Source organism: Pongo pygmaeus, chromosome 5, assembly GCF_028885625.2.
Source record: "Pongo pygmaeus isolate AG05252 chromosome 5, NHGRI_mPonPyg2-v2.0_pri, whole genome shotgun sequence".
In the NCBI taxonomy this organism is placed as follows: domain Eukaryota; kingdom Metazoa; phylum Chordata; class Mammalia; order Primates; family Hominidae; genus Pongo; species Pongo pygmaeus.
The window spans coordinates 3,653,455-3,797,633 of NC_072378.2; the positions used below are offsets into that span (position 1 = coordinate 3,653,455).

A 144,179-nucleotide genomic window follows, 5' to 3' on the forward strand; every position below is an offset into this window, starting at 1 on the left:
GTGGGAGGAAGAAATGTTTCAGAGTGACAGGAAGGGGTGACAGCATGGAGTGGCCTCCCCAACTGTGGGTCCCTAGAGGAGACAGGTTTCTCTGTGATGGTGCAAATCCCCCAGGGAAGCTGAGCCAAACCTGAGAGAAATGCATTGTGCCCGGGCCTTTCCTTCCTGGAGACACGCTGCCGGGCACTGAGGCTGTGGGTGGCTGACGCTTCTATTCATGCGCCTGTGGGGTGGTCGTTGTGAAGGACAGCGAGTGCTGGGGCCGTCCTCTAATGGAATTCTACATCTCGCCATGTGCTGCTTTGTTCTACGCACAGAATTTCAGAGAGAGCCTTTTGTGCCAGCTCTTTTCTCCTCCAAATAAGTAGATCCGTAAGTGGCAACTGCCAGCCACAGGAGAAATGGTTTCCGACTCCGCAGCACCCCTCCCACTACTGACAGCTAGTCAAGAAAAGCCACTTTTGTGTTGTTGTTTTCTTTTTCCCACCACTAACGTGTAATTTTCATGCAGCAGCTCAAGGTCCCTTCCAGGAAAACAAAATAAGATGAAATCAGCAAGGATGTGTAACTACATGTATGACTAAATGCTGATAGACTTGACATGTGCCAAGCGTTTGTTCATCTCATCCAAGGCTGCCTACCTGTGATGGAAATGTAGGTCTTTCTTCACTGCAAGAGCGGTGTTTGTTTAAGTTAACCCACTTCAGCCAACAGGAAGAAAATTCCAACTCATAACTGAACTCATCTACTTTTGAAGCCACATTCACATCAATTTATTAATACTATTTTTACACAATTTCAGAGCATGTGCCTCTCATAAAGTGTGTGTGTGTGTGTGTAGAGAGAGTTTTATTCTTTATTCAGCCAAGAATAATTTATCTTTTTTTTTTTTGACGGAGTTTTGCTCTTGTTGCCCAGGCTGGAGTGCTGTGGCACAATCTTGGCTCACTGCATCCTCCACTTCCTGGGTTCGAGCAATTCTCCTGCCTCAGCCTCCCGAGTAGCTGGGATTACAGGTGTGCCCCACCATACCTGGCTAATTTTTGTATTTTTAGTAGAGACAGGGTTTCACCATATTGGTCAGGCTGGTCTCAAACTCTTGACCTCAGGTGATCCACCCGCCTCAGCCTCCCAAAGTGCTGAGATTACAGGTGTGAACCACCGCACCCAGCCTCCTTGATCTCTTTAACTTTCCACAGCTGGGGACGACAGTAGCCGTCCTGTCCTGCCAAACCTGCTGAGATTTGCACAACCAATATAAGGCCCCAAAATGCATCTGCCCAGGACTGCAGACTGTGATGTTATCCCTCTCTTCCTAGCAACAGGACACTGAACACTGGTCCCCACCAGCCCCTGATGGCCTCTGCCATTTAAAAATTAGCATAAAAGGCAATATTGCAGTATCTAACAAATTGCACTGATTCATATCCTGATTAATTCTATCAACTGTTTTGCTGTGCTCTGCTTCAAATTCTGCGTGTCCAAACCAGCCTGAAATTACTCAGGGTGTCTCTGCATTTGAAGGTAAACAGCGATGATTTCCTTCTTAAAGCACTAAGTAGGAATCCTTTGTGCCCTGCTTGGAAAAAGATCTCAACTTTGGCATGACCTGGAAAAATGCTTCATGTGATGTACCAGCCTCTCTGTAGGGCTGCTCAGTAGGGGCAACAGCTTGCCCTTTGGCTGGCAGCAGACTCCTTCCAATGCTCTGGGTCCAGACCACACTTGTTCAAACTGTCCTGGAGGAGAGGAGGTGTTAGGTAGAAAGCTTTCTTTCCCTACTGTCACGGACCCGGCGCACTCCAGGAGGCTGCCGCCCACCATTTTTGCTTATTGCCAGAGCTGCCTCACTGTTGCTGTGGGGGTGCTGAGCATCTGAATCTCATCTGCCAGGGCGCCAGGGCTGATTTGGTGAGGAAAGGACCAAGAGGCACAGGTCGCTGTGCGCTGGCCCTGGGGACCTCCGCGGTAATGATGCTGTCTGCTTCTGTTTGTTCTTACCTGAAACTATCAACAAAAATAGAACTTATGCCACAAAATATTTAACAACGTGCCAGGCACGTGCACAGAAGGATTGGACTGGCCATTTGCTGAGATGCTGGGGCAGGTACCCAAGCTCTCTGCTGTGACAAGGTCACCCTTTAAAAGTGGGCTCATGGAGAGATCTAGGGGGGCTGGGGAGGGGCCGGGTGGCCAGGTTACAGTGCCAACCCGCATGAACGCACCAGTGTTTTCAGTGTCTCCATGGCCTTACTGGGTGGGACATGGGAAATTTCAGCCCTGACTCTTATCAGGGCTGAAAAAAAAGGTTTGCTGAGCAACTGGAATGATCCAGGAGCTTGACAAAGAGAAGATGTAAAGTAAATTGACATGCTCTTACCTGTGTACACAAGTAGGGTGGAGGGATACTCATGCCTTCCCTCCCTGACATGGCAGGGTCGGTGCTGAGTGCAGACCATACACCCAGGGCCTCAGGTCATGGACAGCACACGGCCCAGTTGCACTCAGCTGAAGCCAGAGGGAGGGTGAGCCAACCGGGAGAGGTTTCCTGGGGTGCACCATTGGAAGGGGCCTTGAGTATCGGTAGGCCCAGCAGCGAGAAAAGCAAGGAAGAACATTTCAGAGGGGCGGATCTCATGGAGTGGAGATAGAACAGAGGGCACTGACCTGATGGCATGTAGACTTGTCTACTCGGAGTGTGAGGTGCCTGAGGTCGGGTGCACCAGAAGTAGACCCTGAAACATATATTCACATGCAAGAGCTTTATCAAGGAATTAATCTTGGGGAGACCTACCTGTGAGAGAGTGGGGAGCAGGCCGGGGAAGGAGGAAGCCTCTCAAGGCTGCAACCTTGGGTGGAAGTCCTGTGAAGGTGACATCAGCCCCACCCTGCAGGAGCCGTGGACCACAGAGTGTGCAGAGTCCCAGCTTCTTATACCAGCACCCGGACTGGCAGGCAGTGTTAAAGGGCTCTGGGTGGGGAGTCTAAAAGAGGCAGGTGGGAGGAAGCAGAACCCCTGGCAACCCAGTGACCTGCTGGTGAGAGAAAAGCAAGGGAGAGAGAAGGGGGGAGTAAGTAGAAGCAATGTGCATGCAGCTTTCCTGCCAGGGTGCTGGGAAGCCAGGGCGCCGTTCTCTGACCGAGACCACAGGGATAGGCAGAGACTGGGGAGAAAAAATGACGATGGCAGTGTGGCATATGTGGATGTTGAGGTCTCTGGGGACACTGGGGTGAAGGCTGACACAGGGAGCTGGATGCAGGTCTGTGACTTAGGAGAGACCTCAGGCCCCAAGGCAGCACAATCAGAGTCACAGCAATGAAGAGGCCTCTTGGATAGGATTTCTGTGGATTCTCCAACCTCCCGGACATGCAGGGGCTCAGTGATTGGAGACAGACAGCATCTCCAGGGAAGGGATGAAGCAGGTGTCACTCTCACACATTTGGAGGGACCGATCATGAGGAAGTCATTAAATGATACACTATTAACAGCTGGTATTTACCAAGCCCTTCCAATGTGCCCTGTGTGCCCTGCACCGGTGCCAAGAAAGTCCTGTGTGCATGATCCGATTGTACCCCTCAGGGGTGGGTATACTACTATTACTCAAACTCTACAGATGAGCAAAGTGAGGCATTGTCATCAAGGCCATATAGCAAATAAATGGATGAAACTTACTCTTTAATTTCCCAGTTTTATCAATGATCCCAGATATCATTCCTTTAGGGAAGCATTCCTACAGTGGGAATATCACACAAGTGTTTCTCTAGCTGTTTAGCTGCACCTCCTGCTCTTTAAACCTAGTAAACATTTGCCTGCCTGCAAATGGTTCGTATCTCCAGTTTGTCCCAAGAGCTGGGCTATTCAATCTCCCTACAGCAAATCTCCCTACACGATTATTTAAAAACCGTTCATCTGGGGATATTTACTCCGCCCTTTTCACCACATGAGGCAATCTGGTTCATGGTGTCTTGGAAACACTAGAAACGAGCATTTTTACCCATCGAAATGGCTCCCAAGCGCAGCTTGCGTCAGCACAAATGTATACTGAGGGGCCTCCAAGGTGGGTCTTTGCTGTAAATCATTTTCTGAGCTGTGTGTGAGAAGAGCTTCCTCATCCCTCCAAAGGACAGTGGCCTGACATTACCATTAGCTTTTTATAGACAAAACCATATAGAAGGAAGATGTAGAAGAAAAATGGAGTAATTTCTGTATGGCACAACGGATGTGATCAAATAAGGCTGCGGTGGCCTGTTAGAGAAATGTACGTGCTGTGAAGGTTGCATGGATGCTGAGTGCACTTTGTCCCGACCAAACAAGGCACAACTAATCTCAACATTCTACCAAAGGACATGGCGACGTGGCGTGATAGTAGGGTGTGGTAGAGTGACCACATGTCTGGTTTGCCCAGAGCTGCCCAGGGCATGCCTGCCAGCCCTTCCTGGACAATACAATATAGGATCACCTCTCTTTTTGCTCTGATGAGGTCTCCCGTGCCAAACAATTTCAGAGGACGGACACTAACTTCCTGTCCAAAGTCTCCAAGCCACCCTCTTCCCCAGACTTGGGGAATAATAAGCCAGGTAAGTCTCCCAAGGTATGAACATCTGAGCCCTCGCTTTGGGCTAATTATGATGCTGTGGCCAGAAATTTTGAATATTCACACTGTGAATATTTAACCCCAAAATCTGCACCCAAAAATCTGTGAAAGAACAAAGCTGACTCCCCAAAATAGACACAAGTCGAATCTGTGGATGGGACCTGATGGTTAAGCAAGCTTAGTTAGAGGCTTAGTCATCTGATTTCAGGGCCCACAGGTGTGTCTGGGCCGAAGAAGACCTGAAAGGTCAGACCGTCTGCCAGTGTGGAAGGAGCTGGGGCAACGAAGGGGGCTGCTGTGATCGCAAGGCGAATGGGGGGACCATGCATTTCCTTTGCACCCTTGCATGGCAGTTTTTCGGGAGTAGGGTGCAGATTTTGGGTTGGAAAGGAGCAGGGATTCCTGATTCCAACCTCTCTAGGCTGCCCAGGAGTTCACCCTCAGGCTTCCTGGGAGCAGGTTTGCACACCACTACCAAGGTGTGTTGCCATCTTCAGTTCCCGGTGCCACAGCCAGAGTCTGCAGAAGTGGCATCCTGTTTCCTAATGCATCTTTAGCTCTCATAGATGCCTCGCCTTTGGTGGTCCCCCCAACAGATCCACGGCAGCATGTGCTGTGATGCCTGCCCACCCCCACCCTCCTCCCAGGAAATTTCTAAAGAACTCCATCTGCTATGCAGCAGCTTTGTGTTTGTTCTTTTTATAAATATGTTCTGTGATGAAATTCAGGGTTAAGCTTTCTGATCACATGATCTGTCCTGACTTCACAGTCATCCGTTCTTTCTGGATCAATGACATCTAAGTATTTCCATGTTCTCCAGGAGCTGAATCACAGAGCCTGGCTTCTTGCTCTGAGCGTGGCTGGGCCTGGCTCCCAGGACTCTCTGTCCTCCGTGGACTGGTTGTGAAAGCCACACAAGAACCCGCTCAAGAGACCACGAGTGGGCAAGGGGCCCCACCCCGAGGTTCAGTGCAGGCCTGCACCCTGGCAAGGTAGAAACAAATGGGCATCTTAACAGCCAAGCCAGGGTTGCTGAGTGTTTTATCCATCTTTCTGAGAGGCAGTGTTTTCATCATTGAGTCACCACTGGGTATGTTCAGGTGACCATCTCTATTTAGTCTCACTTCTGACCACATATGAGAATCCTGGAAGCTTTCCAGAATCCCAGTGCCTGGAAGCTTTCCAGAATCCCAGTGCCTGGACTCTACCCAGTACCAAATCAGTCAGAATCTCAGGGCATCAGTATGTTTTTAAACCTCCCCAGGTGATACCAAGGAGCGGCCGGGCTTGAGCATCTGCTCTCTGCCGGGACTTCTCACACTGTATTGTGCATACCAATCACCGGGGATCTTCTTCAAACGCACATATTCACTCAGTAGGTCTGGGGAGGGGCGTGATTTCTGCATTTCTGACTCGCTGTCAGGAGAGGCTGGTGCTGCTGATCCAGGTACCACACTTGGAGTGCAAGGGCACAAGTGTATCACAGTGTGGCAAACCATGGCGGGTTGGCCAGTTTTTAAAATTTCAGTAACCTTTGAGGTGCAAGTGGTTTTTGGTTAGGTGGATGAATTGTCGGGCCAGTCTTTGTAAAAAGAGTTTTTGTTTTTGTTTGTTTTGTTTTGTTGTTTTGAACCTCCCGGGTTCAAGCGATTCTCCTGCCTCAGCCTCCAGAGTAGCTGGGATTACAGGCATGTGCCACCATGCCTGGATAGTTTTAAAAATATTTTTAGTGGAGATGGGGTTTCACCATGTTGGTCAGGCTGGTCTCGAACTCCTGACCTCAGGTGATCCGCCTGCCTCTGCCTCACAAAGTGCTGGGATTACAGGCATAAGCCACTGTGCCCGGCTGTAAAATGAGTTTTATTGGCCGGACACAGTGGCTCACACCTGTAATCCCAGCACTTTGGGAGGCCAAGGCAGGCGGATCACAAGGTTCAGGAGATCAAGACCATCCTGGCAAACACGGTGAAACTCCATTTCTACTAAAAATACAAAAATTTGGCCGGGTGTGGTGGCACGTGCCTGTAATCCCAGCTACTCGGGGGTCTTAGGCAGGAGAATTGCTTGAACCTGGAAGGCGGAGGTTGTAGTGAGCCGAGATCACATCACTGCACTCCAGCCTGGGTGACAGAGCAAGACTCTGCCTCAAAAAAAAAAGAGAGTTTTATTGAGACACAGCCACACCCCACTCACACTACAAGGCAGGGATGCAACAGAGACTGTATGGCCTGAAAGCCTAGAATATTCACTCTCTGGCACTTTACAGAAAAAGTTTGCTGATTTAGAACTTGTTAGTATTGGCGCATCTGTCACGAGCTCAGCGGCCGGCACGGGCAGCCTGGGTAGGTAGGCCTCCCCATCACAAGTGGATGTGAGTCAGAGGGTCACGTTCCGTCATACAGAGCGGTGCCCAGTGTTTTCCCATGACAGTAGCACTGTTCATTCAGCACAGTCACCCTCTGACCGGCAGCGGTGCTGTTGACTTCATCATGCCAAGGGATATCCAGTTCCAAGCACCTTCTATTGCGTGTCTAAGACGCTGTGGTAGCCTTTGGGAGGCAGGATGGTTTAGGGGCAGAGTTCCATATCACTTAGACAGACAGAAGGGTCAGGGTGGATTGTGACCTCCCAGTGATTGTCAGCCCTTCTGTCCTCCTTTCAAAGCTTTCAGACTTGGTGATACAGTTTGGCTCTGCGTCCTCACCCAAATCTCACCTCAAATTATAATCCCCATAATCCTCAAGTGTCAAGGGCGGGACCAGGTGGAGGGAATTGAATCATGGGGGCAGTTTCCCCCACGTTGTTCTTGTGATAGTGAGTGAGCTCTCACGAGATCTGATGGTCTTATAAGCGTCTGGCCTTTCCCCTGCTTGCACTCACTCTGTCCTGCTGCCCTGTGAAGAAGGTACATGTGTCTCCTTTGCCTTCTGCCATGACTGTCAGTTTCCTGAGGTCTCCAGGAATGCAGAACTGTGAGTCAACTAAATCTCTTTTCTTTATAAATTATCTGGTCTCAGTATTTCTTCACAGCAGTGTGAGAATGGACTAATACACTTGGGTTACAATTTTGGCAGACAAAATTGTATTTTCTGTGTTTAGAATTACCAAAAAAAGTAGTGAGATGGGGATGGTTTACATATAATCTACTCCTCTTAAAGTTGTTGGAGTGCAGTGGTGCAAGCTCGGCTCACTGCAACATCCGCCTCCTGGGTTCAAGCAATCCTCCTGCTTCAGCCTCCCGAGTTGCTGGGATTACAGGCGTCTGCCACCACGCCCCACTAATTTTTGCATTTTTAGTAGAGAAAGGGTTTCACCATGTTGGCCAGGCTGGTCTGGAACTCATGACCTCAGGTGATCCACCCACCTCGGCCTCCCAAAGTGCTGAGATTACAGGCGTGAGCCACCGTGCCCGGCCCTGGCCGACTGTCTTAAATTGTGCAATCTATTGTCCATAAAACTCTAATTATTTTGCTGTCATTTAAATTTTTTTACTATTTAAAAATTTCACGTGTATAATTATAGATTGCACATTTGTTGAGAAAACATATGTACACACAGTACTTGTAGTCAGAACATCCAGAAATAACCACTGTAATGTTTTAGTGTGTATCACTTTCAGGTCATTTCTATACATAAATATACCACATGCCACAGAGTGAACTTTGTCTCTAGCCTCAGCTTTTTCATCTCTAAAGTGGGGAGATTCTCTCCTGCTTCATGGAGTTGTTGTTAGGATGAAATGAGCTCGTATCAGTAAAGTGCTGACAGCACTACTGTATACTAAGTTTTGGAAATGGAATTTAACTGTTTTATAACCTGCTTACCAGGGTTTGGGGCCAGACATAAAATTTGTGCACCCCACTTTTGTCACAATCCACTGGAGAGAGCTGAACCTCAAAGTCACACCAAACTCCAAGAGACACGGAAAACGTAGTGTCCTGGGCAGGCTGACCCAGCATAAGGCCAGGACTGCAGAGAAAGGGAGGCAGGTTTTGGTGGAGAGCTGATCTCTGCCCCAGGATACTTTACCATTTTTCTATGTAGGTGTTAATATTTTGCTTTTCGATATATGTGTGTTCTTTGTAAATCAGTGACAGCAACCTTATGACTCATGTATATTGCAAAATTTTTCTTTGGTGTCACTTTTCACTTGCAAAAATCTTCTTTGGTGTCATTTTTTACTTTTAATTTTGTTCATGGAATTTCCTATTTTTATTTGTTGTTTTTGTTGTTTTAGACAGAGTCTCTCTCTGTCGCCCAGGCTGGAGTGCAGTGGTGTGATCTCGGCTCACTGCAACCTCTGCCTCCCGGGTTCAAGTGATTCTCATGCCTCAGCCTCCTCAGTAGTTGGGATGAGAGGCATATACTAACACACCCAGCTAATTTTTGTATTTTTAGTAGAGACGGGGTTTTACCATGTTGGCCAGGCTGGTCTTGAACTCCTGATCTCAAGTGATCTACCTGCCTTAGCTTCCCAAAGTGCTGAGATTACAGGCGGGAGCCACTGTACCCAACTGGAATTTCCTATTTTTTGAAAAAACTTTTTGTAATATATTCACACATGTGACACAAATGTATTAGAAAATAAAATTGCTCAGAATTCCACAACTACAAATGACAACTCTGTTAACGCCTTGATGTAGTTGTGTGTGTTCCTTACACACTTGGGTTTATACTGTATATTCTGTAGATAATTTTATATCCTGCTTTTTAATTTAATATTGTGAGAATTTTCACATGAAGCTGGAATTTATTTAAAAACATACTTTTATGACTGCTTGTCAAAGCAGATGTCATCACTCCTGTCATCCTGGGCTTAAAGGTGGACTCTGCTTGGTTTCCTTAGGTTGAATTTCTAAAAGGGAAATTACTTGTGTCAAGGACACACAGAGAATGAGAAATGTTTGAAGTGATGGTTATCCTAAATACCCTAATTTGATTATTACACATCGTATGCACAAATCAAAATATCACATGTACCTCATCAATATGTACAACTATTATGTATCAGTTAAAAAATGAATACATCGAGTTCTACTGATCATGGAGATTCAGCAAGATTACTGAGTCAAGCCCTTGAGGAAGCCACTTTAAGACTGTGTCTATAGAGTAATGGGCCACCTTAAAAACCTGGTCAAGAAACCATGTACTTTGAAATCCATCAGTTTTAGAGTCAGAGATAAAACACTGTTTGAAATAAAGGGTTGTTTTCAAATGTATTATTTTTAGAAGAATTCAGAACATCTTAAACTATGTTAGAAACCAAACTTACTTTGTCCTGTCAGACACCTTGATGACCCAGTTAACAAATATTTCTAAGCTATGCTTATGTGTTCAGTTCTATGCCAGAAACAGAGATATTAGACATAGCCTCTACTCTCAAGGAACGCACACCTTAGCCGTTAAGCGGGGCAAAAAAGAAGAAATACATGAGAAGCTAAATAAACATATGTGTTTGATAATAATCTAAAGAAAGACACAGAAGCTGAGATGGAGGGAGCAGCTGAGGCTCATTAGTGGCTGAGCATTGGAACAGGGATCAACCAACTTCTGCTTCTGAGGGGCCAACATGACCATTCTGAGGGCCGCACTGACTCCAAAACAAGCCTCTACGCCCCGATGAACTACACTCTGATATCCAGTGGCCTGCAGGCTGTTGTTTCTTTACGTTTGTTTTGAACTTCCCTTAAAGAATAAATATAAGAAGCAGGGCCTGGTGCACACCTGTCATCCCAGCTATTCAGGAGGCTGAGGCAGGAGGATGGCTTGAACCCAGGAGTTCCAAGACGCAATGAGCTATGATTATACCACTGCACTCCAGCCTGGGTGACAGAGTAAGACCCTGTCTCTTAAAACGAAATTTTTAGAAGCCATAAAACTTTCTCATTCATTCCTCATAAAAATGAAGCCATGTAAATATGACTCTTGGAAAAGAGCAGATATTCAACATGGTAGAATATGGGATCTTCCATAGAGTGGTTGATGCAATGAAAAATATATACAATTGTAGTAGTCAGTTCTGCCCCTAACATTTGTGGGGCCCCAGGCAAGAGTGCACAGGGAGGCCCACATACCATAGGTTTAAATATTTAAAAGTTGCTTGCCAAACTGATAAATATGTCCATATCCTCCTGCCTTTGCAAATATACCTTCATAAGGACCTGAAGACAAGGTTCAAATGTAAAATTTCTGGGCACTTTGAGGTTAACAGCACATGTATGTAGCAGTGTAGGACATGCCAGCTCCTGGCCTCTGGCCTGCCCCCTCCTCTTCTCACCCCAGCTCCTAAGTGGGCTCTCATGCATAGGCTCGGCCTGCTTAGCCCACATGCCCAAGCTGTATGCATGACTCAACAGCTGCCCGTCTTCACCCCTCAGGCCCACAGGTGGTGTCACCTGCAGTATGGTGCTCCCCAGGAAGACAGATCCTAAGGAATCCCTTCATGCAAGACCTGAAAGTGAGAACAGAGCAACTTGGGCAGGAAATTTGGGGTTCCAGTTACCTGGAATGTGGTCTACAGAAAGACACATGAGCTCCAGGTGGGCACGTCCTCACCCCAGTGGGTAGGGGTTAGATTGGGGCCCTATAAATCCTGGGGCCAGGGCAGAGCTGCCTCTCACTGGGTCTGGGTCGGCCAAGAGCCACTATTTGTGGAATGCACTCTGTGCTGTTCTCTGTGCTTACCATGTGTTGTAATTTCCACGTCACAGAGTTTTCAGGGAGCTTGCTCAACTCACAGCTAATAATGGCAGTGCCAGGATTCCATCACTGGATGGCCATCTGACTCCAGAATCCATGCTCTTCCTTGCACTGGTTTACCATTTCTCATTAAAGTCTGGGAAGCACTGGATTGCATTATCTCACGAGCCCACTTCCTTCCCAGTGATACTCTTCAGCTGTGTGAGCAGGGCAGGCCCAGCGTCGCCACCTCTGCGATGAGGAGGTGGTCCAGACAGTCTAAGGTTCAGACCTGCTGACTTACGTTACACACGCTCCAGGCTAAGTTCTGTTACTAAACACTCCGAAACTGAGTTTGTTGATCATTTGTGAACACAGGCTATGGTGTCTTCATCTGAACTTTCTCCGAGTGATCTCCCTGAGTAAGTGGGAATGTTGAAATGGCTCCGTCCAGGTGAACTTTTATCCTCATGGAAAATATGTGGTTCTTTCCCGCTGCTGGCAACTCTCAGTGTGGAATAAACACACTCCCTTGGAAATGCTCGTAATTCTAGGTTTTCCCAACATGAAAGTATTTTATCAAAATAATGCTTAGTCTAAGCAGTGTTTTTTTCTGGGTTTCAACATCTTAGCTCTATGGATCATATTTTGACTAGGGCTATGGCCCAGAGTTGATCCCATTCCTTCACTGCTGGGTTTAGGAGCAGTAACTGAATTACTAGAAAGCCTTTCACGCTTCCTCTATGCAGGCCAGCTTGGGAACTTTGATAAAGAACCTTGGGAAAAAGCAACCACTGTAGGGCTCACAGCCCCTCAGCAGTAAGGCTCAATAGCCCCTGACTGTGCCTGCATGCTGCAAAGGCACATAGGATAACATTTCCCTAAATTAAATTTATAACGTATTTTCTGTCCCCGATATTACTCCCCTAAGGCCTAGTTAACGGGCAAAGGACTGAGTACTGGATGGTAGGATTTGGGTCAGCTGGGTAACCACCTGGCACAGTTCTGAACAGTGTGGCCGCAGGGGCAAGTTTCATATGATGGTCCACAGAGGAGCAATTTCAGTATGCATGTGTTTCCCTGGGCAGTGGCAGGATGGGTTCCTGTTTACTGTTCTCATTTTTCCGGTTGTGAAAGAGTTTGTTTCATTCTTTTTGTTTGTTAACATCTTCAGCCCTGCAGCAACTAACCTCCGGGCTGTTCAGATAGTCTTGTGAGGTGAGAGCGGCAAGAATCCAATGTGGTCATTTTTTAAATTTTAATCTCAATCTTTTTTCCTTTTAGAATACTATTCAGTAACAATTTAGAGCCATAGACCAGCATGCCTTTAGCAGAATGACCTCATGACTCGGCATCCCAAGTTGTGAGTTCTAGTCCTGATTGTGCCACTTTCTAACTCTCACTTCGCTCCTCAGTTTTGTTAATGTCAGTTGGAGATAGAAGTGTTTGCCTTGCGTACCTGGAGAGATGGGCAGGCATCTAACTGAGGACCATTTTGACAGTCATGAATGGGTTAACCAAGGTGATAGGAAGGTGAGCAAGACGTAGCTCCTGCTCTCAATGGAAAATCAACATGTCATTGGCTAATGATGGTCTGGTGTGTGGGTGAAAGAAATTGAGACTTTGAAGTACTTTCCATGAAAAGTTATTAAGCATTAATAGAGTAGCTTGGCAGTTAATAGCCAGTCTGGGACTCTCAGAAGCTGAATTGGCCCAAGTTAGTGCCAGGCACCAAGAACAGACTCACAGTTCATCTGATGGCAGCTTCTAGGGCTGAGCTTGCAAAACACAAATCTGTGTAGCCAAGGTTTTGCCTACTCTTTTTGGAGTTGTTCATAAGCATGGTACAAAAGAAAAAAAAAAAAAAAGATTCTGAGCTCAAATAAGTTTGGGCAGTGCTGTATACTGCATGCTCCTTGACAATTTCTTTCTTTTTTTTTTTTTTTTTGAGATGGAGTTTCACTCTTGTTGCCCAGGCTGGAGTGCAATGACGCGATCTTGGCTCACTGCAACCTCCACGTCCTGGGTTCAAGTGATTCTCCTGCCTCAGCCTCCCAAGTAGCTGGGATTACAGGCGCCCACCACCATGCCTGGCTACTTTTTTGTATTTTTAGTAGAGACAGAGTTTCACTATGTTGGCCAGGCTGGTCTCAAACTCCTGGCCTCAGGTAATCTGCCCGCCTCAGCCTCCCAAAGTGCTAGGATTACAGGCGTGAGCCACCATGCCCAGTCGACAATTTCTTATACACGTTAATAGTTAAAGATTCTGGAAACCGGAAAGTTTGGCATTAAATAAATCTGTACTTTTGCTTACCTCTGTTTAATTTAAATTTGTGCATGCGAGACTTTCAATTCCCCTTTTATAGTACCTCATTGAGAAGTGTTCCCAAGGCACCAGTTTGGGAAACACTGAATGATAAATGTTATGGCAAACATCTGAAGTAATTATAAGAGAATCAGATAAGGTCATAGATGTGTTGGCTCAAATCTATTTCTAGTAGTAAAAAAACAAAAACCTAAGGCACATGATCTACAGACCATGGGTCAGTAAATCAAAACAAAAACATACGTGATCATTGTATTATTATTTATGGTTTATGCAAGATGTAAATGTGCTAATCCATCCAGCACTCTATTTCAACTTTCTTATTACCTCACCTGAATATTTCTTACTTAAACCTAATATTTTATCTTAGAGCTAGATTTGAATCTTGTTACTTTTACAAATTTGGGTGAGTCATGTGACCCATTTACTTCCGTCATTTAACATGAATGAAAATACAGGACTGTTCTGAGGATAAGGGACACTACCTGTAGAACCAGCTCCCCCGTGCATGGCACACAGTAGGTCCTTTGTAAGTCAGTGCTCTTTTTTGCCCTCCAAATTGTTACTAAAAACACTTGTGGTGGCTTTATGCGAAGTCAGTAGGATTTTCAGATGAAGCTGTTACTAACTCTCCAAGGCTGTTGTAAGATTTAGGGGGAATTTTTGTTTCATGCTTCTTCCATGTGTACAGGCAAAAAAGACAAACATAAAATTGTTGACTTCTGGTGCCACTTCCTTCTTAACCCAGGAAAGGAGACTGTGGGTGTACGTGTGAGCTCATTACTGAAAGCTGAAGTGGCATGGCTGCCATCGTGGCTGTGGCCCACTCTGGAGCCTGGGGAGAGTCTTCTGTCTGTGGTGGCCGGCTGTGGCCGGGACTGATGTCATCCAATAGGCTCACTTCCTTCATCCAGTTTTTCTTTTTACGTATGTGCTTATGTAACTTGAGGGGGGAAATTTTTGCCAAAAACCCAGAGGGAAGTGGCAATCTACTTTTGTTTTTATGGTGTCTTTGTTCTACAGAATCTCCTTTTTGAAAAAGTTGAGACCACCCATCCACGCATCCGTCCACCCACCCATTCATTCACCTGCCAGCAACATCCAACATCACCACTTACCAGCTCACCTACTGTGGACTAGGCTATAACGTTCCTACCCTCATGGAACTTATTGTCTAGAAGTGGTGACTTTAGCACTCGATAGAGGGCCCACACATTTCTATCTGTAGGCAACCATAAGGGACACTTTCCTAAGTGACCAGCTGTCTGGTATACAGCATGACTAAATTGTAGCTCTTGTCTGAAAATCTCAAAATGCACTTTCAAGAGAATAAATGAATAAAGATTGGCTACCTATTAACCATTGGTGGTCACTCAGACTTTTGATCTCCACCTTCCAAGCAAAGTCTTGGGTCTGAGATCCTCTGATACGTAAGAAGCCATCTCTGCTTTCAAACAGGTGCAGTTGTCAGCTCACACTCACCATTCAAGACATGTGACTCTAATGCAATATGGTTTTGTTTTACAAGGCCTAAAGCCTTGAAAGATGCATTCACTGAAAAACAGTGAAAGTGTCCAGGCTTCTGGTCAATCCCTGTGGGAAAAGCCCATGACCAGGACTCACTGTCCTCCTGAAACATTTCCTGATTAGAGTGTGAGAAGTACAAACCTTCTGGATACAAGAGAAAAAAAGACAGACCTGTGGAGAGGGCAAACGATGATGGGTGCATTTAAGTGTCAGGCATGAAGTGCATGGTTCCTGCAGCTATCTCATTTAATTCTCCCAATGATTCTATAAAGTGGGTTGTATTTCCCAAATAGGAGACTGAGGCTGAGAGAGGTCAAGTAATTGACCAAGAAGCCAATCCGGGTATACCTGCCTTCTAGTGTATTGCCCTTTTCGCTGTGCTACATGGCATTCTGTTTGGAAGCTTGAATATAGTAGCAAAGATGTCTGATGGATTAGGCAATTGAGCTATTGTTCCCCAATCTCTTAACTTCTCTATAGCTGCGGCCCTACTTTTTTGCAGCAGCAATCATGTCTTCACCCCATGGGGTGGTGGACTAAGGAGCCTGTGGAGGCTCCCAGGTGGCTCTGTCCTTTACCAGCTGGGTGGCCATCAAGGGACCACTCCCAATTGTTATACCTCAGTTTTCTCAGTTTACCAAAAAGGAAATAATAATACGCTAAAATGAAAATAATAACAATAAAGAGCACTGGGATAGGAGGGGTAGAAGCTTAAACCTGAGAGTAAAGACAGACATGTATTTGAATCTACTGTCTGCCATTTACAAGTTATGTGACCTTGGGGAAGCTCCTTAAATTCTTTAAGCTTCAATGTCCTCATCTGACAAATGGAAAAAACAATGCCTCCCTCAGGTTATTGTGGCAAGGATTAAATGAATGTATGTAAACACCTAGCGCAGTGACTGGAAGGCTGTAATCACTCAATAAAGTTAGCTACTATTATTACCCACAGTTGACTATCTCAGAGGGCTGTTGTAAAGTTTACTCTATTGTGTTACTTATCGTTAGTGATGGCAGTGGTTGTGGTTGTAATGGGTGTTTACTATTAATATTTTTCTTTGTGGTTACGTGCTTGAAGAAGGGCCAAATGACACAGCTACATCTTACCCTGAAATACATAGATCTCAACCAAACATCCCTAGATCTCAGGAGCAAAAATTATGAGATAAGAGCAAGTTCACCAAGAGTGGCCGTTATAGGTGAAGTAAGCGTTTGAAGACAATATTGAGCCTTCCCATAACACAGTTGATCCTCTCCCCCCGCCCAGTGCTGCTACTCACCAGCATTTATTCACAGGCCAAGGATTTGTGCCAATCATTTTGGCTGGAAAAGTGTGCCAAAGAAGACAACAAGGACATCAGGAAAAGAACAATGTGCAGGATGGTGGTGTTTGGGTAAGGCATCACAGAAGCTCCAGGCCCACAGCTGTCCCTGCTGGAACTCTCCTGGTGCACTCAGCCCTTCAAAAGCAGACAAAAATGCTCTGCAAGGAAATGAAGAAGTTCACAAAACAGACTGGTCTCTCTCCACAATGGGTATGCAAATTGTGGCCCGCATGGAGACACTTCCTTCTCCCATACCCATGGCAGTCATCACTAACCAATGATGTTACTCTTTCCTGCTGAGCCCAGACAGAGCTTCAGAATCCTTCCCAGCAAAGCACACCTGGCATATGCTACTGAAAGATCAGCATTTTCATGCAGGATGAAATCTAGTGGTAATCTCACTTCATAATACCAGCCTAGTAGTCTTCCAGCATTTCTAAAAATGGTGGCAACGGCAGACCCTACTGGTTTTCTATCTAACGGAGACTCACCTATTCTTGGTCTTTCTTGGCAGAGTCTACTTTGCACTATAGAGGCTGAAATGTCAGGTATTCTATTTCCCAGTCTCCTCTGCAATTAGGAAGGTTATATGGCCTATTCCTGGCCAGTGAGACACAAGGGGACACTTCTATATTTCCTCTGATAAAAAGAGATGTGCAAAGAGAAACAGGACTCTTGGGACTTGCATATGTGAGGCTGTAATGTCTGGAGCTATGGCCATCATCTCCTAACCATAAGGACCTAAGCCTAAAGGCAAAAGTCTGTGCTCTGTGGATGGTGGAGCAAGAAGATAGAAGGCATCTGGAAATTTTTTTTTTTTTTTTTTTGAGATGGAGTCTCACTCTGTTGCCCAGGCTAGAGTGCAGTGGTATGACTTGGGCTCACTGCAACCTCAACCTCCCAGGTTCAAGCGATTCTCCTGCCCCAGCCTTCTGAGTAGCTGGGAGTACAGTTATGCACCATCATACCTGGCTAATTTTTATATTTTTAGTAGAGATGGGGTTTCAGCATGTTTGCCAGGCTGGTCTTGAACTCCTGACCTTAGGTGATCCACCCGTCTCAGCCTCCCAAAGTGCTGGGATTACAGGTATGAGCCACCATGCCCAGCTGGGATCTGGATCTTTAACATTCTTTGTCACTAAATTTACCAAATTTGGAACCACCTACTCCTGGACTTCTCATTATATGAGAAAATACGCCATTCTTATTTAGGTCAATTTTAGTTAGATATTTATTTATTTATTTATTTAATTTATTTTTTGAGATGGAGTCTCACTTTGTTGCCCAGGCTGGCATGCAGTGGCGCTACCTCGACTCACCGCAACCTCCACCTCCCAGGTTCAAGGAATTCTCCTGCCTCAGCCTCCCGAGTAGGTGGGATTACAGGCATGCACCACCACGCCTGGCTAATTTTTGTATTTTAGTATAGACGGGGGTTTCACCACGTTGGCCAGGCTCATCTTGAACTCCTGACCTCAAGTGATCCACCTAGCTTGGCATCCCAAAGTGCTGGGATTACAGGCATGAGCCACTGTGCCCAGCCTAGTTGGATATTTTATTACTTGCAGCCAGAAGCATTCTTACTTGATTTGAATCCCTTTTCTTATGTTTATGGAATCCCCTACCTTAAATAGCAGAGAACACTCCTGGTAGCAAAGCTAATGATGCCAACTGCTCACTTTCTGAGCTTCCTATGCAATTCAGAATGGGCGTATTATGTAAGTTCCACCAATCATATGCACCCATGCCAAGCCTTGCTTAAGAAGCTCATAGTATATAGAAATAGAGGTGGTACACAATCCATGCTAGTGAAGGAGCAAGGAGCTATGTCCAGTTTCCGCAGGCAGTCTTGACAGTGGCTGTGGCTGCAGCCGCAGCTGGAGTCTGGTGACGTCCAATATCAGGAGTGCAGCTAGTGTTGGCAATGCCCTGCAGCATCAGTGGTGGCATTATTTGGAGTAGGTAGGGGAGGGATTTCCTGGGTGCGTTACTTCCAAGCCTGGCTCTCCATCCTGCCAAGAGAATTTTTGAGCTTCTCAATGTCCTTTTAATCAATTCCCATTTTGCTTAAAATAGCAAAACTGATTTCTGTTGCTACAACTAAGAATCTTAACTGATAACTCATATCCAATGGCAACTATGGATGACACCATCTGAAAGAAGTCCTTTGTTAGCAAACTGCTCACTTGCCGTCTCATTTGAGTGCATAAACATACATCCCTAAGTCCTAGTGTGTAAAATTTGGAATATTTTTACTTTTATTAATTTGGTTTTCCATGGTGAGGAAGGTATAAACTCAACAAAATTGTTAAAAGAATCCTCCAGAAACACACATGAGACAATATTTTCTGCTTCCTGGAAGGAAACAGGAGCTTAGCCTGTGTCTTTTTTGCGGTTGCTCAGAGTGTCCACCTTGACACAGTTACCATGGTAAGAGCTTCCTTTTGAAAGCACAGTGGAATCAGCCCATTCAGAGCGTGTTCTAGCAGGCATGTGATTCTTTCCTGCTTCCATAGACACCAATTTCATTGTAGGCTCCATGTATTGTTGTCTTCTTCCTGAGACCTTGGGTTGGGGCCAGCTGAGCGGGTTTTGGTAACAGCTGTTTCTCTCCTGATTATTTTTTGATTTCTTTGCTATATGAGGCTGCCAGTGAACACTTACATCACACGCAGAAGTGATATGAGAGCCAGGAGCAGAACCAAACCTCCTCCTGGAAGATTCTTATGCTATTTAGGCCTTGAGGGTAGACCAGATGGCTGACACTGACCCTTTAGCTATTCAGTAGCCTGTAGACTAAAACTCCTGCCATAGGCTCACTTGCCTCAGATCTTAATTTCCTGCTACTCTTCTCATCCTTAAACCCTTTCTTCTTTAGTCAGTCAGTAATAATAATAGTCACCTTTAATAAGTACATACTATCAACCTTCCACAAGCTATATGCTTTATATACGTTATTTCATTTAATCTTTCTATCTCCTCTGCGAGGTAAGTATTATTACCCCCATTTTATAGATAAGAAAACTGAGATGCAGAGGGGTTAAGCAATTTACATAAGGTCCCTTTGAGAGGTTGACATTATTAGGATCTTCTCCTATGTCCATGCTTTATCTCCCACACAGACTCTTTGAAAGCAGCAACCAAGTAACATTGATCAGTCCCACACCCACAGTGTTAGAATGCCCTGATTTGTATCACTGGCCTATTTCCATTGTGTAAATACTCCCATCATCACTCACTTCAAGCTACCAGTGTGAAGTCACTGGGAGCAGATGTGCACAATGGGCTCCCACAAGCCAGGGAAAGCCAGCTATGGCATCTTGCTGGCCCTGAGATGTGCATAGATACCTAAGGGGTCTAGTCGCAAATTCTGCTTGTCTGTTTGGGTGGGATTTGGCTCTATCATTCTCTAACAGTTGTTAAAAGCACAGTACCTTGGAAGAATCTGCTAATGAGGGTGGCGGATACTTCACCCAAATCTTACTCTGTGCCCTCTCAGGGTAGGACACTCAAGCTTAGTCCCAAGGGGAACACACCCCTCCACATGAGGTGATGTTTAGGCAGAGGGAAGCTGTGTGACCCATGGTGTCCCTTCTAAATAAAAGCAAAACAGCTAAAACAAAGCCTTTTTGCTGTGATTTGGAGTAATAAGGTGAGGAATTTCTTCTAAGAATGATTAACCGTAAAGGCATGCAAAATATGTCTGACCGAACACAAAGTTTAATGATATCGTATTCTTCCTGCCAATGACAGACCTTTTCATCATTCTCTTATGTCCAAGATGCTCTTGTTTAAACGAAAACAAAATTCCTCTTGTTTAAGATCTGATCACACTTACCACGCTTACCCTCACCAACAGGAAGGTGTTTTAAAATGCTTACAGTAAGAGATGCTGGATTCTGTGTTTCTAAAACAAGTGTGCTTAGAACAGTAAGTAAATATGTACATTGTGTGGTTAGGAGAGAAATGGATTTCTAGTTCTTAGTAAATCTCCAAAGAGTTCCAAGTCTCTTAAGTTAATGAAATTGAAAACAATATTTGGCAGCTCAGTAATAAAATGACCTCATAGGTATGCATGCTTAGATTAGGGAACTCATTCATTCTTTCAACAAAATTTTATTGAATGTCTCTTAGGTGCAAGACACTCCGTAAGGGTCTGGGGATATAAAGAAGAGAAAAACCCAGGCCAATGACTGGGGATGAAGTGGCTAACGGATGCTTCCAGGGGTTGGCAAACCACAACCTGAGGGTACAACCCAGCTGCAGCCTGGGGTTTACTGGAGCGTGGCCACACCTACCACTTATGCATCTGCTGTGGCTACTTCAACTCAGGCACCTAGTTGAGTAGCAGCTGGGACAGAGACCGCTTGTCCACGGAGCCTAAAATACTCACTGTCCCTTGAGAGAAAGAGTTTTCCAGCCTCTGGTCTTAGGAGAGAGAATGTAGGCCCAGACTATGGTGCTATGGGGGGCAAAGATGAGGAGACAGAGTGGGATGAACTTTAGAAGGTAGAATCTGTCAGGCGGGGAGCAGAGTATAGGACAAAGGATAATACCCAAGTTGTCAATGGGGCCTGGAGGGAGAGCCCTCTGCTTCCAGGCCACTTCCTTCCCACCCCGTGAGCCCTGAGTACACAGCACACCCAGCAGTTCCTGCTGCCCAATAGAGCAAACTATTTATATGCTTCTCAAAAAATCCCTTTATTTAATGTGAATTTTTTTTCTAGAGGTCTTGGGACAGTAAGTCTAAAATGAACACCTCTCTTTTTAAAAGTAACAGTTGATTGGAATATTGTCAGCTGCTTTATCTAATGCTGCCATAGCAATCAAGGGGAGGCCAGCCTCATAGAGAAAATAGAGCAGTATTGGACTTGGTAAGTTAAAACCTGTAATGGTGTTTTTCATCATCACTATGACCGTACTAATCCAAAATAAGGCACTATCAGAAAATTAATCTTTCATAGATAAAAATTTAACAAAGCAGTAGCTAGGTTACTCGACAGTAAATCTTTGCTTTATTTCTTTATCTTAATTAGAGAAATAACTATGGGTTAGGCTAAAGGCAGGTGAGTCAGTCTGCTAGGGGGAAGGTGACCTTGAGGACTTGTTAACTGTTCATCTGCTCTTTAACCCACCCAGAGGTCCTAAATGTCACACGCTTCATGAATTATGCCACATGAAGTTCATCAGTGCCAAACAACCTTATTAATGACTATTTGACCCAACAAACATGATTGAGGCCCTCTGGTTATAGGCACTGCTGTGCCCATGCCCTGCCCTGGGGTGGCAGAAATACCAACAAGACCAGGCACTGCCCTTTAAGGAGCTCACAAACTAGCATGAGAGGATGGAGCTTCCACAGATGTCCCAAGAAGTCAAATGTAATCCCTTTTTAGCAGAGATGGAACCCTCCTGACAGCTAGTGCTCTATCTTCCCATCACGTCTCCCAATTCTCCTGCCAATAGCACCAACAGCCTCCGCCTGCCGCCCTGGCCCTGCCCCCACTAAGTGATTTGAATGGAAGCCGCTGCCGAAGGCGGAACACTTCCCCGCCCTGGCCCCACTCTGACACCTCCTTCCTGCCCCTGGGCTCCTTGGTGAATGAAGTTTGATCCCTGCCTCCTGGCATCACTGCCCTTCCTAGAGTTTGGTTTTGAGACCCATAAATTGCCCATATTTGCATAAATTAGTTTTAAGTTTCTGGCCCTTGCAGAAAAATCCTGACGAATAAGAATGGGCCAAGAAAGCCCAGGAGAGGGAGTGGTTATTTCCAGCTGGGGGCACTGGAGAGAGTTTCTGCAGACAGAGGCGGGAAGGGCGCGCCCGGCAGCAGGTACTGCACATGCAAAGGCCAGGCAGGGTATGGTGGATTCGGGGAACAAGGCCACGGTTGTTGCAATTGGATCTATTTGGGGGAGAGAAGGCCACGGCTGGAGATAAAGAGGAAAAAGAAACACAATTCAAAAGCCAGAATATCTGTGATGAACTTCGAATGCAGGTGAGTTCCCCAAGTCAGGGGTCAGGAGTGCCATCGTTTTAGCCCTCCTTGGGTACAAATTACACTTCGAGCAAGTGGCAATCTTAGGGCAGCATTAGAGAGCAGAATGCCATGTTCAGCTGGTTTTTCTCTCTCCTTTCTGACCTCTCACTTCTTGGTATCTCTGTAATTAGGGCTTGCTTACCTATTTCTGATTGCCAGTGTCCATGACTAGATATCTGGGAGGAATAAGCTGCTTAACATGCGCTCTACTCTGAAATATGGTCTTCTGGTTGGGCTTTAATTTGCCTGTGGCTGCTGCTCACAAGTTTTAAAATGTATATTCTGGGTCTGGCCCTTGGAATATAGAAGCTACATGTGAAAACCGCATTGTGTGTGTGCTGCTCACAGATGAATGCACTCCATTCCTAAATGTGAAGACCTCTCAGATCTTTGGAAGGAATGGACTCTCTTTGTCTTTGTTCAAGCAGGAGATCTTAGTAAAAAGTATTGCATAGGGCTGGGGGCCGTGGCTCATGCCTGTAATCCCAGCACTTTGGGAGGCTGAGGTGGGCAGATCACGAGGTCAGGAGATCAAGACCATCCTGGCTAACATGGCGAAACCCCGTCTCTACTAAAAATACAAAAAATTAGCCGGGCGTGGTGCAGCATGCCTGTAGTCCCAGCTACTTGGGAGGCTGAGGTAGGAGAATCGCTTGAACCTGGGAGGCAGAGGTTGCAGTGAGTCGAGATCACGCCCCTACACTCCAGCCTGGGTGACAGAGAGAGACTCCGTCTCAAAAAAAAGAAAGTAGCACTTAAGTTTTGAAGGCAGCTTCTGAAAGTCTGAGCCTCGTACACGTGGCTACAACAAAATACAGAAAGAAGCAGGGAGCACACCCAGGACCTCTCTGCGCTATTTTTGCATCTTCCCCTGAGTCTGTAATTACTTTCAAGATTTTTGTTTTTAATGGGGCAGGGTCTGCGGTTAAATACATATGGGAACTGCTGGGCATTGTATCATCTGCTAGAGATCCACAAACCACATGAGCATTCCGAAAGTTCTGAGAGGTCCTGCAGCCAAATAACAAGATTCTTTATAGCAGCATGATTTGTAATCCTTTGGGTATATACCCAGTAATGGGATGGCTGGGTCAAATGGTATTTCTAGTTCTAGATCCCTGAGGAATCACCACACTGACTTCTACAATGGTTGAACTAGTTTACAGTCCCACCAACAGTGTAAAAGTGTTCCTATTTCTCCACATCTGCTATAAAGACACATGCACAATAGTGCTATGAATATTGCAGCACTATTCACAATAGCAAAGACTTGGAACCAACCCAAATGTCCAACAATGATAGACTGGATTAAGAAAATGTGGCACATATACACCATGGAATACTATGCAGCCATAAAAAATGATGAGTTCATGTCCTTTGTAGGGACATGGATGAAATTGGAAATCATCATTCTCAGTAAACTATCGCAAGGACAAAAAACCAAACACCGCATGTTCTCACTCATAGGTGGGAATTGAACAATGAGAACACACGGACACAGGAAGGGGAACATCACATTCTGGGGACTGTTGTGGGGTAGGGGGAGGGATGGCATTAGGAGATATACCTAATGCTAAATGACGAGTTAATGGGTGCAGCACACCAGCATGGCACATGTATACATATGTAACTAACCTGCACATTGTGCACATGTACCCTAAAACTTAAAGTATAATTAAAAAAAAAAAAGATTCTTTACTGGGAGTAACAACTTAGTCCCCCCTTTTATATGCTTAGCTACACCCTGCAGAGTTGAATTGTTTGTTTTCTCAAACTGGTCAGTTTTTGAGATACCAAAAACAAAGCCTGGAGAGGCCATGGGCAGAGATTAGAATTCACGCAAGGACTCTTGGCTGCCTCTCCTGAGAAGTATGTTTGGAGCCTGCCAGCCCTGCAGTGTGCCGGGCAGGGAACCTCCACAGGCTCAGACACCTAGCATTCCTTCCCGTTATAAACGATGCTGTCTGTGAGGCCAGCAAACACTGGCCTGTAGTGTCCTGGAGGTCACAGGGGTGAGAGTGAGCCCAGCCCATGTGCAGGACAGTGAGGAGGCCAGAATGACCAGGGCAGAGAGGGCAACACACTGGGAAAGTGATGGAAATAGGAATCAGACCAGTGCTAATTGTGTACTATGCAGTGAGGCAAGTATGAGCAAGAATACGATAGCTGTTGGCCTTAAGAAGCCTCATTGACATCTAATTGGCTGGAAATACTGGGACAGATTAAGCCAGGACACAATTAACTATATTACAAAAGAGAATATGAATGTCCTAATATGCCACAAGGATTCAAAGAGAAGGAGTCATAACTATTCTAAGAGGCTCCTTGGAGGAAGTGGTGTTAAGGAGGGTCTTGAGGAATAAGTAGAATTTCAAAGGCAATGTCTATATTATATCAGCTCAGAATACTACCAACTATAAGGAATGGAACCCCCAACTGACAGGGCTTACCCAATTAAGCATTAATGCTGTTTGACTATGTCATATGAAGTCTGGAAGTCAATGGACGGATCTTAAAAATAGGCTAAGAGATCAAAAGCCCACCCAAAAGACTATGTTCTATGCAACTCCATTTATATGGTGTTCTAGAAAAGGCAAAGCGATAGTATCAGAAAATACAGAGCAGTGGTTGCCAGGGCCTGGCAAGGCGTAGTAGTGGAATGACTACAAACAGGCACAGGGGACTTTTTGGGGTGATAGAAACTGAGAAAGAAAAAAAACCTTTCATCTGAGGAACATGAGCCCCTTTAAATTCTCAGGTCCAGAAAGACATTGAAATGTGACAGCAGCCCCATATGCTGGACATGCCCTATAGTGCAACAATGAGTAGCCAATCACTAATCAATGTTATTCAACGTTATTTCTGTAAACCAATGAGAATTCCTAACAAACAACTTTGATAGTTGGCCCCTCTCCTGATTTGTCCTTTTTTATTTATTTTTTTTTGAGACGGAGTCTCGCTCTGTCGCCCAGGCTGTAGTGCAATGGCGCGATCTCGGCTCACTGCAAGCTCCACCTCCTGGGTTCACGCCATTCTCCTGCCTCAGCCTCCCGAGTAGCTGGGACTACAGGCACCTGCCACCACGACCAGCTAATTTTTTGTATTTTTAGTAGAGATGGGGTTTCACCGTGTTAGCCAGGATGATCTCCATCTCCTGGCCTCAGGTGATCGGCCTGCCTTGGCCTCCCAAAGTGCTGGGATTACACCACGCCCGGCCTGTCCTTTTTTAAAACACAAAAGCAATACAAAACTCAAGTCTCTCCTGTGTCCTCTGGAGCCCTTTTAATGTGTCTTGGGCTGCAGTCCTAAACCTTGGCCCAGATAAATTCTGTATTAATTTTGCCTCAATTTCTTTCTTTAGGTCAACAGGAGATTCCATATGTCAGTTGTGATGGTGGTGACATCACAATACATTTGCCAAATCTATAGAACTGCACCTTTAAAATAGGGTAAATTTTTATATATCTCAATAAAACTATTTTTTTTTGTTGTTACAAAAGAATATGTATCCACTGGGGAAAAAAAAAAAGAAAATGAAATAAAAATACAAAAAGCCCAAAAGAGGAACATTAGAATCCCCACCCCCACCCCCACCAATGTTGAGGTCTATCCTTTCAGTATTTGCTATAATCTAATTGGGATTATGCTGTGCATGTTTTATAATCTTTTTCTAAAACTTAACTTTTAGTGTCTTAAGAGTATCCCATCATGTGAATGTACCAAAAGTTACTTAACCAGTCCCCATTTTGAGGGAATTCATCATTTCCATTTTTAAACCTGATACAAATAATCCTCTGCTGCATCAGTACCCGTAAGATTAGGGTATCCTGCATAGACCCATAATGTTCCCTAGTTGGTGTATTTGGTGAAAGGTGTGAACACTTTTAGGACTCTTTTTGGTTCTTTTTTTGAGACAGAGTCTTACCGTGTCACCCAGGCTGGAGTGCAGTGATGCAATCTTGGCTCACTGCAACCTCTGCTTCCCAGGTTCAAGCAATTCTCATACCTCAGCCTCCCTTGTAGCTGGGATATCAGGTGTGCACCACTGTGCTTGGCTAATTTTTGTATTTTTAGTAGTAATGGCGGTTTTGCCATGTTGCCCAGGCTGGTCTCGAACTCCTGGCCTCAAGTGATCCTGCCCACCTCGGCCTCCCAAAATGCTGGGATTAAAGATGTGAGCCACTGTGCCTGGCACTTTCAGTGACTAAGACACACACGTCTTGGCACACATGAGTGTCATATTCATCCCTCTTGAGAGATTCTATTTTTAAGTCATTGCAACTCATGTGAAGTCGCGTCTCAGGAATGCAGGAGCTGGGCGAGCTGTGGAATGTTATGTGAGGAATATGTCCAAGTTTCTTGAAAGTTTCACAAACTGCTTCTAAAGGCAATTTCAGAAGGAGGGATCTTCAGGGTTGCTCTGAACAATCAACAAACTGGGTACACAGCCTCACAAGACGATGACCTCTTTGAAAAACAGTTCTCATGTAGACAGAGAAATCCCACACATTTGTTCTGTAGGAGAGGAAAAAAATAATTTTCTCTCTGCCCTTCTGAGTCTTAGCTGGGAGGGACTCCTGTGACAAAAGACAGATTAACAAGAAAAAAACAAGCAGAAGCTTACTAACATGTATGTCTCATATGCACAGGGAGACACCCAGAGACATGAGTAACTCTCAAAGAGGTGGCTTAGAGTTCAGGCTGAAATACTATCTTCCCCTGAAACAAAGAAGGAAGGGTGTATGAGGAAGTTGTGAGGATGAACCAGGAAAAGCACAGGAAACAGGGTAAGGTTTGCCATACAAATTTAAACCTGTGCCTTCTCCATTGATGAGAGTCTCTTGATAATTTACAGCCATTTCTCCTCCTGATACTGACAGAGGAACACCCTTATAAATTGGAATTTCCATTACAGGTATAAATTTCCCCTACAAAAGGGTAACTTCTCTGTTTTCAGAGATTCTCCTGTGTCAGCAGTTTCTCAAAATAATTCTTATGCCAAAAAGACCAGCCTAGTCTGGTCTCCTACAGTTGTGTTTTGGTGGTCCTCTGCAGTCCCTTTACTACTATGTCAGTATTAGATTGCTGTGCTTTCATCTTGGATAGGTGTGTCCATGTGTATTTTATATTATATAGGAGTGTTTACTGTGTATGAATTACTAATTTACATAACGACCATAGCATTTGTCCTTACGTGACTGGAAAGGGGTGCAGAATCTTCTGTATTCACCACCTCACTCTCATTACTACTCAGCACAGGGCACAGAACCCGCCCGTGCAGGAGCTGCTCATCTTGGCTGTGAATCGCGGGGCCTCACCGGACTTATGCCATCACCACCTGAGATGAGTAACCTGGGAAGTTTTTTTTTTTTTTTTTTTGAGACGGAGTCTTGCTCTTGTCACCCAGACTGGAGTGCAATGGAACTATCTCAGCTCACTGCAACCTCTGCCTCCTGGGCTCAAGCAATTCTCCTGCCTCAGCCTCTTGGAGATTACAGGTGCGGGCCACCATGCCTAGCTGATTTTTGTATTTTTAGTAGAGACGGGGTTTCGCCATGTTGGCCAGGCTGGTCTCGAATTCCTGACCTCGTGATCCACCCGCCTCAGCCTCCCAAAATGCTGGGATTACAGGGATGAGCCACCGCGCCCAGCTCCTAGGAGTTTTAAACTCCTGCGCGTCAGCCCCCAGGTGAGCTGTTTCAGGGCAGGGCTGCTTCTTCCCGGATACTTGGATTCATTTCCTGTGGCTGCTGTAACACATTACCACCAACTTGGGCACCTTAAAACAACAGAAATTTCTTGTCTGATATTTCTTGCTGCGAGAAGTCTAAACTCAGGGTGCTGGCAGGGCTGAATGTCCTCTGCAGGCTCTGGGGAAGGGTCTGCACCAGGGGGTATCTCCCAGCTCCTGGGACTGCTGCCAGTCCCTGGAGCTTGGCTTGCAGCTTCCTTGCTGCAGTCTCTGCCTCCATCTTCACAGGCTGCCTTCCCTCTTGGCGTGTCTACCTCTGTCTCTTCCCTTTGTGTAAGGACATCCATCGGTCACATCAGATTAAGAGCCTGCATGACTCTAGTGTGACCTCAACTTGATCACATCGTCAAAACTTTATTTCCAAAGAAGGCTGTATTCACAGGGGCCAGGGGCTAGGACTTCAACCTACCTTTTTAGGGGGACGCCATCCAGCCCACAATAATGATTTACTTTCTTTGTCTCAGCTAAGCCAGCTTCTCACGATTACTGTTCATAGCCAAGACACTTTACCATAAAACACACATTAAATGTCAGCCGCTTCCTTTTTCTTTTTTTTCTTATTTCTTTTCTTCTTCTTCTTTTTTTTTTTTTTTTCTTTTTTCTTTTCTAATTCTTTTTTTTTTTTTTTTTTTTTTTTTTTTGAGACAGAGTCTCACTCTGTCACCAGGCTGGAGTGCAGCGGCGCGATCTCAGCTCACTTCAACCTCTGCTTCCCAGGTTCAAGCGATTCTCCTGCCTCAGCCTCCCAAGTAACTGGGATTACAGGCATGTGCCACCACACCCAGCTAATTTTTGTATTTTTAGTAGAGACGAGATTTCACCATGTTAGCCAGGACGGTCTCAATCTCTTGACCTTGTGATCCACCCACCTCGGCCCCCCAAAGTGCTGGGATTACAGGCATGAGCCACCGCACCCAGCCAGCCTCTTGATGGATTGTAAAAATCATTCATTCTTAGCTGGGGCAGTTTTTCCCCTTGGGGGCATTTAGCAATATCTGAAGACATTTTTGGTTGCCATGATTGATTGGGGGTGGTCGTGGTGCTACTAGCTCTAGTGGGTAGAGGCCAAGGACATGCTCACCATCCTGTTATGCCCAGGACAGCACCCACAACATGGAAGCATGTAGTCTAAAGTGTTGGTAGTACTGCAATTGAGAAACTGATGTAACTCAAACATCCCGTATTGGTTAGCACTTCAACATATCTTCTAGGGGGACACAGTTCAATCTATAACAGATCTCCCATTTAATTTTATTCTGGCCTTACCCCAAGTTAGACATCTGAATCAGTGATGATAAATGGTTATCAGATAAATGATAAATCTGAATCAGTGATGATAAATGAACAGTGATGATGAATGGTTGCTCAAATGCAAGGCAGTTTTACTAGGGGGCATGGATGAAAGCTAGATGTAACAGGAAATGAGAAGCCTCTATTTTAAATGTTGAATCTGTGTTAAAATCTTTTTTTTGTTTGTTTTTTTTTTTTTTCTTTTGAGATGGAGTCTCACTCTGTCGATCAGTCTGGAATGCAATGGCATGATCTCAGCTCCCTGCAACCTCTGCCTCCCAGGTTCAAGCACTTCTCCTGCCTCAACCTCCCGAGTAGCTGAGATTACAGGAGCGTGCCACCATGCCCAGCTAATTTTTTATATTTTTTGGTAGAGACAGGGTTTCACCATGTTGGCCACGCTGGTCTCGAACTCCTGACCTCAAGTGATCCACCCGCCTCGGCCTCCCAAAGTACTGGGATAACAGGTCTGAGTCACCACACCTGGCCTAAATATTGAATCTTAATCACTGATTTTTATGAACCCCTGCAGCAAACAAAAAAACTAACAGTGCTGGAAGCAGATGTGTAGAAAAGGTCTAATATCATGTTGTGTAATTAGGAAATGCCACTTTATTAGAAAAAATGCCATGTTCCATGAAATTGGGGACTGCATCTCTTTGTTCATGGCAGTATCACCAGCACTTAGAGCGGGGACTGGCACACAGTAAGTGCTCAATGAATACTTTTTGGGTGAATTAGAGTCTCAGGGAGGAATTTTAAGGAAAATCCTTACCTCAGAGGCCTTGCCCCTTACTACTCAAAACGGAAATGACTCCAACTCCCTTTCCGGGATGTCGTGGAAGTGGCGTTTACGAGCATGAATTGCTACATGTGCAGATTACAGAGCAGAAGCTTGCGTGTGTACGAAGAGTACAAAGTATTACTCAGATCACACATAAACATACACATAATTATACAGTGCTCACTTCTGTAAACCTCCTAAGATAATAGTGAAGAAGACACAGGCTAAAAATGGGAAGTCTAAGCGGAAGAGCCAGACAAGTGTCCAAAGGAAAATGATCTGTAGAAGTAAGAAGGGCTGTTTGTGAAGCCAGGACCAGGGGTGCAGACAGGAGCTCAGGAGACTCCACAGCCACCGCTGCAGCCAAGGTTGTCCTCCCGGCCATGCCATCTGTCTTCCAACTCCAGCCTGGTCTGGAATCCCTCTCCTCCACACCACCCTCCTCTGGGAGGTGGTCTCCTTTCTTCCTGCCCAGTACCTTTATGTTCTTTAACTCAAAAAGCAGTGGAAAGAGAAGACAAGGGCCCTGAGAGAGACCTGGGGAACTCGGAAGCCTTTGACTTTGTTCTCAGTAATTCTTAGTTGACCTTGGGTTAATCTGTCGGCAACAAAGTCCAACGCAGCAGTGATAAAGAACTTGCCCACTGTGTCAGGCAAGGCCTTTGAAAAAGCAGGGCTGGGACAATCCCTGGTAAGGCACGCAGGGGCCAGCCCTGCCTCTCACAGCCTGTCCAGCGGCCCCTGCTTGCCCCCGGTGCTCACGCTGGCCCATGCCAGGTCTCAGGACACCCGCCCCCTTCCATTCTGTCATGTCTAAAGCATCTGACCCAAAGACTAACCTCCCCTGGAGTTCAGGAAGACTCCGCTCTAGGGACAGAGCTGACCAACGGCCCAGGCAGGACCAGCCAGTTCAATCTCGTGTCCTCTGGGCTGCCGTCTCTGCCTCAGCGGCTACCTTGGAATCTCACCCTCCCAAGGGAGTCCCACCCCACTGGGGCTTCTGAGCCACCCTTAGACTCAACAGGGCTCTAAAAGCAGGGGTTGAAGCATATTAGAGTTTTGTGACAAGTAATAATAAATGTAACCCTAATTATGGGCCTACCACTGTTCTAAGAACTTTACACACAGCCGGGTGCGGTGGCTCACGCCTGTAATCCCAACACTTTGGGAGGCCGAGGCGGGTAGATCACCTGAGGTCAGGAGTTTGAGACCAGCCTGGCCAACATGCGGAAACCCCGTCTCTACTAAAAATGCAAAAATTAGCTGGGCATGGTGGCAGGTGCCTTTAATCCCAGCTACGCAGGAGGCTGAGGCAGGAAAATTGCTTGAACCCAGGAGACAGAAATTGCAGTGAGCCGAGGTCTCGCCACTGCACTCTAGCCTGGGCGACGGAGCGAGACTCCATTTCAAAAAAAGAAAAGAACTTTACACACATAAATCCATGTCATCCTCCCAATAACCCTGAGACAGGTGTCTATATCAGCGTCCCCACTTTTCAGATGAGGAAACTGAGGCAGATGTCAAAGCGCTACTTGACACAGCTAGCAATTAAATAGTAAAAAGACGGTCGTGAAAAGATAATTAGTAAAAAGATAATTAAATACGTTTTTGAGGGTTTGTTTGAAAAGTTAATCTTCCATTTATGATACTGTTTCTGCAGAAAATGCTTTTGAATTTCAAACAATTACTTCCTAAAAAATTTTGAACCAAAGTCAAGCCTAGGCCTTCATACCCATATTTTAATAGTGGTGTGTTGGGCTTCATAGTACCTTGGCAAGAAGAGCCTTCCTTCTGCCCCCCAACTCCTACCACACAGCCACCACCTCCTCCCACACCTCCTCCCCTGTGTCTCCCTCACCCCACAGCCTGGACAGACTTCCATTAGAAAGTACTTGAACTTTTTCTTTTTTTTTTTTTAGATGTAGTCTCGCTTTGTCACCCAGGCTGGAGTGCAGCGACGTAATCTTGGCTCACTGCAACCTTTGCCTCCTGGGTTCAAGCAATTCTCCTGCCTTAGCCTCCTGAGTAGCTGGGACTACAGGTGCACGCCACCACGCCCGGCTAATTTTTGTATTTTTTTAGTAGAGATGGGGTTTCACCATGTTGGCCAGGCTGGCCTCAAACTCCTGACCTCAGGTGATCCACCCACCTCGACCTCCCAAAGTGCTGGGATTACAGGCGTGAGCCATCATTCATGCAGATACATCTTTGCAAGAGCAGATCTTAATGGAAGAAATTACCATAAAATTATCCTAAAGTTTGCCAAAATGATGAAGTAAGAGTTACTCAATTTTTTTTTTACAATAATAAGAAAGTCTGGAAGGCACAGCATCTCCTTAGGAGTTATGAGTAGAATAAATGAAAGCTTCAAGAGGGAAGCCGATGGCAGGATCCCAGGTGGGTGGGGAGGGCGGAGGTGGATGAAAGTTGATTACAAACGTGTCCAGTAGCAAGTGGGAGTGGGCAGCCTGAGCCAGGAATTCCCAAAAGGTTGCGGGAGTTGTACAGAAATGAGTGAAGGGTCAGAACCCAGTCGCTGGCTCAGATTATAGTAATGTCTTCCTGTGTTAGAAAGAGTGATTCATTATTTTCAAAGGAATGGATAGAAGAGGCCATCCTTCCACACATCTGGGACCCAGTCTTCTTTATGGTAAAGAAAGGTTGGACATCATTCTTTGAGCCCTTTCAGCTTAGAGTCTGTGAGTCGGAAGAGTTTGTCCATGAACAGAGACACTAGAACCAAGCCACATACAAACACGTTTTCATAGTGTTGAGAGAATGTATTGCTTGCATATTATGGCTTCAAAGTCAAAATACAACTCCAAAGGACAAACAATTTAGTAGAGTCATGAAAAAACAAGTGAACCTGCTGTAGGATTGGCAATGCATTGAGGAGGCCAGCCTAGTGGGCTCTGGCAGGAGGAAGAGCTCAGCAAACAGGGCAGGGGGCAGCGTCTGTTCAGCACGATGCTATCTGGGGCTGACCAGAATGGCTTCATGAGTGTGTCTGGGTGTGCAAATGTGCATGTGAGTACGTGAGTGTGCATGCACACATGCTTGCTGCAGTTACTCACTACAGTGCTTGTTTTTGCCAAGTCCTCAGCTCCCAAGTTGGTGCCTGTGAAGCTGGTGCGGTCTGCAGATGAGTTTTCTCTGTTTGGGCTCCTGGAGGCTCCAGCTGTGCCAAGCTAGAGTATGGCCACTGGTGACTAAGCAGAGAAGCATGTGTCCAGCTGGGTGTGCCTCTCTGTGCAGCTACAGAGAGAAATAATAGGCTTCTTTGCCTGCAGGACAAGCCCCTTGTCAGTCTGCAAAGAAGTGGCTGGTTCCTCAGCCAGCCGCAGGGAGACCCTGAGGTGTAGAGAAGAACCTCTCTGACCCTGGGGAGCTGAGGGGATGTTCTGTAGTGTCGCAGGGGAGATTATTCAGGCTACCCAAGCTGTACAGCATGGCTGGAGGGAACATACAGTCGTCCCTCAGCACCCCAGGGGGATTGGTTCCAGGACTCCATGCAGATACCAAACTATGGGTGTTCAAGATGCTTATGAAATCACAGAGTCTTCACATACATCCTATGCACATCCTCCCATATACTTTATTTAATTAATTAATTTATTATTTTAATTTTTTAGAGAAGGATTTCACTCTATCCCCCAGGCTGGAGTACGGTGGTGTGATCATAGCTCACAGCAGCCCTAATCTCCTGAGCTCAGGTAATCCTTCCACCTCTGCCTTCTGAGTAGCTGGGACTACAGGCCCACAGCACCATGCTTGCCTAATTTTTGTACTTTTTGTGGAGACGGGATCTTACTGTGTTGCCCAGGCTGGTCTCGAACTCCTGGCCTCAAGTGATCCTCCCGCCTTGGCCTCCCAAAGTGCTCTCCTGTATACTTTAAATCATCTCTATAGTACTTCTAATACTTAATACAACATAAATGCTATGTAAATAATTGTTATACTGTATTTTTTTGTTTGTATTAATTTTATTGTTATTTTAATTTTTTTCCCCAAATATTTTTTATGCACGGTCAGTTAAATCTGAGGATGTGGAACCTGCAGATTTAGAGGTTGGACTCTACCTGTGTGGTCATCACCTGGGCTGTCCAGCCTGCTTCAGTGCATTGCTACGTGCCCATTCCCAAAACCGATACTGGAGCACTCCACCAGGCTACCTAGTCAAGGCTACAGCTTGACTCCCTGTGGCCAGGAGTCCCCAACTACACATAACCATGGGACAGGGGAGAAAAAAGCAGGCCTTCTTGGCCTCACTGCCCACCTACCATGTTCCTCGGCTCACTGCAGCCACAGCTATCCTTGACCCCTCCTTGCAAGCTCTGTGTTTATAGTCTTCATCTCAGCCTGGGGGACTTCATTCAAAGGCCAGGCCCTTGGGCATGGTGGCTCACACCTGTAATCCCAGCACTTTGGGAGGCCAAGGCAGGCAGATTACCTGAGGTCAGGAGTTCAAGACGAGCCTGACCAACATGGCAAAACCCCATCTCTACTAAAATACAAAAAATAGCCAGGTGTGTGGTGGTACATGCTTGTAATCCCAGCTACCCCAGAGGCTGAGGCAGGAGAATCGCTTGAACCTGGGAGGCAGAGGTAGCAGTGGGCCGAGATTGCACTACTGCACTACAGCCTGGGAGACAGAGTGAGACTCCGTCTCAAACAAACAAACAAACAACGACAACAACAAAAACAGGCCCTGAGTTTAGTAGCTGAATCTTGCCTTATTTCTTACACCGAAGTTCTCAGCCCTATTAACTGAGCTCCCAGGAAGTTTGCTCCCATCAGCGTTCCCAGGATGGACACCTTGTTCCCCAATGGCTTGTCCCATTCTCCCTCAGCCTTCCCGGGATCTGGGTGGGGTCTCCTTTGCCACTGCTGGGCAAAGTGACACTTCCTGTGTCACTTGCTGCCCCTGGCGCCTCTGCCTCCATCCCAAGTCACAGCTTTTTCTGTGGCCTGCCCTCCGTGGTGTGAACACTGCCCACTCACAGTCCCTGGGTGTTCTGCATCCTGTTCCAGCTCAACTTTTCTGCTGCCCTCTTTTGCCACGCTCCGGGGCAACACCAGACTTGTCACCGGTTGCTATGGTCTGAACGTGTCCTTTTAAATTCCCGTGTTGGAAACTTAATCCCCAATGCAACAATGTGAGAAGCTACGGCCTTTTGGGAGGTGGTTGTGTCACAAGGGCTCCACCCTCATGGATGGATTAATGTGGCTCTAAAAAGGGCTTGTGGGAGTGGGTTCACTCTCTCTTCCCCTTTCACCTTCTCCCGTGTGAGGACACACAAGAAGGCTCTCACCAGATGTCACCGCCTTGATTTGGGACTTCCTAGCCTCTAGGAGAATGAAGAAGTAATGTTCTGTTTTTTATAAATTACCCAGTCTCAGGTATTCTGTTTTAGAGCACAAAACAGACACTGGCATTCTTCATGCTACCATCCCTCCATGTGGCTCCTAGCCAAGGCTGTCCACAGTGCAGCCTTGTGATGCCTTGGGATGCAGGGCCACGCTGCCATCACTATGTGTGCCAGCCCTCCAGCTGGCTACTTTCTGAGCTCCTCCATGGGTCAGGCAGGAACTGCAGCACATCCTGCGTATGATGCAGGAGCTGCAGGACACTTGGTGGGGTGCTACACACTGGCCCTCCCTTCTACCCCACCATGCTGCCTCACCCTACTTACCGCAACTGTGGGCACTCAGCCAGTGTTTTAGCGCATTGGGCTGCTATAACAAATTACCATGGACTGGGTGGCTTATAAACAACAAAAAGTGATTGCTCACTGTGCTGGAGGCTGGGAAGCCCAAGGTCAAGGGGCTAGCGATTCTCAGGGTTCTGGTGGTCGGAAATCCGAGATCAGGGCTGCCAGCATGGTTGGGTTCCGGCGAGGGCCCTCTCTGTGGCTTGTAGGTGGCCATATCCTTGCTGCCCCCACATATTGGGGGACTGGGAAGCAGGGAGAGAGAGAGAGCAAACTCTCCAGTATCCATTCTTATAAGAGCACTAAATCCCATCATAGGAACTCTGCCTGCATGCCTCATCTAACCCTGATTGTCTCTCAAAGGCCCCATCTCCAAACACCATCGCACTGGGGGTTAGGGCTTCAATGTGTGAATTTTAGGGGCATACATGCAGTTCATAATGAACGTCTACCTTGCAGGGCTGTTGTGAGGATTAAAGAGATAGTGTCTCAGCCGGACGCAGTGGCTCACGCCTGTAATCCCAGCACTTCGGGAGGCTGAGGCAGGTGGATCACTTGAGGTCAGGAGTTTGAGACCAGCCTGGCCAACATGGTGAAACTCTGTCTCTACCAAAAATATAAAAAAATTAGCCGAGTGTGGTGGTGCATGCCTGTAATCCAAACTACTTGGGAGGCTGAGGCAGGAGAATCACTTGAACCCAGGAGGTGGAGGTTGCAGTGAGCTGAGATTGTGCCACTGCACTCCAGCCTGGCGATAGAGCGAGACCCTGTCTCAAAAAAAAAAATAAATAAATAAGAGAGAGATAGTGCCTCTCCTATAGTGAGCATTGCCTTCCTCCAGCCATCAGTAAGTGAATATAGCACATAGAATTTAGCTCCATTGGACTCAAGTAGCCATCAATAGGGGACTACATAAACAAGCACGTTAAACTAGCTAAATAAGCTCGATGGACACCATGTGACAGAAAAAAGAGTAAAGAATTCCAGTGGTCCAATATGGAGCCATCTTCAATATACAGCTTCAAGCTAGCAAGAAAAGATACAGAATGCTGCACATTGTAAGCCACTTTTGTGTACAAAAGGGTGGAAAATAAGAACATGTGTTTGTATTTGCTTGTGCTTCAATGAAGGGAAATGTAAGAAACTCATAGAAGTCATTACCTGTAAGAGAACAGCAGTGAGGAAGAAACGGGTAAGAGCAATTCTCAAGTTACAGCTTTTAGAACATCTGGGTTTTGAATCATGTGATATATTTCTATATAAAACATTAAATTACAACAGATGAATAAGTAAAAGGTTTGCTGCATTCCAACATCCACTGTGTGTAGGGCAGGGCCTAGAGATGGTTGAAGCATTTTACCAGTGTGGAAACTGAACCCAGAGAGTCCTAGGACTTACCTAAAATCACACTGTGGGTGGCAGGATGAGAATCCACATCTACTGACTCCTGTTGCAGGGGCCTCTCCCCATCTCTTCTTTCCATGTTTAAGGCTCTGTATTCACTCCAGGGCTTACTCAGATGGAGTGGAGAAAAGATAAATTAATCCCCTCTAATTTCTCACTATCGGGAAATTTCCAGAAACCAGGGATATAGGAATAGGAAAAATGTAAGTTCCTTCCTGCCTGACAGATACAATCACGGGGTTTCATGAACGGCTCTCCACCTTTGCATGGAGTCACTGCCAAGGGAGAGGCCCCCCAGAGTCACTCACCTGCCCTCACTGGTCCAGCCGAGTGCACAGGATACGGCTGCTTCCTCCCCGGGCTGCTTTCCTCTGGTGACTCAGCAGGAGAGCTCCTGAAATAGCAGCCCTGGGGCGGAGGAGCTCGGGGAAGCCCTGGTCGTCTGGGGGAAGCACCCTTGTCACTGTCCCAGAGATAGCGCTCCCAAAATGTGTTTTCACCTTCCGGCCAGTGGGGCACTCCAACCCATGGCGTTTTAGAATGACAGGAAATGTGCATTGGAAAGTGCCTGAGAAATCTCTAGACCAGTGCTCCTCAAACCCAAAGCGCACAGAATCGCATGGGGTCTTGTTACAGTGCAGACTCTGAGTCGGTAGGTCCAGAGTATGGCCTGAGATCCTGCATTTCTAACCCACTGCTAGGTGAGGCCCTCCTGCTGGTCTTTTACAATTTGTGGAAGAAGGAAAGGAAGTCCCAAGAGATACAGACGCTCCACCAACGGTTTCATGTCCTATCTCCTGCCTCTCTGTGGAGGGGATGCTTTTCCTGCTGAGTCACCATGCCTTGAACTTGGACCCTTTTTAAAGGAAAAACAAAAGCCATGGTCATTGGTCCCCAAGATTATGTCTTATTCTCAGTCTTTATAGATTACAGACTTTTAATCTATTCTAAAGTCTTTTTCTGCACCTTTGGATGGGTGTTCGCGGGCTCCCAGGATGCAGCAGGGAGTGAGGTTGAGGCCATGCCAGAGGCTCCAGGCCTGGGGGCGGGTCCTGCCTGGCCCTGCGAGGGTGGGAGTGGGGCAATCGGCTGCCTTGGGGATGCAGGGCACCGGGGACGTGGGGAACCGGGGTCCCACCACCGCCACTGCTGCTCGTGCAGCCGCTTTTGCCGCCACAGTCCGTGCCCCCGCTCCCGCTGCAGCCGTGATGGCAGCAGCAGCTCTACATGGCCCACCCACCACTGCCATTACCAGCACTTCGGGAGGCTGAGGCAGGAGGATCACTTGCAGACAGGAGTTCAAGACCCATCCGGGCAACATAGTAAGATTGTTGTCTCTACAAAAATAAAATTTTAAAAATTAGCCAGGCATAGTGGCACATGACTGTAGTCTCAGCTGCTAGGGAGGCTGAGGTGCAAAAATCACTTAAAGCCATGACTCTGAGGCCAAAGTGAGCTATGATTACACCACTGCACTGCAATCTGGGTGACAGAGTGAGATCCTGTCTCAAAAAAAGAAAAAAAGAAAGAAATTGGTAGACAAATGGGTAGACAGATGATAGATGCAAGCTGCCATGCAGAGAAAAGGGTCTCTCCCCTGTTGGAGTTTAAATGGGAGAGCAAGCATGAGAATTAGCAGAATTGAAAACAACTGAACTCATGGAAGCAGAGTGTAGAATGGTGGCCACCATTCTACTGGGAGGCTGGGCTGGGAGAGTGGGGAGACAGGAATCAAAGGGTACACTGTCTCAAGTAGCTAGGAGGAATAAGTTCAATTTTTTTTAGATTGATGGCACAGTGTGGTGAATATACTTAATTGAGCACTGTACATTTCAATATCACTAAAAGAGTAAATCTCAAATGTTCTCATCACAAAAAGATGTCAAATATTTGAGGTGATGGATATTAATTAGCTAGATTTAATCATTTCACATTGTATTCAAAATCATAACATCACTTTGTGCCCCATAAATATATACGACTACAATTTGTCAATAAATAAGTTTAAAATGTTTTAAAAGAAAAATAGGAGACTCAACACAGCAATTGTATGGCCTTGATTCACCCCAGAGCTTTCCCTCCAGAAACCTCCACAGCACTCAGCTCCTGAAGGCAGCAGAAGCTACCCACTGCTACACGCCCCAGCTCCGCCCTGCCTTGCAGCCCGACTGCGCCAGCCACAAAAGCAAATGAGGACCCAACCAGGCATCCCCAGTGCTCACTGGGCCAGGCAGTTCCTCTGGGAGTCCATCAGTGACTTCCAAATCCTGGCCTAGGACATGCTCACAGCAGCCCCACAGGGGAAAATAGAAAAAAAATAGAAAATAGAAAACTGATAGATTCCTAAAGCTGGAAACCAGAAACTGAAGCCAACGCTCACAACTCATAGACTCTCAGAGCTGGAGGGAGGTGAGGCCACACGGAGGTGGCATGATTTCTCCTAGGTCACAGAGTGCAGATCATACTGCTGCTGCATATCTCACTGTGTCAGTCACACACCAATCCAGATTGCTTCAGGATGAGGCCCTGAATTATCAAATATATTGTAACTGGATGAACCCCCGTTTTTAGTCTTGTACTAATTTTGTTTGTTTGTTTGTTGTTTGTTTGTTTCTTGAGATGGAGTTTCGCTCTTTTTGCCCAGGCTGGACTGCAATGGCGTGATCTCGGCTGACTGCAACCTCTGCCTCCCAGGTTCGAGTGAATCTCCTGCCTCAGCCTCCAGCGTAGCTGGGATTACAGGCGCCCACCACCACGCCCGGTTAATTTTTGTATTTTTAGTAGAGATGGGATTTCTCCATATTGGCCAGGCTGGTCTCAAACTCCTGACCTCGTGATCCACCTGCTTCGGCCTCCCGAAGTGCTAGGATTACAGGCATGAGCCACCATGCCCAGCCATGAACTAATGTTTTATTATGTGCTTAATAAATACTTGTCAAGTGAATGAGTACTTGAATAAACCAATAATTCACACACCCCTGCATTCCAAAACTCTAAACAAATTAGATTTATGATTCTACAAGGTTCCAATAGATTTGGTTTTAATATATTAAAATCTATCAAGTTCTCCTGCCCTCAAGCTAAAGGAACATAGAGAGATTGTCCTTAGATGCCAATAGGCATTAGGGATGGCAGCCTCCACTTTCTGCCCATGGGGCCATGTGCGGGATGGAGAGGGTGCAGGTGGACAGGAAGCAGCTGGAGAACCATTGGGCTTAGGCCTTACCTGACATCGGACTTAAAACTAAATGACATAAATGAAACTTCATGGTGTGAGTGTATTCATTTGTTGAATGTCAAATGCAAACATTTATAATATGTCACAGTTTTGATAACATTGTTTTGGCATATCTTCTAGTTTTAAATATATCAGGGCAGTACATTCATTGCACCTGTGCCTGCACTTACACACATGCACACATGAGATCCAACCCTAACACTTCTGGCCTTGCTCTGAAATGCCCAAGGGCTTCCTGCTTTCTGGGTCTTGACAGTCTTGTTTATCAGGATCTCTTCCTATGTCCTGCAAGGAAGCAACTGCTGCTGGCCACAATGTCTATAATCAAAGCTAAGTCGGGATTTGCTGGCCTGAAACAGAAGCAGTCATCTGAATGCTAAAAAACATCACAGGGCGGGGTGTGGCTCATGGCTGTAATCTCAGCATTTTGGGAGGTCAAGGCAGGAGGATAGCTTGAGTCCAGGAGTTTGAGACCATCCCAGGCAACATAGTGAGACCCCATCTCTACAAAAAAGAAAAAAAAAATAGCCAGGTATGGTGACATGTACCTGTGGTTCCAGCTACTAGGGGGGCTGAGGAAGGAGGATTGCTTGAGCCAGAATTTCAATGCTGCAGTGAGCTTAGATCTTGTCACAGGGCTCTAGCCTGGGTGACAGCAAGACCTCATCTAAAAAAAAAGTCTTGATATGCTGTGATACACACACACACACACGTAATATGCTGTGATACATACACACATGTGTGTATATCTTATGTATATTACAAAAATATATGTGTGTGTATGTCACAGCACATCAGGACTTGGATAGGTCTTAGACGTCTCCTAATCATGGCCCTTTCATTTTACAGGAAAGATCCAAAGAGAGTGCATAACTTTCCCAGGTCTGATTGCTGGCCTGTGGTAAGACCTGGTCTCCAGAGGGATTTTTTGATCATAATTTGGTGTCTTCAATTGTTAGGAAGACAGAATTAGAACCAGTGAAAAACACATCACATTCCCAGGAAGACTGTACTTCTCTTTCATTTGTATCAAATATCAGATCATTGAGAGTAATCTTTGCTAATATAGCAATCCTTGTGGAATTGCCCAAATATATGATAAACCAACCATCAGAAGCTTTTGCCACAGTACGCATGGGGAAGAACACGTCAGATTCACTCACTGGCTCTGGAGGCTTCATGGGTATACCTCTCACCTTTTAAGCTTCATTTTTCTCATCCGTAAAGTGGGGCTGACAAAAGTACTTAAGGTTTGGGCTGGGCGTGTTGGCTCACGCCCGTAATCCCAGCATTTAGGAGGCCGAAGTGGGTGGATCACCTAAGGTTAGGAGTTCAAGACCAGCCTGACCAACATGGTGAAACCCCATTTCTATTAAAAATAGAAAAATTTGCCAGTTGTGATGGTGGGTGCCCGTAATCCCAGCTACTTGGACTGAAGCAGGAGAATCGCTTGAACCTGGAAGGTGGAGGTTGCTGTGAGCACGACTGCACTGAGATTGCACCACTGTTCTCCCGCCTGGGTGACAGAGCAAGACTCGGTGTCAAAAAAAAAAAAAAAAAAAGTGCTTAAGGTTTGTTATGAGAATTAAGTGAAACTATGCATATGAAGGCACTCAGCATAGTTTCTGACACATCTTCAGTGTTAAGTAAATATTAGCAGAGGTTATTATTATTCTATTGTTGCTGCTGCTTTTGTTATTATGCAGATTAATCCACTTGTCATGCAGGTGCCCTGCCCCGTCTCCCACCTGACCCTTCCCTCTTAGGAGGGGTCTCATGTCCCCACTCCCTGAGTCTCTGTGGCTCCCAACATTTATTACCAAGCATCTGCTTACAATTACTGATTCTCTTGAACCCCATGATTTGAGGTTTTGTCTGCCAAATTATATTTATTAAGAAGTAATTCCTTTTCCAAGGTCTAGTAGGATAAAAATGGTCACAAATTCTCTCTCCATTCTCTGAATCCATGACTTGATTTGATAGTAGAATATGGTGGAGGTGATGCTGTGCAACTTCCAGACAGGACCCAAAAGGCCTTGCAGCTTCCACTGTCGCTCTCTTGGAATGTTGCTATTGCACATAAGAAGCCTGGACTAGCCTGCTGGAAAACCAATTAACAGCCCCAGCTGACTATCGACCACGGGAGTGAAGGTGTCTTAGACCAGAACTGGTTGGCCCTCCAGATGACTGTGGCCACATGAGTGACCCCAGACAAGACTAGTAGAACCACCACCCAGTTGAGCCCCGATCAGAGAGCAGAATCTTTAGCAAATAAATAACAATTGCTTTATGTGACTAAATGTTGGTATGGTATGGCCTACCAGGCAGTGATGGTACATCACAGAAATTGTTTCTGGAATTGAGATGCTGGCATAAAAAAGAAGAAAAAAGATGCATGTATGTGACATCATCTTTGGGAATAGTTAGGCTGAGTCTGGAAAAGTGAGGAGGCTGTTAGCAACAGTTGGAGCAATGACAGACAGACTATTCATGGAGGGTGAAAAACCAGTGAGGAGATTCTTATTTCGGGTTGGAAAAAAGGCAACACACGTTATATCGTGGCAGAACAACTGGGAAAATGTCACCTGTGGTAACTTAGAAAACAAAAAACGTATTTATTAAATTTGTAGCTCTGGTTAAGAACATCTGTAACACAGAATGTTGAGAGTCACGTGAATGTTTTTAGCAGAATATAAGACACTGCAAAAGAGAAATGAGCTAAGAAGAAGCTGTTGAGTTTGCAAACAGAATTTAGAAGAACTATAGAGGGCTCAGGACTTAGTGGGTTAGAAAGTAGAATTCAGCTAAGCTTTAAGGCATTGTCTCAGAATGGCCTGATATGGATGAATAGAAAGAGATCTGTCTCAAGACAAATGGATAGTGTGGCTTTTGGGGCATGGAATGTACCCTATGTGATTCATGGGAATCCTACACAGCCTTAAAAGAGTTGTCCTGATGAAGGCACCACCAGCCCAGACTAAAAGAAAACAAGATAGATCACATTAAAAAGAGAACTCCAGACTCCCAAATTTCTTTCTTTTTTTTTTTTTTCTTCAAGAAAGGATCTTGTTCTGTCATCTAAGCTGGAGTGCAGTGGTTCAGTCACAGCACTGTCAGTCTTAAGGTCTCTGTGTTAGTGTTTGTGAAACATGTCTGACCCTTACTTTCCATCATGGCCTGGACTAGTTTTTCAGGTTAACTTTGGAATGCCCTTGGTTGAGAGGAGGGTCCGTCAGTCAGTTGAGGGGGTTAGGATTTTATTTTTGGATTACAAGATCAAGAGAAACTGCACCCTTCCAGGAGACTCTCCTATATCTGCACCTGCTCCAGGGCATGAGATGACAGATTCTGAGCCTAGTTCCGTGATGGGATGACCACGCCCTAGTGCGTGGTCTTGGGATGGGGGAGTGCATTTTGCCGGGGGAAATGACATACATAATGATGGCCAAAGGGTGAAATGGGACAGGTTAAAAATAGCCACAAATTCTTAGCAGCTTCTCCCATCAAGAGAGAAAGTTTATTTCTCCAACCCCTGAATCTGGCCTGGGCTTTTGACTTTCTTTAATGAATAGAATGTGCTGGAAGTGACATTGTGCAGCTTTTGAGCAAAGCTGTAAGAGAGCTGCAGCTTCCACTCCTGCTCTCGTAGAATGCAGATGCTGCTGCTGCTGCCACTGTTTATGAAGCCCAGGCTCACCTGGCCACACGGAGGAGAGCCAGGGCTCCCTCGAGGACCCCCCAGCTGACCAACACCACAGCTGATCCCCAGACATGTGAATGAGGCCACTGCAGACCATCCAGGCCTAGCTGACCTACCAGGTGACTGCAGCCACGAGAGTGACCCCAGCCCAATTAATTTCAGCCCAAATTGCTGAATCACAAGAGTGTGAGCAAATACATGGTTATTTTAAGCTACTAAGTTACAGACTGCTTTGTTACATGGAAATAGATCATTAAGATGGGTAATCTATTTTTTAATGCAAAAAATACAGGATATTGCTGCTGGCCTGTGAATAATTTCATTTCAATTGCCCCTGCTCTTCTTCCTATCTGTGGATGCTACAGATGCAGACTCAGGAGAGCATGGGAGGGAATCATTGTCTTCATTCTGCTACTTCAGTTTCCCAAGGTATTTTTGATGTGGGCTTAAGACACCACCTTTCCCTTCACCCCCATACAGATCTGGAAGCTTAAGGATCTACCCTGATTCTCAAACTTTGCAGCATATTAGAAGCAGCCCTCCAAAGCTGTGCTTCTGAAATCTTACTGTTCAAGTGAATCACCCAGGGGCCTTGTTGGTGTAGATTCTGACTGCATGTTGTGGGCTGGCCTGAGAGTCTGCCTTTCTCACAGGTGCCCAGGCGATGCCCTGCTGGGGTCCATGAGTAACACTGGGAGTAGCAAGGGTGGAGGGGGGCTGACTGAAGCACGGAACAGAGGGGCTCAGCCTCGGCTGTGTTGAAACGGCCTCTGGAGTATCATAAGATGCTGATGTCTTGCCCCCATTCCCAGAAATTCTGACTTAATTGGTCTGGGTGTGGCCAGGGATGGGATTTCTAAATGTTCCCTTGGTGATTCCCACGTGCAGCCAGGGCTGAGGGCCCCTGCTCTGAATGATGAGTCCTGGCTCTTTGGAAAGGACTGCAGCCATGCAGCCAGCTCTCACCACATCTGCAAAGACTGTGCCAGACCCCCAGTAAGTGAGCTCTCTTAACCCCTTCAGTGCACGTGGAACCAGCCAGAAGACTGCTGGAGAGCAGTGACTGCTAACGGCCAACGCCTGTGCTCCCAGCAAAGCAGGGCACAGGGAGGAGACACGAAGAGCTGATCACAGCTGCGTGGTCGGTCACAGGGCTGAGCCTCCCTCAGCCTCGCCTTCCTCACCTGTGAATAGAGTCTTCAGGCTACCTTTGTGGGGTTGTCCGCCAAGTACCTGGCTCAGGTTAGAGACCCCATAAATGGGAGCTATTATCCATAAATAGGGCATCCATAGACCTGAGCAGCCAGTTGCGGAGAAGTTGAGAGCAGCTGATGTCTGGGATTCACGTTCGCCAGTGTGAAAACCCTGCATGGGAAGCGATCCCTTCTGGTAAATGCGAGACCCTGCCGTTTTCCGTGAGGGTTTAGAGGGTTTAGTGTTATTACCTACCGCCGCCCTGCCGTGGAGCCAGGGCCAGAATGGCTTCGTTTTAAAGATTCAAACAGTAAAAACCCAAGTATTTTAGAATTTAATGTCTTCTTCAGAAGGCACTCTTTCTGTGTTTTGAGGTGAGATAAACTCATTAAAAAAAAATAAAAGCAGGCTGGGCACGGTGGCTAACGCCTGTAATCCCAGCACTTTGGGAGGCCGAGATGGGCGGATCATGAGGTCAGGAGTTTGAGACCAGGCTGGCCAATATGGTGAAACCCCATCTCTACTAAAAATACAAAAATTAGTTGGGCCTGGTGGTGCGCGCCTGTAATCCCAGCTACTCGAGAGGCTGAGACAGGGGAGTCATTTGAACCCGGGAGGTGGAGGTTGCAATGAGCCGAGATCGCGCCACTGCACTCCAGCCTGGGGGACAGCAACACTCCATCTCGGAAACTGAATAAATAAATAAGCAAACAAAAAAATGGAGTATGCTTTATTATATAATGGAGTATACTGAATAAACCCCATGCCACATCGACCGGAAACTAGTAAGACCGGGGATTTATTTGTTCATATTAAAAAGGCAACTTTGTATACAATTCTTGGGAGGTTTGGCTTTGCTCTGCTGCTCATGAAATATGGAATGTCTGTCTCTTGGGAAAGACAATTCCAGCATCCAGGAGGATGGGGAGGGCAGAGGAGGGTGTTGTGGTGTTTGCTGGGTGGTGTGGCCCTATGAGAGTGGCACAGAGAGTGTGGCAGGAAAACAGGTGAAGGTGGACAAAGAAACAAACGATTCCAACGGGACCATCCAGAGTCCAGGGGATGTAGCTTCTGTACCCCAGTACCCCACACAGAGTCTTCTCACAATACCATCTCTTTCTTTTCTGCTCTCTTCCTTCCTTTCTTCCCCCAGAACTATACTCTTTAAATTATAAAGTACCAAATATTGCATGCATCTAAAAGTGAAAAATGAACCTCCTCTTTCTACCCAAGTCCATGAACAGTGGTTCTTATGGTTTAGTACGCAGAAGAACCACCTGGGGAGCTTGTAAATAAACCAGGATTCCTGCCACCCATCCCCAGAGGGTCTGGATTAGGGGCTTCATTGTTAACAGCCCTTAGCCCCAAGCAGTGATTCTGATGTTAGTGACCTTGAATTCTGCTTTAAGGTATGTTGCCTGGAGCTGGGCTGGCTGGTGCTGGCTGCTAGGGGTAGGGTGTGTGTCTTGTCTTTTTTTTTTTTTGAGATGGAGTTTTGCTCTTGTTGCCCAGGCTGGAGTGCAATGGCGCGATCTCGGCTCACCACAACCTCCGCCTCCCAGGTTCAAGCGATTCTCCTGCCTCAGCCTCCCAAGTAGCTGGGATTAGAGGCACCCGCTATCACGCCTGGCTAATTTTTGTATTTTTAGTAGAGAAGGGGTTTCAGCATGTTGGCCAGGCTGGTCTCGAACTCCCGACCTCAGGTGATCCGCCCGCCTCGGCCTCCCAAAGTGCTGGGATTACAGGCGTGAGCCACCACGCCCAGCTGGGTGTGTGTCCTTTCATATTTAGCCATGCTGACCTGGAGCACATGTGACCTGGTGCTATGTGACCTGGAGCCCTCACACACGGGACTACATTACATGTGATACATAGTTCTCCCTGTCTGGCCATGGACCATAAGCCAGAGCCCATCTGTTATAAAACCTGCATTTGACTAGACAAATTAAGAGTAGAATTAGAGAATCCTCATACACTGCTTTCGGCAGTACCGGCCTGGGTGTTCTTGCTATCCGACAAAACCTGCCCACACAGAGTCAAACAAAGCCACCCCTCATTGCCAGCGATATGCTAGAGTTCTGGCTGGTCTTTATCTGTAGCTGGCAATAGATTAGGCTTCCTGCTACCCTACAAATAGCCTTTAACCTATTCCCCTGTGGTAATTAATATTTTGTGGTGAGCCAATACCTGCACCGGCATGTTCCATGCCTGACCGGTCTGAATACCAGGATTCATTCCCTAATAGAGCCAACTGCATGGCCCCAGGGACTGAGTTGCATTGTGGAAAGAGTAAAGGTTGTGACTCCAAGTAGGCCTGAGTTCAACTGGGTGCCCCTTTCACCAGCTGAATGTATGTGGTCAAGTCAATTAACTGCACACAGAGCCTCAATTTTTCACCTGTTAAATGGATATAGCAATGCTTTGCTCACTGTAATGGTCACGAGGGTTAAATGAAATGACACGGAAAGAACTTTACCCACAGTAAGCTTTCAGCAAATTCATTCATTTGGCAAGTATTTATTGAGTGCCTATCTATTGCACCCTGATGGATTGCTAGCCAGACTCTACTTCCCTTGGCCGTAGCAGTGCTAGACTTGTTCCCGGAGTGCAGTGTAGCGGTGAGCAAACAAAAGAGACAGATATCCCTATTGATGGAGCTCACGGTCTGATGGGAGCCATCATTACTATCATTATTGCTCCATGGTCATCTGTTGCTCTAAGATTGTAAATTGACTCAATCTTTGTGAAGGAAGGAAGTGAGGCAGCTAAGCGGGATTAGGAGGTGGGACACTCAGGAGACTTGTCTTGCACCAGGAATATGGATGTGCTCGAACCTTACTGGAATCCATCACAATTGGGATGTTGATGAATTCAGGTCTCCACATACAATTCATTAGATAACTGGCTAAATATAAGCCTATCCTATACCAACCATAGTAGTCAAGCCTTGAAGAGGAAGCGAGACAGATCCCCTTGCCTGTGCTCATCTTTCTTAGTTGGGGAAATATTGAAGGGGCGGCCCCTGGGTTCCCATCACCAAACTTGAAACCAGCCTGCTGAAGCTGACCACATGGTCAACGAGATTCTGAAACCAAGTAATGCGCTGTAGAGGGATGTTTCCTGGGACTGCGTGGTTTTGTTTTATTGCATAAATTTCAAAGTATTTAACATGTAGCCAAGAAATTGTGTTCAGAAAATTGCAAAAGAAAACTCAAGAGAATAAGGCCTCCAGGAAAAAAAAAAAACATGTTTTTAGGGTAATGAAAGCCAGGAAAAACAATTAATAATTATTAAATCAATTTTGAATTAGATTGTTATTTCAATTCTTTGTGTGAATGACTAAATCATAATCTAGTCACAAGTGATAGAAAAACTGTGAACTGAAAGCCAATTCCAAATTCAGCACGTCTAGATGTTCTGTTATATTCAACGTGCTGATAAAGCCCTTGATGGAAAGAAAGATACATATATATACATATATGTATCTTTTACCACGTTTTACTAAAAGAAAATTTATTTCTTCTTACTAAATAATGTGGACCAATGTAAAAATATGTATATTGGCTTGAAGAGGGGCTACCTTTGTAGCTGCCCTGCAACCCTCATGTCTGGGTTGAACCCTGCTGGGTTGAGGTTCTGGACAGTCTGCATGGGATGAGGTCTCAACAGATGGGGTTGAGACTGCCACTCACTTTGTAATTCTGACAATGTAATCTAGTGTATGTGCACTTGTTTATTATTTAAAATCACATTTATTGGCCAGGCTCAGTGGCTCAGCCTGTAATCCTAGCAGTTTAGGAGGCTGAGGCGGGTGGATCACCTGAGGTTAGGAGTTTGAGACCAGCCTGGCCAACATGATAAAACCCTATCTCTACTAAAAATACAAAAATTAGCCAGGCATGGTGGTGCATGCCTGTAATCCTGTCTACTTGGGAGTCAGAGGCAGGAGAATCGCTTGAAGCTGGGAGGTGAAGGTTTCAGTGAGTCGAGATGGTGCCACTTCACTCCAGCCTGGGCAACAACAGCGAAATTCCGTCTCAAAAAAAAAAAAAAACATTTATTCAGCACCGATTCTATGGTACAAATTAGATTCAAAAATGAGCTGGCCTTGCCCTGCACTCACAGAGCCTACAGATAAGGAGACAGGGAACTAGAAGTCAGTGTGGTCCTGCAGGACCCTCTCAAATCTAACCTAGCTGCATGACCCAGCAAAGTCTGCAGGAAAACTAAGAACAGAGGCAGCCCTGCTGATGCATTATTTAGCCAGACTGCCCTCCCCACAGCCGCCAGCCAAGCATGTGTTCTGGCAAGAAGAGACAATTAACTGGCCGCACTGTGGTAGGGCAGACAGCTCTTGCAGCTCTGCATGAAATGGGCACTGAGGTGAGTGAGTACTTCCCTCTCCTGTTTGAGACCAAGGATCAGTCAACTTTTTCTGTAAAGGATCAGACAGTAACTATTTTGATGTGTGTGCTGTGAGGTGAGTGCTGCAATGCCCCCTGCCTCTCTGTTGTGGTAGTATGTGGGCAGCCACAGGCACAGGTCACGGAGGGGCGCGGCTGTGTTCAGTAGGGCAGCATTCATAGAAAGAAGCCAGCAGCGACCGACGGGCCCTCGGGCTGCAGTTTGCAGACCCCTACTTGAGAGCCAGGCCAGGCCAAATTCCCAGTTGCCCTTTATTCACGGGGAACTATGTAAACATCAAGAGACTATTTTCCAAAACTCGTTTTGAAAAAATCTCAAGCACATAAAAACACATTGTGCTTCTCGGTGTTTGTTTTTCAGAAGTGTTTTTCCACTGGCATTTTAACTGAAGGGATTTGTTTCTTCTTTCATTTCTCCTGGTGCTTCTTGGCGACAGAGTCTACATACCGACATTTCACCCTTTCCTCACCCTCGAGAGTAAGACTTCCAAGATTAAGTTTATTGTACTCGGGAGCTGGCCAAGCACCCACATAGCTCCTGTCTCCTGCTCCAAATCCTCAAGGCAGTGCCAGCTGCATTTTTCCAGGCCCGGACAGCATGCCAGAGGGGTGACGTCACAGCCCAGGCAGCCAGGCCTCCGTTTCCTGTCTCTTTCCTCCTGAAAGACACATGAATCGTATCAGCTTTATCATTTGACTCGGAGCTCATTTCCCTGTTCCACAAACACCTGGAGTTAGAGGCAGTGAGAGCCAAGTATAATGAAAACATGAAGTCCTGAGTTGCTTTCTCCCCTTAAGAATGGAACACATGTCCTCCCATCTCTAAAGAAAGCACTTCAGCTGGCTTAATTTGGAGTCTTTTGGCCTGAGCACTTGGCTCCTGGGTCAGACACTGGTGATCTCATCTGAAAAGCTGGGCCCTGCCTGTGCCCAAGGCGGGTGAGGTCCCAGCCATGGTGGCAGCAGGGCCCTTGTGTGCGTCCACTGCTGGCACACGTGGATTGTGTGCTTAGGGGCAGGTTTCTCCTGCAAGTAACCCTAGCTGAGTGTGAATGTAGACAGCAATCTGTGATCACATCACAACCTTTCCCTGGGCGTCTTACCATCCTTGCTCTGGAGTCAAAGGGCTAATAGGAAAGGAAAAGTCTACCAAAGAATTTGGACACATGAATTTGAAACTAAAATATCAATGACTTGTAAATACGAGGAAGGGATCGGGTGGGTCAGAGGCAGGAGCTATCCAGATACTGCTCTTACCTGCTCACAAACACATATTGCTAAATTTATTGAGCACTTACTATGTGATAGACCCAGCTTTAAAAAGGACTTTACTTGCACTAACTCATTTCATCTTCACAACAATGCTGCGAGGTAGATAGAGTTGTTGCAGTTTTACAGATGACGACATTCAGGTCCCAGGAGGTATCTTGCCTGAGGTTGGACAGCTAGCTAAGGTCAGAACCCAGATTGATGGCAAGGATTCTGAACGACTGTGAGTGTTTGTGTGCTGTGTGATCTAAGAGAATAACGTGATAATAAGCAGATCCATTATTAAAAGGCACGTATGTGTTTCAGAAACTCCTTGTGTATTTTAGTATAATCATGTTCGGCATGATGAGATTAGACATTTGTGTTTATTAGAGCCACACTAATGAAAATATACAACTGGCTAGGCATGGTGGCTCACGCCTGTAATCCCAGCATTTTGGGAGTCCGAGGCTGGTGGATCATGAGGTCAGGATTTCAAGACCAGCCTGGCCAAGATGGTAACACCCCGTCTCTACTAAAACTACAAAAATTGAACGGGCACGGTGGCTCACACCTGTAATCTCAGCACCTTGGGAAGCTGAGGCAGGTGGATTACCTGAGGTCAGGAGTTCGAGCCAGCCTGGCCAACATGGTAAAACCCCATCTCTACTAAAAATGCAAAAATTAGCTGGGTGTGGTGGCACACGCCTGTAATCCCAGCTACTGAGAGGAGCTGAGGCAGGAGAATTGCTTGCGCCCGGGAGGCGGAGGTTGCAGTGAGCCGAGATCACACCACTGCACTCCAGTCCGGCCAACAGAGCAAGACTCTGTCTCAAAAAAAAAAAAAAAAAAAAAATCAGCCGGGCATGGTAGCAGGTGCCTGTAATCCCAGCTACTCGGGAGGCTAAGGCGGGAGAATTGCTTGAGCCCAGGCAGCAGAGGTTGCAGTGAGCCGAGATCAGCCACTGCACTCCAGCCTGGGCAACAGAGTGAGACTCCATCTCAAAAAAAGAGAAAAAAGAAAATATACAACTCAATATATATACTATCTAACTGTGCATTCATGCAAATATTACTATTTAACACTCCTGGTTCATCTGTGTCCCAGGTTGGGGTCTGCGTCCCTGGCTGGTCCCAGAACAGACCTCTGCAACTATAGATGTTATCACTTCATACGCTGGTCTTCTTGGGCTGCGATGTTACTTTGACCAAGTAATGCTAAGTGTTTTCTAAAAACGTTGGTTAGGCCAGCCTTACCCACATTTAACTGGCTTTTCTGCATCTTCTTTAAATAATATTTTGAAAAAGTTTGTGAAAATTGAATTCTGATTCTCCCAGCATTTGTCTAACTAAAGGGAGGAGGTGTTTATTGGCCCGGAGGGTTGCAGAGGTCAGACAGTAGCTTACCTTAAAGTACGATGGGTCCTCCCTCAATTGGCCAATTAGCTTAGTGAACTCTGAGTTTCATCTTCCCATTCCATCTGCTTCTCTGATAGTTGTTCCATATCCTCTCAGGGAAGTAATCTGTGTTTAATTTTGACTTTAAATGAGAAACTGAAATTCACAAGTGTATGTTTTGTACCTATTTCGTATTACGGCAAAATACCCATAATGAAATTTATCATCTTAACTGTTTTTAAGTGTACAGTTCAGTGGTATTAAGTTCATTTATATTGTTGTGCAAGCATCACCCCCATCCGTTTCCAGAACTTTCTCATCTTCCCAAACTGAAACTCTGTCCCAATTAAATAATAACTCCCATCCCCCACTCCTCTAACCCCTGGTAACCACCCTTTTACTCTCCGTCTCTGTCAATTTGGTTACTCTAGGCACCTCATATAAGTAGAATCATACAATATTTGTCCTTTTGTGACTCGCTTATTTCACTGAGCATAATGTCCTCAAGGTTCATCCATGTTGTCGCACGTGTCAAAGTGTCCTTCCTTTTTAAGACTGAATAATATTCCATTGTGCAGCTGAACCTCATTTTGCTTATCTATTCATCTGTGGATGGACACTTGCATTGCTGCCACCTTTTAGCTGTTGTGAATACACTGCCATGAACATGGGTAGGTAAATACCTGGTTGAGTCCTTGCTTTCAATTATTTTGGATATATACCCAGAAGTGGAATTGCTGAAATTATATGGTAATTCTATTTCTAATTTTTTGAGGAACCACCATACTATGGTGTTTATTTTTTTTTTAAGGGCTACATAGAATGGACAAAACTATGGTTGAGTCTAAAAGAAAGATAAAAATAAACCTAGGTTTCATGACAAATTTGAAGTAATTCACCAATGGAACTGCAGTTTTGCCTTTTCTTTCTCATTTATCCACTTATTTGAGAAATTTTTTTGGAAGCTTTCTTCTCTTTAAGGATCCAAAGTAGGGTCTATTATTATTAGCAGATAATGGCTATTATATTAAAGACTAAATAGTAAAGGAAGAAAGCTGTATGAGATGTGCTGTTTGGAGAAGATTCTGAAACAGCTAAGTTTATTGCTTGACTCTCCATCTTCCTGGCACATTCACCAAAACTGCACTATAGTCTTTCATATTTGCAGCCATTTATTCACTTGACAAATATGAAGCTTCTGCCATGGGCTTACCGACCGTGCAGCATAACACTTAGTCTTCACTGTCTTGTTCTGTGGATATCCGGGTTCGTGTCTTATTGCGCCAACCCACACAGTGCATGCTTGAACAACCCCAGGAATCAGACAATGAGAAAGATGAGTGTGAGGGCTTCTGTGAGCTGGTGAGGCCGGGAGACCTGCAGAGCTCAGAGCTTATCTAAGGGGCAACCACTCATCCCTTCTGGCTACTTATTGCCGTGTGGGAATGCAGGTCCAGTTTTCCAGATCTTCCTAATTTCCAGGAAAAACAAGATATCCAGCTTCTAATGTAAAATCTTACAGTTTTAAATTTTAGCCACTTATTCAGAAAAAAAAAAAAATTAAACCTGGCACAGGCCAAATAAAAGCACATTTGCAGGTCCCTGCAGCCGGACAGCCATGAGCTTTGACCTCTGCACTCATTGAAACTCTCTCCTGGAACCCTCAGGACATATCTGATGAGCATCTTGTTTTCCCCAGCATGTCTATCAGGAGGGAAAGAATGAACCAGAAAATGGAGGTAGAGGTGGATCTCCAGGAAGCTAATGAAGCCATGGCTCCTGGCTCCTTCCTTCCCTGGGGACTTGTGTTTTGTAATGTTTTCCTTGATTAGGATTGCTGTGCCTTTCCAGTCTGGCTTCCCCTTGTCTAGTGCGGCAAAACTACAAAGGGAAAGTTGAGTTGAGGAAACACTGGGTTTGAGTTAAGACGGGTATATTTTTGTGGTTAGCACAAGTAGTGCCTTCGGCTGCAGCAAGGCTGCTGCCCTCTGGCCATTGTCTGGCATAAGGTGAGAAGCTTTAGGGGCCAAATGATTGGACGCGCCCAGAGCCCAAGCCCCAGATTCCACGCCATATCTGGGATCCTGGAATTTCCTGCCCCACACCTGGAGCCTGCATCAGAGCTTGCTTGGGGCCCTCATCTATATCTACCTTTCTAAGGACAACAAACTTCACTTCTAGTGAGTTTGTTGGTGCTCCAAGAGGTGGCCAAGAGGCGACTGTCTACAGGGAGTGTGGATATAACTCGGGTCTGCATATGTGTGAAGCCTGGCAAGATGCAAAGTGCAGGATGAAGCCTTAGGTGGGTAAAGGAGGTGAGAGGCCAGGCTTCCATGGGAATTCTAAATCCAAACGTGGCCTTTAAGCTCATTATAAGGGAATAGTTTTTATAGAAGGAGGAGAGAACACGTTTACTTAACTGTTCGTTAGTGTTCCTTATGCTATTTAAAGCCTTTACACATTTAGACATGCGGTGTATATAGGCCATTTGTACTCAAGCCCAGGATCAGAAATATTCCAAGTGCACCTGGGTCATAGTGACTTTTGCCCATAGTTGTTTTTGTCACTACTGCTGTGTAAGTATTGCTCCAAAACTTAGTGTCATGAAACAATCATTTTATTATGTTCATGGATTTTGTGGGACAGAAATTTGGACAGGCCACAGCTTGTCCCTGCTCAGCAACTTCTGGGGAGCTGAGAAGACTCCATGGTGGGGGTGACCCTACTAACAGGGGCTGGAATCAAATGGAGGCATCCACACTCATGTCTGGTGGTTGACGCTGGCTGCCAGTGGCGATTGTAGCTAGGGCTGTCAGCTGCATCCCCTAAACATAGCCCAGGCTTCCTCAAAGCTTGGGGGCTGCAGAGAAGTTAGACTTCTTACATAATGAGTCAGGACACCAAAGATGAGTATTCCAGGGACCAAAGCCATAGCCACATCACCTTTTGTGATCTTGCATTCTGTTGGTTACAACCAAGTCACAATCCCACCCGGATTCAAGAGAAGGAGAGGTAGACCCACCTCTCAATGTGGGAGTATCGAAGCATTTGGGGGGCCATGTGTTAACTATCACACAGGTTAAAATATTGCCAGCCCTCATGGTGTTGGGATGGCTTCCAGGAATATATCTAAAGGCAATTCAAAGAGCATTTCAAGGATATTTGAAATTCCCTGGAATTTTATAGTTACACTTGAAAGAAGCTTAGTAAAGATTTTCCTCATATTTGACAAAAATTCTAAAATTTATGTCACTACCAGTCATGCATTGTTTTAGTCATGAATTTTCAAAGCTGAAACTTTTCTGAAACTAACAATAAAAATTGTTTTTCATCAACCATGTTGTAGGAAAGACTGACTTCTATCTTTCTACTCTCTGTAGAAAGTATCACAAAGGTGTTACCATATGGAGAGGTGATGAGGGGTGTGCTGCCCAAAAAGTGGTGTTTCAAGCTCTTGTATAATCACACGAACATCTTTAATAAGATCCTGGATACAAGAATTTAAAATAGTAATTAGTCTCAAAAAAAAAAAAAAAAACCAACATGGGCAAGAGCAGTCCAGGAAAACTTCATGGAAGATGAAAGAAATGGAATTTCAGTAGAGCAAATGGAGGCTGGGGGCGGGACTGAGTCAACTGGTCAACCCATATTGGCAGTTACACCTGATATCAGTTCTGATTGGCTCAGTCTCCACCCTCATTGGTTAGCACCTGCCATAGCAGTTGGTAAATGTTTTGCATATCATCCTTGCCCGTTAGAGTGAACAATATTAGCAAAGGCACCGAGAAGGAATAATCTTGGCCTGTTTATTGAACGGTAAGGAAATTAGACTGGCTTGAGTCCAGCTGGGGGCAGTTGCGGGAAGTACAGCTGTTTAATTAGAGTAAAGCCAATTGTGAAGCATGTTGAATGTCAAGCAAAGGAATTCGTACATATTCCTGGAAGCAGTCGGGAGTAATGAACCTTTCAGTAAAATAATAACAACTTTTAAATTTTTATTTTAGAAAGACTACTGTAGTAGTTGAATGAGGAGAAACTAGGAAGACCTTTTTAGAATGTGGTTGTAATATTCCAAGTAAGAATGATCAGACATGAACTAAGTAAAGAGGAATTTGGGCTTGTGTGTGTATCACTTCCTTAACTCGAGTTTTGTATTGCTAGCTTATAATGGATTCACGTAAGGAAGACCTCTCATGTCCCACTTAAAATGTTCTCCTCCCTGCTCCTTCCAGCCACTGCTACAGTGAACAGTTCCATCCAACCAGCTTCACGCAGCAGCACGCTGAGAATGCCTCTTCTCACTGCCCATCCCTGGCTTCTCAGATGCAGTGGCTGGCTGGGGTGTCTCAGGCAACCCACGGGGCACTCACTCATACACCCCTTAAAGATGTGGGGTAACAACATCCTGTGAAGGAACCATCTTCCACTGGAGATGGGAGCTCTTGAATCAATGCTTCCCCTGTTCTCCCCACCCCACAGTTCTGAGATACACTCCAGAGACACACTTCTCTGGGTGAACCCAGGCTAAGAGAGAATAGGATCCTCTAATTCTTTGGTGCCACCATAGTGGAACCTCACATGCTGTTCTGCCCACAGTAAGAGCATCGAATCTTCTTGGCTCACCCTTATGTTGAATAGCTACTATCTCCTTTGACCTTTTTAATTTTTTTTTTTTTTTTAATCTGAGACAGAGTCTCGCTCTGTCTCACCCAGGCTGGAGTACAGTGGTGCATGATCTTGACTCACTGCAGCCTCCACCTCCCAGGTTCAAGCGATTCTCCTGTCTCAGCCCCTAAGTAGCTGGGACTACAGGCATGTGCTACCACACCTGGCTAATTTTGTATTTTTAGTAGAGACGAGGTTTCACCATGTTGGCCAGGCTGGTCTTGAACTCCTGACCGCAGGTGATTCACCCACCTCGGCCTCCCAAAGTGCTGGGATTACAGGCATGAGCCACTGCACCTGGCAACCTTTTTAATTTTTAAAAACAAGTTTGTAGAACTGAGTCAGTCCCATATACTCAGCAGTAGGTTCAAGCCTGTGGGGTGGTAATTTAGGATACTGGTAAGAGCGGAGAATTTAGAATCGTAAGATCTAGATTTGAGCCTCACTAGCAACTAAATGAGTGACCAAAGGCAAGACATACACCTCTCTTAGAGTCTTCAGTATTCTCGTCTGTAAGACAGGTGTGGTAGTAGCTACTCATCTTCACAGTATTCTTGTATCAAGCAGGACCGTGCATGTGTGGTTAGCATTTGCTAATTTCAGCGCTCAGCTTCCATTTTCCCTTCCTCTTGGTTATGTGATCCCAGTTTTTGTTTGGATGGCTATCACCTTTCCCCAGTCCATCCTATGTTTTACCACCATTCTCCCCTCTACTCCCAGCTTTAGCGTAGGCCTAAATAAAGTATTTTTAATCTAAAGGGACTATTCATTTCCCTGGCTATGACGATTTTAAAAAGCAAGAAGAAATTTATTGGCAGATCTGATCACCCTTCTGAGAGAGCAATCAAGTAAGACAGCATGTAGCCCCTGGAAATTGCTGGAAATCATCATGTGGCTCTAAGGAGTGCCAGCCTAACAATGAAGTAGAAAGAGGGATGGTGAGATTACTGAACTTTTGAGTCAAGTCACATCCAAAGCCCATGTGACCTGTGATCTTTTCAGATAAATGAGTTATTAAATATTTTATTTAAGCCGATGTAAGTCAGGCTTTCTCTTATCAGGGACACAAAGTCTCTCAACTGATAGAGTATACAATACAAGCAAGCTTTGTGACTTGCAAATGAATATAAAACATTTTTAAAATTATTTTTCCACTATGAATTAGCAAGAATACCTATGACCCATGGGGCAGGTTGAGAAAAAATTTCTAAGCTTTTATTTTAATTTAGTATCCTATTTTGTGAAAAATTGGTACCAACTGACAGTATGTTCAGAACTACATCCCAACAAGAATAACTACATGTGTAAAAAGAAACAGGCATTTTAAAACCTATAAAACTGAGTGAATGTGTGTGACACTGAGTGACAATATGATATATTCTTATGTTCAAATATGTATGAAATTCATATATGTATAAAGTTCACAAGTCATAAAAGTGAAGACTGTCAGATTTGGATACATAAAAATAAAAATAGAAAAACTTATATGGCAAAAAAAAAAAAAAGAAAACAGAAACCCACAGAGTTAAAATGTAAGTAACAAACTGAGGGAAATTTTTGGAGCTTATATGAAAGATCAATTGATAGCCTCAATATACAAAGAGTTCTTATAAATCAATAAGAAAACAATCTTAATTGGTAAAAGATTTGATCATAAAATTTGAAGAACATATGAAAAGATGCTAAAGTTAAGATCAAAGTCAAGGGCTATCAGGTTTAAAAAGGTTACTAATAATTATATACATTAACTTCTAGGCACTAAGAATTATCTCACAGAGATGCATATATAAGAATGATTATAGAGTTAAAAAATAAAAACAAATGTTTAACAATAAAAAACTGGTAAAATATATTTTGATATAGTCTTATATTGAAATATATGTTGGAACCATTAAAAAAGATCAGGTAGGCCTTTTAGTGTTACCATGGAAAGAAGTATGCTATATTGTTTGAGGATATTAACATACAGAATGATCCCATTTATATTAAAATTAACATGCATTAAAAGTCTGAAGGTAAATGCCAACAATTAATAATGGTTATCCTTCAGGTGTAGAATTGCATAGAGGCCATTTTATGTAAAGCTTTCACAAAATTCAAGCAGTACAAAAATATTTTTATTTTCAAATAAATAAATGAGCAGATATCAGAGAGAAATTCAGGTTGGGTAATCTGTGGCCCCCCTGATGGTAGAATGCGTTCCTCTTGTCCTGGGTTTCTGCATGTCAGTGAAGTGCCCAGCAGGTGACAGTCCTGTTGTGTTAGGGAAGGGTGGAAGGAAGGAGGAGGAGGAGCATGACAGAAGAAAATATTTTCCCCAACCAGGAAACTAGAAATGGAGAAATTTTACAGGGAGCCCCAGGGGAGCATAAGGGGTTGCATTTCTAGCGTTCACTGTCCTAGAGTTGGCTCCTTGAAGTCTGTGCAGTTGCCATTGCTGTTTTGCCATGTTCTGTCTGTAAGTCCCAGTGACCGCCTCCTTCCCCACTATTGCCCAACCCGGGGTTTCTTGCAACTGATCTCATCCCTCCTCTGCCCTTTGGACTTGACTTTGGACTAATTTGACAACACATCAGCCAGCCCCATTATGAACAGCTAAAGTCTGATGTGATCCATGAGTTAGGGCCTTTGCTGAGTTGGCATCTCTCCACTTCCACCCCCGCCACAAGAAACTGGAGTTTGGAGTCTCTAGATAAGAAGCCACAGGGGGAACGACGCAAGCAAGCTTTGGGCTCCCTTGTTTCACGTCTTGTGATCAACTTAGATGAGTTATGAGAAAGTTCTCTTGGTTGAATCCTAGCCTTGCACAACTCAAAAGGATCAGAAATTCTCAGCATGTAATTTTTCAGATAAAAAATGAAGCTTAGAAAACTTATATAGCTTCCTCTAAGCCCATCACAAATTTGCAGTAATGCCAACATGAGAACCCAATTCTCCTGACACTGTGGACTTCCGACCTCACGCGGGACTATTTCCACTCTGCATGCCATGTCTTTGGCTGCCGCATTTCCAGCCACGGGACTATCTCCGCTCTGCATGCCATGTCTTTGGCTGCCGCATTTCCAGCTGCAGGATTCCAGAGCTTCAGGGATTTGTGAAGAGTGAACTTTGACACCTTCCCTCAAAATAGAGAACTGAAAGTGAAAATGTAGCAGTGAATGCTTTTACTGTAATGCCTAGTGTTGTCAGTGTCAATAGTATCACAGTGTCATATTATCAATGTGATATTTGTTCGTTCATCTATTCATTCATTCATCAAACATTTCTGAGCATGTACATCATGCCAGACCCTGCAGCAGAAAAAAATAAAATAAAACCACACAGCAGTAGCAAAGAGGCCGTATAACCCAGCAATAATTTTAAGCCTTACATCCTTATTCAGTCAGTCTGGTCCTGTCCCCTAGACCCCTGGCCTTTGGTCTTGGCAATCCTTGTATAGAGAATTACTATATCATTGCAAAATACTCAGTTTACTGAAGACCCTCTAGCAATATTCAATTGCAATCAACTCTTGTAGGCAAACCCAGTGAATATGGTAGCTGTGTATGGTGGTTGCATGGACGATCTCAAGGATAAAATTCAGGAAGCTTTCACCTTTTACATTTCATCTGCCCCTGGAATCTCAGTATCCTTGGCATCACTCACAGTAAGTTCTTCCAGGAAAAACAGTATGCACCATCTAGCAGACACCAAGACCCAATCTTAATACCTAGAACAATTATAGATACTCCCACTGGCTCAGTCAAGATCCAGCAAGTTAATTTTGGTTACAAAGAAAACATGGCTGTGTGTTAGTAGACTCTCAAACTATTACATCTTAGGAACAGTGTGTCTGAAAATGGGCTTGCTTTGTATCAGAATGGCCATCTGTACATGTCTTGAGGAAGCATTTGGGGAAGCCCCAAGGCACAATGCCATTGGTGTCATCACTGACACCACTGACAGCCAGTTATATTGCACATGTGGCCCAGAATATGCCAAGGAGCCTGAGTCTACTGAAGGACACTATATATTGAAGCCAAGGACAGAGGGAGGCATGCTGCAGTCCCTGAGATCAACTTCGGCACTCTGAAGGGTAATAATCCTCTGCCTCCACCATAGATTCGCATTATCAAGAAAAGATACAAGCTTCGTGCAGGCTTTTGGAAAATCTGGGTGACAGACTAGTCACTTAAAAAAAGAATGTTGAAGGAAGTCCAACATTTAGATGGAAGGAAAAGGATACTAAACCTCACATCTTATGTAAAAATTAAAATGGACCACAGATCTAAATGGAAAATGTAAACTATAAAACTTTTGGAAGAAATCATCAGAGAAAATGTCTGTGGCTTTGGTTTAGGCAAAGAATTCCCATATAAGATATCAAAAGCATGATCCATAAATGAACAACTGATAAATTGAGGTTCATCAAAATTAAAAATTTTACTCTGCAAAAGACAAGAGAATAAAAAGAGAAGCTAGATTAGTAGAAATTATTGCAAATCACATGCCTGATGAAAGACTTGTACTCAGAATACAATACAAACTCTCAAAACTCAATAGTAAGAAAACAAACAACCCAATTAGAAAATGAACAAAAGATCTGAACAGACATTTTACTAAAGAAGACTGTGATAGCAAGTAAGCACATGAAAAAATGCTCAACGTCATTTGCCAGTTGGTAAATGCAAATTAAAACCACAATGAGATGCCACTATATACCTATTAAGTAGAATGACCAAAATATAAAAAATAAAAATGCATAATATCCAGCGTTTTAGCCCATTTTATGTTGCTATAATAAAATACCAGAGACTGGGTAATTTATAAAGAACAGAAATTTATTGCTTACAGTTCTGGAGGATGGGAAGTCTTAAGAGCATGGCACTGGCATCTGGTGAGGGCCTTCTTGCTGCATCACAAGATGGCAGAAGACATCACAGAGAGGGGGCCACAAGAGAGAGCTGAACTGGCTTTTATAACAGACCCTCCCTTGTGATAACTAACCAACTCCCATGATAACCCATTAATCCATTAGCCCATTAATCAATTAATCCATGAAATGATTAATCCATTCATGACAGCAGAGCCCTCATGATCCAATCACTTCTCAAAGGTTCCACCTCTCAACATTGCCACACTGGGGACCAAGTTTCCAACACATGAACTTTTAGAGGACTTTAAAACCATAGCACTAAGTGCTGACAAGAATGCAGAGGAACTGGAACTCTCATATATTTCTGAGAATGACAACTGATACAGTCCCTGTAGAAAACAGTTTAGTAGATTTTATTAAGTTAAACAAAGACTTACTATATAACCTAGCAATCCTATTCATAGGTATAGAAATGAAAACAAGCTGGGACTGGGCCTGGTAGAGCATGCCTATAATAACAGCACTTTGGGAGGCCAAGGCAGGAGGATTACTTCAGGCCAGGAGTTTGAGGTTGCAGTGAGCTATGATTGCACCACTGCACTCCAGCCTGGGCAACAGAGCAAGACCCCATCTTTTTTAAGAAAATTTAAAAAAAGGAAAACTGGAAAGAATGTCCTTCAAGAAGTTAAGGAATAAACTGTGGTGCTTCCATACAATCGAACACTACTCAGCAACAAAAAGGAATGAACTGGCCTGGCATGGTGGCTCACTCCTGTAATCCCAGCACTTTGGGAGGCCAAGGCAGGCAGATCACCTGAGGTCAGGAGTTTCAGACCAGCTGGACAACATGGTGAAACTCTGTCTGTACTAAAAATACAAAAATGGGCCAGGCACGGTGGCTCACACCTGTAAGCCCAGCACTTTGGGAGGCCGAGGCAGGCAGATCATGAGGTCAGGAGATGAAGACCATCCTGGTCAATATGGTGAAACCCTGTCTCTACTAAAATACAAAAAATTAGAAGGCATGGTGGTGGGCGCCTGTAATCCCAGCTACTTGGGAGGCTGAGGCACGAGAATTGCTTGAACCTGGGAGACAGGGTTTGCAGTCAGCTGAGATCACACCACTGCACTCCAGCCTGGGTGACAGAGCAAGACCCCATCTCAAAAAAAAAAAAAAAAAAAAAAAAAAAACCACAAGAAAAAAGGAATGAAGGAATGAACTACTGGCACATGCAACAGCATGAATGACAATCAAATGCATTATACTGGAGTGAAATAACTCTGACTTAAAATTTACATATTGTATGATTCCATGATGTGACATTTTGGAAAAGGCAAAAAATATAGGTACGCATCAGAGTCAGTTTGTATTGCTATAAATACCTGAGATCGGGTGATTTCTAAAGAAAAGGGGTCTATTTGGTTCACAGTTCCACAAGCTGTACAAGAAGCATGGCATGAGCATCTGCTTCTGGGGAAGCCTCAGGCTGCTTCCACTCAAGCAGAAGGCAAAAGGGAGCTGGTATGTGCAGAGGTCACATGGTGAGGGGGGACGCAAAAGGAGAGAGGGGGAGCTGCCAGCTTCTTTTTAACAACCAACTTTCTCAGAAGCTAACAGGTCAAGAGCTCACTCACCTCCTCCCCCAGGAAGAACATTCATCGATTCATGAGGGATCCACCCCCACAGCCCAAACATCTCCCACTAGGTTCCTCCTCCCACTTTGGGATCCAATGTCAACATGAGGTTTGGAGGGTCAAATATCCAAACTATAGCGGTGTGGAAAGTAGGTCAGTGGTTGCCAGGGGTAGCAATGGGGAAAGAGTGTGACTCAAAGGGATAATACAAGGAGTTTTCTGGGATGGCAGAACCATTCTGTTCCTGCTTGCAGTGGGGATCACATGATTTTATGTGTGTTAAAACTCATAGAACTGTAACCAAAAACATTGCTATATTTTGCTATATTTCAATTTTGTTAAAATATTCTGTGAAGAGTATTTCATGGCAAGACTTCAGCAATACCTCACATATACTCCCATAGGAGAGCAATACCTCACATATACTCCCATAGGAAGCAATACCTCACATATACTCCCATAGGAAGCAATACCTCACACATACTCCCATAGGAGAGCAATACCTCACATATACTCCCATAGGAAGCAATACCTCACACATACTCCCATAGGAAGCAATACCTCACACATACTCCCATAGGAGAGCAATACCTCACACATACTCCCATAGGAGAGCAATACCTCACACATACTCCCATAGGAGAGCAATACCTCACACATACTCCCATAGGAGAGCAATACCTCACACATACTCCCATAGGAGAGCAATACCTCACACATACTCCCATAGGAAGCAATACCTCACATATACTCCCATAGGAAGCAATACCTCACACATACTCCCATAGGAGAGCAATACCTCACACATACTCCCATAGGAAGCAATACCTCACACATACTCCCATAGGAAGCAATACCTCACACATACTCCCATAGGAAGCAATACCTCACACATACTCCCATAGGAGAGCAATACCTCACACATACTCCCATAGGAAGCAATACCTCACACATACTCCCATAGGAAGCAATACCTCACACATACTCCCATAGGAGAGCAACAGCAGTCATCAATAAAGCCTCCTCCCTCCCTCCCATACCCCAGGTTAAACTATTAATATCAACTGAGACACTGGGACATTCTAGCCAGGAAGTCATAGGCCAAGAGTTTCTTCTGAATAAACGGCAACACAACAAAAACATAGGGCCGGGAGCGGTGGCTCAAGCCTGTAATCCCTGCACTTTGGGAGGCCAAGGCGGGTGGATCAGGAGTTTGAGACCATTTGAGACCAGCCTGGCCAACATGATGAAACCCCATCTTTTTTTTTTTTTTTTTTTTTTTTTTTGAGACAGAGTCTCGCTCTGTCACCCAGGCTGGAGTGCAGTGGCCAACATGATGAAACCTCATCTTTATTTTTATTTTATTTTATTTTATTTTTGAGACGGAGTCTTGCTCTGTCGCCCAGGCTGGAGTGCAGTGGCGCGATCTCAGCTCACTGTAACCTCAGCCTCCCGGGTTCACGCCATTCTCCTGCCTCAGCCTCCTGAGTAGCTGGGACTACAGGCGCCCGCCACCATGCCCTGCTAATTTTTTTGTATTTTTTAGTAGAGACGGGGTTTCACCATGTTAGCCAGGATGGTCTCAATCTCCTGACCTCGTGATCCGCCCACCTCGGCCTCCCAAAGTGCTGGGATTACAGGCCTGAGCCACTGCGAATGGCCAAAACCCCATCTTTATTAAAAATAGAAAAAATTAGCTGGGCGTGGTGGGGGGTGCCTGTAATCCCAGCTACCCGGGAGACTGAAGCAGGAAAATCGCTTGAACCCGAGAGGCGGAGGTTGCAGTGAGCCGAGATCGCGCCACTGCACTCCAGCCTGGGCAACAAGAGTAAATCTCCTTCTCAAAAAAAAAAACAAAAAACCATAGCATATAGCCAGGGCTGTGGAGTCATGGCATGTAACAGTCATAGAGTCCAGGATCTAACCAGCAGGTGTGTTGCACCTGCCCCGTCTCCAACGAACAGAGCCGAGTACCACTCAAAGGCCGGAACACGTTCTTTGGACCTCAGCAGGCAGAATGCCCCACGCTGGAGCATCAGCAAATGAGCTCACAGGGTGCAGTGGGTGCTTCTGAAGCTCGGGTTAACTGGAATAAATAACGGATTTTCTGCCATGTCTGCCCTGAACAGCACCTTTGAAATCAAAGTGAAAGATGAGCATGATTTAGACCTTGCCAAAAATTACAGGTGTCCAGGCATTTGTCAATACTTACACAACTATATACCAAAAACAGCAAATGATGCTGATGTATGTACATTTAAAAGTAAATGAAAAAAAGGTTTAGGGTAAAGCCTAGCTCAAAATGTAACTAGGGATAAATGTTAAGCAACCAGCTCATGTCTTTTTATTTATTTGGCCCCAAATTAAAGCAATGAGTGGCAAGAATATACACCACGAAGTCATTTCTTCTTTTGTGGATTTCTTACCACAATCAATGGTGCTTCTAACAAAAAAATACAAGTCTGCAGATAGTTAAAAGATGGAGAGGGTGGGCCGTAGGTCTGACCTGTTAGGAGCCGCAACAAGAATTGTCCTGTGTATACATTGCACAACTGTCCTGTCACTGGGGCAGTATCTTCCATGTTTACAAGCTGTTTAAAGAATAAACCCTAACAATGATGAGCCAAGTAAAATACCGACTGGCAACCACAGATGATAACGCAACTCCCCTGGGGCTGGCGGGTCCCTGGAGGATCACGATAGCTCTGGGAAAATTATTAAGTGGTTTGGTTTTCCATGAAGCTGGGGGTGTGAGTGGGTTTATCAAAAGCTCCAGGGTGCTCCAGGGTGGTGGTTCCCTGGGCAGGCAGTCACAGTCACAGGAGAGACCTTAGAGGGGCTGAAAGTGAAGGGAACAAATGTACATAGAGTCAAACAGCACATTCTATCTCTATTTATTGTTATAATGTTGTCAGAGACAACATAAATAACTGATGAACATTTTAACACCATAAATGAGATAACAGCCAGCACCTCTCTGATTTGTTTTGTCTTCAGGTTTCCCCAAGAGTGCTTTGTCCTTCACTTGCTTACCCAAAGTCAACGCTAGGTTCAGGTATTTTCTAAAGCACTTTCCTATCTTAGAATTTCAATTCCTGAACTTATTAGACAATTGTTCATCATCTGCTTCAAGTGCCAAGAAGTTGTTATCTCAGGGTGGCCTCCCTCTACCAGTCTCATTATCCAGGAATCCTGCAGCAGTCATCCTGGAAAGCAGCTCCAGGAACAGCCTTGCCTGCTGCAAACCCGGCTGTCCCTCGGCCTGCTGGCCTCTGTGACACTCATGATGTTCTGCCAGGTGCTCAGTGTTGGCTGTGAGCAGTGTGCACTGTGGCCATCCCTGAGCCCAGTCAAAGGTCCAGCAGAGCAGCAGCTGCTGCCCCACTAGAGGAGCGCTTCACCCAGGATCACTCCAAATTGGGAGGAAAATAAAAATTTCAAGGCAATCATCAATCCCACCATTATTCCCTTCCCAGGATCTGAACCACCTGCTTTCAGTTTGACGAAGGAAGCAGAGCACAGAGGTGTTTAGATACCAATCATCTTTGCTAAGGACAGTATTGAAAACAAGAGGAGAGGACTGCCAGAGAGCCAGAGTTGGCTTCAACACACATTTTTAAATTGCCTCCATGGGCTGCAGCTGTGAAACATAGTGTGAGAGCCACATCTGTAGCACTTTCCAAAAAAAGAAGGCTCCTGGAAAAACTGGCCAGTGTCATATTGTAATGCTTTCTACATGTTTCTACATAAAACAACACTTTCATCTTGTACGTTCCTTTAAGAGGACAGTGGGAGGGGGACATTCCTGATACATTTAGTACATGTGCTATTCTAGGCAGGCTTCTGACTTTTTCTCAGACTCTTTTCTATGTAGGCATGAGCTCCTAGCCACTCTCCTCGGCCCCTGCCTTCTGTCATGCCCCTCTTTTCCCTGGTAAAAATTCTAAAAGCTATCCCTCAGGTGATGCTTTGCCACTTCAAAACAAAAGATGTACCACCCTTTGAAAGAGCATCAGAGCTTCTCTCTGTATCTGCCCTTCTCCTAGAAGGTGCCTGTGGGACACTCGCTACCTTCACCCAGCTGTAGTAAGCCCCGTACTGGTGAAAACACCCCATAATTTTATTTTTGAGAAAATTATAAAAGACATAAAAGCATACTATGAAAATAACATTTGCTGTACGTTTCTAAAAAATACTTTTCATCAAGTGAAGGACTCTAGTTCGCAATTAATATTTTATCTGCAGGGACTGAGATGTTATTAGTGTGGTAAGTTAAACATAGAGATTCTAGTGTTGAGCTACCTTTGAGAAAGGCCTATTTTGTCCATTTTCATGTATGTATTCATAAATTGCTGAATTCCATTTGTTAATATTTTGTTTGGGCATTTTGCCGTTCTATTTATAATTAGGATTGGCGTGTACTTTAATTTCTTGCATTTTTCCTATCTGGCTCAGAAACTGACAACATCCATAATACCCTCTTCTTCAAATGACCTGGCCAGACATTTCAATCTATCATAAGAAAAATTAAGTCTTCATCCACCAAAACAAAATGTCAGTAGATAAAATTTAAAATTGATTAGTCACAAAATAGCAATGTAAGAATTATTAGAAAATAAGGAGGTAAACACCAGAAGAAGCAACTGAAATGACTGGAGGTGGTTGCCTCCAGGGAAGAGAAAAATAGACAGGAAACTGCTTGCTTTTTGGTTTGTGAATATAACCCTTTCAGGATTACTTTTCTTTTTAAACCAAAAATATAAAACCATGTTCCATTCTTTTAAACTGTTTTATCAAACATGTATTACTTTGATACAAATGAAAGAAAAAAATGAGGTCTTACAGCTCAGAGACATTTATGGCGCAGAATTTATTTTGAAATTGTGACATCTCTTAGGTTTCATTTCTCTCTCACGTGGTGTGGATTTTTTCCCCCAGGGAACACATATAGAAGTCACAGGTTTCTTGTTCAAGCTTTTCCCTTCTAGTATATTTTGTACTTCCCTGTCTCCAAACATGTGAGGGTTCTTCCCCTTGCCCCTACCTGATTGCATGCCAAAATATTGGCTTTCCACCAAGCAAAGGTTGGAAGATGTTTTTAAACCCTTTATTAGAAAGCATGCAATAATATTATTTAGATATCCTTTGAAGGACTTCTGGTCTGGTGGCGGAATTCTGAATTCATGCACTAGTTCTTTTTTAGTACCTGGTTGATGTGAGGTGTTGTGGCTTTGCTTTGACAACTGGTTCAGGATACCGTGGTGGTGTTAGAAGAATCATTGAGTGGAGATGCTATCGGGGCACACCCTACACCCAGGCCAGGCCCAACGTGAGCTGTTTCATTTCAAGGCTGACTCTGGAGAGGACAGTATATCTGCCACTTGTAGGATAATCCGTTTAAAATAGAATTCAGAGTGGTGGAAAGTAACATGAAAACCAATCATGACAAAAGGTGTTATTTGAGGGAGTCTGTTATTGTTGCTTGTATTGAAAACTAAGTTCTTTTTCTCCTGTTAAAATAGTTTTCGTTTTGTGAGATTTTTACAACATTGATACTGTTTGCATATTTTACTCTGTGACTAAGCCTGGAGGAGGGCACATTTTTTTCCAAATTAGTTTGTGTATTTAATCGGCATTTCTGAGTCACTGGATCAGAATGCTGCTCCCTCCCCTCTGTTGTATTATTGCTATTGATACTTTTATTTATTTATTACAATAGAATGTACCACATTTATTTAAACCAATGACTATGATGATTATATAAAAACAAGAATAATACCGGGCGCGGTGGCTCACGCCTGTAATCCCAGCACTTTGGGAGGCCAAGGAGGGCAGATCACCTGAGGTCAGGAGTTTGAAACCAGCCTGACCAACATGGCAAAACCCCGTCTCTACTGAAAATACAAAAATTAGCCGGGCATGGTGGTGGGCGCCTGTAATCCCAACTACTCGGGAGGCTGAGGCAGGAGAATCACTTGAACCCGGGAGGCAGAGGTTGCAGTGAGGCGAGATCGTGCCATTGCGCTATTCCAGCCTGGGAGACAGAGTGAGACTCCGTCTCAAAAAAAAAAAAAAAAAAAAAAATTCTTAAATGGAAAAAAAGTCATCAAATGGGATGCAAAGTTTGATTAAAATTGCTAAATATATACAGATCTATGTGCACATAAAATATTGGAAGGGAACTTGCAAACATTAATAGTTATGTTACTTATGTGTTCATGTTGAGTGAACTTTTTATTTATTTACATTTCTTTTCAAACTTTTCTGTAATATTCCTATTTCCTCCTTTATGACAAAACCTATTGGAAAAACAAACCACGATGTCTGAATCAGGGAAGAATAAGTAGAACAATCATTCTTTTTTGTTCTATTTATTCTTCTTTCTTAAAGTTTCACCATTTGTGTGGGCTCAGGTCCTCAGCCTCATTTTGTTGATAAAATTTAAGAGCTTAAAGCAGTAGCTTTCAGTTTGGTGGGTACTTTTCACTGAGAATTAAGGCTGAAAGAGGAAGTTACCATCTTGGAACTTAGGGGAAAATTCTAAAGAACAGTATATCAGACTTTTAAGATAAATCTCCTTCTTTCTAGTTGTTTTTCTTGTTAAACTTTTCTGAGAATTTGAGGCTCAACCTTTTAATTCTGGGAGCTGGCTATAGAATTTGGAGGCTGTGACTGAGTTCAGGAGGTGGATGCTGCATAATGGGAGGGTGGACGATAAGGCTTAGGGATGATATTGACATTCAAGTTCTGATTTGATTAGAGAAAGAGTGAATATAGTATTTGTGGCCAAACTATAGTCAATTGAATTAAAGTTTAGTAGGTTGGATCATTTAACTGAATAAAAGAGGTGGAGAGGCTATCTTATTTATGTTAAGTGTAATAAAGGTAATTATATGGGAAACCTGAGAGAGGAGACTATTGGTAACTTTGTCCATCTGTGGGTGGTGGTGGTGATGGTAATGGTGGGTGCTCAAGGCTTCCTCTTGCAGATGACATTGTGCTGATCTTCAGGGATAGCACAGCAAAGGGCAGGACTTTCTAGAAAGAGTATGTCCAAAGGTAACAGTTATGATAGGGCAATTTTTTTTTAGATGAAGTCTTGCTGGGTCACCAGGCTGGAGTACAGTGGCACGATCTTGGCTCACTGCAACCTCCACCTCCTGGGTTGAAGCAATTCTCCTGCCTCAGCCTCCCAAGTAGCAGGGACTAAAGGCACGTACCATCACACCCAGCTAATTTTTTTTTATTTTTAGTAGAGACGGGGTTTCACCATGTTGGCCAGGATGGTCTCGATCTCTTGACCTCGTGATCCACCTGCCTCGGCCTCCCAAAGTGCTGGGATTACGGGTGTGAGCCACTGCGCCTGGCCTGAAAGGGCATCTTCTATTCAGGCGCAGTGAAAAAGCTGGGTGAGTGCTGCATAGGTCCACCTATTAGAGACCTTAGAGGACAAACAAAGAGATTCTGATGTGGCTCTTACAAGGGAAGTTGGAGTTTTTCAAGTAGGAGAGTAATGTTATCACATTCATTTTTTATGAAGATCTCTGGGGATATTGTATAGAAGTTAGACAAGTACAAGAATACAGGCATACCTCGGAGATACTGTGGGTTCAGTTCCAGACCACCACAAAGACAGTCACACAAATTTTTTAATTTTCTAGTGCATATAAAAGTTACGTTTATACTATACTATAGTAAGTGTGCAGTAGTATTTTGTCTGAGAAAATAATGTGCATAATTTCATTAAAAATACTTAATTGCTAAATAATGCTAATGATCCTCTGAGCATTCAGTGAGCTATGCTCTATTTGCTGGTGGAGGGTCTTGCCTCAGTGTTGATGGCTGCTGACTGATCAGGGTGGTAGTTGCCAAAGGCTGGGCCTGTGGCAGTTTCTTAAAATAAATCAATATTGAGTTTGTCACATTGATTGATTCTTCCTTTCACAAAAGATTTCTTTGTAACATGTAATGCTGTTTGAATCAACTTCTTCCAAACTTCTGTTAATGTTGATATTTTACCTCCTCCCAAAAACTGTGAATGTCCTTCATGGCACCTACAGTGGTGAATGCCTTCCAGAAAAATTTCAATTTACTTTGCCCAGATCCATCAGAGAAATCATTATCTACAGCAGCTATAACCTTTGGAAATGTATTTCTTAAATAATAAGACTTAAAAGTCAAAATTACTCCTTGATCTATGGGTTGCAGAATGGATGTTGTATTAGCAAGCATGAAATCAACTTTAATCTCCTTGAGCATCTCCATCAAGCTCTTAGGTGACCAAGTGCATTGTTAATGAGTAGTAATATCTTGAAAGGAATCATCAGAGCAGTAAGTCTCAACACTGGGCTTAAAAATATTCAGTAATCCATGCTGTAAACAGGCGTGCTGTCCTCCAGGCTTTGTTGTTCCATTTACAGAGCACAGGCACAGTAGATTTAGCGTAATTCTTAAGGGCGCTAAGATTTTCAGAACGGTAAATGAGCATTGGCTTCAACTAAAAGTATCCAACTACACTAGCCCCTAGCAAGAGAGTCAACCTGTCCTTTGAAGCTATAAAGCCAGGCATTGACTTCTCCTCTCTAGATATAAAAGTCCTAAATGGCATCTTCTTCCAATACAAGGCTATTTTTTCTACATTGAAAATTTATTGTTTAGGGTAGCGTCCTTCATCAGTGCTCTTAGCTAGATCTTCTGGATAACTTGCTGCAGCTTCTCTATCACACTTGCTGCTTCACCTTGCACTTTATGTTATAGAGATGACTTCTTTCCTCAACCTCATGAACCAAACTCTGCTACCTTCAGACTTTTCTTCTGAAGCTTCCTCACCTCTCTCAGCTTCACAGAATTGAAGAGACTTAAGGCCTTGCCCTGGATTAGGCTTTGGTTTAAGGGAATGTTGTGGCTGGTTTGATCTTCTATCCAGACCACTAGAACTTTCTCCATATGAGCAATAAGGCTGTTTTGCTTTCTTATCATTCATATGTTTACCAGGAAAGCGCTTTTAGTTTCCTTCAAGATTTTTTTCCTTTGCATTCACAACTTAGCTAACTGTTTGGCAAAAGAGGCCTAGCTTTTGGCCTATCCTGGCTTTTGACATACTTTCCTCACTGAGCTGAATCATTTCTAGCCTTTGATGTAAAGTGAGAGACATGTGACACTTCTTTTCACTTGAACACTTAGAGGCCATTGTAGGGTTATTAATTAGCCTAATTTCAATATTGTTGTGTCTCAGGGACTAGGAAAGCCTGGGGATAGGAAGAGAGATGAAGGAACAGCCAGTCAGTGGAGCAGTCAGAACATACATAACATTTATCAGTTAAATCAATAAATGTCTTTGTCTTCTGTTGCACACTTCGGAGTGCCCCCAAACAATTACAATAACCTCACAGAACGATGATCACAGATCACCATAGCAGGTATCATAATGAAAAAGTCTGAAATATTGTAAGAATTACCAAAATGTGACACAGGAACGTGAAGTGAGCACATGCTGTTGGAAAAATGGAGCCAGTAGGCACTTGATGCTGCATTGCCACAAATCTTCAATTTGTAAACACAAAAACAAAACACACAGTATCCCAGAGCTCAATAAAATAAGATATTCTTGTATTCTGGTGATGGGGCAACAATGAGAAGACTTTAGATTTAAAAAAAAAAAAAAAGCTAATTTCCTAGATTAAGGCAAGTGGTGGGGAATGGGAGAAAAAGGAAAGTGTGAAAGGCTCTTCTGTAATTGATTACATGTGGAGGAACGTCATTCCCGGAAAAGGCCTAGGTTTCTGGCTTGGACAGTTTGATGAGTGCTCACACCCTGCTGTTCTCCTCTGGATATGTGGGTGCCATATGTAATTATCATATGATTCACGCTTCTTGGTAAGGTTATGCTCACAGGCATTGTTGCTCTTAGGAGGAGGCTGAACTGCAGTATATATTTCACAACCAGCTTTTCCAAACTAGGTCCCAGGAAGCACTAGGTGTCAGCGAGTGTTACCACATCTCCTGCAGGGCAGAAACGGTCACGAAACATGAACTGGTCTGCCCTGCTCTTGGAGAGTTACGGTGGAAACTGGTATGTTAAAGGCTCATAGTAAAGACACTGCTATACTTTAACTCAGTTTCCCATGGTTATTAGAGCTTAGAACCCAGGGGAAACTGCTGTATAGAAGAGGTCAAACAAGCAGGTCAAACAAGCAGATTTTGTCACGAAATTGGGGGGCGAGTAGGGTTCTATTATCAAAGAATGGTTGTTGTGTTGGGGCCATAAGAAAGAACTACAAGCAGTGGTGCGCAGGTAATGTTCACGAGACGCCACAGCGGGGTAGCATCAGAGGCGGGAGGAGGAGGGTTGGAGAGCACGGCTGCAGCCTTGTGGGGCGGTTGCAAGGATCTCTGCGTGGCCACAGCAGCTTGCGCTGCGCCCACATTGCTTCTGCGTGTTTACAACTGGGCACGAGAAGGCTCAGCACGCACGCACGGCCCGTGTGGGCCCGCCCTGCCCACAGCATGAAAACAGGAGCCCCAGCCAGCCTCGGCTGGGCAGGGCCAGAGGCGCCTCCTCCAGGATCCTCCCCGCGCTGGCCCGCCCCACAGGAGCACCGCCCCTACCAGGAGCCCGGAGCTCTTCCCAGGGCCCGCCTCCCCGCCAGGGGGCGATCCGCCTCCACTTCCTGTTTCCGCAGCCGCCCTACCAGGAGCCTGGCACTCTCCTCAGGGCCCGCCTCCCCGCCAGGGGGCGCACCGCCTCCACTTCCTGTGTCCACGGCTGTCGCGAGAGCCCGGGACGAGTGGGCCTCTGCTCGTGGGTGGTTCTCGTGGAGGTCAGCTCCCGCGTGTCTCCGCTCGACAGGGTGCTTGGGCAGGTAAGGGTCCGCTCAGTAGCCCAACCCTTTCTGTATGCAGCTCCCCAAATTCAGCGCTGCGCTCAGGCATGGCAGCCACCCGTTACGTGGGGCCATTCGCATTTGCATTTATTGAGGTCAAATAAAATGCTGGAAATTGGTGCCTGGTGACACTGTCAGGTTGGTGGTTACCCTAGCAGGTCGGCCCAGCCCCTGAACGCTTCCATCACTGCCGCAAGCCCTGTGAGGAGGCGCAGAGCTGAGCATTCCCCGCCGTTGCCTGGGCCCCCCTCTACCTGCCGCATTTTTCCTCTTTGCTGCAGAGCCCATCGGGTAGGCGCGGGCCATGGCGCAGTACAAGGGCACCATGCGCGAGGCAGGCCGTGCCATGCACCTCCTCAAGAAGCGCGAAAAGCAGCGGGAGCAGATGGAGGTGCTGAAGCAGCGCATCGCCGAGGAGACCATCCTCAAGTCGCAGGTGGACAAGAGGTTCTCGGCGCATTACGACGCCGTGGAGGCCGAGCTGAAGTCCAGCACGGTGGGCCTGGTGACCCTGAACGACATGAAGGCCCGGCAGGAGGCCCTGGTCAGGGAGCGCGAGCGGCAGCTGGCCAAGCGCCAGCACCTGGAGGAGCAGCGGCTGCAGCAGGAGCGGCAGCGGGAGCAGGAGCAGCGGCGCGAGCGCAAGCGTAAGATCTCCTGCCTCTCCTTTGCGCTAGACGACCTCGATGACCAGGCCGATGCGGCCGAGGCCAGGCGCGCCGGAAACCTGGGCAAGAACCCCGACGTGGACACCAGCTTCCTGCCAGACCGCGACCGCGAGGAGGAGGAGAACCGGCTCCGAGAGGAGCTGCGCCAAGAGTGGGAGGCGCAGCGCGAGAAAGTGAAGGACGAGGAGATGGAGGTCACCTTCAGCTACTGGGACGGCTCGGGCCACCGGCGCACGGTGCGGGTGCGCAAGGGCAACACGGTGCAGCAGTTCCTGAAGAAGGCGCTGCAGGGGCTGCGCAAGGACTTCCTGGAGCTGCGCTCCGCCGGCGTGGAGCAGCTCATGTTCATCAAGGAGGATCTCATCCTGCCGCACTACCACACCTTCTACGACTTCATCATCGCCAGGGCGAGGGGCAAGAGCGGGCCGCTCTTCAGCTTCGATGTGCACGATGACGTGCGCCTGCTCAGCGACGCCACCATGGAGAAGGACGAGTCGCACGCAGGCAAGGTGGTGCTGCGGAGCTGGTACGAGAAGAACAAGCACATCTTCCCCGCCAGCCGCTGGGAGGCCTATGACCCCGAGAAGAAGTGGGACAAGTACACCATCCGCTGAGTCCCACCTGCCAGAGTGGAAACCGGGGGGGAGACATTCATTTCTAGGCCCCGTCACCAGTCACTTGATTTCGTGACCTTGATTTCTTCCCCCAAATTTAATAAAGACAGGGTTCTCATGATTCACACTGGTTGTGTTATTGCTGATGTTATGCTTTGGTTGCTTGGTTGGTGTTTTCTGAGTATTTTAGTGTTGCTACCTGGATTTGCTGCATTGCTCTGCTGAGCTGTATTGAAACCATGACTGGGCCCACTGTCAGACAAATTAGAATAGGAGGCACATTTTTTACCTGGTGGTTATGAGCATGGACTTGGGGGCCACAGTGACTGAGATTGATTCCCGACGCAGCTTCCTCCTTGCTGTGTAGTTTTGGGTAAGTTTATTAAATCCCCATGCTTCAGTTTGGTCACCTGTAAAAGGAAATAACAAGAGCACTTACGTTATAAGATTGATGTATTAAGTGAGTTAATATTTGTAAAACGCTTAGCACTTAATAAATGTTTCTGTTGTTATTATTATGGTTTTGGTTAATTTATTTAAAGGACTGCAATGACCTAGTTCAGAACCATTTGAGGGCAAAGGTAGACCTGCCCATCACTGGTCCCAGGATCAGCAGTTGCCAGCAAGAGGGGGCTCGCAGAGGTTGGGTAGCAGCCCCCCTCTAGTGGGCTTTAGCTGGGTTGTTTAGCCCAGCAGTTAGGAGGACAGTGAGCTAATACAAGTAGCCTGCAGGGTCAGTATCATTGATTTTCCTTTTGCTCCAATGTAACTCCACAGGGCACAGTTACAGATCCTGTCTTCATTGAAAATGTTTTGTATTTTATTCATTGTGGATTATTTCCGTTAATTTTGATTTTTTAAAATATTGTATTCAGGCCGGGTGTGGTGGCTCATGCTTGTAATCCTAGCACTTTGGGAGGCGGAGGTGGGTGGATCACCTGAGGTCAAGAGTTCGGGACCAGCCTGGCCAACATGGTGAAACCCTGTCTCTACTAAAAATACAAAAATGTGCCTGTAATCCCAGTTACTGGGGAGGCTGAGGCAGGAGAATCGCTTGAACCTGGGAGGCAGAAGTTGCAGTGAGCCGAGATCGCCCCACTTCACTCCAGGCTGGGCAAAAGAGTGAAAATCCATCTCAAAAAAAAAAAAATTATATATATATATATATTTATATTTATATATTTTTATATATATCTATATTTTTATATATTTATATTATAATATATTTTTATATATATTTATATATTCATATATATTTTATATATATATTCATATATATATAATTCAAATATTATATATTATTTGGTTACTGAGTATTTGGGGACCTCCTCCTTAACCTTAATGCCCAAGTTGGGTGCCTCACTCACCTTACCCTGGTCCCAGCCCTGAGTATAGGAGGGACATTTCTTAGAGTTCTTGCCTCAGCCCATAAGCAAGAACTTCCACTGAAACATTAGCCTTCTAGGACAGTGGGTCCCAATGGCTGTCCCTTAGGGTCATCAGGGAAGCTTTTAAACTTCCCAATTCAAAGGTTACACCCAGAGCCAGACCTCAGGGTCAGAAGTGGACATCAGTGTTTTGAAGCTCCCCAGCTATTTGGTTGGAGAACAAATGCTCTATGGCTGCCTTTTCCACCTCTTATGGACTCCTCCCCCTGAGTTTCGGTGCAAGTAGGGTCAGGGCCCAGGACAGGCTCTTGGCTCTGAACACTTCATTAGAGTGCGAAGCAGATTCTTCCTACCTGAAGTGAGATCCTTGGACCAGCAGCATTGGCACTTGGGAGCTTGTTAGAAAAGCAGATAGAAAAGCAGAATCTCAGGCCCCACCCCAGACCTACTGAATCAATGTGTATTCCAATAAGATCCCCAGGTGAGCTACAGGAACACGAAGCTTTCTGGAAACTGGCTGGCTGGATGTCTGCTATTTAGTCCGCCCTTCCAACATAGCAGATCAAGACCTAAACTTGAGGGTGCTGATTGTAGAACCCCACGTCTTTGGTTGCTGGTCTAAGCCATATTCTCCTATCTAGTTTTCATTTAAAAGTTAGTATGCTGCCGGGCACGGTGGCTCACACCTGTAAAAATCCCAGCACTTTGGGAGGCTGAGGCAAGTGGATCACCTGAGGTCAGGAGTTCAAGATCAGCCTGACCAATATGGTGAAACCCTGTCTCTACTAAAAATACAAAAAAATTCGCCAGGCACGGTGGTGGGCACCTGTAATCCCAGCTACTCAGGAGACTGAGGCAGGAGAATCACTTGAACCTGGGGGACAGAGGTCGCAGTGAGCCAAGATCATGCCACTGCACTCCAGCCTGGGCTACAGAGCAAGATTTTGTCTCAAAAAAAAAGTTGGTATGCTGACTACAATCTAAATTCTGCCTTATTTCTTAATTGTTTTGGTGTTACTTAGACTTAGGTTCAACTGCACGTTACAAAATACACAAAGTACCTGTAGCTTAAGCAAGCGTATTTCTCTGCTTCAAAGAAGTCTAGAGGTAAGTTGGCCGTAACATCAAGGACCCAGGCCGCTTCTACCTTGTTTCATCATATGTGTCTTCCATATCCATGGTTACTTCATAATCCAAGATGGCAGCTGTAGCTGTAACCATCACATCTACATCCTGGAAAACAGAAGGTAAGGGGAGAAAGAAAGTTCAAAAGACTTAAAACAGCTGCCTCTCAAGGAAGAGTCCTATCAGCCAACAAACACTGTAGTGGTTGCCAGAACTTGGTTTCCTGGCCATACCTGGTTGCATGGGAAGCTGGGAGATATAGTCCTTATCTGGGAAGCCAAGTTCTATTACTATAGGAAAAAATGGAGAGCAGAAATTGGGATAAATACAGTTTGTGATGTAGTCTATCCCTTTCGCTACAAAAATACCCAAGTGTATCCTTTCCCCACACATAGCACACTCAGTCCTAATGCAAAGAAGACCAACGCAAGGGCCCAGTAGTTATATCTGGGGTGATGTACAGGCCTCTCCTTCAAGTCTGAATGTGGCTCTTTGTCATCTAGCTACTTATAAACTAAAGAATAAGCAATCCGTCCTCTCACATACCTGACATGCAATGGTGAAACAAATACAAACATTAGGAAAAGGGAATGCAAAGCACCAGCAAGAGCCAGTTCTCTGGCCGCTATCAAATTCTACTGGGAGGTATTGCAAAGACTCTTTCTGCCTTGGAGGTATCATCCCTTGGTTGCCCTGGGTCCACTGTCTGGGATGAACTCCCCAGTTCATTGTCCCGCATACACTCTGGCTTTGCCCTCCTGGTCCTCCATGACCACATTCAAGCCCCATTTGGCAGAGCTACAGATCTTTTGCTGCCTGCTTCCTGCTGATGCAGATTTGGGAACCAGAGATTGCTTTCATAGCTTTTTCAGTCTAGGCTAATGGGTTTTTTTGATAATTCAATCCTCTCAAAAATTAGATGGATTTCTAGTCAGTTCCATGTGCAATGAATTAATCCCAGCCAAAGTTATTTTCTAGACATGATGTTAAGTATGAAACTCTGGTTTTTACTTGCTGGCTTCTGAACTCTCTCCACCCCACTCCCTAAATTTAATGAGGGATACCTTAAAACAATATGGCACCCAGCATCAATCTTATCTCCTGCTGAGGCTGTAGCTTTGCAGCCACTAATGGTAACTTCACTTGGGCATAATGAAACGTTTGGCTTTTTATGTCATGCAGGGCTCCAGACTTGGACTGAAGTCTGTAGGTGAGGACCCCTTGCTGGGCAAGGCTCTCTCTCCCAGCACTGCTGGCAGACAGGTTAGCTCATGCCTGCATGCATGTCACTCAGCTCTCTGCTGAAAGCAAGGAGAAATAGCCAACACACAACAACCTTCTGAAATTTTTCTAAGAATTCCCTATCATTGCAGCCATGGTGGGTACCTGGCCTGCCTTGCATGCACAGCAAGAGACAGGGTGACCAAATGTGCCTGGCACAAGCCAGCAGCCTCTGTCACAGATGGACCCCAGGGGGGGAAGGGGTCAAGTGCAGCCTCAGACTCCCAGGTGTGCCAGATTACTTGACATGCCATATTTCACCGGTCATCAGAGCAACCCCCTGAGATTGTTGGCACCATTTGTCTGATGAAGAAATTGAATCTCAGTGGGCCTAAGTCACTGAAACGGGGTCACACAATGTTAGAAGTCGGAATTTGTTGTATAAAAATAACTATATTTGGTCTTTGTCCCAGGTTCCTGGTACAGGGCTCCTAAACCCCTTGGAATTTTCCTGAGTGATAGGAATATCTTTTGATACTCATAACAAACCCCTTCCAATGACATCTGTGTTTACCCTAATGAGATGACCTCGGGTGGGGCCCCTAGTTAGCTTCAGAATGGGGATGCTCACCAGAAGAACAGTGACTAGAGGATTGGAACTTTCAGCCCCACCCACCAACCTCCAAGACAGTTACCTTTGGGGAACTGGAGGAGGGAGTGGGAGTCTGGAGGTTACACTCTGCAAAAACTCTTTTTTTTTTTTTTTTTTTTTTTTTTTGAGACAGAGTCTCACTCTGTCACCCAGGTTGGAGTGCAGTGGCGCAATGGGGGCTCACTACAAGCTCCATCTCCCCGGTTCATGCCATTCTCCTGCCTCAGCCTCCTGAGTAGCTGGGACTATGGGTGCCCGCCACCACGCCCAGCTAATTTTTTGTATTTTTAGTAGACACAGTGTTTCACCGTGTGAGCCAGGATGGTCTTGATCTCCTGACCTTGTGATCCACCCGCCTCGGCTTCCCAAAGTGCTAGGATTACAGGTGTGAGCCACCGTGCCCAGCACACTCTTCAAAAACTCTTGAACAAGATATGATGAGCTTCAGGATAACAAATGCATCTTTGTGCAGGGAGGGTGTGTACCTTAACTCCACAAAGGATCAAAGCTTCTACACTCAGGACCCTTCTGGACCTTGCCCTATGCACCTCTTCATCTATATCCTTTGTAATATTCTTTAAAATAAACCAGGAAATGTAAGTTGTTTCCCTGAATTCTGAGAGCTGCTCTAGAAAGTAGGGTCATGGAAACTCCCAATTTATAGCCAGTTGATCAGAAGTACAGGAGGCTCAGACACAATTGGTGTATGAAGCAGGGGCAGTCTTGCAAGACCGGGCCCTTAATTTGTGGGTTTGAAGCCATCCTCGTGGAGTTAACAGGAATTCTGGAGAGAAATATAGTTATAATAAGCATGAATCAGACTGCAATTTGACCCACTTCCTTGTAACCGAAAGTCATTAGGTACTGATCATGTGTATCCCCATTGTTCCTATACATATCATTTTTGACGTTAAAATCCTAAAGCTTTTGTTTAAGAATTGCTTAAGATGTCTTTCAGATCCTGAATCCCAGCAAAACACTTGATGCCAACCAGTTTGCAGACTCCCACAAAGGAATGGAATCAGCATGAGAATACTATTTCTTCATTTCCCTGTCCCATAATTTCAACTTGCAGTCTTTGACCAATCAACAATCTCCACACTTTGGCCCACCACAAAACCTTAAAAATCCTAGTCCCAGACTCCTTGGAGAGACGGATGTGAGGTTTCCTCTTTTCTATTTGTTTGCCAGCCCTACAATGAAATCTCTCTGCTGCGACCTGGTGCGTCAGCATATTGACACCACCACGCACATCAGGCAGCGGACCTATTATGGTTACAGGATCTGATGCTAACAACAGGGAGGTAGTGTTAGAATTGAACTGAATTGTAGGATACCCAGTTGATGTCAGAGAATTGATCAGAGTAGGAAAAAACCCACACATCTGGTGTCATAAGTGTTCTGTGTGAGAGCGTAGTCACAGTCTTTTCTCAGAGACTTGAACCCAAACCTGTTTGTCTTTAGCATCTGTGATTTGTAACTCCATGTTTATTCACTGTCATTAAGCATGCACATTGTCTAAAGATATAGTGCCACAGGCTCCTGAGAAAAGCAGCAGTCTCCTTTTCTCCTTCTCACTTCCAGTTCCCCGAAGGTAACTACTTATCAATAGATCCTCTAGAAATTTACCTCTGCATCTCTAAACAACATGTGTATCTTACTACTACTTGAGTTTTCAGTTTTAGGCATTACCTTTGGACTTCCTATTATAGATGATAAGAATTTAGCACTCTTTCTTCCCTCTACATCTTTATCAACCCTACCACACATGTGAGCACTCTCCACCACCCATCCTTCCAGTATAAGCAAAAAGTAATTTTGATTAGATCACTATTCATGTGCTTGCAATATTATGATCATATACATGCTGCATAGTATATTATAAACAATCTTTTGTCATTTCTGGAATTAATAATTTTATTGTTCACAGCTACTCTTATTGGTCTATTATTGGCCAACTCCACATTCTTCAGTTCGCAGAATCTTGCAAAAAAACTATAGTAGGGGTGAACATTCAACATATGGCAGGAACTATTCTAAGCACTTCAACTGTATATATGTTTCTAATTTTTATTTTATTTATTTTTTAGAGACAGGGTCTCTCTCTGTCACCCAGGCTGGAAGGCAGTGGTGTGATCATGGCTCACTGCAGCCTTGACCTCTCAGGCTTAAGCCATTCTCCCACCTCACCCTCTCAGGTAGCTGGCACTACAGGTGCACGCCATCCCTCCCGCTTAATTTTTTTATTCTTTGTAGAGATATAGAGTCTTGCCATGTTGTCCTGGCTGGTTTTGAATGCCTGGCCTCAAGTGCTCTTCCCACCTCAGCCTCCCAAAGTGCTAGGATTACTGGTGTGAGCCACCACACCCAGCCCACTTCAACTATTTTAATAAATTTCATCCTTATTCATGTCCTATGAGACAGGTGCTTTTATTCCCACTCTACATATAAGAAACAAAGAGGCTTAAGTAATCTCCTCAAAGTTATACAACTAGTAAAGGCAGAGCTGGGATTCAAACTGTGATTCTTCACTGCTTCCATTTTTGTACACAGCCCTGAATTTTGGGGGGTTCAACCATTTTGGTGACCATAGGGAACTCTCTAGAATGGATGTGCTATTTTTCTGCTGGGCATACATTCCCCTAATTTTTTTTTTTTTTTTTTTTGGAGGACCTCCACATTACCCCTACTGTTGCTTAGGAGGTAGGGCTATTACTCCCACTTTTACTCTGTGTACCATCCTCGGGCTTAGCATCCACTTTGTCATCTTCCTGACCATTGGCTCTTTTTGTGTGTGATGCCAGGAAAGGGCACAAATCCCATCAAGAGGGCCCCACCCTCATGACCTCATCTAACCCTCAATTACCTCCCAAAGGCCCCATCTCCAAATACTGTCACATAGTGGGTTAGGGCTTGAACATAGGAAGTCGGTGGAAGCACAATCCAGTTCATAGCACTCACTAATGGCTGCAGGGGTCATGGAGCCCACGGGAGGATTTTCAGCAAGGAGGACGTCAGTTATCGACAGGAGGCCCCAACGCCAGCACCAGGCAACATTGAGCAGGGAATAGTGCTGGTGAGGCATATCACTGGGCAAAAGGGCACTTTTGGTACAGATTTGAAAAGCTATTTCTACCTTGAGTAGTTTCCAAATAAAATGGAAAAACCTGCACAAATAATGCCTGGCACCATTAGCATCTAGTGTGAGCTGACAGCTGAATGAACCAGAGAGTCCCAGGATGTCAGAGCACAAGAGACCCTGTGAGCCATCCCCAGAGTTCCCAAATGCTGCTCCATGGCATTTTCAAAGGTCTCTAGAGAAATGAGAACAAGAAGAATGATGAGATAAGTTTTTATAAAACTAAGGGTTTTTCTCCCATTTAAGGTTATAAAATTTATGTTGTGTTTTCTCATTTTTATATATTTTTATTTGGTACTAAAGTTTTCTTATAATGAAATTATAGTTATTTTAGATGCTCAGCGTTTTTTCTTTAATAATTTTATTTGGCCATAGTAAAAAATGATCACCCCTGGAAGTTCCTGTTTTCACTGGCATCTCAACATCTGGAAACCCTTGAATGAGTCCAGCTTTTTAATTTAACAGAATAGAAGTGAGGCCTCTGGCAGGGAAGTGTCTTGCCCAAGGTCACAAATCTGGTTAGCAAATAAGGACATTGGACCTGAGAACTTGATGCCCATGCTCCCTCCCGCCCTCCTCCTCTTCTCAGGGGCACTGCACTGGAACACTGGGTGTTCCTCACATGATTGGGTGAGATTTCTGATGACCCATGAAATGCATGAGGAGAATAAAAGTCTCGTGTTGACATCAGCGACCAAGGGAGCCCATCACCTGCAGTCCTGAGGCCACACCTGTTAAGGGGTCCTACTCTGGTCTCCTAATGCCTGCATTCACTATTGGGTACTGCTGTGTTCCCTCCCTTTGCCAACTAGAAAGTCTTTGTTTTCAGCTGCTTTTGCTTTTGCAGGATGGACAAGACAATCCTCATGCAATGAAGGCAAAATAACGTTGGCTTGAAGACTGCCCACTCTGAACGTCTTCCTATATTGTTATTGTGGAAAAACCCCACATAGAGATGAGCTCTCAGGAACATCACAAAATCTCCCATGTTCTCGAAAAACCATAATTAATTAAGCTACTTCAGAAAATATTGATAGACTGACAGACCCCTAACTAGCCTGACACAAGTAGATGCCACTATATTGATCTGGGGGGCTTGTGGATCAGGATCTTATTTGTATTTTTCCTGATTCCTCAGAATGAGAGACAGGGGTTTTATGTTCCTAGCTGGAGGATTGCAGCAGGGAAAGGCATTTCCTATGGACTCATGTATTTTTGCCAAGTAAATGTCGTAGTAAATAATATTACAAAGAAAAAGAAAAATTAGATTTTTCTCATACCTAACTCATGCTGGAAATTTATTTTTCTAGAATTTATTGCCTTCAGACCGGTAAGTCAGACTTTTTGAGAAACAATATGCATATATGTATATGAACATGATTATATATGTATATGTATATGAATATATGTATATAAATATGTGCATGTATATGTGTATACACACAGACACACACACGTTTCAATCTCCAGGAGAAACTTGAATGGCTCCAGGGATCACCATGGAGATTACCAGGGATCTCCAGGAGAAACTTCACAGGCTTTGAGGATCACCATAGAACTGAATGTATTTAATTAGGGCAGTGTTACAAAGTGGTTATGACTGATGAGCTGGAGAGACTGAAGTCACTAAGAAAGCAGCAGGATTTAACCCCACTTGTGGGAACCAGCCTCCAAGAGGGCCCCCAGTGATTCTTTGTTGGTTTCATGCCCTATGTTATCACTAGGACTTGGATGAGATGACAGCGTGTAACATACGATACAAGGTCATGAAAGGCATTGTACCTTTCATGTACCACCTTGCTCTCTTGGATCACTCATTCTGGAGGAAGCCAGCTTCCCTGTCATGAGAACACTCAGGCAGCCTCATGGAAAGGGCCACCTGGCAAGGAACAAGGAACAAAGGCCACATGCTACCAGCCAACCAAAACTGGGCACCGGTCCTGGAATCAGATCCTCCAGCCCCATCAAGCTTTCAGATGACTGCAGCCCTAGCCGGCAACTCAACTCGTCTCATGAGAAATCCCATCTGTATATAATTAATATATATGTATTAACTGAGACATATTTCACATGCCAGAGAACACATCCAAAGTACATAGTTAAATGGTTGTTAGTATATTCACAAAGTTTTGCAGACATTACCACAGTCTAATTTTGGAACATTTTTATCACTACAAAAACAAACCCTCCACCCATCACCAGATATTCCCCATTCTCACTTTCCTCCCCACCTCTAGGAAACCAGTAATTATTTTGTTTCTATAGATTTGCTTATTCTCACCATTTCACATTAATGGAATCATTTACTATGTGGCCTTTTGTGTCTGGTTTCTGTCACTTAACATGACATTTTCATGTTTACGCATATGGTAGCATGTATCAGGGTTTCATTCCCTTTTATGGCCAGATAACATTCTAGTAGATACAACACATTTTGTTTATCCATCGTTCACTAGTTATAGGACATTTGGGTTGCTTCCAATTTTTGGCTTTTATGAATAATGCCACTAACGAAGATTTGTGTACAAGTTTTTGTACACAAATATTTCATTTCTCTTGGGTATATCCCTAGGAGTGGAATTGCTGGGTCATATGGTAACTCTATGTGTACCTTTTGAGGAATTGCAAGTGTGTTTTCCAAAGCAGCTGCACTATTTTACATTTCTAGTAGTATCATATGAGGGTTTCAAATTCTTGGCTTCCTCACCGGTAGTGTATGAGGCTTTCAAATTCTCTGCTTCCTGAATTCTGCTAATTCACCAACATGAATTATTATCATCCATCTTTTTTATTATAGCCATCCTTGTGGGTGTGAAGTGGTATCTTGTTGTGGTTTTGATTTGCATTTTCCTGATGGTTACTGATGTTGAGCATCTTTCAATACGCTTATTGACCATTTGTGTATCTTCTTTGGAGAAATTTTTATTTATACCCTTTGTCCACTTTTTAATGAGATTACTTGTGCTTTTATTATTGACTCAAAATTTCTTTATATATTATAGATACAAGTGCCATATCAAATATGTGATTCACAAATATTCTCACATTCTACGTGTTGTCTTTTTCTTCATGGTATTCTATAAGCACAAAAGTTTTTAATTTTAATGTAATCCTATATATGTATATTTTTTCTTTTGTTGCTTGTGCTTTTGGTATCATATCTAAGAAACTATTGCCTAGCTCCAGGTCATGGAGAATATACTCCTATTTTCCTTTAAGAGTTTTATAGTTTTACCTTTTACATTTATGTCTTTGATCCATTTTGAGTTAATTTTTGTATATGGTGGGAGGTAATTGTCTGATCTCATTCCTCTGCATGTGGACATCTAGTTGTTCCAGCACCATTTGTTAAAAACACTTTTCTTTCCCCATTGGATGGTCTTGGCATCCTTATCAATAATTTGGGTTTATTTCACATAGGTTTATTTCTAGACTCTCATTTCTATTCCATTGATCTATATTGCTATCCTTATGCCACAACTACACTGTCTTGATTACTGGTGATTTATAATAAGCTTTGAAATAAAGAAGTGTGTGTCCTACAACTTTGTTCTTCTTTTTCAAAGCAACAAATTCCTAGTTTATAGTTTATCTAAGAATGCCTTTATTTAATCTTCAATTTTAAAAGATAGTTTTGCTGGACGTAAGATTCTTGATTCACAGGTTTGATTTTTTTGTTTTTCCCATCACTTTGAATCACTGGCCTCTATTACTTTTGATGAGGAATCAGCATATTGGGGATTAAGTCAATTAATTTTATTAGAGTTGCTTTGTCTATGATGAGTCATTTTTCTCTTGAGGCTTCCAAGATTGCCTCTTTATTGCTGGCTTTCAATGTTTTGATTATGATATATCATGATATGATATGATATGACATGATATGATATGATATGATATAAAACAGAGTGTGGCTCTGTTTTAACCCTACTTAGAATTAATTGAGTTCCTTGGATGTATAGATTAATTCTTTTTAAGGAATCTGGGGAGTTTTCAACCATTATTTCTTCAGACACATTTTCTGTTCCTTTCTTTCTTTCCTTTCCTTCTGGTACATCCAGTATGCATATGTTGGTGTGCTTAATGGTGTCCCACATTGCTCTGAGGCTCTGTTTATTTTTTATTTTTGTTTCTCCAATTCATAATCTCTATTGGTCTATCTTTGGGTTTGCTTATACTTTCTTCTGCTCAAATCTATTTTTGAGCCTCTCTAGTAAATTTTTCATTTCAATTATCATGCTTTGCAACTCCAGAATTTTTATTTCGTTCAGTTTTATAACTTTGATCTCTTTATATTTTCTATGTGGTGAGGTATTATCATCATACCCTCCTTTAGTTCTTTGGCCATGGTCTCCTTTAGTTCTTTGAATATGTTTATAAGAATTGCTTTGAAGTCTTTGTTATGCCCAATGTCTGCATACTTCATGGGCAATTTCTATTACTTGCTTTCTTTCCTATGTATAGGTCACACTTTCCTGTTTCTTTGTGTGTCTTTTTTTTTTTTTTTTTTTTTTTTTAAAGGCAGAGTCTTGCTCTGTCACCCAGGCTGGAGTGCGGTGGCATGATCTCGGCTCATTGCAACCTCTGCCTCCTGTGTTCAAGCAATTCTCCTGCCAAAGCCTCCTGAGGAGCTGGGATTACAGGATTACAGGCATGCACCACCATGCCCAGGTCACTCTTTTTTTTGTTTGTTTTTGTTTTTTTGGTATTTTTAGTAGAGATGGGGTTTTGCCATGTTGGCCAGGCTGGTCTCCAACTCCTGGCCTCAAGTGATCTGCCCATCTCAGCTTCCCAAAGAGCTAGGATTGCAGGCATGAGCCACTGTGCCTGGCCTTTTTGTGTGTCTGATAACTTTCATCAAATATTGAACATTTTAATCAATATATTGTAGCAACTCTGAATACTGATTTCTCCCCCTGTGGGGATTGTTTGTATATTTGTTCAGTGTCTTGCCTTGACTAGTTCAGTAAAGTCTAGTCTCCTCCATTGTGCAGCCTCTGATGTCTCTGCCCAAACATTTTCCCCCTCAATTTTATCTGTAAGCCTGGTTTTCTGTGGGTCACCCCTGGGTCAGCTCAGATTGTTAGTCAGTCTCTGATTTGCCAGAGTTTGTACTTAAGCCCCTGAACCAGTAAGGTTTTCACCACTGGATCTGTGTGTGGCTTCAAGACTGCTTTCACTGTTCAGGGAGTTTGTGAGTTTGCCCCATGTTCAGCCAAGGAACAATTTCAGAAGTTCGTCTTCATTCACTCTTCAGAGGACTCAGCTTTGGGCAAGCACACAGAGCTCCTGACCACCAGGGAGGACTGTGGGTTTAGCTGGGATCCCTTTGGTTGTCTCTTTCTTTGATCTCCACATTAAGTTTCTGGCTAGTCTGCCTCTATTGGTATCACACTCAGTTGTTAGTCTCCACTAATTGCTAGTTGATTGTTCTACTGTTTTCAATAATGACCTGGGGCCTTAAATTGTTAAACAATCTAATCCAATTAAAGTAGAGCCCCTTGGCAAGGACGGTGTGTTATGAGTCTTAAAACTGGCCCCAACGAGTTTCTTGGCAGAAACTTTGCACTATGGAGCAGGAGCTGGAGATGCAAGAAGATGGGCACCCGGCCGCCCCACTTGGATCCTCTTTACCAAGAAGGAGCTGCGTGTGTATGGGAGGTGAGAACTGGTGCCATAACAGCCCAGTATATGTCTCTGTGACCCACAGCTGGGGGTGGGGGAATGAAGGATAGGATTTACCAACATTCACCAGCTACCAAATATATCTGGAATAGCTCTTTCCCCTCCATGAAGCTGGAAGAGATGGGAGCTGCCAAGCCCACCAGAGCAGTTCTCCCACAACACAGTGCTGGAGGGAATAGGGGACTGCATTTTTTTTACCAGTCCCACCCAGATCCTTTCTTTGTAGGGGTGGGAAAACAGGCTCCACTACCTGGCTGCTACCACCTTTCAGTATAGGATTTCTGCAGCATAGAGCTCTGGGAAATGGATCTACCAATATTCAACGCTTGTGGAATCCACTGGGAATATCTCTTCTACCCCGAGGATCTGGGGGAGATAGGAGCTGCCACTCAGCTTTCAAATTCTTTGAAGTGGCTCCTCTGCAACACAAAGCTATGGTGATGAGGGGGAGCCCTAGATCAATGGATAGCCTCCCCCTGTTCTTACTATGTTTCTGTAGGTTTGCTGAATACAAGCTTTGTTGTAAGCACTTTGATCAATCTCCAGAGATTTTGGCTGATCAAATTTTGCTAACTTTGATTAGCTTAATAGCTGTCCTTCTGGGAGAGAACTTTCCCCAAGTTCCTCACACTGCTACTCTGCTCCAAGATAGGTTTTTAAGTCGGAAAAAAAGTCTGCGAGGAAAAGCAATACATATAATGTGCCACTATTTGCAAAAGAGGACAGAGGGAGAATGATACATATATTCACTCATATTGTGCTTAGAATATCTCTGAAAGGATATATAAGATTCTGGAAGCCACTGTCTGGTTCTGGGGAATGGGATAGGATGGCTAGGAGACAGGCATGAGAAAGAGACTTCCCCCAGTATATCCAGCTGTACATTTTGAATTGTGAACCATGCAAATGTGTTATCCATTAAAATATAAAACTATAATTAAAATTTTGAGGCCGGGCGCAGTGGCTCACGCCTGTAATCGCAGCACTTTGGGAGGCCGAGTCAGGCGGATCACGAGGTCAGGAGATCAAGACCATCCCGGTTAACATGGTGAAACCCCATCTCTAATAAAACAAAAAAACAAACAAAAAACAAAAAATTAGCTGGGTGTGGTGGAACAGGCCTGTAGTCTCAGCTACTCAGGAGACTGAGGCAGAAGAATTCCCTTGAACCCCGGAGGCGGAGGTTGCAGTGAGCCAAGATTGTGCCACTGTACTCCAGCCTGGGCAACAGAGTGAGACTCTGTCTCAAAAATAAATAAAAAAAATTTGAACTGATTTTTTAAAAACCACAAAAAGTATCCTAAATAACAAGGGCTTGATTTTCTTTTTTTTGTTGTTTTTTTGGTTGAAATTTTTTTTTTTATTATTATACTTTAAGTTTTAGGGTACATATGCACAGCATGCAGGTTTGTTACGTATGTATACATGTGCCATATTGGTGTGCTGCACCCATTAACTCGTCATTTAACATTAGGTATATCTCCTAATGCTATCCCTTCCCTCTCCCCCTACCCCGCAACAGGCCCTGGTATGTGATGTTCCCCTTCCTGTGTCCATGTGTTCTCATTGTTCAATTCCCACCTGTGAGTGAGAACATGCGGTGTTTGGTTTTTTGTCCTTGCAATAGTTTGCTGAGAATGATGGTTTCCAGCTTCATCCATGTCCTTACAAAGGACATGAACTCATCCTTTTTTATGGCTGCATAGTATTCCATGGTGTATATGTGCCACATTTTCTTAATCCAGTCTATCATTGTTGGACATTTGGGTTGGTTCCAAGTCTTTGCCATTGTGAACAGTGCCACAATAAACATACATGTGCATGTGTCTTTATAGCAGCATGATTTATAGTCTTTTGGGTATATACCCAGTAATGGGATGGCTGGGTCAAATGGTATTTCTAGTTCTAGATCCCTGAGGAATCGCCACCTGACTTCCACAATGGTTGAACTAGTTTACAGTCTCACCAACAGTGTAAAAGTGTTCCTATTTCTCCACATCCTCTCCAGCATCTGTTGTTTCCTGACTTTTTAATGATTGCCATTCTAACTGGTGTGAGATGGTATCTCATTGTGGTTTTGATTTGCATTTCTCTGATGGCCAGTGATGATGAGCAATTTTTCATGTGTCTTTTGGCTGCATAAATGTCTTCTTTTGAGAAGTGTCTGTTCATATCCTTCACCCACTTGTTGATGGGGTTGTTTGTTTTTTTCTTGTAAATTTGTTGGAGTTCATTGTAGATTCTGGATATTAGCCCTTTGTCAGATGAGTAGATTGCAAAAATTTTCTCCCATTTTGTAGGTTGCCTGCTCACTCTGATGGTAGTTTCTTTTGCTGTGCAGAAGCTCTTGAGTTTAATTAGATCCCATTTGTCAATTTTGGCTTTCGTTGCCATTGCTTTTGGTGTTTTAGACATGAAGTCCTTGCCCATGCCTATGTCCTGAATGGTATTGCCTAGGTTTTCTTCTAGGGTTTTTATGGTTTTAGGTCTAACATGTAAGTCTTTAATCCATCTTGAATTAATTTTTGTATAAGGTGTAAGGAAGGGATCCAGTTTCAGCTTTCTACATATGGCTAGCCAGTTTTCCCAAGAGCTTGATTTTCAAGGAGGAGATTGAGGACTTCAAGAGATATTGGCAGATCATTTTTAATATTTTTTATTATTTTTAAGTGGGCAAACAGAAGAGTAATTAATATAATAAAATGGAATCAGACCATTATAATACTCAGGCCATTAATAGAATAAAATGGAATCATTAAATAAAGAGACCTTCCCAATTATTAGATCAGGGCTAACCTCTCCACAGTTTGTCCTTGAGGGAGAAGACCTTAAGCCAGGTAAAGCTATAAGCTTTATATAAGTTCCAGTCAATTCCCATGACTTAGATGATGAATACCTGATTTAATTTTAGAATAAACATTCGACCCATGACAGGGTTGAAGTTTTGGTCCATTTCCTCTGAGAAAGCTCTCTGACCCATGTGAGTTTGCCCACATGCCCCCCAGCAAACTTCAAAGTCAACATACTGAGAAACACAGGTAAAGTGATCCCTGTCAAGCTCCACCCTGCCAAGAAAAATGCCCCAGTACACTATTTCTCTAAAATAATGAGTATTGACATGATTTACCTTATGTATTAATTTTTTAGGGTCACTTTTAGACAATATAGTAGGGTATACCACCATTAATCAATTTCCTATTTGGGGGCATGAGACTACCTTCTAATTTTAGCCTATTAAGAAGGAAATTGAAATGTCCAGCTGACAGTCAAGTCTTTAGAAATATCTATCACTATGTATTTAGAATAAATTTTTGGAGCAGAGTTGCTCAGAACAAAAGATATAGAGATATCAGGGATTTTTAATAAACATTAACCAGTTACCTTCTGCAGCATATTAAATTCTCCAAAGACAATCACAATACATCTCTCATCCTACACACACTTCTGCAATGCAATGTGGACTTGTTCCTCCCCCATCAAAACGTGCTCTTCTCCACCTGCTTTGGTGGGCCTCGTGACTGCTTTGAGCAATGCAATATGGTGGAAGTGACACTGTGCCCACAGATGTAGCTTTTAATTGGTCTGTCAGCTTCCGCTTCCCACCCCTTGGAAAATGTGCCTTGAAAAGACACTCTCTTAAAACTAGCCACTTTGCAGAAAAAAGGCAAGTTACATGCAAAGGCTATGTGTAGATGTCTCACTTGAGCCCAACCTGAGCTCCCAGCCCACAGCCACTGCCAACTGCCAGCTATAGCCACATATGTGACCCATCTGGGATGTGCGAGCCCAGATGAGCCACCAGATGACTCCAGTCCCAGCCAACAACATGCATAGCAGAAGAACCGCCCAGCTAAGCCCAATAGACCCACAGAATCATAAGAAGGAATACAATGGTTGTTGAATATTGTTTTAGGCCACTGAGTTTGGGGTTCGTTTGTTACATAGCAATCAATAACTCAACACTCTCCAAAAACACTGCTCCAATTTATATTCTCATCAGTGGTGTATAAAAATGTTTCTTTCCCCAAATCCATGCCCACTCTTGGTATGTTTTTTCATCTTTGCAATGTAACAGGTGAACACTGCTTCTTAACATTGGTTTGGGCCAGGCGTGGTGGCTCACGCCTGTAATCCCAGCACTTTGGGAGGCTGAGGCAGGCAGATCGCTAGGTCAGGAGTTCAAGACCAGCCTAGCCAATATGGTGAAATCCTGTCTTTACTAAAAATACAAAAATTAGCCAGGCATGGTGGTGCGCACCTGTAGTCCCAACTACTCAAGAGGCTGAGGCAGAAGAATCGCTTGAACTAGGGAGGCGGTGGTGGTTGCAGTGAGCCGAGATCGTGCCACTGCACTCTAGCCTGGTGACAGAGCGAGACTCCGTATCAAAAAAAAAAAAAAAAAAGAATATAAGGCTAGACAAAATAGCTTCTGCCTAGTTTTGGTGGCACTCCCCCTTATTAGAGTGCGAAGATGCATACCCAGAAAGAAGTCACTAATATCATGACAGTATTTTGTTAATTTCTTTCTTTTTCTTTTTCTTTTCTTTTTTTTTTTTTTTTAGACAGAATTTAGCTCTTTTTGCCCAGGCTGGAGTGCAGTGGCATGATCTCGGCTCACTGCAACCTCCACCTTCCTGGTTCAAGCGATTCTCCTGCCTCAGCCTTCTGAGTAGCTGGGATTACAGGTGCCCACCACCATGCCCAGCTAATTTTTGTATTTTTAGTGGAGATGAGGTTTTGCCATATTGGCCAGGCTGGTCTCGAACTCCTGATCCCTCAGGTGATCCGCCTGCCTTGGCCTCCCAAAGTGTTGGGATTACAGGTTTGAGCCACCGCGCCCGGCCTATTTTGTTAATTTCTAAATAAATGACACAGATAATATGCTCCTTGTCTGTGGCAGGTAGAGCAGGGAAAAGCGGCACATAGATGGACGCTCAGCTTCTCACTTGCATGAGCAGCAGAGCAAACTCGCTTACCAGCACAGATAAAATGGAGGGGAAGATGCTGACTGGGCCATAGCCATTGCCAGCCTACGTGTAGAAGAGACGGAGAAAGTCGTGGTGGACCACAGTTCTTCCTTCTTGGCTGTGTTGTCTTTTTTCCGACTCCACTTCTGACACCAAATGTGTGGGCTTTTCCATAGCACGATTGATGCTTCAGCGCCAACAGGGCAGCTGCATTTCCTTTGCTTCTGGAACTAACTTCCAGGAGTTAGCAGAGACCCCACAGGGTGAGGGCCCCATTAGACAGCTCCCGCCTCGCACTACCGCTGCAAATGAGTGGCCTGGGCTCAGATGCTCCTGCCCGGTGAATACAGATCTGGGTGTTCCCATGACCCGCCCCTTCAGCCTCGATAATTCACTCACAGAACTCAGGAAAACGCTTTACTTGCATTTACCAGTTTGTTGTAAAGGGCGCAAGGAGGAACTGCTAAATAAAAGAGACGCACAAGGCGAGTGATGAGGGGGGCTGGCATGGAGCTTCCTGACCCTCGCTGGGTGCACCACCCTCCCAGCACCTCTGTGTTCACCACCCCAGCAGCAAACCCCATTGTTCAGGGATTTTGGGAGGTCTCATTATGTGGGTACAATTGATTAAATCCTTGGTGATTAAAAATCTCCAGCTCCTCTCTATTCCTTGAAGGTCGGGATTGGAGCTGAAAATTCCACCTTTCTAATCACGTGGTGGGTTCCGCTGGCGACTAACCCCCAACAGGAGTCACCGCCATAGCATAAACTCAGGTGTGATGAAAGAGGCTCATTATAAATAACTAAAAACACTCCCATCACTCAGGAAATTCCAAGCTCTGTGCCAGGAACTGGGGAAAAATACCAAATATATATCCCTTCTTATACCACAGTCACGTATAAACAACATCTACCTAAGCCACTGGCTTCTAAATCTGTCTGGCCATGACTCTTAAATACATTTTATATCCCAGCCAAGTACACAGTCGCCACCCACACATATCTAGGTATGTGCGTGTATAAAACTGAAACCAGATTTCATGTAAGTTCTAGGAAATCATACTCACCCTTACCATATGCAGTAGACAAATATTTTCAATTCAGTTCATTCATTCCTATTCCGTTCTGTTTCTTCGTCTTCTTTTACATTTTAAATGCTGGCTTCAGCCCACAAAACTCATTTCTCAACCCACTAATGCATCCCAAGCCACAGTTCAGAAAACACTGTGTTCTCCATGCCAAGACTCATTATATCTCCTCTCTGAGACTTTACGAAGCAAAGAGAGACAGGAAGACACCCTCTGTAGAGGCAAGTAGCCCCCTGGACCAGCAGGAAGAGATGTGAGCATGAGATGTAAAGAGAACAGAGCTCAGTGAGCACCAAACCATCCAGAACCAGAGCAGGTGATGGCAAAGGCAAGACTCCATCCCTTTCAAACAGGTTTCTCATCGCCAAACTGCTGAAGGCATGTTTTTCAGGCAGCCTCTTGTTTCAAATGTTGCCCAGCGACTGTCTTGGCCCCACACCTGTTCTCAAGTTTGATCTTGAGTCTCTGTGGAACCCTCGGCCAGTTGCACTTCTGCCCAGGGCTCTGGGCTAGTCCTGAAAAGGCCAGCTTCACAGAGTCCTAGTGCCTTCACCTCCTGACACTCCAGAGCCAACGAGTTGACCTGTACAGAGATCTCTGTCCAAACTAGGGAGTTAGTCAGAAAAGAGGGTTCTCTCTCAGCAGTGGAAAAGGGATTCGTAGGGCTTCGTTCTGACTCAAAGCAGCAATCCTGTTCCAGAAAGGCTGGCAGAGGGCTTTGTTCTTAGAGATGTACCCAGCCCATGAGTCTGGAGACAGATGTTCTTTTTTATTCTATGAAACCATATGGCTTTTTACACATTCTTTCTTCTTCCCTGGGTTAAATTGCAATGGCATCGTCTCACTTCTTTGAACGGGCCATGTCTAACATCTGTGTGATGAAAATGCTCATTTGTGGGCTTGTGGAGCTTGAATAGCATCCAGGCTGCCGGGGACTTGCTGCCCCATGTAGGAGGGAGAGAGGCAGGGCACTGCTGGAGTGCAAACCAGGTCAATTCACAGAGCACAGGAAATTAGCGATGCAATGGGTGTTTAGAGGAAGAGAATTCTGACTTAACTCTCCTGGAATATGGTTTAACCTGGACTCCTTTGCCTCCTCTAGAACTTGTATATAATTTTTAGATGATGTTTATAGGGTTTTGTTTTTCATATTATAAGTTCAACACATGCTTAGAAAAGAAACAAATCACTCATAATCCTAATACTCAGAATAAACCACTGTTATTTTGATGTTTTTTCCTCCCAGTCATTTTTGTCCCAGATATGTTTGTGTATGTAAACTTGATATATATTTTTGTCATTAACCTTTATATAAGTTTATATGCAATTTTGAACATCTGTCTTTTAAATTTACCATTATATTAATACATTAAAGGGCAAATATCTCTTATATAACATCTCTCCCATCCTATCACTCTATCCACCTTTAATGCTTTTAAATGCCTAAACGCCACCTCTCCATGTAAAGACAGCTTTGCGTCTGTCTCTCCACCATGAGGCAGCCTTCAAACAGGAAGAAATCAGGACACTAAGGTTCTCTGAAGCCATGCTCTAGACCCACCAGAGGCTAACAGGAGAGAATGACATGGCATTCAAACTGAGCCTTTGTGTGACTTTGAAGAGTGTTCAGCGCAGCAGTAAGTGGGGCTGCTTCAGGGTTTCACCTGGGCCAGATAATGGGCATGAGATCAGTTCCTTCTATGTTTCTAGGAACTGAGGGCCTGGAACTGCCTTGAAAGCCAGTGCAAAGCAATCTCCTCCTGCAGAAAGGGCGATCTTATGATGGGAGCCACGGGATGGGACATCTGTCTCTCCTGTTGCCAGAACGATCCGGCCGTAGAGCCCACACTAGAAAAGGCCGTTTGCAGACAGAAAAAGGAACAGACACCCAGAACGGGCCACAGTCTGCACACAGGAAACTGCCTGATGGGAAACATGGGGACTGGATGAGGATGCAGCAAGCCTACTGAGGATTCCTTCCCAGAATGGCATCCCCCAAGAGCCTGTGTTTTCTGCTGATGCTGACCTCGGGCGCAGCGTGTTCCTGCCTCTTAAGTCTCCTCCACAACTGCCTCCCCTGGGCCCCACCAGCCCCAGTCTACACCCTTCTGACTCAATAAATGCTAATATTTAACCAGGAGATAAGGGCCTTGGTCTGCTTGACATGTTAGTTTTGTTTTTTAAGAGAGATATCTTTCAAGACAGCACATTTCTGACTGTATCAACCATCTAACACCACTGATAATATCTGATGCTGTAGGCTATGAAGTGACAGAGTTAAATACTTTGATCTTCCAATCCCCCTTCTGTCTTTGCACAATCATTTCCTTCTTTGTACTAAATATTAACTGGGTCAGATGGATCATTCTGATCTGTGTCACTCAGTAGAGATTCAAGTCCCGCCTTCAGATGGAAAGTCCAAAGAAGCCAAGATGAATCTCAAGTTCAATTATAAATAACTAGCAAAAAAGGGAAAGAAAATGAGATCAAACTTTAGTCATTTTCTTCAGGACAATTTTCTCTTCTTTCTTTTTCATTGTGTACAATTTCACATCATGAGGATTTCTGTTGCAAATCAGATCCAGTTCTGCCTTTGAAAGAGGCATCAAAATACAGCTCATGGGAAGAAGCGGCATCTCACCTATGAGGATGAACTTGAGGACCAGCTGGTGGCTGAGGAGGGAGGATTGCTTGAGTACAGGAGTCCGAGATCAGCCTGGGCAACGTGGCTGAGAATTTAGTGCATTGTTCTTCTTCTTCTTTTTAATAGATAGTCTCCCTCTGTCACCCAGACTGGAGTGCAGTGGCACCATCATAACTCACTGGAGCCTTGAACTCCTAGGCTCAAGCGATGCTCCCACCTCAGCCTCCTGTGCAGCTCCCCACCCCAAGATGCCTAAACTTCAGTGGGCATGAGTCACAGGGGGAGCTCCCCAAAATCTACAATTCTGCCAGGTTCCCACCCTTAGATGCTCAGTCCAGAAGAACTTCAGGTGATCGTACTGAAAATGAGTGGGGCCCAGTCTTTGAGAAACACTGTGGCAAATAAGAACAGAAAACCACTGCCTTTAGCAGCCCATTAGCCTCAGTGAGGACAAAAAGGGGGTTGAGAGGTGGAGACATATAGGCAGTAATACAGACCTCTCATTTAAGACGTTTGTGGGCCAGGCACGGTGGCTCATGCCTGTAATCCCAGCATTTTGGGAGGATGAGGTGGGAGGATCATGGGGTCAGGAGTTCGAGACCAGACTGGCCAACATGATGAAACCCCGTCTCCCTCTGTTGCCCAGGCTGGAGTGCAGTTTTGCAATCATAGCTCACTGCAGCCTTGAATTCCTGGGCCCAAGCAATGCTTCCAGCTGAGTGGGTCCCACCCCAAGATGCTCAGTCCAGAAAACTACAGGCATGCACCACCATGCCCAGCTAATTAAAAAAAAAATTTTTTTTTTAGAGATAGGATCTTGCTATGTTGCCCAGGCTGACTGCCAACTCCTGGACTCAAGCAATCCTCTCACCTCAGCCTCCCAAAGCACTGAGATTGCAGGTGTGAGCCTCCATACCTAGCCCTAGTGCATTGTTCTTGATGTTTATTTTGTATTATATATAATATATGTGTGCATATATATATATATAATATATGTGTGCATATATATATATATAATTTCATAAATGTATATTTTTCTTCCAGAAAATTCGGGCAATAGGGATAAGCAGAAAGGGGGAAAAAGGCACTGGTAGTCCTCCCACTCAAAGACTTAGCTCCAAGAGTGCCCGACAGCTCCTGCTTCCCAGCAGCCACACCCTTGTTTTGTGACCCACATGGGGGCAGGGATGGCTGATGGTATATGATGAAAGTGACCAAAGGTAACTTCTGAGGCTAGATCATGAATGACACTGCAGCTTCCACCTATAACCGGGGTTTTCAACAGCAGTGCTATTAACACTTTTAACACTTTGGACCAGATAGTTATTTATTGTGGGGGCTGTTCTGCACATTGTAAGATGTTTAGCAGCATCCCTGACCTACGCATCAGATGTCAGTAGCACCCTTTGCTCAATAGTAAACATAAAATTATGTCTCCAGGCTTTGCCAAATGTCCTCAGGATGAGGGAGTGTAATAGTCCATTCTCACATTACTATAAAGAAATACCTGGGACTGGGTAATTTATAAGAAAATAGGTTCAATTGGCCCATAGTTCTGCAGGCACAGGAACAGGGAGCATGGCAGCATCTGCTTCTGGGGGCCTCAGGGAGCTTTTACTCACAGTGGACTGCAAAGCGGAAGCAGGCACGAAACATGGCAAAAGCAGGAGCAAGAGGGCCGAAGACACCACACACTTTTAAGCCAGATCTCATGAGAACTCACTATCATGAGCAAGGCCCCAAAGGATGGTGCTAAACCAGTCACGAGAAATCCACCAAGATGACAATTTATCATGAGATTTGGACGTGCACAGAGATCCAAACCATATTAGGGGGCAAAACTGCTCTCAGCTGAGAACCACAGACCTAGACTCTTGGCTTGCTAGCTCAGGGGAAAACAGCCAGCATGCTGTGTGGCACAAGCAGCGCAGTGAAGAAGAGCACGTGGAGAGGAGCTGAGGTCTCCAGACAGCAGCTGGCACCCGCCGGCCGCCATCATGAGGGTGTCGCCTGCAGAGTGGACCCTTTTGCCCTGCCAAACCTCCAGGTAACTGCCAGCCTCGTGAGACACCCCAAGACAATCCCACATTCCTTGCCTGCGAAAACGTGAGAGATAATAAATAGTGATTATGCTTTAGAAGCCACCAAGTTTGTGAGTAATTTGCTTAATTGACTTCTTTGTTGAGTAATTACTCTTGTTGTTTGAATACTGAGTCCAAATTCCTTTTCCTTCTTTGGAAACATTTCTCTAGGGTCTAGTCAAAGAGTGAAAAATGAGATCAGCAGGATTGTTTGCTTATTACATAAAATCATCCTGTGGAATTAAATTATTTGTAACATTTCAATTAGTGGATGGAGAATACATTGCAAACACCAGCCGCTGAGGTGTATGGTGGAACAAGAGATGCCAGCCCTAGAGTGAGCCTCAACCACAGCGTTCTAAGTTTTGTGAACTGCGCTCCTGTCTCCAAAACAACAAGATCATCATTTTTAGGAACCAACTCCTCTTTGCCTGGCCAGGTCCATAGGTGAATTAATAATACATTTTGGAGGGTCTCAGCTCCTTGTTCAGCCACATGTAATGAGTAAACTGAGGAATAGTAGACTCAAGTGAATTATGCGAATTCGGATTGATTATACATGGGTCTGACCTTACCATTCACAAAACCAGATCTTGTTGGTTGTTTCCCAACCAGGCTGAATGTGCCGCTCCTGCAGTGAGGCGTGTATTGAGATGGGAAGTCAACTTTGTCAATCCCTAGAGCAATTCGTTGGAGCCTGCTGCTGTAGCTGCTCCCACTGCTCTGGATTAAACTGTGGGGCCAGTTGGCCCTGACATTTTGGAAAGATAGCTTGGGGTCTTTGTTGTTGTGTTTTAAAAATATATATATCATTTGACAATGAAGTAAATTCCCTGCATCTCCCTTTATGGGCAATAATGAACAGAAAGGGGTTTTCAGCTTCGGTTTTTAATATTGTCAGCAAAAAATTGTTATTTTATTCCTCACTGTTGTCAACAAATATGAAGATTATTCCATTAGCAAACTTTCTGCTGATTTTAGAATTACTAAAATCCAATTATCCAGTTCTACAGATATAAATATTATGCCAATGATTATCCTGAGAATTTATTATGGGAGAGAAAACCAGAAACTAGGGAGCAAAGAACTATAGATTCTAATTTCCTTTGTTTGGTTTTAAAGTTCTACCAGCCAACAGATTTCCTCAAGTATTTATTTGAGGAAAAGGACAGAGAGGAAAGAAAGGGGAATTTTTTAAAAAGTACTTTGGAATATCCTGGTATGAGCAGGGCACACTGCCAGATTCTTAGCTTATATTTTCTCATTTAGCCTTCACTAAGGAGGCAGTGGTCATTCTTCCCAGTTTCAGATGAGGAAACTGAGGCATTCATAGCTTCAGGAACCGTCCAGATTTCTTAATGATTGAAGCAGGATTTGCCCCTAGGTCTGCCTTATTCCTAACTGAGATGTTAAACCAAGCGGATGACGTTCCTTTCTGTATTATTTGAGCTCTTGACTGCAAACAACTGAAAACAACTTGGGCAAAGATAAGCAGAAAGGAATTGATTTGAAAGAAGAGGGGTGGATGAGGAGTATTCAAGGATGTAAGTGTGGTTCGCGGAATCAATAGAAGACTGAAGAACCAAGCTTGGGAACCAGCAGAGATGAGGGAGCTGTGAAACTCAATGACACAGCAACGACCTCCCCTAGGACTGGCTCTGCTTCTGAGAGTAATCTTGGCCCTTGCTCCCAGCCCTTGCCCAAAAGTCAGAGTCCAGATGGGAAAATGAAGGGCCAGGCTCTGGGCTCATGCCCACTCCTGTGGATATATCCCTCCAGGAAGGAGGATGGCCTGACCCCCTCTGCTTCTATCTTGGGAGATAGGCCTCTGAATTCACCCTCCCACCAAGACCTCTTATATATAGCAGGGGAAAATTGGAGTCACCATACCAGGTGGTAAAGCATAGCAAATGTCCATCAAGCTCTTGAAATCTAAATGTCTTCTTTATGAAAAAACTGCAGAGGTGCAATGTAAGCTTGACAAGTCTACCTAGGATGAGATGTGTGTTCCTGCCTAGAAGGGACTGTGTCTGTCTTGGTATCCCCCAGATTTTGGTTCAGGGTGAATGTCCTAATACATATTCTCTGAATGAAGAAATGAATTTTGCCCACTGTTTCTCTGACTACTTCATTCACTGACATTCCACTTACAGTTCTGGGCAAATCAGACATACTTAGCTCTCTTTACAGAGTTAAAATAATATAAACAGAGGAAGAAAACTCCCTAGTGTTCTCAGGCGGGGTTATGACCAAATGCATTTAGTGCATAAGCAAGAAAGTTCCAGATCACCCTATGGGTCACACTTTCCTTCAGAAATTTTGCAAATCATGTTTCTGTTTGTTTGCTTAAGGATAATGTATCATCAAGATTAAATATATATATATATATATTTTGAGATGAAGTCTCACTCTGTTGCCTAGGCTGGAGTGCAGTGGTGTGATCTTGGCTCACTGCAACCTCTGCCTCCCGGGTTCAAGCGATTCTCCTGCCCCAGCCTCCCAAGTAGCTGGGACTACAGGCGTGTGCCACCACGCCCAGCTAATTTTTTGTATTTGTAGTAGAGACAAGGTTTCACCGTGTTAGCCATTATGGTCTCGATCTCCTGACCTTGTGATTCGCCTGCCTCGGCCTTCCAATGTGCTGGGATTACAGGCGTGAGCCACTGTGTCCGGCCAAGATTAAATAATTTTTAAAACAATACATATCCTCACCATTTTTGCATATTACCTTCAACTTTTTCCAGTACATCAATATTTAGCATAGTTATAAGCAGAGAATACCTACTTCTTATGTATTTTTTCATAAAAGTGTATAATGTCTTGTGTTCCAAAATAGACTTCATAATTATAACTTTAATGATGGCATAATATTCTATGATCTTGATGTACCATCATTTACTAAATCATTTCCTTACTGTTGGACATCTGGTCTGTATGAATCAGGCTTTTAATAAGACATGACTTGTGAGAAGATCTAGAATATTGTCAACAGATGGCTTATGAAAGTGCCTTTGATATTACAGTACATCTATTTATGATTCTGTAGTAAATAAAATGTAACTAGGACTGCTCCCAAATTGGGCAGTGATGTGGGTGGTACACATACACACAGAATTTAAGGCACCTAGGGTGAGATATGAAATTCAACAGGATGAAATTCAAAATGTAAGTGAGAGAAAAAAGGCCGAATAGAGCCAGATACGCAGATAAAGATATTTTACTCAGTATCATGTTAGAAATGCCGTGCTTCAGGAATTTAAGACTGCTGGATCCATCGTTCTATTTAGCTTTGAAATCTTGGTGTTTGAATGTGCTGTCCACATTTTATATCCTTTATACTGCTAGTCTTTCTCAGTTTCTCCCTAAGATTATTTTAAGTTGATATTCTGAAATTATAGGGATGAAAGGCAGGAAGGGAAAGTAGTGTGGTAAGGGATTTTCCCCAGTTACAGAAAAAAAGAAATAGGGAATCGCAGGAGCAGATTTTGACTTATGGGATGGTGAAGGTACATGAAGCAGCTTGAAGAGGAATAGAAAAAAGGAAAGAACGATTTCTGTAGGCTGTGTTATTAGAAAGGAATAAAAGAGCTACATCTGCTACTTACACTTCATGCCAGACACATTCTCTGAGGCGTTGGGACTACATCTTGGCTCTTCAGGGCTAAAGTCTTCTTTTCCTAAGAACCAGATCTGCACCCCCGCCCACTGTTTCCAGTAAAGCAATGGGGCAAATCCCATCTCCCTGGAATGTTCTGTTCCAGCAGCTGGAGTGACGAACTGCGGAATATCATTCACATGGAGTTGGCTCTGATAAGAACAAATGTTTCTTCGTTTTTCGTCCCTCTCTTTGCTGATGATCCTGCTTGACTTTGCATCCACTCTGAAAATTTACCCAAGCTTTTATACGATGAGAAGGTACTATCTGCTAGAAAACATGTTTTGGAGAGCACTTTATTCTGAGATAGCCAGTGGCAGTTCATGCAACCGTACAAAACCCAAGTCCTGGCTCCACGCAGGGCCATGCTGGGTCCTCATCCTAGGTCCTTTTAAATGTCTCTTAGAGAACATTTCTCTAATAGGAAATGCACACTTATTTCCCAGGGCTTTATCTGCACTGTTTAAATGACAGTTCTCTTCAACCACTACATTAAGAAAGTGATCAAATTCTATCATGCAAATGAATATACTTCATTATGTAGAAGTATATTTTAGTTACATATCGGTAATTAATAACAAATCAATAAGCTAGTAGATTTCCAAATAGGGTTTAAGATTTCTAAGAGGCAGACTAAAGGTGATTAAGTTCTCTTTACTAACATATATATACATCATGATATTACAATAATGGTAAGTGTAAAATTGACCTAATTTCTGTGATTTATTTATTACTCAACAGATATTTGAGTATTTTTACTGAAATATATTTTGGTATTTGTTATGCCAGGCAGGGAGATCTAGCAGGATGTAAAGGGCGAGGCCCTGCTCTCATGGAGCTCACGGTCTCGTGCAGAAAGATGGCTAATAAGTAAATGAGACATGATCAAGGTAATTACATATGTTTGCATTAAAACATCTTTTAATAGAGATTTAACATTATTCCATCTGGTCCTTTCAAAAACCCTGGAAGGTAGATTAAGAAGAGATTACCAATGTATAGAAAAGTTGTAAGAACAGTACAAAAAGCTCTCTTTTCCCCTTCACCTACACTTTCCAATTGTTAATATTGTTATCAACTGTATAGTTAATTGTTCGTAATTGTTAATAACACTACATTGCTTCATCACCCTCTCTCTACATATACATGTATACATATATACATATATATCAAATATATATGTATGTCAATGTATGTATATATATGTGTGTATATATGTGTGTGTATGTGTATATATATAGTCAGGATATGTCACCTATCTCATACAATGGGGTGTGTGTGTGTGTGTATATATATATACACATATATATGTATATATATGTGTATATATGTATATATGTGTGTATATATTTGTATATATATGTGTATATATATATATGCTCACATATATTGGCTATATATATCCTGACATTGTGCCTGGGTGGCTGTTTCTCACAGTTCTAGGGGCTGGAAGTCCAAGATCAAGGTGTCAGCAGGTTTGGTGTCTGGTGAGGGCCTGCCCTCTTCTTCACAGACAGCACCTTCTCCCTGTGTCCTCATGTGGAGGAAGGGGCAAATGAGCTCCTTCAGGCCTCTTGTGTAAGGGCACTAATCCCATGCATAAGGGCTCCACTCACCTCCTAAAGGCTCCACCTCCTAATACCATCACCTTGGTGATTAGGTTTCAACAGATGACTGTTTGGGAGACACAACCTTTAGACCATAGCAGTGCCCTCATCCCTAAATATCCCACTGTGTACCTCCTAAAAACAAGGGCACTCTTTGTCACCCCAAAACAAGACTGTCCAAGTCAGGAAATGAACACGGATACAGCACAGCCATCCAATCCACAGACCTGGTGCAAATGCCACCAAGGGCCCACCAGCCTTTCCTGTGCAGGCTCTGAGACAGCACACCTTGCACTGAGCTTCTGGTCACCTCAGTCTGTTCCCATATGGAACAGCCCCAAGTCTTTTTCTGCCTCTGTGCCCTTGGCACAGGAGCACAGGTCCTTCATCCCATGGGCTGAGAACCCCCTGGCACTCAAGGCTATAATGCCACCAAGGAGATGCTGTGCCCTTCTTAGTGCATCAAACCAGGAGGTGCATGGTGCCACCTGTCCCACCTGAGATGGTCTCACCTTGATCATGCAGTCAAGCTGTGTCTGCCGCTTCCCCCTTGCATTTGATAGTGGTTTCTAGGAAGGTAGTTCAATGTTTTGCCAACATCCTGTTTCTCGTCAAACCTCCACCCACCAGAGACACCCACATGGATCAACAACTACTGTTACTATTGCCTAAGAGTGATTATCTATTTCCATAGTTCCCTCTACATTTACTAGTTGGCATTCTACTATAAAGAAGAGCTTTTCCTACTCCTCATTTGTTTATTTATTGAATTACTTATTTTTTTATGAGTATGGATTCATGGATTCCTATCTCATACAATGTATTGTAATCCAATTATTTATTTTGATGCTGAAATCATTCTAAAATCGGCCTGTGAGAGCCCCCTTGAACCCCCAGTTAAAGGGCCTAGTTAGGTCAGGCTCATCCTGGGAATTCTCCCTTTTGATTGACTCCAAGTAAACTGATTAGGGACCTTAATTATACCTGCAAAATCCCTTTATCCTTCCCTTATAACTAACCTAATTACAGGAGTGAAATACCTGCCTCTTTTTGATATATCCCCATTATTCTTATTATTCTTGGGTGCTTCTTTGCTATCTGGCACAAAAATATGTTCCCAGATTCTCTTGGACTTTCCCCACCTCTGTGCTGGAATTGGCCATTTCTCCAACCAAGGCCTGAGTGCTGGCTGCGCTTGTGCCTGCCAGGGTGTCATTGCTTCTAGGCCCTTCCAGCCGACAGAGATAGCAGGTATGTGCATGTATATATGTGCACACACATATATACACATACATAAATATACATACATGCACATACATCTATAACAATTATCTAACTTTGGGTATATGTAAGATACAGATATGCATCTCATGAATTTATAACTCTAGGTCTAATTTCATTTCGATATTTTTTCCAGTCTCCTCCGTTCCTCAGCCTTATATGACAAAGAGGGTGAAGAGTCCTGGGGAAGCGGGAGGGGCCTGTCTAGAGGGGTTGATTAGGGAGGGCCTCCCTGAGGAGCTGAGTCTGGGTGAGGAGATACAGTGTAGAGGATTCCAGGCAGAGGAGCAGCAAGCACAAAGCATCGGGAGCCAGAGCAGGGTCAGGGTGGCCGTTGTTTGCTGAGCAGGCCGAGAATCTGCTGGTTATGCCTGGTGAGGTGAGAAGGCACTGGGGGATTTCAAGGAAGGGTGTGACACGATGTGCTTTGTATTTTAAGCGATCACTCCGGCTACCACGCGGAGAATCGATTGTGGGACAGGGATGAAGGGGAGCACAGCGCACGCTTGCCCTTGTAAGCCATGGACTCACTCACCCCACATCCAGCTCCCAAAACTAGGGTGGCTGGTCACGTCGACAATGCTTACCCCTCACTCACTTCTACTCCGGGCGGGGCCTGTTAGGTGATGTGAAGGATGTGGCTTCACAGGGACAAGAAGTCCACCCTCCCTCTCCTAGCCTCTGGGTCAGTCCTGGCATGATTAGTAATAAACAACTGTGAGCACCTCAGAGATGTTTGACGCTTCAAAAGTTGGGTTCTGGGGGAGATCCCTGGGCTGGAAGCGATGGTGCTGCCTCTGATCAGAGGACCGCGGCTCCCTGGATGTATCTCATCCCCACACCCGGCACTCCAGTTTGATCCTGGCATTTTATAGGTGCAGAAACTGAGAAGCCACGCAACTGCCCGTGGTGGCAGATATTGACCATATCCACTTGGTACTGCTTTCTAGCATACAGTTCAGTGTTTCACAGCTCCAGGCACACACAACTCAGCTATCTGCCTCCTCGCTGGCACGCATCTTTTTTTTTTTTTTTTTTTTTTGAGACGGAGTCTCGCTCTGTCCCCCAGGCTGGAGTGCAGTGGCGCCATCTCCGCTCACTGCAAGCTCCGCCTCCCAAGTTCACGCCATTCTCCTGCCTCAGCCTCCCCATTAGCTGGGACTACAGGCGCCCGCCACCACGCCCGGCTAATTTTTTGTATTTTTAGTGGAGACAGGGTTTCACCGTGTTAGCCAGGATGGTCTCGATCTCCTGACCTCGTGATCCGCCCACCTCGGCCTCCCAAAGTGCTGGGATTACAGGCGTGAGCCACCGCGCCCGGCCGGCACGCATCTTTATGGACACAAAAAATGAAAATTGCATGCCTGGCTGTGTGAGGAGAAGAGGTCTCTCTCTCCCTTTGGATCCACCCTTGGAAGTTCGTGTGCTGCATTAAAGTGTGCTTTTTAACCCATGCCTTTGTCTCCTATGAGAAGAGAATGTGTTTTGTAGGACGCAGCTCTGATTTCCCTGGGGCTCTTCCATTGGATCCCCTCAGTTTGATATTAATTTAGTCAAATACAATAAGGTCACCTGCATCTTGTCCCCCACACAGTGCTTTCCCTCCATGGATGGATACCTTTGGCCTTTTTCCCCTGTGCAGAGCAGCTGCCAAGGCGCACTGGATACATGGACAATATCTGCCTATACTGCAGCAGATGCTGAGCACAGACACCTCTGTGACTACCAGGGCTACAGTCATCTTCTGCTGTCTAACAAATGACCACAAACTTAGCCACTTCCAGCAATCCAAACTTCCTAACTCACAGTTTCCATGGACAGGGATCCAAGCACACATCAGTGGGGTCTCCTGCAGGGTCTCACCAGGCTCAAATCCTCATGTTGCCCAGGGCTGCAGTCCTCTCTGAGGCACAGACTCCCTTTCCAAGCTCACTGGCTGTTGGTAGAATTCAGGTCCTTGTAGTTGGAAGATGCAGGATCTGAGCCCCAAGGGCAACCTGCCGCTCCCTGCCTGGTGGCCCTCTCCATAACATGGAAATCTTTGGGGCCAAGAGAGTGGGTTTCTGCTGCTTCAAATCTCTCCTCAGGAAGCCCCCATGTAAAGGGCCTAGTTAGGGCAGGCTCACCCTGCCCTTTTGCTTAACTCTCCCTTTTGCTTAACTCCAAGTTAACTGATTAGGGACCTTAATTATACCTGCAAAATCTCTTTATCTTTCCCTTATAAGTAACCTAATCACAGGAGTGAAATACCATCAAGTCCTATCCACACTCAAAGGGAGATTCTAGAGAACATGCTCCAGGAGAAGGACTCGTGGGGTCATCTTAGAGTTTGCCTAATTGAGTTACATATTCCCGCTACCTTTTTAAGTTTTTAAAACATCATGTTAAAATACACACAACATAAAATGTACCACCTTAACCATTTGGAAGTGTACGGTTCAGTGGCATTGAGTACATTCAAAGTGTTGTGCAGCCATCATCACCATTTCTCTCCAGGACTTTTTCATCTTCTCAGATGGAAACTCTGTACCCATTAAACACCAACTCTCCATTCCCCTTCCCTCAGCCCCTGGTGACCCCCCAGCCCCAGTTTCTTGTGCACTTGTTTTCTCCAACACACATGGTGGCAGGAGAAGACTCAGATAAAACTACAGATTCTCCTGCCTCACTTCTCACACTTGCAATTTTATCAACTGAGAGTTTCTTGAGCAACTCAAAATAAATATGCATCTGGGCTTGTTCTTCAAAAGACTTGTGTAGCCAATCCCTACTAGGCTGGGACTGTGAGCTCTGGCTGGCCCCTGTGCTGGGCTGAATAGAGAGGAAAAGTCAGATGTTGGAAACAGGTCACACTGCTTTGCCGGGACCAGCTTGGTCAAGGAGACCCTAACCCAGGGGCGCTAGAGGAATTAAAGACACACAGAAATACAGCATGTGAAGTGGGAAATCAGGGGTCTCACAGCCTTCAGAGCTGAGAGCCTCGAACAGAGATTTACCCACGTATTTATTGACAGCAAACAAGTGATAAACATTGTTTATATAGATTATAGATTAACTAAAAGTATTCCTTATGGGAAACAAGGGACGGGCTGAAATAAAGGGATGGGCTCTGGCTAGTAATCTGCAGCAGGAGCAAGTCCTTAAGGCACAGATCGCTCATGCTATTGTTTGTAGTTTAAGAATCGCTTTAAGTGGTTTTCCGCCCTGGGTGGGCCAGGTGTTCCTTGCCCTCATTACAGTAAACCCACAACCTTCCAGCGTGGGCGTCATGACCATCATGAGCATGTCACAGTGCTGCAGAGATTTTGTTTATGGCCAGTTTCGGGGCCAGTTTATGGCCATATTTTGGGGGGCCTGTTCCCAACCCTACTTGATCCCATACTCTCTACAACCTCACACATAGCGTGCACTGAAAGCAAACTCACGAAGTCAGCAGCATGGTACATTTCCTTTAATTTAGGAAAGGAACTGAGTCCAGACTAAATGAGGAACCTCATGCGTCTCTGGTGTCTCAATTTCCCACCTAACTAATGGGATCTGCAAAGTCAACATTTTTTAAAAATCACATGCTCCTTGTATAGACAGAAGGAACACACCAGAAGAACCTGGACAGGTTTTAATACTTTGAGAATTAAAGTCCCAAACTGCACCAAAAAAGATAATTCTGCAGTCTTTTTGGAAGCTTCTCTCCTCATAAATCTGTTGCTATTTAACAGGGTGATGAACATGACATTGATTCTAGGGTTTCTAATAGACACAGTGGGTCATAGGTACAATTTTGCTCCTTTCACTCCGGGAGTCTTAGGCACAGCTGTGTCCAAAAGGAATTTGCTTCCCTTTATTTGGGTTTGCATGGATGTTGTACTTCTGTACATTGCAGATTTCCACAGCTTTGTTAGCAAAAGCCATAATTATTTCCAGACAAGATGCTGGCTCAGATGACTGCCTCATCCCTAACGTGGCTTTTCAGTTTTGCAAGAGGCAAACCCAGAGCTTTCCTCCCTGTGCCTTCTGTGCATCCTGGTAACGTGGCAAAGAGAAATCACAACTAGGAAAGAAGTCATCATTTTAGGCGATGATAAAGCATTCCCAGAATAAAATAACTTGTTCAAATTCCAAACCCACAATTGTAGAAACTATAATTTTTGTTTTGTTTTGTTGTTGTTTTTTTGAGACAGAGTCTTGCTCTGTTGCCCAGGCTGGAGTGCAATGGTGTGATCTCAGCTCACTGCAACCTCCGCCTCCCGGCTTCAAGTGATTCTCCTGCCTCAGCCTCCTGAGTAGCTGGGATTACACATGTGCGCCACCACGCCTGGCTAATTTTTTATATCTTTAGCAGAGACGGGGTATCACCACGTTGGTCAGGCTGGTCTCAAACTCCTGACCTCATGATCCACCCGCCTCAGCTTCCCAAAGTGCTGGGATTACAGCTGTGAGCCACCACGCCTGGCCAAAACTATAATTTTCTGTGTGGATGGCAACTTTCTTCCACAAACAGAATAAGGGGCGATTGTGCCAATGGTTTCTGCTCTTGAAACATACCTGGGTCTGGAGGCAAGCCTGCAATGATAGAACATTCAGCAGCCCATCTGTGTGTGAAAAGCCTGCCATACAGCAAAGAACGAGCAAACTGGAGAACCACACCAACCCATTTCCACTCCCCAGCCCTCTGAAAACCCACAAAGGGAAGTTCAGTTGGGCAGCTAGAGCTTGCTGGGAACCAAGGAGTCCACTGAGTGACCATAAGCGCAGAAGAGCTTGCATTTGCATTGGCTTTCCTTAAAGATTTGGTTTTAAATAGCAAAACAAATACAAATTCAAGAGACTTCTTGCTTTAAAAAAAAAAAAAAAAGGTGGGGGGGAAGGTGGTATTTATATTGCCACGTCAATATTTTTAATGCACTTTAAGATGAAAGAAATGTCCATTAAAACAGGGAATAACAACCAGTCCCTAAAGATCCGTTTGCAGCTCTTTTCACTTCCTCCAGAGTGAAAGGAATTCCAGTTTCATGATGTCACTGCCTTAGCCAGATCTTTCTGAGGATGCAGCTGTTCAGATGTACACAGGTTCTGTTTGTGCAGTTTCCTCCTGTGTTTCCCAGAGGTGAATAAGGAGGATGGGCCATGGCAACATTCAACAAGCTGGCCTCACCCAGCACATACACACCTGCCATCTCTGCTTTTCTGACCTTGGCTGGCCTCACTCCACTGTCTAGCTTTAAGCCCCATCTTCATCTTCGAGCAGTGGCTGGAAGTTACAGCTGCAGCAAATGTGCAGAATATGAAAAGAATTTAGAATAGAATTAGACCAGAAACGATGTTGTTAAATCCAGCCATGTGCTACAGAGACATGGCAAGGTTGCAGGCATCTCTAAGTGGACAGAAGCAGGTAACATATGACCGAATGTAGGGGCCAGGACTAGGAGCTGACCTATTTGCAAGACAGTGACTTAGCAAGTACAAAATCAACAAAAATCATCCTGACCTCTCTACTTCTAACTCCTGCGTCCAAGCTAACATCCCTGCTCATGATGCAACCTCAGCCAGCTGGTAAGGAGGCCCCAAAAATTCACTTGGAAATTCAACTCCAAATTTATTCTGAATCTTTTTTTTTAGTGGGAAAATGACTTGTAATCCTGAAAAGAGACAGCATTAAGTGTAGAAATGATGAAGATGAATCAAATCTATTTCTGATATCTTGGGGTTAGGAGATAATCTGTGGATATTTGGCCTTTTCCTTATTTGTTACATTTAAGAGGATTTTGTGTGCTGGAGTGTCAGTCAAACTTGTAATTCTAACTTAAAATGTGGAGTTAAAAAGTTGATGTAGACTATAATTTTATGTTGATATTTTAAGAGAATATAAAATTTATTATATGTCTAGATTTTGTTATATTTACAGGAATTATTACTTAAGTACTTGGGAAGATTTTTTGTTGTTGTTAATCAGACAATTAAGGAAGTCAAATGATTACATTTACAAAGGCTGTTCAAAAAGTTTAATGCAATTTGTGTTTGTTGATGGGACCAAAGTTAGTCAAAGGCTCCCTTTAAAAAGTATTAAATATTACTAGATTAATTTTAAAAAAATAATATTTGCAAGTTGAATGGCATGTATAAATGACATGAAGAACACTGCCAATGTGTTAATTAGACAACATTTAAAATATCACCAATTCTTATTACGAGAGTATTTCTTTCAAGGCACTTTACCAAATATCACATTTTCTTTCATTGAAAGGATTGTTTCATACTTGACTGATGTGCACATCCTCACAACAGAGGCGAAGGGCAGTACAGTGAAGGCCCAAGGCCATCACTGGTTAGCCTGTGGAGTCGAGTCTCAGTTTTCTCATCTGTAAAATGGCATAATAATAAATACACCATGCAGCCAACGGCAAGGACGGGATGAAATCTTGTGGGTAAAGAAAGCCCCCTGCCAACTACCTGGCCCATGGCAGGCACCCCACAGACAGTGCTTGTGATTGTCACCTCACTGTGAGACCTACGGTAATAGCTATGTAATACTCTTTTTCTCTGGGCCATTGTTTTCTTGGATTATATTGACAATTTATATTGTAAGGAAATCTCCCAAAGTGACCCTGTTAAGATGTCAGAAATATCATAGCACATGTCAGCTTGAAGCCCTTTGATGGCTTCATCTTGGTCAGAAGAGGAGCCGAGGTCAGACTGTGGCCTCCAGGTTCCTCAGCAGATGGCTCAGTGCTTTCCTGGGATACACTAGGCCCTTCCATGGCAGGTCTTTGTGACAGCTGTTCCCTCTGCCTGGATGCTCTTCCGCAAGAATTCTGCGTGACTCACCTCTTCCACTTTCAGGCCTCTGTTTGAATGTCACCTGAGCCCCTTGTTTAAAACTGCACCCCACCCAACAGACCAATCCCAGGAATAAGTGCATCCCTTGTGTCAAAAGGGGTGGTCTGAAAGCTTAAGAAATGGTAAAAGGATTCTCCTCATGGCTTATACTTTGTTACTAGGCTGCAACCTTTTATTTTTTGAGACAGAGTTTCGCTCCTATTGCCCAGGCTGGAGTGCAATGGCACAATGTCGGCTCACCGCAACCTCCACCTCCCAGATTCAAGAGATTCTCCTGCCTCAGTCTTCCGAGTAGCTGGGATTATAGGCACACGCCACCACGCCCAGCTAATTTTTGTATTTTTAGTAGATACGGGGTTTCACCATCTTGGCAAGGCTGGTCTCAAACTTCTGACTTCATGATCTGCCTGCCTCGGCCTCCCAAAGTGCTGGGGTTACAGGCATCAGCCACTGTGCCTGGCCATATTTTATATTTTATTTTATTTTATTTATTTTATTTTATTTATTTTATATTCTTTATATTTTATATTATATTATATAAAATATAATAATATTTTATATTATATTATTTTGGAGTTTTGCTCTTGTTGCCCAGGCTGGAGTGCCATGGCACGATCTCGGCTCACTGCAACCTCTGCCTCCCAGGTTCAAGCGATTCTCCTGCCTCAGCCTCCTGAGTAGCTGGGATTATAGGTGCCCTCCACCACGCCCAGCTAATTTTTGTATTTTTAGTAGCGACAGAGTTTCACGATCCTGGCCAGCCACCGCGCCCGGCCTGCAATTTCTTTTTAAGTCCTCTTATGAAGTTCAGAGACCCAGGATCTTTCTCTTGCAAATTGACAGTTGTTTGCTGCTGTGTTCCTAATATCTAAAACAGTGCCTGGCACCCAGAAACAACCAAGGACTTGAAGGAAAGAGTAGCCAAGACTCAGGCAACGTAGGTTTTTATCCCAATTCTGAGACTTGCTTGCTTCGTGACCTTGTAGAAATCATGACCTTCTTGAGTCTTCATTTCCTTCTCTCCAAAATGGACCTAACAATCTGTCTCCTGGTGTCTTGATGGGGCTGCAGGCAGGATAGAGATGTAAGTGCACATGTATTATAAGGCCCTACAGAAACATGACAGATTATTGTCATTAGTTGGTGACATTTGCAAAGATTGCCTACATGCGTACTGTTTTAAATGTTTTTGAATTGGGAATTGTCTTCCTGTGGCGTTTGTATGAAACGAGATTGCTACATCAAGTATGACAAACATCTCCAGCACCATCGAGTGTTCAGCCCTGTGGCACGACATGAGGAAGGGGGAAGGATGGCCCACTGCAAATTTTTTCAAGACTGGTGAAAATTGGGGTCAACTGGAAGATTCTGGAGATCTATCAATGAGGCCAGATTAGCATCACTGGAATTTGCCTCATCATCCTGTAAATGCCTCGGCAGCATCCTCTTGGAAGGATTGTATTGAAGGAAAGAGACTTGATAAAGTACATTACTTCTGATAATACAACAATCCCATGAGTAAGCGCACTCCTTGTGTCCAAAGGGTGGTAAAAAGACTTCCAAAGGATTCTCCTCATGGTTTATACTGAGTACCTCAGTCTGGAATTTTTTTTTAACTCCTCTCATGAAGTTCATAGACCAAGGATCTTTCTCCTGCAGATTGACACTGTTAATCACAAACAAGCCCAGGCTTGTGTTCAGAGACAAAGTCAGTGTGACCGGTGACTGTTACAGCAATACAATATAATGGCAGCAGTCCCACTAGCCGAGGCCAGCATCGAATAGGGCAAGTTACTCAAACAGGTCACCCTAGCGACCACTCCAAACACCTGTGCTTAAACTAACTTAGGGAGCCCGGTTTTGCACGAAGTGCAACCACGTTGTGCCCCCTAGGGCTCGCCAGCCTTCAGTACCTAATGCAGGACCTCACCACGGTCCAGGTTCCCAGGGAAATAAAACATGTAAGTTGCCCACACAGGAAACGGAAGTCATCCTCATTGCTCTGCAGGGATTTAAAAATTACAAACTTTTCATTAGCAGGAGCTAAGAACAAGAGATGAGTGCCATCTTGTGGAGAGACCCACAGACACGCATGGAGTTGTACCCCAAGTTCTCTCCCAGTGCAAGCATTCCCCAAACTCAGCCCCTCTTAACCATCTCCTGAGTCAAATGCACTTGAGCACATAGTTCACAGTGCTCTTTCAACTTTTTCAAAATAGCAACAGTTTAACAGCGAATCACCCTAAGCTCCCTCACAGCAGCCTGAGGCCTACTGGAAGCTCTCCAGGGACGCTGCACCATGTTGTCCTCCCATCACTGGGCAGCCCATCTCCTCAGTTTGTTGGCCTCCCAGTTGGTAGAAGAGAGAGGGTAATGGTCCTTTTGCTCATGCAACCTCTCCCCCTACTTCAATGCTCACCATTTGGTTTCATGCGAGAAACCTTCATTACATATTATACACCACATAGGCGCTGGGGATACCAAAATAACAATGACAGGCTGGCAAGGGGTCGGGTAAACAGACATGTAAGTGACAAGCGCTGTGATTGTGCAGAGCAACAGGGCAGAGAGCTGAAGAAGGAGGGAGAGAAATCCTGGGGCTCTGTCTACAGAGCAGCCATCACTGAGGGTGCACCACGGCCCCCCGTGTTCCCTGGGGCCCCAGCAGACTCCTTTGAGTGCTAGCTGGAGCAGGAGCTGTGGCCACACTGACCAAGACCGTCCTTGAGGGGAACCTCTGCCCTCCTTGGTGAGGCTGGCCTGGGTGTGGATGCTGCTTTTCTTCTTAGTTCTTCTGAGGCAAGGTTTTCCAGTAGAAAAGTTTACTAGGCGACTAAAGGGAAAAACAAAAGCAAACAATGAAATACAGGGGTATGTAAAGGCTAGCCTGCAAACAAAGGTGCCACACCCCAACATGACAGACACTAAACTCCAGCACAGGCCAGCCTGATGAGGGTGGCTTCTTAGCATGTGAATCTCTCTGCCATCTTCACCTCACATGTGTGTCCAGGGGCGTGAGGCCAAGCTGCAGACAAGCCCAGTGAAGGCAGATTGGGCTTACGAGACTCATGGCCCACTGAGACTTGCAGTACATTCCAGAAGCTGCTTCCTAAATTCTGCTCTCTGGCGGGCTCATGGCACCCACACCCTGGTTTCCACCGCAGTCTGCCCATCCTGGCCCTGAAAGTGGAAGGTCTTACAGTTGTTGTTGGCTTTGTTGTCATTGTTTTTAAGGTCAATGGACATTTGAGTTGCGTCTGAATTTGGCAAAGATTTATTTCGGTTATGCTGGTATAAAATCTGTTTTCTAATTTATTGTGTTTCTCAATCTCATCTCAAGGGGAGATATCATGAAATATATATTTGTTCTTCATCCCTTGTTTCCTGGCATACAACTCCTAAAATCCTTGGAATCTCCAAGTGTCTTTTTGTAATTGACTTTTATGATGTCTTTTCATATGCTAATGATTGACTGATGGCTGGGCTCCCTAGACTGTTTAAGGAAAGTCTGTTCTCCAGAAAGACCAAGGCAGGATTAGAGGTTCAGGACTTCCAGCTCCAACCCTCAATGTCCAGGGAGTGGAGGGAGCTGGGGGTTAAGTTGATTACCAATGGCCAATGGTTTTGTCAATCATGCCTACATAATGAAGTGTCCATTAAAGGCCTGAAAGAACAGAATCTGGAGAGCTTCCAGGTAGGTGATCAGGTGGAGGTTCCCAGAGGGTAGCAAACCCCTTCCCCCATACCTTGCCCTACACATGTCTTCCTCTGTATCCTTTGTAATGTCCTTTAAGTAAACTGGTAAAGGTATTTCTCTGAGTTCTGCGGGCCACTCTAGCAAATTAATCAAACCCAGAGAGGGGATTGTGGGAACCCCAACTTGAAGCTAATAGGTCAGAAGTTCTGGAGGCCCAGAATTGTGACTAGTGATTGGGGTTAAGGACGGCAGCCTTAGACACTGAGCCCTGTGAGATCTGATACTACCTCTAGGTAGACAGCATTGTAGTTGAATTAGAGGACACCCAGCTGGTGTCCCCTGAAGAACTGCTTGCTTGTTTGCAGCTGGGGAGAAATCTCCCGCATTTGTTCACAGAAGTCTTCATCTGTGTTGATTGTTGTGTTGTTGAGTGAGAAAATAGGAAAAAGCACTTGCAGCTTGTGTGTTTTTTCCACACTAACACCCTGAAAACTAAAAATGGAATCCTGTGCCTCCCAACCAACTGAACCAATCCCCTCTTGGCCAAGGGTATCCCAGGGAAATGAAAACTGAGTTCCCCACCATGACAGTTGGGAGGTCGGACAGGCCCCTGCTAACCCCCCTTAGGCTTTCTTCCCTAAGGTTAAACAGAAACCAACCCTTTGGAAAGACCACCCAGATATCAACCAACCACCTACCGCTGCACCTCTTTTGAAGTTTGGACGAAACAACCCACCAGTATTCCTTCCAGATAAGAGACCACCAACCACAGAGTGGTTCCGGCTGGTCTACAGAGGATGCACAGAGAGGGTTTTTGTGTTCCCTCTTCATCTTTTGATGTCAGAGGGCGAATACTCAACCCCATCATGTTGACACTGCCATTTTTGAATGTAGAGAGGCGTCATGCTTGGTTGTGCATGCTCAGGTTACCTCTCTCATAAATATTTATGATCCTCCTGTAGCTTGTTGAATATGTATATTTGGCCACCCCGTTCAGCATAAATTCCTTATTCTTCCCACCCTTGAAGTGTCTGTTTCTGGATTCTGGCCGGAGGCTATGCTTCCTGCCTGTCAGAATGGCCACCTGGCAGGCTGCAACCCTTTACAAGAAATGAAGCTCTCCTTTCCAAATTTATGAACCTTGTTATTCTTCCACTGACACTCCTCTTTATATGGACTTAATTGGGACCAATAAATTTAGTCTGGGGCAACTGGAAATATAATGAAGCAATGACGAACTCCAGAAGTTATCCTTGAGATTGTATTCACTTAGTAAAAATATAGGGCAGAATCGGAAGTAAAGTGGTACTCTCAATACAATGAGTAGTCCACAAGCCATCTAAACAAGGGGTTGCAGTTCTGGTTTTGGAACAAAATTCAGGCATGAGTCTGAATCCCAGCTCTGCTTTTCTAGCTGTGCCTGACTAGTGCAAGCCACTTTGCCATGTGAGTATCTTAGTCCATCCACACCATATAACAAAGCACCATAGCCTGGGTGGCTTATAAACAACAGACATTTATTTCCCCCAGTTCTGGAGGCTGGAAGTCCAAGATCAAAGTGCCAGTGGATCTGGTGTTCGGTGATGGCTACTCACACATTCTTGCTAAGTCTTCACATGGTGGAAGGGGCACACTAGCTTAAGGGAGAGAATTTACCCTTCCCATCCCCTTTGGCCCCTTCTTCTTCCACTATGTGGACACAGCAACAAGGTGCCACCCTGGAAGCAGAGAGCAGCCCTCACCAGGCATGGAATCTGCTGATGCCTTGATCTTGGGCTTCCCAGCCTCCAGAACTGGCAGAAGTAAATTTCTATTATTTGTAAATTACCCAATCTCAGTTATTTTGTTATAGCAGCACAGATGGACTAAGACACCAGGCTAGAGAACAAGGTTTCTCAAAAGTGTGGCTTCTGCTCCACAATAGTAAAGGCTGCTGGGCTCCTTGCGGAAGATACAGATTTCCAGGTCCCATCCAAGAATTTTAAAGCCAAATAGCCAGAGTCAGGCCCCAAATCTGCATTTTGAAGAAGCACTCGCTGATGCACATGTGCACCAAATTTGAGGCCTCTGTTTCAGAGGGAAGGCAACAAGTTTGCAGCATGTGAGTTCTCAGTCCTCCAGCACATCACCCTGGACCCTGTGACCCCAGGGAAACACAAATAAATCACTCATCACTTCTTCCACTCACTGACAATAAAAATAGTTCTTGTGGGCTGGGCACAGTGGCTCACGCCTGTAATCCCAGCGCTTTGGGAGACCGAGGTGGGTGGATCACTTGAGGTCAGGAGTTCCAAACAAGCCTGGCCAACATGGCAAAACCCTGTCTCTACTAAAAATACAAAAATTAGCCAGGCGTGGTGGCATTTGTCTGCAATCCCAGCTACTCAGGAGGCTGAGACAGGAGAATCACTTGATCCCAGGAGGCGGAGGTTACAGTGAGCCAAGATCGCACCACTGCACTCCAGCCTAGGTGACAGAGCAAGATTCCGTTACAAAAAAAAAAAAAAAATAGTTCTTGTGAAAACTGTTGGAAAAAAAAATCTTTTAAAACACTTTGTACCTGCACATAAGCTGTGCTCACTACTGATGCCAACCCCAAAAAACAGAAACATCCAGAACCCAGAGTTGATGTGGAAGGCAGGGGAGAGGGGAAGGCAGCCCTCGCCCTGCAGTGGCCACTACAGCCAGGCCCTTAGCTGTTAGATACACCAGGGTGACCTGGAAGACTTGGTTTGAACAAAGGGCTTCTTTTGTTTTTAACCTACTTTTTGTGATAAATGACTGTCTTTAGTTTCCTAAAATAAATCTACATTAGGGCCGAGTTGACAAAAATGCCCTGGTTGGGCAACATTGTGGAGCAGCAGATTTTGCTGTTAAGGCCAAACTGCCTCCACACCTGTTCTTAGTGCAGCTCTTCTCACTGAATACCTGTCTCAGGACATTTTCTGCTCTAGAAGTTACTCTGTTATGTCTAAATTTAACTTCCTGTATTGTCCATTCCAAGGGAATTTGTATTTGAAGCCTAATCTTTCACTGGGGAATAAAATTGCAAGAGAAAATATTTTCTTTCATGTCAGGATTCCATGCTGGGCTCCCAAAGACAACACTATTAGCCCATTTTCTAGGACAGAAACCATTTCCACCCAGAAAGTTCTTTGTGGTAAAAGATTAAGCAAAGTTTTAGTGACTCAAAAATCGAATCCAGGCAGGAATATTCCTCTGTGGCATTGTCACGTGTGGTCAATTCTGTAGATTGTATCCCTAAAATCACTCCCACCCTTTTCCCCCTTTGCCTTTCTTTGCTCTAGAAGCTGAAAAACCAAAATCCTCCATCTCTCAGCCTCCTGCAGCCAGGGGCTGGTGGGGATGGGGGAGAATACGCCAATTCTATCTAGTAAGATGCAGGTGGAAATCCCTAGAGTGGCTGTCCCTCCCCAAAAAGGGCAATACACTTCTATAGGAAAGCACTTTCTTTTTCCCCTGTACACTCTCCATTTCTTTCTGCCTGGAATGCAATTGTGACTATTGGCAGAACAGTAGCTATCTTGTGACCATGAGAGAAAAAATATGGAAAGGAAATCCAATCAGCTCAGGATGACAGGAGGAAAACACACAGTGAGACTCGGTTCCTGAGGCCTCTTGGAGCAGCTGCGAAAGTTCTGGCCTGCCCTCCTAGAGACTCCTTTCGTGAGACAAATGAACCTCGTCTGTTTTAGGCCAGTCTTGGGGAGGGCTTCTTTTACTTGACACACTGTCCTGGCCAATAAGCAAGAGTTGACATTTTCTATTGTGGTTTGTCTCACTTTTTATCTAGGCAGTAAAATGATAGACGTTAAAGAGGGTGAGGCCACAGACATCCCCTTCCGTCCGCTTCTGTGCAGATCAGGTATACAGCCATGAGGTCTACAGCCCTGACAGAGGTGCAAACATCCGTGTGGCTCTGACACTCCTAAACTAGAATGCTTCTTGGATTTGCCATAAAACAGACTGAAAGAATGACAGGTGAAGTCTAAGTACATGCTATGTGCTGAGCATTATTCTAAGTGCTATACAATCAGTATTAACTCATTTAATCTTCACAACACCCCCTAAGATGTCTTATTTATTAATCCCAGTTTACATATACATATTTAAAGCTCAGAGAGTTTAAGCAACTTATCTAAAGTCACACGACTGGTGGAACCAAGCACAGGCCCAAGCTGGCAGTCTGGTCTCATAACCCTGGTGTGTCCAGAGTTGGCTCCTTCCGGTGGGTTCTCGGTCTGGCTGACTGCAATAATTAAGCCGGGGACCTTCTCAGTGAGTAGCTCTTACAGGTGGTGCGGACCCAAAGAGTCAGCAGCAGCAAGAGCTACTGCTAAGCGCGAAAGAACAAATATTCCACAGCACGAAAGGGGTACCCAAGTAGGTTGCCCCTGCTGGTGCTGGTGACCAGCTTTTATTCCCTTATGTGCCCCCGCCTATGTCCTGCTGATTGGTCCATTTTTACAGAATGCTGATTGGTGCATTTACAATCCTCTAGCTAGATACAGAGCGCTGATTGGTGCATTTACTATCCTCTGGCTAGACAGAAAAGTTCTCCAAGTCCCCACCTGACCCAGAAGCCCAGCTGGCTTCACCTCTCACTGGTACTTTCTGTCAACCAGAGTCAATAATTTTTTGCAACCAACCAGGCAACTCACAAAATCAGTGGGTTCCTGGGGTATAATTTTCAGGCATCAGGCTTCCAGAGGTCAGAATTCTGGCCAGCCGTGATATTCTTCCTCCAGTGAGGAGCCCTCCGGACCTGCTCCATAGCGAGGGCAGGACCTGCCTCCCAGCAGAGCAGAGATAACCTAGTCAGGAGCATGAGAAATGATCTTCAGACTCGGGGGCCCAGCGTTCCCCAGGTTTCCTGCAGGTCTCAAAATCTACCTTGAACAAACTTGCTTACATCATTTATTTTTAAATAAAAAAGAACCACTATTGGGAGAAGGTAGTGCTTGATTTTTTCTTCTTGGCAGAGTTCATTCCATAGCCTGCATGAAAGCCAAGATTCTGTGTGTTTGGTTTTGTTATGTCTGTGCCTTACTCAAGTTTTATTTATGGTTGCAAAGCTACAGTGCCTATAAATTAGGCTTCCATACATTTTCTTTTCATATTTTATCTGAAAAGGAAATAATATCAATTGCATGCTTACTACTTGATGAAACTTACTAAGCAGATCTTACAATTGTACACTTTTTACCTAGAGTTGTTACATCTTCTGTTACGATTCCCACCCAACCTGGGGAATAAAAGCAATTTTTACAAAGTTAACCTGAAAAAGATAAAAATTCATTTTTGCTTCATTCTAAAATCTCCAGCTGGAAATGGAGAGAAGATCAAATTGTTTTAGTCAGCTGTGGCTCCCTCCTCCTTTTTGAAGAGAACTAAATATGCGTGCTTAGTTAGGCCCATTGTTTTGTAAAATCACATCTATTTTCTTTGCTATTGTCGCCGTGAAGCATGAATACAGCATGCTGCCTGCTGGGCTGGAAATACACCCGTCGAGCCAATCCCGTACTTCATTTATGATCTATTATTCTCCATTATTCCTGCAGAGCTTCTGATTGCATTCCTATTAATCGTTCTAATTTGCTCTTCATTATGCTATTTGCCATTCAGTGTTGGGCCTCTACTCGGTTGACTTCCAGTGTTTAGTAACTTATGTTGAGATGCAGCTTTCTTTAGATTGGTGCCGCTTGAGAATGCAGACACCCAATATCTTTGCTGCCTCTGAAAGGGCACCGCAGAGGCCTTATGTGCCCATCTCATGTGTATGGCCAACAGGTTAGGTCCCTTTATTTATAATCTAGTATGCATCCCTCGTCCGCAGCTATTTACTAAGTAATGTCCACTGGCTGCCAGGCCTGTGCCAGGTGCTGGGATAATGAGCCTGCAGGAGCTCAAGCCTGCTGTGGGAAGTGGGCCAGGAGCCCAGGGCACATCCTCAAGTAGACCGTATAGGACCCTGTGCCAGTTAGGACGTGTTGAACGGCAAGTAATGGAAACTCACCTTCAACGGAGCAAACGTCAGGGGAAATTGACCATCTCCTGAAACAAAAGTCAGGAGACAAGGCTCTCCAGGGCTCATGCATGTGAAACCTAGGACTCAGATCATTTTCACCTTTCTGCTTCTCCACCCCTGGCATTCCGGCTTCTCCCTGTGCTTACACGGGAGCTGAAGGAGTTTTAAGTGAGACGTCCACACACAACTGTTTCACAGAAACAAGACAGGGGTTGACATTTCTTTGTATCTCTTGTTAAAAGTGAATAAATCTTTCCTAGGAACACCCCACCAGCCTATCCCTTGGGTCTTGTTGGACAAAATCGCATCATATGCTCATGTTTAAACCAACCACTGGCAAGTTATATGAGGTGGCCACAATTGGCTAGCACCCATCAGGAGCTTGGAAAGTGGATGAGGCAGTCTCCCCTAAACATGTGGCTGCACAGGGGAGATGAAATAGCTAAACAAAATCAAGGCTGTATTAGGAAGCAGAAAAGGAGACTGTTATGGTCTAAATGTTTGTGTCCCTCCAAAATTTATATTTTGAAACCTGATCCCCCATGCAATAGTATTCAGACATGGGGCCTTTAGGAGATGACTAGGTCATAACAGCTTTGCCCTCATGAATGGGAGTTAGTGCCCCTATTAAGGAGAGCCGAGAGAGTGTTTGCCCCTTTCATCATGTGAGGAAAGAGCAAGAAGTAGCTGTCAGCAGACACCAGATCTGCTGGCACCTTGATCTTGGGTTTCCCAACTTCCAGAACTGTAAACAATAAATTTCTATTGTTTACAAATTACCCAGTCTTAGGTATTTTGTTCTAGCAGCACAAATGGAGTAAGACAGAGAGGTAACAGATGTTGGGTAAGTTACCAAAAGCGTCTCCTGTGATCACTTTCTCTCCACCTACGTAATGGTTCTTCTAAATTCTTTTTTTTCTTTTTTTGTTTTTTTTGAGACCGAGTCTCACTCTGTCACCCAGGCTGGAGTGCAGTGGTGTGATCTCGGCTCACTGCAACCTCCACCTCCTGGGTTCAAGTGATTCTCCTGCCTCAGCCTCCCGAGTAGCTGGGACTATAGGCGCCCGACACCACGCCTGTCTAATTTTTGTATTTTTAGTAGAGACGGGGTTTCACCATATTGGCCAGGCTGGTCTCGAACTTCTGACCTCGTGATCCGCCTGCCTCAGCCTCCCAAAGTGCTGGGATTACAGGCGTGAGCCCCTGCGTCTGACCAAAAAAAAGATTCTTAAATGCGTGTGGACTTTTTTATTTTTGTAATAATGTTCTTTTGTGGGTGGTTCTTTTATAGCTATAAAACAAAAACTGATTTAAAAATTAAGGACAAAGTTACAAAACCAATGAAAGTTAAGTTGTTAAAATTAAAGTTATGGACAAGTGGCATTGTTTTACTGAAACCAATAGCCACTCCCAACATAAATAAGTTGCTATAGCAGCTGCTGTATCATTGTGTCTCATGATCATCCAGCATCCTTTCCACTGTCCCTTCATTCACGGGTCTGTGCAGTTTTCTTGAAACTGCAGTGCCACTTAGTTTTACTGGGCATGAACTCAGCCTACACCTGTCCTTTTCTCTTTGGCCAGTGAAAATGACTGTAGTTATTAGTTGACGTTCACAGAGTACATTTTAATTACTGTTATTATTGTTGTTGTTGTTGTTTTGAGACAAAGTTACACTCTGTCACCCAGGCTGGAGTCAGTGGCACCATCATAGCTCACTGCAGCCTCAAGCGCCAAGGCTCAAATGATCCTCCTGCCTCAGCCTCCAAAGTAGGTGGGATTACAGGTACACATCACCATGCCCAGTTAATTTTTTAAAAAAATATTTTTGAGAGATGAGGTCTCACTATGTTGCCTAGGCTGATCTCAAACTCCTGGGCTTAAGTGATCCTCCTACCTCAGCCTCCCAAAGTGTTAGGATTACGGGTATGAGCCACTGTGCCTGGCCCATAGCAGCATTTATAATAGCAAAAAAACTAGATATCACCCAAATGTTAATTGACTAAATAAATTGTGGTATATTTATATAATAGAATACTATACAAAGATGAGAATTAATGAACCACAGATATACTCCAAAATGCGGGTTCATTTTAGAAGCATAATGTTTGCCAAAAAGTGAGTCACAAAGAGTGATGTACAATATACCCCTTTTCTAGAACTCAGAGCAGACACATTGCCACCCTAGGGCCTTGGCATCGGTCATTTCCTGTACCTGGAACATTCGTCTCCCACACTTCTGCAAAGCTTATTCCTTTACCTCTCTCAGATCTTTGCTAAAATGGCACCACTGACCCTTCTGTGTAAAATCACAATCCTAGTGTACGCAATCCCTCTCACTTCCCTCTACTTTCTCTATTTTCCACAGCACACCATAGCACCATCATCTTCTAACAGCATCTGCTGTATTTATCTTGTGGATGGTTTACTGACGGTCTCCCCAGGTAGAAACACAAGTTCTAGGAGAGTAAGGCTCTTTGTTTTATTCAGGTACATCTTAAGTGACTAGAACCCTGCTTACACAAAACAGGCACTCAATACATATTATATATATTTTTTATTTTTATTTTTATTTTTATTGACAGTCTCACTCTGTCACCCAGGCTGGAGTGCAGTGGTGCGATCTTGGCTTACTGCAACCTCCACCTCCAGGGTTCAAGCGATTCTCCTGCCTCAACCTCCTGAGTAGCTGGGATTACAGGCGCCCACCACCATACCCGGCTAATTTTTGTACTTTTAATAGAGACAGGGTTTCACCATCTTGGCCAGGCTGGTCTCGAACTCCTGACCTCAAGTGATCCGCCTGCCTCGGCCTCCCAAAGTGCTGGGATTACAGGCGTAAGCCACCGCGCCTGGCCTCAATACATATTTTCACCCTCTTCCTGCCTGCCATTTGTACCTCACTGCCTCAGCTTAGTGTCTTATGAAGACTACCAGTGGTTGTTATACCACATGTATTCAGGAGCAGTTGACATAATGTAACTTTTGCCTGGTGGCCTACAGAAGTTTACCCATCCATTTATTCATTCACCTGAACCACACTTGTGTGAATGAAGCAAATAGGTGATGAGGCCATAAAGAAGTTCCTCGTGGCATGGGATCTGGCCAGTCCCTTATACATGAGAAGCTGTCACTGAGGGCCCTTCTGAATGAGATCGTCATAGGTGATGTCTACACAACCACACATAATTTTCATCACTACGTAAATCAAAGCCATCATTCATATTACATTGCTAAGGCTGCCTCTTGCTGAAAATGTGACCACTTTAGCATCAATAAGAATACAAACAGCAATGGAACAAAACACAGTCCTATGTTTAAATTCATTCCTTCATACCGATACTCAAAACCAAGAGCAATATCTACTACAACAAATTGAGACGGGATTGTTCCCTTGACCTTGACACGCTTTGTAGGCGGGAACTGGAGTGGCGCATTTCACTCAGCCCGCTGCTGGCCACTCCTCTCGAGAGGGAGCGTGTGAGCAGGTGAGTGCTGGAACTGGAGGGAACAAATGCTGGAAACAGCTGGTCGCTCCTCTCTGATGGGAGCAGACTCTGCGCAGGCCCCGCAGCAGCATCCAAGCCCTTGCCCTCTCGGCACCCAGGTTCTTGTTTGGTGTCCAGGAAGCATTAGGTCACAGAACAGATTGAAGGGTAGTGTATGCAGACAGGATTTTATTGGTCGATGGATGTGGCTCTCAGCGGAATAGGGACTTGGAAAGGGGATGGTGCAGGAAGAAGGTGATCCTTCCCTGAAGCTGCACCATCTGAAGTTAGCCGCGTCTATCTGTAGTCTCTGACACTCAGCCGCTTGCATCCCCGATCCCTTGCATCAGCCGCTTGTGTTGCTCTACCAGCCGAAGTCTTTTTATGGGCACAGGATAGGGGCGTGGCAGGCCAAAAAGGCAACATTTGGGTGGAAAACAGGGTCAGCTGTTTTCACTTAGAGCTGCGGCTCCAGGCCCAAGGGTGGGGTTTAGCCAGGAGCCCAACCATTCTGTATCAAAATCACTGGTTGAAGGAGACTAGGAAACCAACTTGTTTTAAAAACTGGTCAGTAAGGGAAAAGAATCCAGCATGTATCTGGCTTTATATAAACTGCACTTTACATCATCAAATAGTTGATGAGGGAAAGTTTCTCTTTATAGAAGTATTCCAGCAAACAAAATAAAGGAAAAAATGATTTAAAAATCAGAAAATCACCATTTTGCCACCTCTGATGCAATAACCTATGGAAATGATGGGCAACAACCAAGCATAAGGGTCCTGCAGCTGAGGTACACACACCATCTGGGAAGTATTGAGATCTAACTACCAGAAATACAGAGGGCAGAGACACATGTTCAAAGATACCACATAAATGCAATGAGCAAATTTCAGGTTCTACAGGACAAAAATTGTATTTCTTTAACAAATACATTTTTCAGATCCTGGGGTCCAGGTCCAGCCCATGCTGTGGTCCGAGGGGAGTGGGTAGATGAGCAGAAAGAACACTTGGGGGGCTCTAGGCAGGTGAATATGGTTTTATTCAGCGGCTGCTTTCATTAACAGCTTTTTCACACCAGCTCTTTCATGAGCAGCTTCTCTCACGCTGTCCGCTCTTAGCTGTTTGCTCCGGCCCTGCGGCTCCTGCCACCCCCATATCTGCAGCTGTACGGCAGACTCTGCCTTACCTTCAGGTTCAGCAGCTTCACTCTTTCTCTCTCTGGGCACCAGCGCGAGCCGTGCTGTGGCTCCCCTGTGTCCATCTGCAGGACGGACAGCTCTGGTTCTCTCTCTGCGCACCAGTGTGCCCGCCACGTTAAGCCATGTTGAGGCAAAGCTGAGCCCCAAGAGCCAAGAGCCTCTGTACAGCATCACCAGGACAGTTATACCTTTTACAGACAACAGTGGCTCAGAACCAAGTATGAACTTACACAAACAGGTTATATAACAAGTGGAGGTGTGCGCTGGCACACGAAACTCACTGAGTCATGCAGGCCTGGATATCCACCTCAGCCTATTTTTTGACCAAAGCACATCCGTGTACCTCACAACATTCCAAACAGGTAGCGAGGAAGAGAAACAGTAGAGATTAGAAGAGACTTCAGAGACACAAGAATCATTTCAGTGATTTTACCTCCTCTGGTGAAGTCCTGATTGTGCCAATTGAAAAAAACTGTTAAAAAACTTTATCAGATAATCAGCAAAACTGGAAAATTCAATAACTCTCTGATAACATTGTGTATTATTCATTATTTTAGGTACAATATGGATATTAAGGTTATTTTGTAAAGAGTTTTACTATTTTAGAGAGGCATACTGAAATATTTATGAACAAAATGATGCGATGTCTGGGATTTGCTTCAAAACAATCCAGGTGGGGGACAGTACAGGTGAAAAAAGATTGGGTATGAGGTGACAACTGTTAAACTGGATGATGAATACAGGAGGATTATACTACACTATTTCCCTTCTCAATATTTATAAAAATTTAATGAGATTTTCCATAATGAAGTTTATCTCCTAAGAATTTTTATCTCTAGGCTAATTAGTGGATATGTTCCACTCAGTGCAAACCTGCACCAGTGGTTTGGGTAAGACGAGCCAAACTGTCTGGGTTCTGCTTCCAATTCTGGGTCAAAGATTTACTGGCAAACATCCACAAAATAAGCAAAAGTCAATGCAACACTTTGTTAAGCATGAAGGATGCATGAGAAATAATTTTTACCATGAGTATCTCACCATCAGTTTGCAGGCAAGAGGCGACAGGAACGCGTACATGTCAGTGGTGACGTCATCCATACAACATTGGCTAGTGATTTTACACAATACCAAGTGGGGCCACCTCTGTCACTCAGGGTGACACACAACCCTCTTACCATATCCAAGTTTCAAGAAGCTCTGCTGATCAAATGGGCCATCTCCCCGCTCACTATCCCTCTCTCTATCTAGTTAATTCTAATAGCAGACTTGTATTAGCTTAAATTATATTGCAGATTGACCAGAAAATTCTGACTTCCATTGCAACATTGAAATAAGCATCTTATTCCGATGATTTGCACCAATATTTACTCCGTTGCCCTCTGTGTCTCCTTCAGGGATCAGCACAAATGAAACAGACAAGGTCACCTCCCAGGGAGGACTTGAGGACAGTGGGAGGCACTCTCTCCAGCCATGGTTCTGACAGCACCAGGCAGGCTGGGAAGGGCACCTCTGCTGAACAACGGTGTGCTCAAGGCCGCACAATTCATTCTTTCAAGTCCCACATCCACTTCACCTTGTTTTAAGGGATGATGGTATAAATAAGAGCTACAGTAGCAGTCACAGAAGGAAAGCAGGGTGGAAATGCATTCTGGATGGTTCTCTAAAGTAAAAACAAATAAGAACTCTGTGTCCTTGAATAAATCCTCTCTTCTCTCATGCACCCTGCACTTCCATAGGCTGGGCAATTCGTGCTTGGAAAGACGCTCAGCCCAGACGTGAAGTGTCTGGCCCCCACTGGTGCCGTTTTTGGAGAAAGCCAGTGAACAGGGGGCCACTCCTGCACTGGGGCTTGGATCTCTGGTGGAACCTGATTCTGAGGATTTGATAGCTGTTTCCTCTCATCCTCATTTGTTTCCTTTCTTTCTTTTTTTTTTTTTTTTTTTTGAGATGGAGTCTTGCTCTGTCGCCCAGGCTGGAGTGCAGTGGCACGATCTTGGCTCACTGCAAGCTCTGCCTCCTGGGTTCATGCCATTCTCCTGCCTCAGCCTACCGAGTAGCTGGGACTACAGGCACCCGCCACCAAGCCTGGCTAATTTTTCGTATTTTTAGTAGAGACGGGGTTTCACCATGTTAGCCAGGATGGTCTCGATCTGCTGACCTTATGATGCACCCGCCTCGGCCTCCCAAAGTGCTGGGATTGTAGGCGTGAGTCACCGCACCCGGCCTTGTTCCCTTTCTTAGAACATACCTTGCAAAGGTTCAGGGCACTCGCAGCGGCTGTGAAGTGAGCATTTGAAAGACGAGATGCCTGACATTCCCAGAAACGGTGCCTGGTCTCCCACCAAATGCACTGACCCTGGTGATGGTCACCCTCACGTTGACCTGAAGCCGGGAGTGGAGGGAAAAGTGGAGGAAAAACTTGTTCCTTGTCATAGTAAGACACGTCTGTGGAGAGAGGGGGCTTCAGCCCTGCCCTGGCCTCGGTAGCATGACTGTGCTCATGCCTCCTTTCTCCAAGCTGTGGCGTGAGCTCACTCATCCTCAGCAAAAGCTGCAGCCCCCTCCTGCCCTGACACCCTACAGATGGGTCTCAGCTCAGGGCAGGGCTGCGGGAGGCAACAGGGAGTCTCCCTTGTGGTATCATCTCAGCCAGGGGTGAAACCCAAGGAAATCTTAAGACCAGAGCTGCAATTAATTATATCATGCTTATTCCTTAGATTCCTGAGTTCAGTTATCCTTGATCCGTTCAACAGACTTTAACTGAGTAGTTGCTGAGGACCAAGCACTGTGCTAGGTGTTATTTGCTCACAGCTGATTTATTTCTAAAGCTGACTTAAAGGCTGCCTTGGCACCGTGGGAAGATTTCTACTTCTTTCAGTTCTGTTTTTTCCACTTTTTCTTAATATAGGAGGTCATATATGGCACAGGGGCTGTCGGTATAGCTCTGCTTTCAAAAATCAGCTCCCTGCTCAGCTGGGCTAGGATTGAAGGGTTTTGCCCAGTTAGAATGTTCCTTTACTTCCATCTTCAGGCAGGAGAACACAGCCCTCCCTCTGTCCTTGGCAATTAGCCTGCAGCAGAATTACGACCCCCTCCCCAGCCACCACCACTTCCCCCAGGAAGCAGCTGATGGCTCTGGGTCCATTGTATCTTCTAGACAGGGAACTGCTACCAGCCTGCAAAAATCAGCCCGAGAATACAAAAAGCCAGTTCAGAGAGGCTGCTATTGAAACTCAGTTTCCGGTTCTGTCATTTCCTAACTTTTCTGAGCAGGTAGTACAAGGCCTTAGTTTTCTTCTCCATGCCACACCAATGCCTACAACATTTCTTGCTTGCATCATTCATTTGACACCTAGCACAATACGGTTCCATTTTGTTCTGGATATGTTCTGATTCCCAAACTAGATTTTCAAGGAGTGAGGCTGGTGGCAGGGCTGGTGCAGGGTGGAAGGGGTGGTGAGACTTTAACTTCCGCAGGCATAGTTTCACTTGGCATAGAGAATTCTTTTTTAGCCAAACCCTTAAGGATCATCTTGTTTTGATAAACTTTATTTTTGTTTTAGAAACAAAAACATAGCTCGTGCAGCAAAGCCAAGAGTAAGACTATTAAAACAAAATTGTCCCATTTAATACATTTCCTCAAAGTGCCTGAGAGTGAAAGACTAAAAGACCCTAGACCAAGGCCAGATGCAGTGGCTCATGCCTGTAATTCCAGCACTTTAGGAGGCTGAGGCAGGCAGATCACGAGGTCAGGAGATCAAGACCATCCTGGCTAACACGGTGAAACCCTGTCTCTACTAAAAATACAAAAAATTAGCCGGGCGTGGTGGCACACACCTGTAGTCCCAGCTAATCAGGAGGCTGAGGCAGGAGAATCGCTTGAACCCAGGAGGCGGAGGTTGCAGTGAGCCAGGATCACGCCACTGCACTCCAGCCTGGGTGACAGAGCGAGACTCCGTCTCAACAACAACAACAAAAAACAGAAGAAACAAACAAACAAACAAAACAACAGGCAAGTTTCCAGTTGGGAAAGAGCTACTGGGAAGTTCCTGCCGGCAAGGAGAGCAGAGGGCATTTAACAACCGGGGATTTGATTGCAAGGATATGTGACGTTTATCTTTAGGAGGTTTTGGGGTGCAGTAATGTAGCCACCTCCATCTCTCCCATGTGTGCCCCAATTTCTCACACCTTGAGGTGGGAGTTATCCCCCCGAAGGAGACACAAATTCAGAAAGATAATGCAGTGAGACGATCAGTAATCTGGAGCAAGGATTCCGAAACAAGAAGCTAGAGGCGACTGGGAGGAATCTTAACGCGCCCCTCTCCTCCCTGGGAATTTGGGAGGGAGCCTGGCTTTCCCAGTATTTGTGAAATGGGGGTTTGGGAGCTTTATTTACATTTCAAAGGTCTTAGTGATCCCAGGCCCAGGACCTAATGCAGCAAAATGTGCCCTGAATTAACTTTGGTTACTATAAAGATGCTGATTTTAAATGGGGCAAAAATAAGATGAAGAACCTGCATAAAAATCTGTCTGTCTCTTTGCAGCCTAGAGTGTGGCTGGCAAATGAGGTCTTTTTTCATTTGGTACCATAAATAACACATTCAGGAAGATTCCATCAACTGAGTCCTGTGGAAATATTGGCGTCAGAATTAGCAACACTGAGTTCATTGTGTGGTGGTGCTAATACCCATCCAGCGGATTTTATTAATCGCGCCTCACAAAGGGCTCCCTATTTGCCAAGACGTTGATAGAAAGATGCCGGCCTCAGGAACTATGCCATGGTTTGCTATTTGTTTTTCTTTTCCACATAATTACTTTTCAAAGCAATAAAAATTATCTGTAATTTTTCATTATAAAAATAACATATTCACAAAATGTGGCAAAAGCAACTGTGAACTTTTCAATCTATTTCTTTGCAGTTTTTCACTGTTTATCATTTTTAAATTAAAAAATGTTTTAGAAATTGTAAAGATAGAATCTTGCCATGTTGCCCAGGCTGGTCTTCAAGCAATCCTTCTGCCTTGAACCCGCAAAGTGCTGGAATTACAGGGGTGAGCCACCACATCCGACCTCACTGTTTAATTTTCTAAAAATTATGAAACCATTCAAACACACAGAAAACAGCACAACAGACACCTATATACTCACCACTAAAATAAAAAATATGCTTGCATTTTACTGTATAACTACAGTGCTCTCTCTCTCCCTTTCAAATAACCCAAACATGACAAATACAGCAGAAGACCCCGCCCCGGGGTCACCTCCTCCCACATGAACCCACATTTAGAGACGACCATTGTGCTGAATTCAGTGTGCCACAGTCCTGACTCTGATTTTGTATTTTTACTGCATTATTACATGAATCCATAAATATCTACGGCTGTTTTGAGTGTTTTTGAAATGTATATGGTAACTTCCTACTGTATCTGTTTGCTCTTCATTTTTCCTTTCAACATCACTAATTCTCTCATTTTAACTGCTGTGTTGACTGAATAAACCAGTTTATTCATTCCTCTGCTGAAGGAGGGCTAGGTCGTGGCTGCTCTGTTGCAATTACAAACGTTTTGCACAGACCTTTTCCTGGGACTCCTTGTGTAGACACGAATGACTGGATCCCGGAGTATGCACGCTTCAAACTTGGTGGAAATGGACAGGCTTCTCTCTTAAGTGCTCTTATCATGTATCTTCCCATCTTTCTGAGTTCCATTTCCCCTTGAAAGAAGGCAGTCAGTAATTTGGAAAAAAAATTACAGAAGAAGCTGGATGTGGCTGGGAGAAATCTGAAAAAAACAAAACAAAAAAAACCCAGCCACCTCCTCCCTGGAAATATAGGGAAGGAGGGAAGGATGCTGTTTCTCCCAGCAATTGTGAAATGGGGCTTTGAGGAGCTTTATTTACATGCAAAGGGCAGCAGCTACCCAGATGGCCCGTCGAGGCGGCCGACGGGATGTGCCCTCCTGCAGGCCTGGGGCCTCATCCTCACCAGCCCTCGGCAACAGCAGCCGTTCATTTTTCCAATTAAGGGGAGGGTGAGTGTCTATTTGTGTGCTTATTGGCCTTTCAGCTTCTTCTCTTCTTCAGCTTCTTTTTCTTCACATCACATCACTCCCCATGGGACTGTTTGTCCTACGTTGATTATTGCATGGGCAGTGGCCAACAACGTGTCCTGCTCCTGGTAGGACGGCCACCCTGCTGGCACACCAGCGGGACACCTGTGTTTCAGTTGTCTCTGTCTGGACAGTGTGCCCCTGCCAATTCCCACCAGCACGAACTGTCCCCAGATGGAAAAGAGTGCTGGGGAGGCCGGACTCAGCTAAGATAAAGGAAAGTAAAGATAAAGGGAAGCTGTCTTTTGTCGGGGAACCCTGTGCCAGTTTGTCAAGACTCAGCCAAGGTCTTGTCTGGGTGAACGAGGTCTGAGCTGACTTTGAAGTTGAGAAGATGCAGGGGCGTTATAAATGAACACCTCTTGGGGTCAAGGCGGGTGAAAAGTAGGACTGTGGGCAAGAAGGGCCCCAGAGGTAGGCCAGGATGCAGGGAGGGCCACCTGAGACACGCTCCAGGGAGGTTTCCGTAAAGTGGCCTTGGTCTGGCCCCAGGTCAAGGTCCACGCTGGGAGGCGGGGCAGGCTCTTCATTTTCACTATTAGCGCTCCCTGTTCTTTGTCAGCCCACATACCCATCAGAGCATGCTCTGTGGTCCACATTCTTTCAGGAGTTTTCTTCTCCCTCCCCCATGTGACACCATGGAGGCCAGCAGGTTTCTCAGTGACTTTCTGCATGGCAGGCTTTTTTCTTGTTTCCTGCACACAAAGAATGACTTCAGCATTTCAGCTGAAGGGTCTCCTACTAGACTGCATCTTCAGCATTTTTTTAAATTCTTAGTGTTACATAAAAAATGCTTATAAAATAATTGGGTGCATCTTCAAATCTATAATACAGTAATCTTATTTGCAAATTAAAAAAAAATGAAGGAATTAGTTCAGAGCCTGTGGACAGAGGTGAGCAAAGGAAAAGTGCCAGAGGCTTTTATAAATGCTTCTTGGTTCATGCATCAGTTGACTGCGTCTGACCTTATACCCTGCAGATTAGGATTCTCAATGGATCTGCTTTACACTTGAGGACTAAGATCTGATTTTTTTTATCTTGCCCAAATTCCTATCTAAGGGGTCTGGGGAGTCACACCCTACAAACCATAAATTCTCATCAGATGGGTTTTATTTGACCCTGTATATAGTGACTTACTTTCCAGTCTGACTCTGGCATAACAAGGAAGAAAATCTAAATGTTTTACCCCCAAATACATTTTCTTGCCATGCCTTGAAATTGTACTGCAAAGTCCCTTGTGGGAAAAATCCACAATCTATAGAGAATCTCCTTCCCCCTTTGTTTTCCTTCCTTTCTTTCCAGACCCAGGAGATAACCAACTAAGAGCCAGGCACCCTTTTAGGTCTTATAAGAAACATTTTACAACCTGCTCTCTCTCTGAAGTCTGCTATCTGAGAGATTCCTCTGAACAATAAAACTTGGTCTCCGCAGTCCTTTATCTTAATCTGAACATTCCTTTCCATTAATTCCAGACCTTCAAATAAACTCTACCAATTGTCAACCAGAAAATGTTTAAATTTATCTATAGCCTGGAAACCCCCCCACTTTGAGTTGTCCCACCTTTTCTGAACCAAACCAATGTATTTCTTAAATGTATTTCATTGATGTCTCATCCCTTCCTAAAATATATAAAACCAAGCTGTACCTCAACCACCTTGGGCATGTGTCCTCAGGACTCCTGAGGGCTGTGTCACAGGCCATGGTCACTCATATTTGGCTCAGAATAAATCTCTTCAAATATGTTAGAGTTTAACTCTTTTCATCAACACACTGAATCTCAGTCTCAGGTGAGCAGTGTTTCAGTGAGGCGTTACTACACAGCTTGGTATACAAACTCACTTAAGCAATTACTGATATTTAACCTGACATAATTTTTATCATTACATGAAGTAGTAGTAAAAGAGAGCAGAAGCTGGATTGTCCTGGGAGCACATTTCAGAGTGGAATGGGGAGCTAAGAGGATCCTAGTTCACCTTCTACCTTTAGGTCAGCTCAACTGCAAAGGCCAAAGTCCCGAAGACCCTCTCATTCACACTCGATTTGAAAATTCCTTTCCAAAGTAATTTTCTTCCACTTGCTGTTCTTTGAGTGCAAACTACAGATTTGAATACAACCCCACACTTCAGCGATCCCATGTTCAGAAACGTGCATGAACCTCACAGACATGCTGTTGCATGAGTTCATTCAAGTGCAGTTCACAAATAAGCAAAATCAATGTCCAGTACTAGAGGGTAGGGTGAGCACCCTCGTGGGAGCATAGTGACTAGAAGTGGACTAAAAGGGCACATCTGGGGTGCTGGCGGTGTTCTGGTTCCTAGTCCGGGTGCTTGCCACCCTCACATGTTCACTTTCTGAAAATTCTTTGGGCTGACCCCTCAGGATGTGTGCGCGTCTCTCTATGAATGTTGTGCTCAATTAAAAGGCTTATTTAAAAAAAAACACAGTGAATCAAAAGCACCTTGAAAACCTAACCAAAGTTTTTGAAGATCATTCCCAAAGAGATTCATTGAGGGAGGGAGTGAGGAAAAGAGATGAATGAATGCAAATGATGACGCTGCTGAACCTGCCAGTAGTCAGATGTCTGGGGAGGGTGACAGTACAGGTTCTCCATGGCACGCACTCCCAACTCAGCTTTCTCATTTTCCAACAATGCTCATGCTTCTGTCATCTGCAGCTTCCTTCCACGGTGGCGTCCTTAATGCCCTTCTATGGTGCCCCTTTAGCAAATGCTCAAAGGGAATGTTGAAAATCAGGTCAGCTGTTTCCAAAGACACCCGGTGGCTTTTTTCCTGGCCTCCGAGCTCTGCTTAGCTGCAAGAAGAGAGGCAAAGGGGCGGCACCAGCCCCACAGACACAAGGATTGCTTGGGACAGCCCAAAGCTTCCACTCTCCACTAGGGCTGTGAATCTCTCACTGGGCTTATGGTGGGGCAGCTCCAAGTGACTCAGGAAGACACTCTTGGGCTGCCCAAAGCATTTTAGGGGGCCTACCCAGCCTACAACAGGTGCAGCTGCCGGGCGACCCAGCCTGGGAGTCCTCAGGGCCAGCCCTATGTTGTCTCCAGGCACAAGGAGACATTTGAGACTGCCAGGGTAACTAACTGAAGCTCAGCTGAAGGAAGCTGACAGCATTGCCAGCCAGAGTCTTTATGGACCCATCGGTCACCATCTCTTGGATTGGTTTGCCATGTATACGGGCTTGTGTGCAAACACACACACCTATTCACCTGGTTCCCATGGGGATTTAGTGTAAAGTTCTGTGGATTCTTTCTCCCACTTACAAAGCAGCCTGTGTGCAGACGAGTGGACCTGGAGATCTGATGATTTACACTGGGACCAGCCCAGTGGAGGGAAAGCGGATCCAGGGACCCAGCTGCCCCTGAAAGAAAGGCTGTGTTTGCAGTGCTTGGGGAACATGTATGCATCTTTGTTTTGCGGACAAGGAAGGGAAGGTGACTTGCAAGAAGCCCTGTCGCCTAAGGCTTAGGGAGAAAACTGAGATTCATTTTCCTGTTTCCAAGGAAAGAAAAAATCCATCAAGCAAATGATTCAAGGTTCACCTCCCACACGCTGTCTGGATAAATTGCAGGATGGTGGTTTATATGCGGTATTGGGCCTCGCTCCTGAGCCACATTGAGCTACTTATTAAGCACCACTACTTCAGTGGGATCAAACAGTCCTGTAAATAACAACCTCATAGCCAGTTACTGACATCAACTCCATCCACAGGCTTTGGGAAATTACTTCCAGTCACATCAGCGTATTTCTTTTTAATATCTCAGAAAAAGGTGTGAAATTGCTCATTCCCAGTTCATATTACATTGACCAGTAATAGAAAGATATTGCTTTGCTCTGCATGTGGCAGAATGTGGTCCCCTCTGGCCCTGCCCAGCCAGCTCTGTGCCCCCGAGCACCAATCCTGAGTGCAGAGCCCATCTCTAGCCTGTGAAGTCTGTCTTTTGTTTGGAGCCTGCAGCTTTTTGAGAGAATGACCAGGGAGTGCTTGCTTGGAGTTGCGGGAGTTTTCTCCTTTGTTTGAAGGAAGGGTCCTACTGTTTTCTCTGAGGACTGCTGCTGCCTGGGAGATAGGCTCCTTGCTTCTTAACAGCTAAGCAGTTGGAGGAAAACCAACGATTTCTTCCTTTCACAGCAGTGTATCTTCCCTGGGAAATTCAAAGCATAACTCTTGCCAACAGTCCTGGATACCTGGCGCCCTGCACCCCCCTCCGTGGTCGTGCAGACACTGAATCCTCCCTGAAGCACAACAATCCTGCCCTAACTCCCTTCCACCCACCACCACAGGTGGCCAACTACTTTAAAAGTCCATAGCTCAACCATTTTTGCAAAAACTACAGCTGTTTGGAATTTCCGTGTTTAACCCACATGAATTTGATATGTCTTCTCCAGACAAGGGAACTCTTTCCTCCTTCAGTGTGTGTGTGATAGGAATGACCTGAGACATGGAGTCAGAAGCCCTAGGTCCCAGCTCTGGCCCCACTGTGAACAAGCTGATTTCTCTGAACCATTGTCTCCATATCTGTAAAATGTGCATCCCCAAAAATGCCTAATTCAGAGAGGGCAATGAATAAAAAATATATTTGAAAAGTATGGGAGAATGCACCTTATAAATTCTAAAACCAAAATATGATATTACCAAACTGTGAAACTTGGCCAGAAAGATGTAACCTGTCCTTATGATGAATTTAACAAGTGGATTGCTGTGATTTTTATGGACCCGTTAATATGGTTTCCACAAATAATGAATAGCCAGCAGAAATTGATACACAAAGGATTCAAAATTATTGATTGGCTGTGCAGTGAACCAAGGAAAGAAAGTGGCAGAATTTTTCTTGATTTATAAAGAAAAAATGAGAGAAGAAGAAAAGATGGATGAGCTTAAGACAAACATAAGAACCTAACAGAAAGAATATGCACAACTTGGACTAGAACAAATAGCTGGAAAATGAGTGACAGGAAGCAAGCTCACTGGCTACATTCTTATCTGGGTCACAATGGAAAGGATATGTCTTCTGCATCTTCGCTCTCCCTCTCTGTCTCTGACTCCTGTTGTCCACTAGGAAAACAAGTGCTTGAAGGCAAGAACTTTCTCAACACTGGAGCCCAGTGCCCAAATCCATGGCTGGCAGGAGCTGGACTTCAGTGGCCAGTGGCTGAAAGACCTGCAGAGGCCACTCTTGAGAAAGGGCACGAAGTGGCCTCAGACACCTCCAGTATCTCCTGTTCATGGGAGTCCCTGCTCTCCCAAATGGCTCAGATGCTTCAAAGTTTAACCAGTAGACATAAGAGGAATGTCCTGGAAGCCATTCAGCACTGTCCACAATGTCGCAGGATGAGCAGATCTGTCTGCTAGTAGAAGGAAATGCCCTCAGAGTTTGCAGACCTGAACCCAGATACCAAGTCAACCCAGGTCTTATCCCATCAAGTTGACATCTGCTCTACACAGATCAGTGTTAGCAAGACTCCTCTCTCTCTGCTCTCACTCTCTCTTCTTCCTTCCTCCACATTACTTGCAGTCTTTTCTAGCCATCAGTTCTCCTGGAGGGTCCGGGCTCCACCCGGAGATCTACGGCAAAGTCCTAGAGGTCCTGCTGAATTTGCTTTTCCCCTTCTCTCCTTGTGGCAGAGCAGCGGCGGGAGAGCTAGGGATGTTCTCCTGCTATGCTGATGCTACTCACAGCAAAACTCCTTCGGTGTTATGCTAACAAGTTTCTGTCTCAACTCCATCTTTCTGCACACTCCTCTCCCTGCTAGGTGCAAGGAGGGGGAAAGAAAACAATCTCTCCCTATATACTTTAAACATTCCCTGTGATGAGTCACCAGACTTTATCGCCTTTCAGGCACTAGTGAGTCACTTTTTGAGGCAGGGCCCCTGCTCCAATGTCCACAGAATCCTGAAGCAGAGATGCTGCCAAATTCACCTCCCCTGGTAGCTCACTGCCAAGGAGAAACAGGAGCTGTCTCTTTTCGGAGGTCTTTAAAAATAGTGTCGGAGGCCAGGGGTATATTAAGTGACCTCTGGAGGTCCAGTCTGGGCTCAGGAAGTTCTGACAAATTCAAAAATGTAGGTTTTAAGAGACTTTGGGGGCTTTACACAACGAGGCCCTTTTTAGCATTTGCTGCTGCAGGCTGATGGGCTGAATTAATCACTGTTCCTCTAATCAACTAAGGAAAATGGCCTTTCCTTCAAAAACAGCTGTCAGCAATGACTATAAATTGGTTCATTTTATGCAGAAAGATGCCCTGTGATAGGTTGTCAGCTAAATGAATGCTGACTTCGATGTGACTTGAAACAGAATGTTGGAAGTGGCAATGTATGAATGGAACAAAACAGGACAATGAAGCAGCATCTCCACAGTCACACCGAGGCATCATGAAGGATATACAAGGAGTACATTTTGAGACTGACAAGCAAAAATCATAATCTTAACAATGTTGCCTAATGTTTAGTGAGCACTTTTTATGTCCTAGGCTCTACACTGAGTATGCTATTTGTCTTATTCCACCTACCATTAAAATATGTCGGAGCAGGAGTGTTTCTATTGAGACCTGCCAGAACATTGTCAAAAGCATAGGCCCAAAGAGCCTAGCTTGAAAGCATGCTGCACTCTAGGAGAGGGGCCTGGAAATGCACAAATCGGAGAGACAAGCACAAATCGGAGAGACAAGCACAAATCGGAGAGACAAACACAAATCAGAGTGGCAAAAGCCACCTTGGTCTGAAGCTGGACTTTGGAGAAAAGGCTCTCCACTTGCTATAATAGATCTTTAGACAATTTCAGACCCTCCAGGTCTCTGGCAGAGCTTAGAGGCTAACATTTTGTTTAAAAATAAACAAAAGCAGTTTGCCTTAAGTAGGCAAATGGAAAGGGAGATTTTTTACTTGCAAATAAGGAAATGATATTTAGTAATTTCCTAAGCATCTGTCTGTCCTATGTTTTGCTTTAGGGACCTATAACATTCCTCAGTGCTTGCCAATCTCTAGTTTGGAAGCCAAAAGACACTACCTCATAGGCAGTGAGTCAGCAAATGACAGTGGGTGGGAGGCCAAAGGAGTAAGAAAAGGTGGAAAGGGCTGGACGGACTCCAAATCCAAGCTCTGTCACTGACGAGCTTCAGGACTTCGGAAAAATTACATTAACTCCTTTAGCCTACCTCCTGATCTGTAAAACAGACACAACGAATGCTACCTTGCAGAGTCGCTATGTTCAGGATACAATGAATATACATTGTTCATTGCCCATGGATGTGCCTGCTACATAGTCAAGATTAACTCATGGTAACTATTATTTAAAAGGACCACTGGATCCAACTCCAAGATTTACTATAAAGTTACGGCAATGAAGGCAGTGTGATATTGGTGAAAGAATAGAGAAAAAGATCAATGGAACAAAATAGAAAACCTGGAAATACCTGGAAGTCAGCTGATCTTCAATAAAGGAACAAAGACATTTCAGTGGAACAAAGATCATCTTTTCAACTAATAGAGCTGGAACAACTTGTCCACAGAAGAGTCAAACTCTGTAAATATTTGAGGAGATTTATTCTGAGCCAAATATGAGTGACTAATGGCCCATGGCATAGCCCTCAGGAGATCCTGAGAACACATGCCCAAGGTGGGGTCAGGGTACAGCTTGGTTTTATACATTTTATTTTGTTTTTTTATTCAATAAAGTTTTATTTTTCCAAATGTACAGTTGGTTGGACCTGTCCATGCATCTTCACCAGCAGCTGGAGCATCCCTGCCCTTAGTATTTCTGGTGTGAATTACTTGAACTCTGTGCTTTGAAACAGTTTGATAAGTCCTTTGCTAAGGAACTCCTGAAGGGCTGCTCTGGCCAGGGAACCTCGAATCTTTAGTCTCTTAGAGACCACAGCTGGAGCTATAAGTGTATAGTTGGGAACTTCCTTACAGAGTTTGTCATATGAAGCTTTGTCAAACAAGACTAAGTTATTGAGCTTGTCCCAAACTTTGCCTTTGGATCACTTCTTCGTTTTGGCTTTGCCCCAGGATTTGTTCACTGGGTCTTTGTCTTTCTTGCCCAACTTTTTGGTGTCTTTCTTCTTGTTGTTGTCCTTGGGTGCCCTTGTGAAGCTCAGAGAGCAGCAGAGAACCGATTTTATACATTTTATGGGACGAGACATCAATCAAATACATATAACACGTACATTGATTCAGTCCAGAAAGACAGGACAACAGGAAGCTGATGGGCTTCCAGATCATAGGTAGATTCAAAGATTTTCTGATTGGCAATTGGTTGAAAGAGTCAAGTTATTGTCTGAAGACTTAGGAATGTCTGGGTTAAGATAAGCGGTTGTGGAAACCAGGGTTTTATCACACAGATGAAGCCTGCAGGTAGCAGGCTTCCGAGAGAATAGATTGTGTTTCTCATCAGACTTAAACAATCTGTTCTATTAGAAATTTCAAAAGGGAGGAGGATGTAATGAGGCATGTCTGACCCCCGCTTCCCATCATGGCTTGAACTTGCTTTTCAGGTTACCTTTCGAATGCCCTTGCTAAGAGGAGGGTTCCTTTCAGATGGTTTGGGGACTTAGAATTTTGTTTTCGGTTTATAAACTGGATGCTCACATGCATATATATATATATATATATATATATATATATATATATAAAACCATATATATAGCTATATATATAGTCTTTGCACCCTTCACAAAAACTAACTCCAAATAGATCAGAGACCTAACAGTAAAATGAAAAACTATAAAACTCCTAAAAAGTAACATCAGAGAGAATCCAGATTACCATGATTCCTTCAATGACTTCTTAGATACAATACCAAAAGCACAATCCATGAAAGAAAATACTGATAAGTTGTACTTCATTAAAATTAAAACTTCGGTTCTGTGACAGCCAGTTAAGAAAATGCGAAAACCAGCAATAGAGTGTGCAGTGAATTCCTTTCATTTTATGTTACCTCAATATCCATTTTGAATATAAGTGGACGTTCTCATACAAGAAGCAGGGCTCAACCACCTTTGATGTGGTTTCCAGTTCTCCACCTCCTCCCAGTTCCTCAAGGTGCTTGATCCAAATATCTGCCCCATACAACCACCTCCTGGTGACCACCTCCCTATGGGTCAGCTAGATACAACTTGCTTGAAGCACTCCACTGACCCCCACATTCTGCATGGACAACACAGATATTCCACAGTGACCACCTCTCAGTCACAGCTGGACTCCAGAATGCATGCCTGATTGCTGTGAAGCCACCAATTTGAACTCCCCATGAGAAACCTGCCCGATCCACACCTTAGACTCGAATAAAGCCTGGCCCACCAGTCCCTCCTCACACCTCTCTTGCTCGCCACATGCTGGTTGAGTGTGTGTGTCCAGGATGGCTTCCCCCTTTCCCTTGGCCCTGTGAGGCATGCTGCCCTGTTCTCTCTGACCTGTAAGTAGTACACAGCTCCTGGTATTTCGTGTGTTTTATTGAGTTGCCTCCTCTGTGTCTCAGCTGATTACCACACCCAAACCTAACTTCTTTCCTAGTTAGGGCTCTCCTAGACAGTGGCTATGTTCATAGGAATAAACTGGACACAGTTCAGAACAGAGTCCCAAGGGAGTCTGCCAGTATAAACAGGTTTGTTGTGTGAGAAGGGTACCTGCTCACAGATCAGACACTTAGGCATTAGGCCATCTGCCAGGATAAAGAAGTACCCCCCAAAAGTCACACTGTAAACATCCACAACCAAATCTGCTGGAGTCCCATTAGGGTGGGGCTAGAGTTTATAGCCATTCTACAGAGAGAGACCTCAAGACCAAATTAGAAAAAAGTACATATTTTTTCTGGAGAAAAATTTGCAAAACACATAGCTGATAAAGGACTGTTATCCAAAATATGCAAAACAAACAAAAATAATTAAGACTCAACAATAAGAAAACAATTAACCCAATTATAAAATTGGGAACAAATCTGAACATATTTCTCACCAAAAAAGATATAGAGATGGAAAATAATCATATGAAAAGATGCTCAGCATCATCTGTCATTAGCAACTGGAAACTAAAACAATGAGATACTGCTATACACCTATTAGAATGGCTAAAATGCAAACTCTAACAACACCAAATGCTGGAGAGGATGTGACACAACAGGGACTTTCAATCATTGCTGGTGAGAATGCAAAACAGTACAATCACTTAGAAGGCCATTTGGTAGGTTCTTATAAAACTAAACATTCTTACAAGCAGTAATGTTCTTTGATACTTACTCAGTGAAGTTGAAAACTTAGGTCCACATAAAAACCTGCACATGGATGTTTATAGCAGCTTTATTT

General features: G+C 44.6%; 1 protein-coding gene and 1 pseudogene across 4 annotated transcripts; one reads left to right on the forward strand and one right to left on the reverse strand.

Moving 5' to 3' along the window:
* Window positions 1–22,338: 22,338 nt before the first annotated feature.
* On the forward strand, window positions 22,339–76,473 carry FAM50B (family with sequence similarity 50 member B). 4 transcript variants are annotated; one of them, XM_054492940.2, is made up of 3 exons: window positions 56,374–56,451; window positions 74,473–74,652; window positions 74,955–76,473. In XM_054492940.2, the coding sequence occupies exon 3, from the start codon at window positions 74,978–74,980 to the stop codon at window positions 75,953–75,955; it is 978 nt and encodes a 325-aa protein (XP_054348915.1). In that variant the 5' UTR covers window positions 56,374–56,451; window positions 74,473–74,652; window positions 74,955–74,977; the 3' UTR covers window positions 75,956–76,473. The 4 variants fall into 4 exon arrangements, with proteins under 4 accessions (XP_063521848.1, XP_054348917.1, XP_054348915.1 ...); XM_063665778.1 differs by lacking the exons at window positions 56,374–56,451; window positions 74,473–74,652 and adding an exon at window positions 22,339–22,450; XM_054492942.2 differs by lacking the exon at window positions 74,473–74,652 and having other exon boundaries at window positions 56,334–56,451.
* A 51,017-nt stretch (window positions 76,474–127,490) lies between these two features.
* LOC129038283 (small ribosomal subunit protein eS25-like) lies at window positions 127,491–142,022 on the reverse strand (annotated as a pseudogene).
* Window positions 142,023–144,179: the final 2,157 nt, after the last annotated feature.

Bases quoted from the DNA above. Each gene is read 5' to 3' on its own strand.
- FAM50B (XM_063665778.1), top strand. From the start codon at position 74,978: ATGGCGCAGTACAAGGGCACCATGCGCGAGGCAGGCCGTGCCATGCAC.